General features: G+C 48.7%; 6 protein-coding genes and 1 long non-coding RNA gene across 11 annotated transcripts; 4 read left to right on the top strand and 3 right to left on the bottom strand.

Moving 5' to 3' along the window:
* The first annotated feature begins 22,109 nt into the window (after window positions 1-22,109).
* LOC114900734 lies at window positions 22,110-25,074 on the top strand. The gene is made up of 3 exons (XR_003794928.1): window positions 22,110-22,334; window positions 24,058-24,133; window positions 24,488-25,074. It is a non-coding gene; the product is annotated as an uncharacterized LOC114900734 (long non-coding RNA).
* A 25,388-nt stretch (window positions 25,075-50,462) lies between these two features.
* On the top strand, window positions 50,463-57,015 carry NOTO (notochord homeobox). The gene is made up of 3 exons (XM_029232133.1): window positions 50,463-51,148; window positions 53,568-53,782; window positions 55,584-57,015. Exons 1-3 carry the CDS (start codon window positions 50,716-50,718, stop codon window positions 55,740-55,742), a joined length of 807 nt encoding a protein of 268 aa, XP_029087966.1. The 5' UTR covers window positions 50,463-50,715; the 3' UTR covers window positions 55,743-57,015.
* Window positions 57,016-57,894: 879 nt separating this feature from the next.
* Window positions 57,895-70,085, top strand: SMYD5 (SMYD family member 5). 3 transcript variants are annotated; one of them, XM_029232131.1, is made up of 13 exons: window positions 57,895-58,003; window positions 61,708-61,816; window positions 62,591-62,730; window positions 63,170-63,291; window positions 63,744-63,813; window positions 64,410-64,514; window positions 65,340-65,402; window positions 65,610-65,680; window positions 65,996-66,102; window positions 66,496-66,552; window positions 67,403-67,497; window positions 68,164-68,234; window positions 68,336-70,085. In XM_029232131.1, the coding sequence occupies exons 1-13, from the start codon at window positions 57,908-57,910 to the stop codon at window positions 68,481-68,483; spliced, it is 1,254 nt and encodes a 417-aa protein (XP_029087964.1). In that variant the 5' UTR covers window positions 57,895-57,907; the 3' UTR covers window positions 68,484-70,085. The 3 variants fall into 3 exon arrangements, with proteins under 3 accessions (XP_029087964.1, XP_029087963.1, XP_029087965.1); XM_029232132.1 differs by having other exon boundaries at window positions 57,903-58,003; window positions 66,496-66,501; window positions 68,336-70,075; XM_029232130.1 differs by having other exon boundaries at window positions 68,164-70,075.
* A 103-nt stretch (window positions 70,086-70,188) lies between these two features.
* Window positions 70,189-74,533, bottom strand: PRADC1 (protease associated domain containing 1). The gene is made up of 5 exons (XM_029232134.1): window positions 74,319-74,533; window positions 72,049-72,149; window positions 71,417-71,526; window positions 70,969-71,136; window positions 70,189-70,743 (listed from the first exon to the last, which is right to left on the bottom strand). Exons 1-5 carry the CDS (start codon window positions 74,383-74,385, stop codon window positions 70,623-70,625), a joined length of 567 nt encoding a protein of 188 aa, XP_029087967.1. The 5' UTR covers window positions 74,386-74,533; the 3' UTR covers window positions 70,189-70,622.
* Window positions 74,534-75,451: 918 nt separating this feature from the next.
* Window positions 75,452-92,159, top strand: CCT7 (chaperonin containing TCP1 subunit 7). 3 transcript variants are annotated; one of them, XM_029232387.1, is made up of 12 exons: window positions 75,452-75,617; window positions 80,458-80,611; window positions 81,470-81,576; window positions 82,950-83,075; window positions 83,945-83,997; window positions 84,349-84,520; window positions 87,740-87,904; window positions 88,728-88,916; window positions 89,549-89,646; window positions 90,027-90,159; window positions 90,659-90,865; window positions 91,781-92,159. In XM_029232387.1, the coding sequence occupies exons 1-12, from the start codon at window positions 75,612-75,614 to the stop codon at window positions 92,000-92,002; spliced, it is 1,632 nt and encodes a 543-aa protein (XP_029088220.1). In that variant the 5' UTR covers window positions 75,452-75,611; the 3' UTR covers window positions 92,003-92,159. The 3 variants fall into 3 exon arrangements, with proteins under 3 accessions (XP_029088220.1, XP_029088222.1, XP_029088223.1); XM_029232389.1 differs by lacking the exon at window positions 75,452-75,617 and adding an exon at window positions 76,832-76,921; XM_029232390.1 differs by lacking the exons at window positions 75,452-75,617; window positions 80,458-80,611; window positions 81,470-81,576; window positions 83,945-83,997 and having other exon boundaries at window positions 83,014-83,075.
* Window positions 92,160-93,607: 1,448 nt separating this feature from the next.
* Window positions 93,608-107,109, bottom strand: FBXO41 (F-box protein 41). The gene is made up of 12 exons (XM_029231360.1): window positions 106,214-107,109; window positions 104,463-104,688; window positions 103,885-103,958; window positions 103,259-103,617; window positions 102,237-102,478; window positions 101,889-102,004; window positions 101,616-101,768; window positions 101,355-101,450; window positions 99,827-99,945; window positions 99,509-99,667; window positions 97,903-98,018; window positions 93,608-97,771 (listed from the first exon to the last, which is right to left on the bottom strand). The coding sequence occupies exons 1-12, from the start codon at window positions 107,107-107,109 to the stop codon at window positions 97,709-97,711; spliced, it is 2,619 nt and encodes an 872-aa protein (XP_029087193.1). The 3' UTR covers window positions 93,608-97,708.
* Window positions 107,110-128,434: 21,325 nt separating this feature from the next.
* EGR4 (early growth response 4) lies at window positions 128,435-130,602 on the bottom strand. The gene is given in 3 exon segments (XM_029232360.1): window positions 128,435-129,709; window positions 129,711-129,751; window positions 130,151-130,602. Coding segments are annotated over 3 exon segments (1,452 nt in total). The 5' UTR covers window positions 130,287-130,602.
* Window positions 130,603-140,479: the final 9,877 nt, after the last annotated feature.

Raw genomic sequence — 140,479 nt, 5'->3', positions numbered from 1 at the left:
CTTTTCTATAAAATCATACTGCATGTATTTTTCTGTAGTTTGCTTTTTCATGGCCATGAGATTTGTTCATGTTGATTTGTGTAGCTATATTGCATTTATTTTTCACTGCTTTATTGTGTTGCAAGGACCACAGTCTTGTCTATTTTTCTTATCCTACTTTCAATGGATCACACTTTTATTTCTGTGCATAATTTATATATAATTGAGATAAGTGTGTATATAACTGATATATTGATTTTTTTGCTTAAAATTATTTAATATAGGGCTTCCCTGGTGGCGCAGTGGTTGAGAATCTGCCTGCTAATGCAGGGGACACGCGTTCGAGCCCTGGTCTGGGAAGATCCCACATGCCGCAGAGCAACTGGGCCCGTGAGCCACAATTACTGAGCCTGCGCATCTGGAGCCTGTGGTCCGCAACAAGAGAGGCTGCGATAGTGAGAGGTCCGCGCACCGCGATGAAGAGTGGCCCCCTCTTGCCACAACTAGAGAAAGCCCTCGCACAGAAATGAAGACCCAACACAGCCATAAATAAATAAATAAATAAATAAATAAGCCAAGCATTTGAAGCCCTTTTAAAAAAAAATTATTTAAGATAATTTTGTACACTATTTTTAAAACTTTATCAATACCATGTAAATGACTTCATAATATTCATTTTATGTACATATAATAATTTAGTTAAACATTCCCCAGGGGTGGAATTTAATCTTCCTTCAGTTTTTCCATCAATAAATAATACCACACAGAGAACTATATTCAATATCCTGTGATAAACCATAATGGAAAAGAATATGAAAAAGAATATTATGTAAAAATAATATAGAGTATATATTCAGTTGTCTAACTGAAATCCCAGAAGGGCATTATAGAGAGACTATAGGAGAAGCAATATATGAAGAGATAGAGGAAGAGTATTCCAGAACTGATGAAGTATATGAATACACAGATACAGGATGGATGCACAGCATAATATCAAGCATGATAAATAAAAAGAAATCCACCCCAAGATGCTTGGAAGGAAAGTGGAGAATACTAAAGACAAAGAAAGAGTTGTAAAAGCAGCCAGAGATTAAAATTTGTTTAAGTTTAGTTAAAAATCTTATAATCTTAAAATTGAATTGGAAATATCAATATGAACTCAGGGCTTACTTTTTTAAAAAAAAACATGTATTTTCCAGCTCTGTCTTCTGAAGAAATGAGAATCCAGTAGCAATAAGCACCTTTAGTGACCAAACTTTGCTCTATAAATACCATCTCTCACAAAAAGGAACCAGGGCTCCCTGGAGAAAAGGATGATTCCAGCTCTAGGGCAGGAAACGTTCAAGTTGAACCTAGGAGATCTATTGAACCATAAAGTAAAGAAGTTGTCAACAACTACCTGAGGAATTTTTAAAAGATCATGGGAGGCAGTTTGAAGGGACATTGGCTAAAGATCGAATAATTTCAGCATCAAAAATAATAAATAATAATGACTGTATATTGAAGCACATGGAATACAGAAACTTCCATAATTTCATAATCCCACATATACACACCCCTCATCAATCACCTTGAGGGTACATCAACTGCATTTCAATCAAGTAGTTAATGAAGAAAAGTTTCTGATAGATTAATTCCAGCTAATAAATGGAAAAGGAATGACAGATTAGAAGGAAATTGCCATTTTGCACTCCCTAATTCAGTAACGGATGAATTTAACATCAAAGTGAAACAATCAGGGACTTCCGTGGTGGCGCAGTGGTTAAGAATCTGCCTGCTAATGCAGGAGACATGGGTTTGAGCCCTGGTCCGGGAAGATCCCACATGCCACGGAGCAACTAAGCCCATGTGCCACAACTGCTGAGCCTGCACTCTAGAACCCATGAGCCACAACTACTGAACCCTCGTGCCACAACTACTGAAGCCCGCGCTCCTAGAGCCCGTGCTCAGCAACAAGAGAAGCCACCGTGGGCTTCCCTGGTGGCGCAGTGGTTGAGAGTCCGCCTGCCGATGCAGGGGACACAGGTTCATGCCCCAGTCCGGGAAGATACCACATGCCGCGGAGCGGCTGGGCCCGTGAGCCATGGCCGCTGAGCCTGCGCGTCCGGAGCCTGTGCTCTGCAACGGGAGAGACCACAACAGTGAGAGGCCTGCATACCGCAGGAAAAAAAAAAAAAAAAAGCCACCATAATGAGAAGCACACGCACCGCAACGAAGAGTAGCCCCCACTCGCCGCAACTAGAGCAAGCCCTCACGCAGCAACAAAGACCCAACATAGCCAAAAATAAATAAGTAAAATAAAAAATAATAAAAAGCCAATTCTTAAAAAAAAAAAAAAGTGAAACAATCAAACACAGTGTGCCTCCTGTCATGATGCACCAGGAGCTACATAGTGCCACCTATGCAGGTTTTCCAAAATAATTTAACCTAAATCTAATTCAGGTTCTAGATATAACTACCAATTTATGGGAAATACAGGGCTAGAGGAACAAGTGAGATGACACCATGAAGAGGTAATCAGCAAATCCTGTTTGTGGGAAATTCTATAGGACAAGTACCCTGTTTTTATCAACAAATAAATGACATAAAAAAGGAGGTGGAGTGGGACTATGATAGATGAAAACAGACTTGAAAGCCATATAAACCAAATGCACAGCGGACTTTGAATGCTGAGTCAAACAAACCAACTGTAAAAGACCTTTTTGGAACAGAGGAATTTGAACATGCATGAGGGATTAGATGACATTAAGACATTAACATTAAAATAAAGCAAAAAGTCCTTATCTATCAAAGACACAATCTAGGGACTTCCCTGGTGGTCCAGTGGCTAAGACTCCATGCTCCCAATGCAGGGGGCCCAGGGTTTGATCCCTGGTCAGGGAACTAGATCCCACATGCCACAACTAAGAGTTTGCATGCCTCAACTGAAGATCCTGCATGCTGCAACAAAGATCTCACATGCAGCAACTAAGACGTGACACAGCCAAATAAATAAATATTTTTTTAAAAGACACAATCTGATCCATATATCCATATAAGATGTTTCCATAGCATCTTATGGAAAAACGCAAACGAATTTTTTGGCCAACCCACATATAATCTGGAATTTGCTTTAAGTGCTCCAGCAAAAACAAAAAATGCTTCCGGAAGCGAGGTATTGGGAATGTGGAAGTTCATTAAACTCTTCTCTCTGCTTTGGGGTATATTTGAAATTTTCCATAATACAAAGTTTTTTTGGGAATTCCCTACTCATCCAGTGGTTAGGACTTGGCGCTTTCACTGCTGGGGCCTGGGTTCAATCCCTGGTCAGGGAATTAAGATCCCACAAACTGCGTGGTATGGACAAAAAAAAAAAAATGTTTTCTTAAGGCAATCAGGAGTAAAAGTCTTATCACCTACAAAGAAACAACAATTAAGCTGACAAAGATTGCTCAACAACGAGTGGGAAACAGAAGATAGCAGAATAATATATACAAAGGACTAAGAGAAAATAGCTGCCATGCTAGAATTATATATTCAGCAAAACTATCTTTGAAGAATGAGGTGAATTAGGGACATATACAGATAAACAAAAACTGAGTTTGCACGAATAAACCTGTACTAAAGAATGTTTGTTCAGGAAGAAGGAACATCAGAGATTTAAGAAGGAATGGTGAGCAAAGAAACTGGTAAGCATGTAGCTAAACAAATGTTGCCTGTATAAAATAATTCTAATAATGTCTAATTTGTGTGGCTTAAAAACATAATTAAAATACTAAACAACAATAGTATCTAGGAATGTGGTGTATCTCTCCATTTGTTTAGCTTTTCTTCTTTTAAGTAATGCTTTAGAATTTTCTTCATATAGATGTTGCTCTTTTTTAAATTAATTTAAATCCTAGGTATAGTGTTTTTTATTTTTTATTGTGTAAATATAAATAACATAACATTACCAATTTTAACCATTTCAAGGTGTATATGCACAGTGTTTTATAGTTTTGGGGGGGCGGTTTTTGGCCACACTGCACAGCATGAAGGATCTTAGTTCCCCGACCAGGGATCGAACCCTTGCCCCTTGCATCGGAAGCGTGGAGTCCACTGGACCACCAGGGAAGTCACGATACAGTGTTTCAGTTTTTAGTTCCTATTGGAAATGGTATCTGGTTTTTTGGGGGGTTTTTTTTTTTTTTGCGGTACGCGGGCCTCTCACTGTTGTGGCCTCTCCCGTTGCGGAGCACAGGCCCCGGACGCGCAGGCCTAGCGGCCATGGCTCACGGGCCCAGCCGCTCCGCGGCATGTGGTATCTTCCCGGACCGGGTCACGAACCCGTGTCCCCTGCATCGGCAGGCGGACTCTCAACCACTGTGCCACCAGGGAAGCCGGAAATCGTATCTTTTGACTCATGTTTTTTAATCACTTATTGTTGGTCTGTAGGAGAACTGTTGATTTCTGTACGTTGATATTGTATTGGCCACTTAATTCTCTTGTTCATTATAATAGTCTTTCAGTTAACTCTCTTTTCTAGGTACACAATAGCAACATCTGCAAATAATAATATTTTGATTCTTCCTTTCCAAAAAGTAGACTTTCTTTGTATCTTCTTGTCAAAGTAGGACCTTCAGTACAATGTTGAGTAATAGCAATGATAATGGACATTTTTGTCTTGGTCTTACGTTTTATGGGAATGCTTTTAACAATTCATCATTAAGTATGCTATTGATTTCTGGTAGTTTCCCTTTGTTGTGTAAAGGAATATTTTTTTCTATTTCTAGCTTGCTAAAGTCTAATGAATTCTAATAAACCTGAGATCCTATGTGATTCAAAGATGTGTTTCATTCAAAGATGTGTTATCTGGCCTCCAAATAGAAATCAAGAAGAAATTTCTATTTGTATTCTACTAGAAGAACATACTTTCCAAGAGCCCCTTTTTCTTTCCTTCCTCCAATTTTCTTTTACCCTGGAGCTACTCTTTTCTCACTCTCTGGGCCATACATCATAAAAGATCCTGGGACCAGGCTGGCAGCTTCTTCTTTAGAGGACTAGCAGTTGGGACACTCATCTACTTTTAAAATGTCTCATCCTTTGCATCTACCACATTATCCCTTGGTTATTCTCCAGCCTCTCTGATATATCCACTCCCTCTCTTCCCAGCCCCTTAAATACTGAGGCTCCCCAGGCCTCTGCCTTTGGGCTGTCTCTTTCTCATGCTCCCTGGGCAATCTCAGCCACTTCAGATCTTGCACCATTGCATACACAATGATGACCCCAAATCTGCATGTTTACCCCAAATCTCTCCCCGCTCCAGAATTGTATATCAATTTCCTAGTACACATCTCCCACAGGGTGTCCCTCAGGACCTCATACTCCACAGGTATGAGAACCCCACTCACTTTCCCTGACTACCACCACACTGCTCCTCTCCTGTATTCCTGACTTTCGGATGTTATACATGCGAGAAACGTGGAAGTCAGCTCACCTCTCTCTCGCACTTGCTTCCCACATTCAATAGCTTATCAGAACCTTCCCATTACATCTTACCTGGCACACTCCTCCCGCAAGGAGCAGAGGTGAGCTGAGCGCGCCCTCTGCTGGTAGTTTGAAGAACTACAACTCATTCGAGCCGCTGAGCTCCCTGAGTCGCTCTGGACTTGGACTTGGATCTCTCCACTGAATTTGGTTGCTTTGCCCCAACCAGCAAGGCCGCCCCCAGGGAGGTCTGCGAGCAGTGAGGAAGTCGCTCATTCCCCCCTCTTCCAGCTGCTGGCCATCCTCACTGCACCCACTGCTTCACGAGGCACACCGCCCCTCTGCCCCTTCCCCTCCCCTCCTCCCACCTCTCCTGGCTAACCGCAGAGTGGGACCTCCCCGAAGCAGGAGTCCCCTGCTTTCCTTGGGCTTAGTTGGATATGCAGCCTGCTGGACCAGACTCTGGGCATGGATGGATCTCGCCTTTGAGTGTTGAGAAAGAGCTGCCCCTTTTGATGCAACTCTGAGGACATGCAGATTTAAAGGCTCCCCTTCCCCTTGGATGGAGTGTGGCGGCCAGGGAGCCATAAGGGGAAGCCCTGTGCCAGGTCCCACAGTTTGGTGCCCTGAGAGCAGGCTGGATTTCATTCTCCTGTAGCATCTTATTAAAGTGTCCTGGGTTCACAGCTCTGCCACCTCCGAGATGGGTCCCACAGTCTAATGGAGGAACAAACAAATAACAGGCAGTGGAAGATAGTGGAGGGAGGCCAACAGATCTTAGTGTCATTCAGACAGTGGAATCAGCTGGACTTGGTGGTTGATTAAAATCATTAAATGAGTATTAATTGAATGTTCCTGAGTGCTGGACACTGCGTGGAGTCTGAAGAAGGGGGGCAGGGGACGGGGGGAACTCCCAAGTACCTAGTGTGAGAATCTGGAACCGGGAAGTGGAAAGGACAGACTAGAAAGCTAGAGGAGGAAGATAATGGGACAAACTGAGTGCGTGGTGCATGTGAGACCTCCACGTCAGCTGCCCAGCAGACAGACAGGCTGGAGCTCAGGTGTGACGTGACAGCAGGGAGCTCACAGGACCTGATGGGAGCCCTCAACATACAGGTGTAACTGCAACCATGGTGAGTGGGCTCCCCGGAGAGGGGGGTGTAGAGTGAGGAGAGAAAAGGACCAAGGAGAGAGACGCCCCAAGATCATTTACTCTGAAGAGCCTGAGAAAGAGGCCACAGAGGAGTGGGCAGACAGGTAGGGAGAAGGTGTGTGGACATGGAAACCCAGGCAGAGTAGTTCAAGAAAGAGGAAGGGGGCAACAGTGGGAAGTCCTAGGGTAATAAAGGTACAGAGAAGTGGCTAGGACTTAGCCATAAGGAGACTATGGAGGAGGGAATGGTTGTGCTGAGTGGATACAGGCAGCAGGTGCACTGCAGTGGACAGAGAATTTGGTAGTGAGCAAGGGGAAGCAGCAAATGTAGGAATTCTTGGGGAAAGGAGAGTGCTGTTTGTCTTAATGAGAGAAACCTGAGTGGGGTCTGGGAAATCAGGGAGAGAAAGTTGAAGATAAAGGACAAGAATTGGTGATAGAATAGGTAACATAACATATGGCCCCAAACAATCTGGCCAAAAGTAATCTGGTTTGAGATGGGATGGGATCACTTAAATATCCAAAAAGGGATTGTTTAGGTCAAATAAATGTCTAATAATATGGGATTTATAGCAAAATATTCGTCTAAAACTTGGTAACTAATTGGAACAAACACAACATCTAACAATATAATTTTAAATGTTTTCTTTTCTTATGTTTTCTTTTTCTTAATATTTATTTATTTATTTGGCTGTGCCGGGTCATTGTTGCAGCACGTGGGATCTTCATTGCGGCACGCGGGATCTTTAGTTGTGGCATGCAGATCTAGTTCCCTGAGCAGGGATCGAACCTGGGCCCCCTCCATGGGAAGCGCAGAGTCTTAACCACTGGACCACCAGGGAAGTCTCTGTTGTGTGTTCTTATAACTAAGAAATACATACTTATTTCAGGAAAAATCAGAAAATGCCATGAAACGAAGGCACTTAAAGAACACCCATAATCACTCACCCAAAGTGAGTGATACTTATACTGGCATTTTTTATTCCAGATCCTCTTCTACGCATTTATCATTATTCAGCAAAAACTGGGATCATAGTGCACACATTAGGGTATGCATATTATTGCTCTCCTGCTGCAGAGTATGTTATCCCAATTCTTAGTGGACTAAAACAAAAGATGTTTATAGTTAGTCCTCCTTATTTGTGTATTCTGTATTTGTGAACTCACCTACTCATGAAAATTAATTTATAATCCCCAAATCAATACTCAAAGTGCTTTCATGGTCATGTGTGTGTGTGTGTGTGTGTGTGTGTGTGTGTGTGTGTGTACAGAGCAGCAAAAATTTGAGTTGCCCTGTGGGCATATTCCCAGCTGAGGTTGAATAAGGTGCTCTGATTCAGCTTTCATACTGTAAACAAGTGTCCTTTTCTTGGTCTATTTAGTGCCATGTTTTTTGTATTTTTTTTGGTGATTTCACTGTTTGAAATGGCCCCCTTAGGCATAAGAAGACTGTGATGTGCTTTACAGAGAAAGCACATGTGTGAGAGAAGCTTTGTTCAGACATGAGTTGCAGTGCTGTTGGCCATAAATTCAGTGATAATGAATCAACAATATATGTTAAATTAAGGTATCCTTAAACAGAAACACAAATAAAACAGGTTATGTATTGATCAGTTGATGAAAATGTGACCAGAAGTTTGCAGGAACCTAACTATATTTCCCCTAGGAGAAATGGTTTAGTATATGAAAATTCAGTGTTCTTGGTGACTTTATAGAACATAACTGCCATGAATAATAACAATCAACTGTATTATCTCATAATCTCTGTAGGCCAGAAATTTGGGTACTTAGCTGGGTTGTTTTGGCTCAGGGTATCTCATGAGTCAAGTTGCAGTCAAGTCATGGGCCAGGGCTGCAGTCATCTGAAGGCTTGTCTGAGGCTGGAAGTTCTGCTTCCAACACACCTCCCTCACATGGCTGTTGGCAGGAAGCCTCAGTTCCTTGTCATGCAGGCCACTCGAGAGGGCTTGCTTGAATGTCCTTATGACATGGCAGCTAGATCCACTAGAGCAAAACAAGGAGAAGGCCACAATGCCTTTTACACCCTAGTCTTGGAAGTCTACCCACTACCACAAGTGAGTCAATTAGTCCATCCCACACTCAAAGGAGGAGTATCAAAGAATTTTTAGACATTTTTAAACTACCACAACCAACTATCTCTGAAAAAAAATGCACAAGATACTAATATTTGTTTCCTGTGAGCGTAAGAACTGGGTGGCAGGGAGATGAGAGGGAGAATTTTACTTCATACCCTTTCTATCTGCAGAATTTTTAACAATATAAATCTATTTGTTATCCAAAAATAAATGCATTTTAAATGACTCTGGAATATCCTTTTTAATTTTTTCCATCAAACTGGTTTCAGTCCAGCATAGTCGTTAAAAGAGACCTCTGAGCAGGTAGCACTGGTTAGAGTGGGAGTACAGAGGCTGGTAAGGAGGAGAGAAGTCTGAGTTGAAGGTATTCTCTTTTTATGGCCACTATTTACTTTGTGAAGTGGGAGGCTTTGTGGAGGAGGTAACATTTAGCTGAGCCATAAAGGATGGCATGGATTTGACCTGGCTGAAATGAGGGGCAATGGCACTCCCAGCAAAGGAACGTGTGAGCCGAGATGGAAACGTGGGACTGAGGAGGACACACCCAGACAGCTGGAGGTTCAGGTGCGTGTGGGAGGCTGGACGGGCAGGCTGCGCCCAGGGCATGGAGGACCTTGTATGGCAAGCCTGGCATCAAGGTTTTATTTGGAGGCAGTGAAGGGTTTTGATCCAAGTTATGGCCTAGTTAGAGCAAGGCTTTAGGGATATCAATCTGTGAGCCGACTATCAGTTGGATATGGTAAGGTCTGGAGGCCAGACAATCTGTTATAAAACAATCTCAATGAGTAAGGTGGTGCGATGACGTAGTCGCATGCACAGGCTCTGGACTGCTCGGGACCAAATCCTGGGTTCACCATTTCCTAGATGTGCTACTGGATCTGAGCTTTAAAAGCTAATAGAATCTTTCTTGAAGGCTGTGTGAGGTTTACATTCACTTGGCAATTCTTTTGTGTGTGTGTGTGGTACGCGGGCCTCTCACTGTTGTGGCCTCTCCCATTGCGGAGCACAGGCTCCGGACGCGCAGGCTCAGCGGCCATGGCTCACGGGCCCAGCCGCCCCGCGGCACGTGGGATCTTCCCGGACCGGGGCACGAACCCGTGTCCCGTGCATCGGCAGGCGGACTCTCAACCACTGCGCCACCAGGGAAGCCCCACTTGGTAATTCTTGCACCATGTCTGGGACACAGCAAATGCTCAGCAAGAGTCAGCCCTTACTGTGAAGGGAAGCCCAGCCTCAGAGTGATTGGCCGTGGAATTAGAAGGGGAAGAATCATGCGAGGGGCAACTTTGGGTGACTAATTAGTAGGAGGAGAGAGTGAGGGGACACAAAGCCCTCCAGTTTCCTAGAAGCATGGCAGCTGCATAAATAAAGCCAGGGCTGGCAAGTGAGGAACAGCTGTGGAGGGCAGCAAGATGCTGAGTCAGGTTTGGGATGTTGGGCTCACAATGTGGGCAGGAAGTTGACTAGAGCTGAGAACAGAGCTCAGAACTGTGGACTTTAAAGCAGGAGCTGCCTGATAGCAAGTGCAGCTGAAGATGGGGGTGGGATGCAAGGGGCGCAGGAGAGAGCCGAGTGTATCATGCTGAACGTCCGCAAGGACTGTGGGGAGGAAGTGGAAATGTGGAAGAGATCATCAGACAAGTAAGGAACCCAAGAGAGACCAGAAACCCCGAAAGGAATGTTTCAAACAGAAGGGTGGTGTCAGCAACACTGACGGCCTCTGAGAAATTGAGGAGGATGAGTGTGAAGGGCCAGTGGTAGCCTTGGTGACAGCCATTTCACTGGTGTGCTGGGAGCACTGGCCAAACTGCTATGGGCCAGGCAGGAGTGGAGGCAGGCAGCAACTGGCAGTTGGGATGTACACTATTCTTTTAAGAACTCCACCTTTGGGCTTCCCTGGTGGTGCAGTGGTTGAAAGTCCGCCTGCCAATGCAGGGGACAAGGGTTCGTGCCCCGGTCCGGGAGGATCCCACATACCGTGGAGCGGCTGAGCCTGCGCGTCCTGAGCCTGTGCGTCCGGAGCCTGTGCTCCGCAACGAGAGAAGCCACAACAGTGAGAGGCCCGCGTACCGCAAAAAAAAAAAAAAAGAACTCCACCTTTGAGTTACCCTGTAGTCGTGCTCAAACCACAGCGCAAGAAGCATATACAGGTGTCCCCCACTTTTCAAAAGCTCACCCCATGCCGCTTCGATCTTACGATTTTGAAAGAGATGGGCATTGGCAACAGTTTTTGCTAACCAAAAGAAATTTGAAGAGGAGTTTCCCTTTTACGGTGAAAAGCGAAAATAGCCTTCTGCGTTTGTTTTGCAGTGAGCTGTCCTGGAGGCAGCTCGCACCCTCAGCAGCAAGAGGGGCACCACCAAGCTCCTCCCCTGGGAACTGCTCTCAGCCTCTCAGCATCAGCTGCCATAGCTCTGAACTGTGTCCGTGAGCATCTGTGCTTTATCTCCATTTATTTTGTGCATCTGTTAGCAAGATGTGTCCTAAGGTATATGCTTCCTCACGTTACACCATTTCAGCTTATAAAAGGTTTCATAAGAACACTTTACTTTCAGACAGCAAGGAAAACCTGTACAGGATGTTTGTTACAACATTGTAATTTAAAAAAAAAATCAGAAATCATCAATACGGAGTTGTTAAGTAAAGTATGGTACATCCAGTACTCATAGAAAAGAATGAGACGGGGCTATAGGAATTAGGAGGGTATAATCTTCAAGATCCATTAGGTGAAAAAGGCAACAAAAGCAAAATATGTGTATTATCTGATCACTTCTATTCTTTAAAGAAAGATTATATGTTTTCTCTGTGTGTGTGTGTGTGTGTGTGTGTGTGTGTGTGTCTCTCACACACACACGCACACACATCTTTGGCAAAATACAAAGAAAAATGTAATGGAGGCTTCCTGGGGAGCTAGAGGACTGGGAAGGAGATTTGTTCTCTTTACTTTGAAATAACTTGCCTGTGACTTAGCAACCCTACTCCTAGGTATTTACTCAAGAGAAATGAAAACTTATGTTCTTACAAAAACCTGTACACCAACGTACATATAGCAGCTTTATTTATTATGGCCCCAAACTAGAAGCTACTCACATGTCTGTCACCTGTAATGGGTAAGCAAACTGTGACACACTTATACAATGGAATACTACTTAGCAATAAAAAGGCACGAACTATTCATACATGCAGTGACATGACTGAATCTCAAATGGGCTATGCTGAGTGAAGAAGTCAGGCTTAAAAGGCTACACACTCTAGCATTCCATTTATATGACATTTTTGGAAAAGGTAAACTATGGGGAAGGAGAACAAATGAGTTGCTGCAAGGGGGTGGGTGGAAGAGAAGCTGAGTAAAGTTAAGAGGGAGGACGAAATTTGGGGAGGTGATAGACTGTTTCACATCTTGATTTTGGTGGCAGTTACAGGACTCTCTGCGTTTGTCAAAACCCATAAAACTATATGCCAGAAAGAGAAAAATTTCAATTTATTCAAATTTAAATGCTGGGGCTAGTTCTCTGGTGCTTCTTTGTTCCACCCTTGTGTTGTTTGTCTCCATTAAGACAGCTAAAACAAACAAACACAGCCCTTTTGAATGCTTTTTTCAGGTTTCTAAAGACAAAGAAATTGTAGGTGCTGGCCTCGTGGCCAGTGATGGCTGAGATGGGCCTGGCTTAACCGAGGTCAAGGAAAGGGCTTTGGGGAGCCAGGTGCATTAAGCATGCTTTTTAGCAGGATCAGAGAAGAGAGAAAGGAGGCTGACCTGAGAACGAAAGCCCTGGGGAGAGGTGAGCTTGTACAAGAGTGCTGTACGTGGTGGAGAGAAGGAGCAGAGTCCGCAGGAGGGAAGTGGCGGGCTGCTCCCACCTTCCCAAACGACCTTAGGTTGGTACACTCGTTCCAGGTCTGCAGGGTGTGTCTGTCTCCCGCCCCACTGGCTAGGGGAGGGGGGTGGGCAGTGCTGGCCAAGATAGGCCTGCCTGGGGCGGGGGGGATGGGAGGAGTCAGGGGTCAGGGCGGCCAGGCCCCCCAGGCTGGGTCACAAGGGAGCGGGACTCGTGGCTTATCAACCTCATCGGTGCCTGCCACACTCCACCACCCCTCACCCCGACCAACTGCTCCAGCCCATTGCCCAGCCGGAGGGAAAGGCTGGAAATAGACTCTCCTGGATTTCATTCATGTCTGCAGTTATTTGACCACTAAAGGGCTGCCCGCCCGCCAGTCACATCTCCAGAGTGGGAGCAATCGGAGGGAAAGCAGTGTGATAATAGCTTACAATTACTGACTGCAGGCGCTGTTCTTAGGGCTCTATATGTATTAACTCATTTGATCTTTGAAACTCTTTGAGGGAAGGAGGTATTATTACCTATGCCCGTTTTACAGATGAAGAAACTGAGACACAAAGAGGTTAGGGAACTTGCCCAAGGCCACTTTTGAACTTGGGTGGGATTTGGTTCCATTCTTAAGACTTCGCTACACCAACGGGGGGAGGGGGAGTCTGGGCTGCTCACCGTGGAGTGTTTTGAGTTTTTGCTTTGCTTTCTATATGGGGGCCTGCCTGTAATGCCTTTCGATTCAGGGGCCCCTTGGGAGGTAGGGGTGAGCATAGGTGATGGTTCAATTCTGTTTTAAAGATAAACCTCTGGGCTGACGCTTGGGTTGGTAGTGAATGCAGCCAGCGCTGCCGCCCTGTGGTCTTTCCAGCAAAGAACATCTCTCCCAGTTCCCTCAGGGACTTGAAACAGAAAAATCTCCTCGCTTCCCCTCCAGACCTGGGGGGACTCTTGACAGCCAAGGCTCTCTTAAGAGGGCCCAGGAGCCCCATCAGTTTAGACAGTGTTTTCCAAACTGCAGTTTGGAACCCATTAATGCTTGAAATCTATTTAGAGGATCACAACCAATAGTTTTAAAGGGAAATTTTTAAAAGAATAGAAAATACTATGGTGTGTGACATGTACTAAATGCAAATATCATTTTGTGGAATTTCAGATATATATACATGTGTGTACTGGGATCTGCTAAAAACCTATTTCTCACTATGACGTGAGGCCAAAATGATTTTTTTCAATCTCAAATCTACTGATTCGAGAGTCTAGACTTCCTGGGATTAAGTATCTATTTTCTTCAATTTATCTAACACCTACATCCTCCTCTGTGCCATTTTTTTAAAATATAGCTATTTGGGTTTTTTCCTAACAGTATTCTTCACTATATTCTTTTTGTTTTAATTATAGAAGTTATATAAGAATACATTCTGGTTGTAAGAGTCAAGCATTTCAGGAGTGCCGAGTAAAACAAGAACCTTGCCTTCTTCTCACTCCACTCCCAGGCACAGGGGTCACCCCAGAACCGAGCGTGCTGCACTTCACTGCCCCTCTTTCATAGATGGGCAGGTATATATGTGCCCATGTGCACATTGTTTTACTTAAATTAAACTGCGTGTACCTAAACTCTGCATTTTTTTCACTTATGATATCATAGAGATCTTTTGCTGTCTGTACATATAAATTTATCTCATGTCTTTGAAGGGCTGAGTGATATTCCACAGTATGAATGAACCACAGCATACTTAGCCTCTTGCCTGTAGGTTCCTTACCCTATTGTCTGCTGTCCCCTCCTATGAGCCTTGGCCTCCCTTTTCTAGACACTCCTCTTCCCTTCTCTCTCCAGTGCGCTCCTCTCCCTTACCCTGGCCCTGAAACATCTGGGGCTCCCTCCCCTCTCCAACCTCTGGCTCCACGCACCAGCCTCCCTGGTCTCTGCTATGGCCAGACCCTGGCTGGCAGCAGCCACGGGCTGGCATGGGGGAGCCTCCAGGACCGGAAGATGCTTTGCTGAGGACGCTTAGCAACACTCTGAGTTAATTATTTAATTGGGGGAAACATCCATTAGGGAGGATTCTCACTTGCCAGACAGCCTGTGAGTAAACATGTCAAGAAGAGAAGAGTGAGGTGTTGGCGAAAGCTGCCATTCACCCTGGCTCCTCCTCCAGCCCCCCCTCCAGCTAGGGAAGGGGAGCCTGCAGGACCCTGCCCAGATGCATCTGCAGCCTGGACCAGGACAAGCTGGCCAAGCAGGCCCCAGAGACAGGCTGTGTCCCTGAGGAGGGAAGATGTGGCTCGGGGCCCTCAGCCCCACTACTGGCATGTATGGGGAATAATGTTACAGTCAGGAAAAGCCACTCACACCAGATTGCTCACTACAGAGGGGATTTAATTCGAGAACCCAGTTACAGGAGTGTTGGAAGTGATGAAAACTGGGGAAGGCGAGGCAACTGAAAGATTAACTGTTGCAGGAAGCTACTAGGACCCCGGAGCTGGACCATAAGGGGGGAAGGTGGTATTGACCAGAGCCAGAGGCTGGGGCTTCCAGGTGAGAGCTACAACTCCGAGGGGCCAACAGCTGGGAGCTGGAGTCATTTGGGGGAGGGTGGTGCCTGGCAGAAGCTGGCTACACAGAATAGATGCCACTGGAAGCAGAGAGAGGATGAGAAATACTCTGGGCTTTTCCCTCCTCCCACCCTCCAGTCTCCCACCAGTGCCTCACGTTGGTTGAACCCAGCAGGAAACCAATGGACAGAGCAGCCTGGGAAACATAATTTGCAGGGTCAGCTCCCTGCACATGGGGCAGAGCAGGGGAAGGGCAGGAGGTGAATGGAAGTACAAACGAGCAATGACCAGCACGTGAAGCCCGTGTGGTGCTGGGTCTGCAGGTGTGAAGGGTGAGGCTTTCTCTGAGAGGCGGAGACCTTGTAGCTGCTGCGCTGTGAGTATGCAGGATAAAGAGAAGTCCTGGTTTGCACCTGTGCCTGTCAAGGTTCTGTGGAGAAAAACTCTTTGGACATTTTAAACAAGGAGAGATTTAGTACGGAGAATTAGGTGTTTTCCAAATTGTTGGAAGGGCCAGAATAGTAAATTTGAGACTGAACACCCAGGCATGATTTCCAGAAGAATTCTAAACTGACCCCAGTGGCACTACAAACTCTATTGGTCTCATCTTCTGAATGGGCTCAAACCCACTGTAGCTAAAATACAGAGATCAAGAAACCAGAATCAAGTCACTACTGACGTTGTCACCACTGTCTTTGCCTCTTGACATCCAGAAGCTAGAGAAGGGACCATGTGAAGCTGCTGTAGAAAACAAACAAAAACCCAGAAACCACCAGAGACAGAAAACAGCCTCGGCCTCACATCCACCTTCCAGATGTCACGAATGTGATTGATTGGTGGAATCCTATTCATTTCTAGAGCCCTAGCTGCAAAGGAGACTGGGAAATACAGGTTTTAGTTTTCCAGCCTCTCCAGCCAAAAGGAGGGAGGAGACATGGGAGGTTGGGGGAGCCCATTCTCAGTGTCCACCACCCCACTTGTGGGAAACTCAGATGGAGGAAACAGTGCAAGACTGCAGGCCACATAGTGTGATGGGGACTCCAAGTGGTACAGATGTTCTGAGAGGGCAGCTCACCTTTTGGCCTCCCAGAGTGGTAAGCTAGCATATTCACACATTCACAAGGCCCAGCCCCCTGCACAGCTCATTCCATCCTCCCACCTACCTCATAAGACAGGGCTTAGTACATCCCCATTTACTCACAGGGAAACTGAGGCTCAGAGAGGTTAAACAGCCTGCCCAAGAGCACACACAGGTAAAGGGCAAAATAGGGCATAGAACCAGGGCTGGTTGACACCAAAGCTCTTTGGCTGGGTATGAAGAAGGGGATGAAAATAGAGTAGATGGGAGGTGGGAGGGGGCTGAAGGAAGACACTCCGTGTGAGGAAGCCACATGAGCAGAGGCGCTGAGGTGTCTGAGCGTGCTGGATGTGGTCTGGCAGGGAGTGGGCATGCTTAGGGGAAGGGTGGAGAAGGGGTGGACCATGGGCTACTCGGGAGGAGACTGCCTGCTGCACATACCATGAGGGACACTCGCTGAGCACAGAGGGAAGGGGAGCTGCAGGGCCTGGCACTGCGTGGCAGGAGTCCATGGGGAAAGGGGCAGGAACTGGAGGAAGGCACTGGTGAGGGAAAGAGCGAGGTCAAGGTCAAAGGAGGAAGCCGAGGCTCAGGTGAGCAACAGAGCATGGGGGCAGCCTTGCCCAGGTGGGAGCTGTTAGTTCCACCACCAAGTAAGCATCATTTCTGGGCTGGAGAACAGGCACTGCCAAGGGGAAACACAGCCGTGCTGACAGCTGTTCAGAAGCTGGGGGTTCCTGCCTTGTCCCCTCCACCCACCCAGGGCTAGCCCTGGTCAGCTGGGACCCTCCCCAGGGTCTCAGGAACAGCACTCCTTGCTTAAGAATGGCCTCATTCTTCCCCCAGAAAGCCTTCTTGGATTACCTCCACCAGGAGCTCCTGGAGCCAGGGCCAGCTACATGTATGACCTGTGCAGTTGCCCAGGCCCCTTGCTCAGAAGAAGGTCCACGTGCTTGGTTTAGTGAGTGCTCTGCCTTCACCACCTTGAAATTCTCAATAATTTTTTAACAAGGGTCTCTGCATTTTTGCTTTGCACTGGGCCCACAGAGTATGAAGTTAGTCCTTCCTGGAATGAAGAATAATCTAAGAAAGGTTTCCATGATTCCTTGGGATTGGGGTGGGGGCTCCCCATGGACCTTTCAGGGAGGGTGACTGAAGGCCTTAAAAGGCATTCCTCCTGTTGTTTTGGATTCCTGCACCTCACAAGCCCCCGGTATATTCCTCTATAAGTGCGTGTGACTCTCCCATATCCTGTACCCAGCCTTGCTCTAAGCTCAGAGAAGCAGCAACTGTATCAAGTGTTTAGTGCACACTGGTCCCCCACCCCCTGCCAACTCCACAAAGAGCCATGCACGTGGTGGGTGCTCCATGGGGCTTGCTGAGCCAACGTGAAGGCTAGGTGGACTGGATGGACAGACTGGCCAACTCCGATGGTCTCCTGCAGCCTGGGCAGGAGTGGAGTGGGGAGAGAAGGGAGGGAGACCGAGTGTGTGTGTGTGTGTGTGTGTGTGTGTGTGTGAGAGAGAGAGAGAGACAGAGACAGAGACAGAGGGAGGGAGGGGGCACATAAAACAGAAACAAATAAAGAGTTCAAACGTGAAACGATTAAAAAGTAAATCGAAGAGAGTGAGATAAGGCGGAGGAGCCTCTGCTCCCTAGTTAACATTCATTGGATTGAATAATCAGGCTTCATTATCTCAAATTGTCAGCATATTTGCCCTCAAAATGCTAATTTACAGTTGGCTGGGAGCAGTCTCGGCCTATTTTGACTAAAATATGATTTCACTTTATTGAGCATTGTTCTTAGCTGTCGGGCATCTTGGTTCACAGGGAAAGGAGGGGAAGAAATAGAGGGACAGAGGAAAACATTTTCTATCAAAGCTCTTCCCCGCTCAAGTCTGATTATGGGCTCCCTGTTTTGCGTAGAAATGGCATTTCTGAGCCTCCAAGTAAAATTAGAGTCTTTATCATTTTCTTTTAGGGGATAGACAATTTATCATTAATCTTAGCCAAGGAAATAGGAGAAATGATTTTTTTTGTTTTACTGAAGGGATGGAAAGTCTTGCTCACCACTCCCCCCTCCCTCTTCAGCGCCGAGACAGCCGGCTCCCTCCTCCACCACGTTCTCCCACCAAGCTCTCCCGACCTCCAAAGGTCTGGTGCTCTCTGCCTCTTGCCCTTCTCTGTCCTAAAGGCCTCAGCGACCAAAGAAATGGTCGCAGGTTACTCACATTAGCTCTGGAGTTTGGCTGGACTTTCCCAGAATCTCAGCCCTGGAAGTCTTAAAGATGTGAGCTCCAAATTTAATTCTAGAATTGAGTTAGAAAGACACAGTCCTCCTTGGAGCTAAAAGTTTGTAACTGTCCTTTCAAGTCTTTGTTCACTTGTGAGCACGGTGTTCCAGACAGCGAGATCTGGGCCCTGGGCTGGGTTTCCACTCCACCGAGCAGCACACACTCTCCCAGCTTCGCCGTGACTGAGGGCAGGAGCTAGTGTGAGCCGTCACTGGGTCAGGCCGAGGCCAGGCCAGTTCTCTGGGGTTAGAGTCATAGGGAAATGAACCTTAAAATTGTTTTAGTTCAACCCCCAAAACCAGATGACGAAACTGAGGACAGAAGTTAGCAGTCGGGGGTTGCAAATCCAGTGAGTGGGTCATCTTGGTGACTCTTATTACTGTTTGGGAGGCTTCTCTCCTCTCCTCTATCAAACTCCTTTCTGAATGCCCTTTTTGGTCAGCCCTCCTTCTACTTTTTTGTCATCCATTCCCTGTCTTAGCTCTTCCATGGGCAATGAGTGGCCATTCTGGCCCTCTGTGGAGCGGAGAGGTTCTGGATTGCTGGTGGCTTCTGCCTTGCCTTCCCTGTGAAAGTCAGCCCAGGACCCAGGAGTCAGTATGCCCAGCCAACAGGCCTCCAGCTATCCTGCCCCAAAGCCATCCCCTCCTCAGCCAGCCAGGCCTTCCCCCGCCTTCAAAGCCTGAGAAAGCCGTCCTCTTCTTCTCTACCCCAGAGTAAACAGAAGTTGCATGTTCCCAGGCCAAGGTCCAGGGTCACTGTGTGCACTTGGGCAGACTGTACATTGTACAAGGGCACTGGTCAGGTCAGCAGTGGGGCTGAGATCCAGCCCCTGCTTCCTTAGCGCTCAGAGCTGACTCACTTCTCTGTCCCACCTTCCCTAACCATCTGAGCTCAGCCTTCTCCCCGGGCTCTTCTGAATTGTCCTAAGCCTGAATGTGTTGACTGGATCGAGACCCAGATTGATGTGTCCACTCCCCTCCCCCATCCTGGATCTGTGTGGTGTGTGGGGCCTTGCCATCTATACTCAACGGGATTCGAGACTGGCCTCTGTCCACTTATTGCAGCCAGCTCCTGTCCCTGCCTGGGTCTCCATGCCCCTGCTCACAGTAGTTACTGCTGTCTCTCAGCTTCCTGACCTCCTGAGACACTGGACTCCCCAGACACTCCGTGCATGGCTCCTTAGGCAGCCTAGGCCTAGAGGCAGCAGCCTCTGGCCAGGCACAGGGTCATTGGTCAGGGGATATCATCAGGCATTTTGCACAGAGGCTTCTGGAAGGCAGTATCATGTAACAGCCTATAGGCACTCTAGCCATCGTGCACACAGAGCAGACATCACATACATACATCCCAGCCAGCACAGCACACACTCCGCAGACACACCCCACAGACACCACTTACCCTCATCCTTCGCAAACACTACAAACACATAGACACAACCCAAGAGATACTACACACACCCCCACACTCAACAGACACACACACCCAGCCAACACCCCCCCCAACCTATGCTCATATCCAACAGAAGCTGTATACACCCTCTGCTGACGGAATCCATATACACCCTCACACTTTCCCAGGCACACACACATTCATACACAGCAGACACCACACACACACACACACACACACACACACCCAACAGACACTATATACAAGCCCACCTGCTCACACGTGCTCTGTCACATTTATTACAGTTGGTGGCCATGCACCTGGTATGATACGAGAAAGCTGAGAAGCCCCCACCAGGCCGCACCTAAATGCATGAGGCGGAGAGCATTGTACCTTCATAATTTGCCTGATGAAATTACGAAACAGGAGGAGGAAATTCCACTGCTTCTGGGGTGCAGGACCCTGGCTTTAGCTCAGTTCTGTCACTGCAGAAACATGTGACCTGGATCACCCTCTCCACAACAAGAAATAAGGCATTAGGAGGACTTGTACAAAATCTTCAGATGGGTGTTAGGGCCCCGGGTGTTCATCATACAGCATATATTGAGGGCCACCCCGGCCTGGGTGCTGCAGGGCAGATAAGGAATTCCAGGCCAGGCTTGGTCCCTGTCCTCAGAGAGTCAGCGTCAGGCTGGAGAGAGAAGCAGGGCTTAGTATCAGAGGATGGAAGAACAAACACACACCAATCGTGCAAATTCACTCTCAGGCAGAGGGCCTGAGGATTAAACGGGTTTCGAGGTAAAACAAGAAACCCCGGGGTGGCCACTGCAGCCGGCCATGTCCAGAGGGAAGAATTCAGACTCGGGGGCAAGGAGGGTAGGAGATACAGTCATTTATTCATCCATCAACTATTTATTTATTCAGCACCTACTGCCTACCTAGTGCTTTGAGGAATGAGGTCCCTGCCTCATGCTGCTTCTGTTCCAGCTGAGAGACTGTCAGTATGAACCAAGTGAATAGTAAGGATGATATCAAGGTGGTGTCAGGCTATGAGGCAAATCAGCAGGTAATGGGCAATGACTGGGGCCACCTTTGTACAGGGGAGTGCTCACTTAGGGCAATGAGGGCAGGTCTGGGACTAGGGTGAAGCAAGGAGACACTCCCTCTCAGGAGTGTACGACCTTGAAAGGGAGTGCCTCTGTATGACCTCGAAAGGGAGTGCCTCCTTAAATTTGTGCCCTCAGTGGTGCCTCACTTGCCTCACCCTCATCCCAGCCCCATTCAAGGGCATTAAGGGGAGGCATCTAGGCATGAGCCTCTAGCTATCAAGTCCTCGCAGCCTGATTTCTCTCCTATATCTCTGTTTTTGTGCTCCATTTCCTTAGACCTCCACTTACCCTGGCCCAGCCTCTGGCCCCAGCCCTAGCTTTCCTTCCCTAGGCCTCAGGGTGTCAGAGAAGGCCCCTGCTCCCTGCCCACCAAACCCCCCCACTACCACCACCACAGCGCCGAGGCTTGCCACCGACCGCACAGAGAAGCCAAGCTTTGAACTGTGGGCCTAGGCCCAGGGAGGTCGCTCAGAAGGCCAAGGTTCAATTTCCCGGGCCTGAGGTGGCTGTGCTGGGAGGGGAAGGGGTGCACTGTGGGGCCTGGATGGGAGGCTGGGAAGAAAGAAAACTCACCCCAGCGAGGAACAGAGTCTTGTCCCTGTAACGCCATCACTTGGCCTCAGTGGGTTTGCCCCCAAAGTCTCCCATATCACGCTATTTCTCTCTTCCCCTGGCACTGACGTCTCTCATTAAGAACTTGTAGAAGAGACCATGTCTATTTCCCAGCTTGGAGCACTTGGCACTCTGCACCCCATATTCAGTGAAGAATGACTGAATGCGGTTGCAGTGAGATTCAGGCCACTCTGGCAGACCCGAGGAAGTGGGTCCCCGCCACTGCAGAAGCACTGGGGTCTACGGGGTGGTTTGGGGCACACAGGGACCCCTCAAACCCAGCTCCATAGTGGGCTCTCAGGGGGTCAAGCCCAGCCAGGCCCCTGTGGGTCCTCTGCACCCCCTGCCTCACCTAACAAAGGCCAGCGCGATCTAGGATCTCACCTCCCTCAGCCTGGCAGGCCGGGGCAAGTTTGCGGGTATTCCCCTCTTCGCCCCACCCCCATTTACCCCTGGCAACCTCGATGCCCTTTCCAAGGACATTCTCCGCCTCCAAGTCCGGACTGACCTCGGCTAGAGAGAGGCGCCAGGGATAGGACATGGGGGACGGGTAGGTGGGTCCGGACTGCCTCCTAGGCCCCGGGTAGGGGGTGGGGCGCCCCCCCCGGAGCTGGGCCGAGACCCCGGCTCCGGCGCTAACAATCAATGGGCCGCAGCCGGCGGGCGGGGCCGGGCCGGAGGATTAGGGCGGGGAAGGGCAATTACAGCGGAGCGGCCGCGCTCCGGATTTCGTCCGCTGCGCTGCTCAAATGCCACATTTCGGATGCAGCGCCGCGCCCGCCCTGTTTGCTCGGTGAGTGGGGGCCCCGGGGCAGGAAGCCAACTCGCAAGTGTATCGGAGATTAGGGCCGGCGGCGGCGGGGGCGGGCACTGGACAAACACGCGGCGGCAGCCTCAATCCTCCGTCCTCTATTCCGCCCGCGGCGACGCTGGCCGGGCCGTGACTCGGCGACGCGCGGACGCGGGTTGGGAAGGCCGCGGCCCCTACCCGGCCCAGGGCCTCCGCGCCCGCCTCAGGGGACTCTCCGCCTGGGCTTGCGAGCGGGCGGGGGCGGGGCGCTGAGCTAGCAGGGCCGACTGGCACCTGGCGGGGGAAGCAATGGATTTTTTTTCTTCCTTCAAATATTTATGAATTTTGCATCTTTTCCTTAATGAGCTTACACGTGGAGGACCAACTCCCGTAAAAATTGGCTTGGTACCAAAGATCATGGTGGGAGAATGAGGAAAAGAAGGAGGGCACGGGAGAGAGAGCAGGACTTGGGTGGAGTCGGGAGGACGAGGAAAGGGCGGAGGAAGGGGAAAAGGGAGGGCGAATGGAGGAAACCGAGGCGCGGTCTCCTTCAGTCCCTCCGACCCTCCATGACTCGCCCCCCAGGCCTGGCTCAAACCCTTGTCCTCAAACCCCTACTTCCCCTTCTGCCTGGTGAGGCGAGGGGAAAGAGCCCCCGGTTGGGGATGGGGAAGGAAAAGGAGGCAAAGGTGAAGGTGTGGGAGTGGTGGGCCCCTCGCTCGAGTGAACACCAGGGAGCTTAGCAGCACTGCGGAAAATCCAGCAGTCCGTGGGCGGAGCAGCCCCGGACCCGCGCGGCAGTGGATGGCGCCTCCTGGTGTTCAGGAGACCGCGCTGCCCGGCGCTAACCGCCGCCCTAGGTCTGAGTTCGCTGCCCTGGGAAGTGAGCCTTTGATAGGCCTCCAGGAGCCCTGGAGGACATGTCCAGACTCTTAAGCCAGAGTTTCCAGGGACTCAAAGGTCAGAAGGACAGTCTAGGACCCCAGAACAAATTCCTCTCCTGGGAGCTGTAGGGTTCACCCCTACACTGGCTTCTGCCACATCCCCAGCTAGAGCTCCTCCTGCCCTTCCACAACTCACCCTCAATCCGTGCTGCTTCTTGTTCCCTGAGCAGACTGACCATTCCTACAAACATGACTTTGCTCAGGTTTCTGGGAGGGTCCAAATCCTCACCACCTACCAAGGCACATCTAGTGTCCAACCTCTTCCTCCAGGAAGCCCTCCAGGGCTGCTCCAGCTCAGAGGCTCTTTCAACCAATTTAGCATCTGATTCCATCTCAAGATCCCTCTGTTGGGCTTCCCTGGTGGCGCAGTGGTTGAGAGTCTGCCTGCCGATGCAGGGGACACGGGTTCGTGCCCCGGTCCAGGAAGATCCCACATGCCGCGGAGCGGCTGGGCCCGTGAGCCATGGCCGCTGAGCCTGCGCGTCCGGAGCCTGTGCTCCGCAACGGGAGAGGCCACAACAGTGAGAGGCCCGCGTACCGCAAAAAAAAAAAAAAAAAAAAAGATCCCTCTGTGGTGGGTCTTGGCCTTCTCTCTTCTTCAAAGTCAGGCTATATGTTCTCTTGGAACTGAGTGGTTTTGGCCAGGGACAGGATCTGCCCACACACACCCCCTCCCCCCGCCTCCAGACAGCTGGAGCTTAAAAGGTTAGTGGGCTGGTCCCTGAGGCACTTGTGCCCAGGAGGGCCCTTGTCCCTTAGGAGTGACAGAGTTTCTCTTCCAGGGAACCCCACCCAGTTCCTCACTCCTCTGACTGGCTCCTCTGCTCCATCCTGCACCCCACCATGATCCCTTGGGAGGTAAGGCCACTTTGTAATCACCCCTGTTCTCAGAAAGGTTATGAAATCCTTTCTCTTGCTATTGACACCTCTGAACTGAACAAACAAGCTTCCTTTTCACCCTCTCATGAGGTCCTTAGTGAGCTGCTGAAACCTCCAGAAATGACCAGTTCAGGCAAGCTCCAAGATTTGGGAGGTTAAGCCCTCACCTCAAGAGAGGTTGTGGCTAAACCCACAAGGAACCTGCCCTCACCATGGGTGGATATACTGACCAGATAGACAGTACAGCCTGTGGAGGGCAATGCAGCAACATCAGCCATTTCAAATGAGCCTCTCTCTCATCCCAGGAATTTCACATTTAAGAATCTCTCCTAGGGACTTCCCTGGTGGCGCAGTGGTTAAGAATCTGCCTGCCAATGCAGGGGACACGGGTTTGATCCCTGGTCCAGGAAGATCCCACATGCCGCGGGGCAACTAAGCCCATGTGCCACAACTACTGAGCCTGCATGCTGCAACTACTGAAGCCCACACGCCTAGAACCCATGCTCCGCAGCAAGAGAAGCCACCGCAATGAGAAGCCTGAGCAAAGAAGAGCAGCCCCTGCCCACTGCAACTAGAGAAAGCCCTCGCGCAGCAACGAAGACCCAACGCAGTCAAAAAACAAAGAATCGCTCCTAAAAAGTACTTGCAGGGAGCACAGCGCCTATAAGGATGCTTGTCATGAGGGGAAAGGGAAAACCATCTTAAAGCCCATCAGTGGTGGGCTGGCTCAACTATTTGCATGCTGTGCAACCATTTGTTAAAAATTTGGTGGAGGTATATACACTGACACAGTGACGTGTCCAATATACATTAAGTGAGAAATAAAGCAAGATTAAAAACAGTTTAAAATACTTTGATTCAATGATTTTTGTAAAAATCATTATAATAAATGTGTTAGTATATGTATGGAATAGAAGTAAACCTGAAAAAAGGTGGTAATTTTGTTAGGGGATTATGGAGGGGCTTTCATTTTCTTAATGGTAATTTTGGTATTGTTTAATTTTCATGCAAAATGTATATATTATGTTTGGAATTAGAAAAGAAGAATAAGTCTATGGACCCATCTTGTCAGGACAGAAGGGTCTTGGCTGGAAGCACATTTGAGGCTGGCAAGGGTTGTGGTCTAGGAGCAGGAAGACGGGTCCCACCGACACACAGCCACCTCCTAGGTGTGACTGCGTAGGAGGAGGGTGGATTTCCTAGTAGCCCCCCCTCCGTCCCCCACTCCACCCCCCACCTCCCCGCCCCAGGGTCTGGAAGGGAACCAGACGAAAATTGTAGCCTTTTTCGTTTTAACATTTGGGAATCTCCTGCAATTGACTATCCACTTCCCCCTGGGAGGAGGGGGGCATGCTTGTTTCTACCCCGCAGTTAGGAAGCGTTGACTCCACCAGCCAGAGAGCAGTGATCTTAGGCACCCGACCTAACTAACGTCCTTCCTTCCCCCTCTACTGCCCTCTGAGCACAGTGCCGCGCGCCACCTCCCGAATCGGGCTTCATTTCCCGGAGCTTCTGAGAGGTGTGTACAACAAGCTGACCCTAACTCCTAGCCTCGCGGGTGAGGGGCCTCTCCCTCCTCGCCCAGCCTCCTCGCACGCCCTTGCCGGGGGCTGCTGAGACCCCGCAGGTGCGGTTGCAGGGGACGGCCAGCGGAGGCGGTGCCCCCATCACACGGTCTGCGCGCGCTCCCTGCTGCCCGCCGCGAGAAATGACACTCCCCATCGGCCCGGCCATTTGGCCCTTCAGTCCCTGAGTGCCAAGCACACCCCGCCCCCCACCCCGAACCTCTCCTATTACGTGCGTTCCCCAGGCCTTGCTAGGCCAGAGCCCAGGAGGGACAGGCACTTAAAAAGCAAAATGGTGCCCCCGAGGCTATCATCCCACTTCAGAGGAGGCCTAAGTGCCCGCTGCATCACATCACGCAAGTTAGATACAGGGGCAGGGCAGAGCAGAGCCTCCATTTCCTGACCGCATGTCCAGACCTCTACAAAGCACTGAGGGAACAGAGGGCTTAAATTCTCCAGGGCACTGTATGAGCAGCTCTGAGGAGGCTGAGAAAACGGGGTCCTGCCTTCCAAAAACCTAGAGCCCCAGAGCAGGAGCAGGACTGATTCTGTGTCCTGTCAGCTGCCCACACAGGCCAGGGGCCAGCATTGTGAGTGTACCTGTTCTGTCACTGGGCTGGGCCTACCCAGGTGATGAGCACTGACAAGGGCCTCCCCAGTACCAAGTCCAGGTGTGCTTCCAGTCAACAGAAAAGCACCAGCTCAGGAAAGCTCCAGAAGCACCTCCTCCCCCAGGGCTGAGGCTATGAATTCCCAGGGGAAGAAGAGACAATGCAAGATCAGGGCCAGAGGATCCTGGAGGGAGGAGAGGGTGCCCTTCTACTATGTACTAGCTGTGTCACCTGGATAAGTAGCTTACCCCCTCTGAGCCTTATATTCCTTATCTGTAAAGTAGCATACATGATTTTTCACAGGTTGAGATGTGGATTCACTGCTACAATTTTGCTATATCCAGCACATAGCACATGATCCATAAATTTCCATTAACAGTATAATGGAAAAACAAATTGTAGTCTATTCATTTTCGGAATACTCTATAGCAATGAAAATTAATAAACTGGCCATGTATATAAAACTCACAAACATAGTGCTGAGTGAAAGAGACAAGCTGAAGAATGACAAGTACAGTATGATGCCACATATATAAAGTTTAGAAGCATGCAAAACATTTCATGCTGTATGCTGCTTATGGGTAAGTAACTATGGAGCAACTGAATGAGACCATGAATGGAAATGATAACACCAGGTTAGAATAGTAATTAACTCCAGTGAATGGAACTGCTGAGAGGTGCAAAGGGGCTACATATGTGTCCATAATGTACTTTTACTTAAAGAAACAAAAACTGAAGTAAACGTAGCAAAAGCTGCAGTCTATAAAGTTGGATGTTGAGTTCTTGGGTATTTATCATATTTTTATCTATAACTTTCTTAGTGTTTGAAATATTTTATTGTAATAAAAAAAGGGGAAGAAAACAATTGCTTACCTAATAATAGACCCTATGATAACCCCCTGCTTTCAGCAGCCCCACCCACTCACCTCCCCACTTGACCTATTCTCCTCCATCTTTGATCTCATCCATCCATATTTTTCTTTTCAAACTAGAACCCAAATGCAGATGACTCCCAAATCCAGCCCAGACACCTTCTCTTACCTAACTTCTTGTCAGATGTCCCCACTGGAATACTTCTCAGAAAACTCACCCTCAATACAGCCAAAAGTACCCCCCTCCAACTGCCTGCAGCCCACAGCTGGAAGGACATGCAAGTTGAGAGAAGATAGATACCTAAACATCTTGTTGAAATCTTTGAATGCTGATGATAAATAAAAAGATCTTCCAAGCTTTTTAACATTAGAAAAGGTTTGCTACAAATAAAAATCAACCTGACAGCAGACTTTTCATCTGCAATGTGAAATACTAGAAAACAGCTGTTAGAAGCAATGAAACTTCTATCCGTAGAGCACCAAAGAGAGAACTTTAAAATGGTTTTGAGTAAAGAGGAAAAGAAAAAGAAAGGTTTACCATTTATGTAAATTAAAAACATATATACAAAACAGCCCTACATGTTTTACATGGGTCCATAGATAGTCAATAACAAATGGTTTATTAGGGTAGCAGGGGAATTGGCAAGGGGATGAGGATAAATAGGAAAAAACAGACAAAAATAAGAGTGGGATCTGGTATGGACCTCAGATGGTAATGGCCATGAACAGGTAGGAAAGGTTACCTCAACCTTCTGCTCCTGAGGTCCAAAAGGGGAAAAAAATCATTAAAAAAGTGTTCCCAAATTCAGACAAAAGGTTGACAGGCAATGGATTAAATGATGTGTTAGTTATAAGATGATTTGGAGAGATGGCAAGAAGAGCTTGCAGGAACTTGAGATCAGGTATTTATTTTTGCTTAGAAAAGTGACATTTGAAGAAATATGGCAATGTATTTGCCTAAATCAATCCCTATCCCAAATTCCTTAAGTAAAAGCTGAAGCCCTGGTAATCCTGGGCCAGAAACTCAGGCTGGTGGCAGCTCACCTGGCCCCTTTAGAGCCCTTGAGAGGGACACCTGGCTATAGGGGCAGACACTGATTGGGCTGATGATCTGTTCCTGCCCTGCTCACATCCCACGAGCCTCTGTTCCGTGCCAGGAACTGTATCTTTATTACTTGTTTTAGATTTCACTAAACCCAACAAAGTGGGCTGTATTAGGTGAAGTTAATACCATCAGTAACATTCACTCACTCATTGGTTTATTCATGTAACAAATATTTGTGGGCTGACCATTCTGTGCCAGGCTCAGTTCTAGGCTCCAAGAGAAAAATCAGTAAGCAAAGCAGATAAAAAAACCTCTGCTCTTTAGGGAGCTTACATTATTGTTGAAAGAGCTAATAAAAATAAATAAATAAGGAACATATATGTTTGTTGGATAGTAATAAGTACTATGGAAAGAAATTAAGCTGTATAGGGAAATAAGGAGCGTAGGACAAGGCAGGGAAGGCCTCATTACGAAGGTGATATTGGGACTTCCCTGGTGGCGCAGTGGTTAAGAATCTGCCTGCCAATGCAGGGGACATGGGTTCGATCCCTGGTCCGGGAAGATCCCATATGCCGCAGAACAACTAAGCCTGCGTGCTGCAACTACTGAGCCCACACGTTACAACTACTGAAGCCCATACACCTACAGCCCGTGCTCCACACCAAGAGAAGCCACCGCAATGAAAAGCTCACTCACCACAATGAACAGTAGCCCCCGCTCACCGCAACTAGAGAAAGCCCGTGCGCAGCAACGAAGACCCAACGCTGCCCCCCCCCACAAAAAAATTTTTTTAAAAGGTGACATTGTAGCAAGGACTGAAAGAAGGTGAGGGAATGAGCCATGCAGATAGCTGAAGGACAAGTAGGAGGAGGGAATAGCAAGTGCAAAGGCCCTGAGGCAGGAGTGTATTTAGTCAAGGGAAAGCCAGAAGGCCAGTGTGTCTAGAGCAGAGTGAGACTCGGGAACAGTAGTGGATGAGGTTAGAGAAATAAGGGGAGTGGAGGGCCTTGTCAGCCCCCACCTGGTGTGACTTGGGGAGTCAGTGGAGTTGAGAAAAGGGGTGACATGATCTTACCCTGTTTACCAGAACCATTGAGTTGAAGTCTGTAGAAGAACAAGGGTGGAAGCAGGGGAGCAGATAGGTCATTATTGCAGTCATCTTAGCAAGAGACAGGAGGCTTGGTCCACAGTGATATCAGGGGAGGTGATTGGGCGAGGTCAGACTCTGGATATATTTTGAAGGTAGAGCCTTATGAGAAGTATGCTGATGGACTGGATGTGAGGATCCAAAGATGATTCCAAGTTTTCTGGCCTGAGCAGCTAGAAGGATGAAGTTGCCATTTTCTGGGGTGGGAAAGGCTGTAGTGGGAGCAGGATGGGGACAGATGGGGAGGTGGGAGGCCCCTCAAACTCTCACAGCTTGAATGTGCACAAGCCTGATGCGAGCCTACATCTGTCTGACTCCAAAGACCCTTCTTCTTTAGCTCCTCCACACTGCCTGCCCCAGAGAAAAGGCAAAGCAAGAGGGGTCCTACCCCTGCCCTCCTCTGCCCTCGTCAGGTCAGCATATTGTGGGGAAATGACACCTTCAAACACTGGATTGTAGTTAGTTTTTGACTCTGTTGCATTCTGTAAGCTGTCTTCATCTTCAAAGATCTGTCCGTTTAGTGAACAAGCATTATCATTTTTCATTGGTCTTAACCCATGAGATTCCCAAATCATTGACCTTCCCCATTCTCCTCTCATGAGTCTCCCATTCTGCCAGAGTAAACCATTCAATGTGTTTTGGTTATCTGCTGTTGTATAGCAAACCACCTCAAAACTTTGTGGTTTAAAACAACTATTTTACCTGCTCACAACTCTGGAGGTCAGGGATCTGGCAGGGCTCGGCTGGGATGTGCTTCTTCCTCACGGGGTGTCAACTAGGACCTCTTATGAGGTTGCGATCAGGCCTGGCTTCATAGGTGTGGTACCTATGCAATTGCGCAGGGCCTCACGCTGAGAGAGATTCTGCAATTGGCTTAATGCTCTAGTCTTGCTGTCTTGAAATTCTTAACTATTTTTGAACAATAGACCCTATGTTTTTATTTTACGCTGGACTCCACAAATTATGTAGCTGGTCTGGCTTGCAGTCAGATGGTGGCTGGGACTGGAACATTCAGGATAGCTTTATTCACAAATCTAGTGTCTTGGCAGGGTTGGCTGGGAGGCTGGGACTCTCTCATTCTCTCAACACGACTAGCTTAGCCTTCCTCACATAGAAGCTGGATCCCAAGGGTGAGCACCCCAAATAGCAAAGGGAAAACTTCAGATCATAGGGTCCTGCCTCAGAAGTTACACAGTGTCACTTTCTTCATATTCTACTGACCAGACCAAGTCACAGGGCTAGCCCAGATCCAACAAGAGGGGATAGGGAAATGGCAAGGCCTCTCTGCAAACAGAGCATATGGGAAGGAAGCCATCTTTGGACACATACCCTACCACTCAATGTTTGTGTCCTATCTGCCCATAGGGCCAGAGTTCCCAAGAGGACAAGAGAAGGATGCGCCTGCTGCTTTTGCTGCTGCCCTCTCCGTACCTCTGCCACACTCCCCAGCTGGAGCCAGTTGAATTGGTTTGTCTCAGGTAGGGTAAGGGATCTGTTTTGTCCACTTAGACTCTGAAAATGACTAGAGGACTGGCCTTGGCCAGAGAGGCTGTGAAGTATGCTGATCACTTTACCAAGCAAGGTGGTGGGGAAAGGGTGGGCCGAGTAAACAGGTGCAGAAAGCTTGGGGACACGGTCCCACCCCCTTCCCCCTGATAATTGGAAGGAGAAGTTGAAAGCAGGTATAGGGGCTTGCCATTCAAGGAATGGTCCCCAGACTAACAGCACCAGCATCACACGGGAATGTGTTAGAAATGCAGAATGTAAGGACCCAACTCCGACCCACTGAGTTGGATCTACAATTTAACTAGATTCCTGGGTGATGTGTATGCACATTAAAGTTTGAGAAGCTAGTAGACTCTAGAACAGAGGTTCTCACCTTGGCCACACAGTGGAATCACTTGGGAAAGTTGTACAAGTCCCGGTGCCCCAGGCACACCACAGACCAACTAAATCAGCATTTCAAGGTGGGAGCCTGGCATTAGGATACTTTGTTCCTCACTAGGCACTTCCGCCGGTGAGTGAAGAAGCCAAACTCCAAGGCTTCCTGCCTTAGGACTCCTCACTGGGTGAGCCCCATGTAGTTCTCCTCTGGAAAGCAGGGAGCCAGGGCTGAGCTTCCAGTGGGGTCCAACCCACCTTCTCCTCATCAGGAGCTTGTAGACATTGATTTTTCCCAGAGTACTCTCTGGACCCTGCAGGCTCTGAGTCTGGCCATTATTCCCACTTCCCATGCCTACCCCTACGTTTGAAGCCAGGACTCCAAGGGGCAGCTCACCATGATGAGTGTGAACAGCAAACAAATCAGTCTGAACACAAATAAGGTAACTTCCTAACAGGAACCGCAGTTCAGGGCTGAACAAACAGGCAGCCAGAGCCCCCACCCGACTCCTAGACCCCCAGCTGGTGGCAAGGACCAGCCTCTGCACCTGGCCTGGAAAGTGAGGTTTCCCAGGACTTCCAGTGCCCCCTTCCACCCAGTTCTCTCCCCATCCCCGGACTTGACCTCCTCAGCCTTAGTAGGGGATGGCAGAGGCTTGGTGACAACCCTAGAAGCCCACTTGTGGAAGAGCCTTAAAAAGGTCACAAGGGCATGAGGGAAGGTCTGGGCTGGTGTGAGGGCCCGTGACAAGTCTGTCCTCTTCTCCCCGCCCAACACCCCTGACATCTGCCTGCAACCCACACACACCATCACCACCACCACCACCACCACCATCATCTCTATTTTCCTTTCTTCTGAACACAGAAACCGCTTTCTAGGTGGTTCTTTCATCCTCTCCCCCTCGAACACCATCTGCTTACAAGACACTTGGAGAGATGACACACATGATAACCCAACTCCTTCTGTGTTTTTCCATTTCAACAACACCCCTGAGTTTCTGGACCCTCAGACCAGGTTTGAATGTGATGATGCAGAGACGGGCTGAACCTGTCAGTGACTTTTTAAAAAGAACCAATACCTTTGTTCACTTCTTCTACTGGTGTTGGAAGTTCAGTCAGTTATGAGTAGTTGAAACAAGCTGGTCTTTAAAAGGATTTATTCTTTCTCTCACACACATACACCCTTCTACTACAGCTCTATCCCCCATGTACCCCCAAAGGGAAAAAATAATCCTTCCCCCTTGAAGGGCTGTGGGGCACAGAGGATAAATTAACTCAATTAAATTCAATTTCAGCCATTTAAGTTGATACTCTTAGTGTGGAATTTAGCGTCAGATGGACCTGGGTTTGAATTCTTACAGTTCACTAGCAGCAAAACAAATCTTAGCTCTTCAAGATCCAGTTTCCCCATCTATAAAATGGGAATAACAGCAGAATCATGGGGATCAACAAGATACACCCCTTACCCAGTGCCTGTGGTATAAATAGTGGTTTGGTAGAGGACCATCCCTCTTTCTTTCTTTTTCTTAAAATTTTTTTTAAAAATTAATTAATTAATTTATTTATTTTTGGCTGTGTTGGGTCTTCGTTTCTGTGCGAGGGCTTTCTCCAGTTGCGGCGAGTGGGGGCCACTCTTCATCGCGGTGCGTGGGCCTCTCACTGTCGCGGCCTCTCCCGTTGCGGAGCACAGGCTCCAGACGCGCAAGCTCAGTAGTTGTGGCTCACGGGCTTAGTTGCTCCGCTGCATGTGGGATCTTCCCAGACCAGGGCTACGAACCCATGTACCCTGCATTGGCAGGCAGACTCCCAACCACTGCGCCACCAGGGAAGCCCCCCATCCCTCTTTCTTGTTCCTTTCTTTACAAACTGGAGGAATAAAGGAGAAATAGAATTCAATTCAGCAAATATGTGTGTACCTACTGTGTGCTGGGTACTGTGGTAGGCGTGGCTGGTGGGTAACATGACAAAGAAGCTGCTGACCTGGGTCTGGGGTTGTCACAAGGGTATGGTGTACAGTGAGCTGGAAGCTGAGTCCTGGACCAAGTTTTGCCTTTTGTGCAAATCTCTCCCCACTTAGTTCAGTCTCAATGTCCTTCCTTTCAGTACAACAAATGGCTTTGACTAGTTGGCTGCGAAGGCCCCAACCAGCTCTAAAGTACTCTAAGTGGGTAGAAAACATACTAGTCGCACTGAATGAGGGTTGTTTGCCCTGGTCCTTACACTTCCTCTCTGATCACTGTTTCTTCCCTCTGCCTTTGGCCCTCCTTAAAGCTGGGAGTCCACACGGGTCCATACTAGCTAGCCCTTCTCTCTTCTCTCACAGCACATTCTTTTTGCATAATCTCCCCCACTCCTTGCCTTTGTAGGCTAACCTCTCTTTGGAAGTATCTGCAGAGGAAAGCCTTCCCCAAGAAGCCTTCCTGGATCTCTGAAGCTATAGCTAATCTCTGTCCTTCATACTCACATAGAATCTGCCCTTTTAGTTTGACAGTTGCATTACTTAGTTGTGAATCTCCCCCACCATGAGACTGTGAGTTCCCAGTGGGAAGAAACGGTAGTCTTCATTCCTTTGCACCCCTCATAAACCCAGGACATAAAATAGGTCTCAAACAAATAGATGTTTGTTGACTTCAGTCTAATTAAAGAGCACAGGATTTCAGAGAAAGTCTTAAAAGCAGCATACATAAGAAAAAGCTAGGAAACAGTAGGTAACTGCAAAGTGCAATGTGTGTTAGCAATGTGTGCCTCTTCTGTGTCACTGTGCATTCCTGGGAGAGAGGAACAAACAACAACTTGTTTGCTCTTGGCCTGTCAGGTGCAAGGGGGTGCAGGAGGGGCAGATGAGGGGAGAAGCAGGTGTGGGGGGAGCTGAGACAGCTGGGCAGGGGGAGGAGGTGTAGGGCTTCCCACGAGGTGGCCCTCAGGCCTTCTCTTTCTGTAGGCTGGGCTGGACTTGAGGCCTGATGTGTGTGGGCCCTGCATCTCAGCTGCAATGACCACCATATTCCCTAGTTTGCACCTTTCTTCTGGGTGAAAAAGTCTCCCTTTGACAAGATGAAAGAGAAAGAGGGATGGAGAGAGACTCTGCGAAAGAGAAGGTGGAAAAGGAGAAAAGGGACAAGGATTCTCGAGGGTGTTGGAGGAAAGGGGAGCCAAGGGGTCTCCCAACATGCCTTCTCCAACTTCCTCGGTCCCCGGTGGCCCTGAGGTCCTGACTAGGGTTCAGAATATTGGTGTCTACAGCTGTTTCTTCCCTCAGTCCAGAGAAAGAAACTAGTTCTCTACTTAAGTGAGATAATCCAAGTGCAAAGCTTAAGCGATCAGTATTAGCAATCATTATGATTACCATTTTCCCCCTCTTCCTCCTCTCTACATGTCAAACCTATAGACAAGTATAGAGAATTAATACAAAGCATATCCATATGCCCACCACCACCCACTTTTATCAAACATTTTTTTGTGTGTGTGTGTGTTTTGTTTTTTTTTTTTTTGCGGTACGCGGGCCTCTCACTGCTGCGGCCTCTCCCGTTGCGCAGCACAGGCTCCAGACGCGCAGGCTCAGCGGCCATGGCTCACGGGCCCAGCCGCTCCGCGGCATGTGGGATCCTCCCGGTCCGGGGCACGAACCCGTGTCCCCTGCATCGGCAGGCGGACTCTCAACCACTGCGCCACCAGGGGAGCCCTATCAAACATTTTTACTCTAGTTGTTTTAAGAAATATTACAGAAAATTAACAGCATATGTACCCCTCCCTAGTCCCATTCCCTTCTTCTTCCCCGGAGCTCATCCCTATTTTAATTGTCATATTTACCATGCTCAAGAATGTCTTTATACTTGTACCACTTATTTATGTTTTACCTTATACATGTTTTAAACCTTTTTATAAATAGGCTCGTGGCTCTGTACTGGGTCAACTTAGCTAAGCTAGAACTACATTTCCCAGAATTCCCTTCCTTACATGGTTCTGGGCTAAGTTTGGCCACAGGAGAAATCTGCATGATACTCATGTGGCAGAAGTGACGCTGCAGGCAGCACGTTCACACTGTGTGAGGTAGGCCCTGGGGTGGCTCACGCATCACGGCTGAGCTGCTGGCTCCCCTTGCTGGTGGGGGCAGCAGCTGGACACAAAGCTCCTTTATCTGTCCCCAGACCCTCTTCACTTTCCCCAACTCCTGGGCTAGGTATGTATTTAGCTCTAGAACAAAGGACACCAGAGTCTTTTGCAGGTCACCTACATCAGTGAAGTTAGAGGGGGTGTGAGATGGATGCCGTTTCCAGCTCATTCTCGCTCTTCCTCCTGGATCCTGGTTCGTCCTTGCTTCCCCACTTCATATCCATCTTTCCTTCTCGACTGCCTTTCCAGGGGATTTCAGTCCCTAGCCCCAGAAAAAGAAGTAACAGCCTCACATAGACTCTATAACCAGCTCCCATGATTGCATAAAGTCAAATTCCCATAATAAATTCCTTATCCTATGTCACTCCTCATGGTTCTGCTTCACAGATTGGATCCTGACTGGAATAGAATTTGCTAGCAGACATAGTTCCAAGAAGAACAGAACCTTAGTGAGTGATGGGTTCTCTAAATTTGGTCTAAATTGTCTAGAATTGATTCTGTGATCTAATTAGATCTAAAGGCATAAATGACCCTTACCAAGGGTCACCAAGGGTTACCAGGGGTAAAGGGATCACTGGTGCTCCATGGCATATAACAGGAGAAAACGTTTTAAAATAATAACCTGTAGGGACTTCCCTGGCAGTCCAGTGATTAAGACTCCGTGCTTCTACTGCAGGGGGAATGGGTTCAATCCCTGGTTGGGGAGATAAGATCCTGCATGCCCTGTGGCATGGCCAAAAAATTTTTTAAAAAAAGAAAGAAGGAAAGAAAAAAAACTCACCTGTAGACAATCGCAATCAAGTGCCTATAGAAGTCAATACTTTGATTGACCAAGTATTTGCTTGAGCATAACAATTAGAATGAGATTGGTATGTTGCTAAAGTGCCCTGAAGAACTTGGGGAAAGAATATGATGAGTCAGGGCTTTACATTCCCATCTCAAGGTCCATGTAGGGACTATGGCTTGTGTCCTCAGAATTCTCTTCTGTTAAAATTAGGTAGTTGATTGGGAAGGAGTGGGACCATGAAAGTTAGGATGGAGACATGTATTGACAGATTCCTGTGAACCTGGGGACCTTGAGTCCCTAAGTTCTGCTGAACGACTTTTTTCAGTAGAAATGGCCCTTCCACCCCTACCTGAGGAAGTCTCCCTTGCCTGTGGGGCCTGTAGTGGCCTTCCCTGAAGTAGAAGTATTGATTTTTCTCAGGATCTACCTCCATTGCTTATAGGCTCAAGTCCAAACAGCCTCCAAAGGGTGAAGTACAAAGCATGACCCAAGAGAAAGTGTGATACACACCAAAATAATTTCATGACTTTGCCAATTTATATCAACGGAAACCTGGGGAAATGTATAGATATGGATCCCTAACGTGCAGACTCGGGGTGGAAGGAATATAAAGTCAGATTAGGCTACATTTATTTATTAATGTAGAAATTTCTGATTCAATGTGTTAGCTTGAGTGGTTCCAACCATTTGCTCAGTTGGCTGATTGAAATCTGGAAGCTAGAATGCCAAAACTTCTTTGGTATACAGTAGAAGAAAGTATTCAAAGGCTAAGGAAGATTGGAATGCTACAGTAGATTTATCATATAAGACCTATTTACCTACCTCCTAAAAATGTGCTCAGGAAAGTCCAGAGGACACTCCTTTCCCCAAGGCTGTGAGAAGCACATTCACAAGGAGAGCCCTGATATCCTTGAAGAGCTCTGTGGTGGCTATTCTCTGTAGGCCAAAAATAATGGTAGGAATTTACACTATTGAATCTGGCTCCCCACGTTCAATGGGGATGGGCTTAGTAACATGGATTCTCACTCACCAAGGCCAGTCTGGCTACAGCCACTGCTGAGTGCCCAACCTGCCAACAGTAGAAGCCAACACTGAGTTCCCAATTTGGAAATCAATCAGCCACATGGTGGCAGGTTGTTTACAAAGGAAGGAGCAGGGCTTTGTTCTCAATGGAATATCCAGTAACTGTGACATGGATTTGCTTTCCCTGCCCACAATGCTTCTGTCAAAATCACCATCTGTGAACATACAGGATGCCTTATCTGTATGTCATGGCATTCCACATAGCATTGCTTTTGACCAAAGAATTTCTTTTACAGCAAATGAAGAGAAACAATGGGCTCAGGCCTATGGTCTTCACTGGTCTTACCATGTTCCCCATTACTCTAAAGTAGCTGGCCTGAGAGAACAGTAGAATGGTCTATTGAAGACTCAGTTATGGTTCCAGCTGGGTGGCAACACCTTGAGGGCTTGGGTAATGCCCTTCAGGATGAAGGCTATGCTCTAAATGAGCAACTGACATAGGGTGCTGTTTCTCCCAAAGCAAGGATTCGTGAGTCAGGAAACAGAGTATAAATGAGATAACACACAGTACTTCTCTAGCAGAATTATTGCTTTCTGTCTTTGAAACTCTGGGCTATGCTAATCTAGAGTATTAGTTCCCCAAAGAGAAATATTTCCACAGGAAACACAGCAGTGGTTCCATTGAGCTGTAAAGTGAGACTGGCCCTGGCTACTTTGGGCTTCTCTTGCCAGTGAATCAACAGGCAAAGAAGGTTATTGTACTGCCTGGGGTGGTTGGTCCTGACAATCAAGGGGGGAATGGGGAGTCTCTTTACCAAGTATTCTCACCTCCTGTGATTAAAATCGACAGCAAAACTACTACAAACTAATGCAGGAAGGAGTGCTATTGGCAGAAACAAGGGTCACCCCATCAGGCAGGGAATATGAAATGGGGAGTGGAAGCGTATTTTTAGATATCAGCTAACACAACACAACCAGTTGCAGGAATGAGGACGAAAATTTCTTCTTATTTCAATGTAAATATTTTTGTGTTTTAACCAAAATTTCCCTTCGGCTTCCCATCCCTCTACTGTCTAAATAAGTTTTTAACATTATTCATTAGTAATTGTTACAGGATATCACAGGGGCAGTGTGACATAGCTAGAAGAGAAGTGAACATCATCAAACTATGAAAACTATGAACTTACAGACTTTGTATCTTCTTTTGGCAGGGGAGGGTTAGAAATGAACTTTTTCTATTTCCACATGGATAACCACTTGATCCGACATATTTTCATTGTACAGGGATAGGTATATTGTGTTAAGCAGAAACAGGATTTCGCTGTAGTTTGCTTTCAAACTTTATTTGAAAGTTACGTCTGGTGAAAACAGGTATTTATGGATGCCAAGTTGACAAAGGGTGGGCAGTGGTGGCTTTGGACTGTATCACCTTAACTAAGCTGGAATCATACTTCCTAGAATTCCCTTTCCTCTATGGTTCTAGGTTAGGGTTGGCCACAGGAGAAATTTCCATGATATTTGCAAGGTAGCAGTGCAGCAGCTATGTTTATACTTGGAAGGTCGCTGTAGGGTCAGGTGTTATTGCAGTTCAAGCACAGTGTTGTGGACCTGTTGGTTCACTTTACTGGTGTGAGGCAAGAGCCAAGTCTGCAGCTCTTTCAGCTCTCATTGGATCTCCTCCTTCAGCTTCTTCAACTCCTGGGCTAGGTGCATTTTTAGCTCTGGGATGAAAGACACCAGATTCTTCTACTGATCTCCTGCATCATGGAAGTTGGAGGCTTGGAGGTAGTGAAAGAAAGAAGTGAGTTCCAGTTTCTTCTTGAGAGCTTCAGCTCTTCCTCGAAGGTTCCAGCGATCCCTATCCTCCCCACTTCATGTTCACTTTTCATTCCTCACTGCCTACCCTGCCTACTTGAGGCCTCAGTACTACATGCAGAAGCAATAGCTGTACGTGAACTGTTTAACTAGTACCCATAATTATATAAGATCAAATTTCCATAATAAATGCCTTATGGCATGTCACCCCTAGTGGTTTGGATTCTCTGATTGAACCCTGTCAGCTCTGGGGGTTGTACATATATTATCTCAGTTTGTGACTTGGCTTTTATCTTTGTTTATGGTGTCTTTTACTGTACAGAAGTTTTAAGTTTGAATGTATCAAAGTTTATTGTGTTTCTTGTATTTAAGCAAGTCTTCCTTATCCTAAGGTCATAAAACTATGCCTTTTGAAAAAAGAAATCTCCTTTTTTCTTTTTCCATATTCATAACCAAATAATCTGTCCACATTTTTACTATAGCTTTATAAGAAGTGCTGATATTGGGTAAGGTAAGTTCCTTTACCTTATTCACTTTTTTCAAATTGTCTTAGATACTCTTGGTGTTTTGTTCTACAGTTTTTGAATCAGTATGTCAAGCTCTATAATTGGGATTTTTTAAAATTCTAATTGCATTTAATTTTTGGATAATTTTGGGAATAGTTGTCATCTTTTGACCTTGAGTCTTCCCATTCATTTATTAAGGTCTTATTTTATGTCCTTCAATACTGTTTTCTACTTTTCTCTTTAAATATTTCACACATCTCCTAAGTTCATTCCTATGTACCTTATAGTTTATGTTGCAGTTATGAATGAGATATATTTTTCTATTACATTTGCTAATAATATTTACATTTACCAATTTTTATATATTGATCAGATACCCAGCAACTTTACTAAATTTTCTGATTAGTTTTAATAGTTTCTCTGTGAATTTGCTTGAATTTTCTCTGTAGATAGTCATATTGTCTACAAATAAGAGTAATTTTATCTATTCCTTTCCAATTCTTACATCTTTCTTTTTGTGTCTTATGGCATTGTATCACCAGTACAATGATAAATAGACACTACAATACTGGATATACATCTTATTCCTGACTTTAATTAGGGCTACTTCTGAAGTCTCATTTTGAAATATAATTCTTCCTGTAGGTTTTTTTTTTATTTTTTTTTTTGTTGTTGTTTTTTTTGGCTGCGTTGGGTCTTCATTGCTGTGTGGGATTTCTCTAGTTGCGGTGAGTGGGGGCTACTCTTTGTCGCGGTGCACGGGCTTATCGCGGTGGCTTCTCTTGCTGCAGAGCACAGGCCATAGGCCCGCAGGCTTCAGTAGTTGTGGCTCGCGGGCTCTATAGCGCAGGCTCAGTAGTTGTGGTGCACGGGCTTAGTTGCTCTGCAGCATGTGGGATCTTCCCGGACCAGGGCTTGAACCCATGTCCCCTGCATTGGCAGGTGGATTCTTAACGACTGCACCACCAGGGAAGTGCCTAATGAGGATAGTTTAAGAGACTTCTGGGATAATATCAAACATGGTAATATTCACATTCCAAGGGCCCAGAAGGAGAATAGAGAGAAAAGGGGGCAAAGAACTTATTTGAAGAAATAATAAGTGCAAACTTCCCTAACCTGGGAAGAGAAACAGATATTCAGATCCAAAAAGCATAGAGTCCCAAACAAGATGAACCCAAAGAGGTCCACACCAAGACATGCTGTAATTAAAATGGCAATAATTAAAGATATTTAATTATATTTAGATATAAAATAATTGGCATAAATATAAAGATATTTAAAAGCAGCAAGAGAAAAGCACTAGTTATATACAAGGGAACTCCCATAAGACACTCACAACAAAGGAAAGGGATCCAAACATAATACTAAAGATAATCATCAGATCAAAAGGGAAGAGAGCAAAAGGAGAAAGGAAGAAAAAAGAACTACAAAACAACCATAAAACAATTAAAAAGGCAATAAGTGCATACCTATCAATAATTACTTTAGGGAATTCCCTGGTGGTCCAGTGGTTAGGACTCCACGCTTCCACTACAGGGGGCACGGGTTCAATCTCTGTTTCGGGAACTAAGATCCTGCAAGTCACACGGCATGACCAAAAAAAATTACTTTAAATATAAATGGATTAAATGCTCCAATCAAAAGACATAGAGTGGCTGATTGGATACAAAAACAAGACCTATATATGTGCTGCCTACAAGAGACTCACTTCAGATCTAAAGACAACACACAGACTGAAAGTGAGGAAATGGAAAAAGTATTCCATCCAAATGGAAATGAAAAGAAAGCTAGGTTAGCAATACTTATATCAGACAAAATAGACTTTAAAACAAAGACTGTAACAAGAGACAAAGAAGGACATTACATAATGATCAAGGGAACAATCCAACAAGAAGATGTAACAGTTGTAAGTTATATGCACCGAACATAGGAGTACCTAAATATATAAAGCAAATATTAACAAAACATAAAGGGAGAAATTAACAAAAATATAATACTAGTATGGGACTTTTACACCCCACTTACACCAATGGACAGATGATCCAGACAGAAAATCAATAAGGAAACAATGGCCTTAAATGACACGTTAGACCACATCGACTTAATAAATATATATAGAACATTCCATCCAAAAGCAGTAGAATATACATTCTTTTCAAGCACACATGGAACATTCTCCAGTATATATCAAATTCTAGGCCACAGAACAAGTCTCAATAAATTTAAGAAGCTTGAAATCATATCAAGCATCTTTTCTGACTACAACAGTATGAGACTAGAAATCAACCACAATTTTTAAAACTGCAAACACATGGATGCTAAACAAAGTACTACTAAACAACCAATGGGTCACTGAAGAGATCAAAGAGGAAATTTTTAAAATACCTGAAGACAAATGAAAATGGAAACACAATGATCCAAAATCTATGGTATACTAAAAAAGCTGTTCTAAGAGAGAAGCTTATAGTGATACAAGCCTACCTCAGAAAACAAGAATGATCTCAAATAAACAATTTAACCTTACACCTAAAGGAACTAGAAAAAGAAAGACAAAAAAAAAACATGTTAATAAAAGGAAAGAAATAGTAAAGGTCAGAGTAGAAATAAATAAAAAGAGACTAAAAGAACAATGGAAAAGATCACTGAAACTAAGAGCTGATTCTTTGAAAAGCTAAATAAATAGATAAACCTTTAGCCAGATTCATCAAGAAAGAAAGAGAACAGTCCCAATAAATAAAATCAGAAATAAAAGCTACAACCGGCACTACAGATATACAAAGGATCATAAGAGATTACGATGAACAATTATATGCCAATAAAATGGACAACCTAGGGGCTTCCCTGGTGGTGCAGTGGTTAAGAGTCCGCCTGCTGATGCAGGGGACACGGGTTCTTGCCCCGGTCCGGGAAGATCCCACATGCCGCGTAGCGGCTAGGCCCATGAGCCACGGCCACTGAGCCTGCGTGTCCGGAGCCTGTGCTCCGCAACGGGAGAGGCCACAACAGTGAGAGGCCCACGTACCACAAAAAAAAAAAAAGAAAGAAAAAGGACAACCTAGAAGAAACGGATAATTCCTAGAAATGTACAACCTCACAAGACTGAATCAGGAATAAATAGAAAATATGAACAAACAAATTACCAGTAATGAAATTGAATCATCAATCAAGAAACTCCCAATGAATAAAAGTCCAGGACCAGATGGTTTCTCAGGTGAATTCTACCAAACACTTAAAGAAGAATTAACACATATTCTTCTCAAACTACTCCAAAAAATTCAAAAGGGAGGAATGTTTCCGAACTCATTCTACAAGGCCAGCATCACCCTGATACCAAAACCAGGCAAAGACACCACGAAAAGATAAAATTACAGTCCAATATCTCTGATGAACATAGATGCAAAAATCCTCAATGAAATACTAGCAAATCAAATTCAATAATACATTAAAAGAATCATACACCATGATAAAGTAAAATTTATTCCACACTGCAAGGATGGTTCCATATCTGCAAATCAATCAATGTGATACACCATATTAACAATTTGAAAATAAAAATCATATGATTATCTGATGCAGAGAAACTCTTGACGAAATTCAACATCCATTTATAATAAAAATTCTCAACAAAGTGGGTATAGAGGGAGCATACCCCAACATAATAAAGGCCATATATGATGAACCTATAGCCAATATCATATTCAATGGTCAAAAGCTGAAAGCATTTCCCCTAAGATCAGAGGCAAGACAAGGATGCCCACTCTTGCCACTTTTATTCAACACAGTATTGGAAGTCCTAGCCACAGGAATCAAACAATAGAAAGAAAGAAAAGGTAATCAAAATTGGAAAGGAAAAAGAAAAACTGTCACTGTTTGCTGATGACATGATACCACATATAGAAAATCCTAAAGATGCCACCAGAAAACTACTAGAGCTCATCAATGCATTTGGCAAAGTTTCAGGATACAAAATTAATATACGGAAATCTGTTGCATTTCTGTACACTAAAAAAGAAGTATCCAAAAGACAAATACAGGAAACAATCCCTTTTACAATTGCATAAAAAAGAATAAAATACCTAGGAATAAATCTAAATAAGGAGGTTAAAGACCTGTACTCAGAAAACTGAGACATCAATGAAAGAAACTGAAAATAACACAAACGAATGGAAAGATATACCACGTTTATGGATTGGAGGAATTAGTATTGTTAAAATGACATACTACCCAAGGCAATCTACAGATTCAGTGCAGTTCTTATCAAAATGCCAACAACATTTTTCACAGACCAGAACAAATAATTCTAAAGTTTTTGTAGTAACACAAAAGACCCTGAATGGCCAAAACAATCTGAGAATGAAGAATAAAGCTAGAAGTATTATACTCCCTGATTTCAAGTTATACTACAAAACTACAGTAATCAAAACAGTATAGTACTGGCACAAAAAGAGACACATAGATCAGTGGAATAGGATAGAGAGCCTAGAAATAAGCCGATACACTTACAGTCAATTAATCTATGACAAAGGCAGCAAAAATACACAATGGAGAAAAGACAGCCTCTTCAATAAATGGTGCTGGGAAAACTGGACAGCTAGATGCAAAAGAATCAAACTGGACTACTTGCTCACACCATATACAAATATAAACTCAAAATGGATTAAAGACTTAAAAGTAACACCTGCAACCATAAAACTCCTAGAAGAAAACATAGGCAGTATGCTCTTTGACATATCAATATTTGGGGGGATATGTCTCCTCATGAAAGGGAAACAAAAGCAAAAATAAACAAATGGGACTACATAAGGCTAAAAAGTTTTTGAACAGTGAAGGAAACTATCAACAAAATGAAAATGTAACCTACTGAGTGGGAGAAGATATTTGCAAATGACATATGCAAGAAAGGGTTAATATCCAAAATACACAAAGAACTCATACAACTAAATAGCAATAAAACAAACAACCCAATTAAAAAATGATCAGAGGACCTGAATAGACATTTTCCCAAAAAGACATAACAGATGGCCAATGAACACATGGAAAGATGCTCAACATCACTAATCATCAGGAAAATTCAAATCAAAACCATAATGAAATATCACCTCACACTTAGCAGAACGTCTATTATCAAAAAGACAACAAAAAAAAATGTTGGTGAGGATGTGGAGAATAGGGAACCCTCATGTGCTTTGGTAGGAATGAAATTGGTACAGCTACTATGGAAAACAGTATGGTGATTCCTCACAAAATTTAAATAGAACTACCATACAATCCAGCAATTCCACTTCTGGGTATTTTTCTGAAGTAAACAAAAACACTAATTTGAAAGCATATATGCACATCTATGTTCATTGCATCATTATTTACAATAGCAAGATATAGAAGCAACCTAAGTGTCTATCCATAGCTGAATGGATAAAGAAGATGTGGTATATATACATATACAATGGAATATTACTCAGCCATAAAAAAGAATGAAGTCTTGCCATTTGCAACAACATGGATGGATTTAGAGGGTATTATGCTATGTGAAGTAAGTCAGTCAGATAAAGACAAGTACCATATGATTTCACTTATATATAAAATCTAAAAAACAAAACAAATGAATAAACTTAAAACAGGAACAGACTCAGAGATACAGAGAATTAACTGGTGGCTTCCAGAGTGGAGGGAGGGAGACGAGTGAAATGGGAGAAAGAGATTAAGAAGTACAAACTTCCAGGGACTTCCCTGGTGGTCCAGTGGTATAGAATCCGCCTTCCAATGCAGGGGACATGGGTTCGATCCCTGGTTGGAGAACTAAGATCTCACGTGCCGTGGGGCAACTAAGACCACGCGCCACAGCTACTGAGCTCCCACACCTCAACTAGAGAGGCTGCGTGCAGCAAACTACAGAGCCCACATGCCCTGGAGCCCGCACGCCACAACTAGAGGGAGAAAACCCACACGCCACAACTAGAGAGAAGCCCACATGCTGCAACGAAGAGCCCACGCACCACAACAAAGAGATCCCGCATGCCACAACAAAGACCTAATGCAGCCAAAAATACAAATAAATAAATAAATAGAAGTACAAACTTCCAGTTATAAAATAGATAAGTCATGGGGGTATAATGTACAGCATAAGGAATATAGTCAATAATATTGTAATTACTCTGTATGGTGACAGATGGTAACTAGATTTATTGTGATGATCATTTTCAATTATAGTTCAGTAAAAAAAGAAAAAAAGAAAAAAGATTCCATTGTATGTATAAACCACGGTTTGCTTACCCATGCTTCCATCAATGCACACTTGGGTTTCTTCTATGTTTTAGCTATTGTGAACAATGCTGCTATGAACATGGGTGTATAAATATTTCTTCGAGACCCTGCTTCCAATCCTTTTGGGTACAGACTCAGAAGTGGAATGGCTGGATCATATGGTAATTCTATTTTTTATTTTTATTTTTTTATTTTTTTATTTTTTTGCGGTACGCAGGCCTCTCACTGTTGTGGCCTCTCCCATTGCGGAGCACAGGCTCTGGATGCGCAGGCTCAGCGGCCATGGCTCACGGGCCCAGCCACTCCGTGGCATGTGGGATCTTCCTGGACCGGGGCACGAACCCGTGTCCCCTGCATCGGCAGGCGGACTCTCAACCACTGCGCCACCAGGGAATCCCCTCTATTTTTAATTTTTGAGGAACTGCCATACTGTTTTCCACTGTGGCTATACCGTTTTACATTCCCACCAACAGTGCACAATGGTACCAATTTCTCCACATCCTTGTCAGCACTTGTTATTTTCTGTTTTGTTTTGTTTTCTTTCGATAGTAGCATCCTAATGGGTATGAGGTGGTACTTCACTGTAGTTTTTTTTTTTTTTTTTTTGCGGTACGCGGGCCTCTCACTGTTGTGGCCTCTCCCGTTGCGGAGCACAGGCTCTGGACGCACAGGCTCAGTGGCCATGGCTCACGCGCCCAGCCGCTCCGCAGCATGTGGGATCTTCCCGGACCGGGGCACAAATCTATGTCCCCTGCATCAGCAGGTGGACTCTCAACCACTGTGCCACCAGGGAAGCCCTTCACTGTAGTTTTGATTTGCATTTCCCTAATGATTAGTGATTTGAGCATTTTTTTCATGTGCTTATTGTTCTTTCATATATATTCTTTGGAGAAATGTCTATTCAAGTCTTTTGCCCATTTTTGAATCAGGTTGTTTGCTATTTTGTTGTTGAGTTTAGGAATTCTCTATATATTCTGGATATTAATCCCTTATCAGATATAAAATTGCAAATATTTTCTCCCATCCTGTGTGGCCTTTCTACTCTGTTTATAGCATATTTTGATGCACAAAATTTTTACATTTTTTGTTGTTGTTGGGTAGAGTGTTCTGTATATGTCTGCTACATCTAGTTGGTTAATTGTGTTGTTTAAGTCTTCTATTTCCTTACTTATCTTCTCTCCGTTTGTTCTATCCATTATTGTAAGTAGGATATAAAAGTTTCCAACTATTATTGTTGACCTATTTCTCCCTTCAATTCTGTCAATTTTTGCTTTGTATATTTTGATGGTCTGTCATTAGGTACATAAATGTTTATTATACTTCTTCCTGTATTGAATATTTTATTAATATATAATGTCCTTCTTTGTCTCTTGTAACCCTTTTTTTTTTTTTGGTTTAAAGTGTATTTTGTCCAATATTAGTATAGCTACTCCTATTCTCTTTTGATTACTATTTTCATGGAATATCTTTTTCCATCCTTTCACTTTCAACCAGTTTATGTCTTTGCTTGTCAAGTGAGTCTCTTGTATAGAGCATATAGTTGGTTCATGTGTTTTTATCCATTTTGCCAATCTCTGTCTTTTGACTGGAGAGTTCAATCTATTTAAAGTAATTGATTATTACTTTATTGATAAGGAGTGGCTTACTTCCGTCATCGTGCTGTTTTCTGTATGCCTCCTAGCTTTTGTCCCTCATTTCTTACAGTATTGTCTTCTTTTGTGTTTAGTCAATTTTTTGTAGTGAAATGTTTAAATTTCTTTCTCATCTTCTTTTATGTATATTCTGTAGCTATTTTCTTTGTGGTTACCATGGGCATTACATTTAACTTACATCCTAAGTTATAACACTCTAATCTGAATTTATACCAGCTTAATTTTGATAACATACAAAAACTCTGCTTCTTCACAGCTCCATCCCTACTCTCTTTCAGTTGTTGATGTAACAAAGTTACATCTTTATATGGCGTGTGCCCCAAAACATAAGCTAATACTTATTTTAAATGCCTTAATCTCAAATTATGTAGAAAACAAGATTTTGAATTACAAATCAAAATTCCAGTAATACTAGCTTTCACACTAATAATATTTTCTTCAAATGTGTTAGTCTCAAATCACTTAGAGAACAAAGTACAGTTACAAACCATTATTATAATTAATTTTTAAATTTTTGTGTATTTAAATCAATCAATATTTTCCTTTATTGATTCAGATTTTGACTCATCCTTGAAAAGTCTTTTTTCTAACACCTCCACAAAAATCAATTCCAGACCTAAATATAAAAGGTACAATAACAAAGAATTTAAAAAATAACAGAAGAATATCTTCATGACTTTGGATAGGCAAAGGTTTCTTTTAAAGGGCACAAAAGCACATGATTAAGCTTGATTAAAATTAGTAATTTTGTTCACCAAAAGAAAACTTTAAAAGAATGAAAAGGCAGGCCGCAGAGTGGAAGAAGATAGTTGCTTCCATATATATTTAACAGAAGACTTGATTCCAAAGTATCTATCTCTATCTATACATAAATATTCTTACAAATTAATAAGAAAAAGACAGTAACCCAATGGAAAAATAAGGAAACCACTGGAACAGGCGCTTCACACAAAAGGGGATATCCAAATGGCTGATAAGCTTAAGAAGAGATGCTCAACTTGAACAGTCTTCAGGGAAATAAATGTAAATTAAAACAAATTTTGCTAAGGGTCAAATAGCTAGGGGATTTGAACCTAGGCAGTCTGTTAACCTCTCTTGCTCTATTTACTTATATGTAAATTGAGGATATTAATGTCTATATCCTCAGGAGCTTACAGTTTGAGGAGAAATAAGTGAAACAACAGAATATAGATAACTATGTACTGAAATACAGTGAATTATGTATGGAAAATCCAGACCTAGAGACAGTGACCATATTTTTTACCTAAAACTCAGCACAAACATACTTAACAAAATGTTCATACACCTTCCATCTCACAAGCTTTTTCTTGTTCTTTGTCAACTTCCCCTGATTCCAGGGTGCATGCTGTTATTGTAAATAGCCTCTCTCCTCCCCATAATAGCTAGCATGTAGCTAAAAACTCAATCTCATTCAGCTCCTGTAAGAATCCCATTAGGTATTATTTTCTCACTTAAGAGACCACATTCCCATTTTATAAGAAATTGAGGCTTACAGTGAATAGGCCACTCATCTGAAGTCACAGAAAAGTTCAGTGACAAGGTTGGGATTTGAAGCCAGGTTTGTCCAACTCCAAAATCCACATTTTCCATCATCTTGCTCCACTGTTCCCTGACTGCATAAGCTGCTGTCTTTGTGGGCCCGAAAAAGTGGGTGTGTGTATCCAGGCTCACAAGGCCTGCTTCTGGTGCCTTGGCACTGCAGTCTGGGTGGGTCCTGGGTGGGGTGGGGGTGGGGGTAACACAGCCCCTCCTTCTTGGAGAAAAAGCTCCTCAAAAAGAAACACGTTGAGAAATGGAATGGTGTGTGTAAGATTTGGGGGGGTTGGGGGGGGGGGGGGGGGGGGAGCATCTAGAACTTTCCAAATCCCAGTGGGTCTGACCTCACGTAAGAGAGAGTCCTTCCCACCCATGCCCCATCCCTAGGGCTCTCATTCCTGTATCCTCATCTCTGACCCTGCGTACTCTGGTCAGAACACAGTAAGCCTAGACCTGGGATCAGATCGGACGCTTGCACATCATTTTGCCCACAGTCTCACATTCCAGGCTGCCTGGGGGGTTGCTCAGAAGGCAGGGCCGGTAGTTGCTGAAGTGGGAAGTGGGGGAGGGCAGGAACCCAGCAAGGTTCCTCCAGGCTTACTTTGCAGAACAGACAGGGCATGTTGGTGTTCCAAACAGCTGACACCTATGGACAATGCCACTGAATTGCACCTCGACCTGGTAGAGTGGTTTCAATGTTAGGCATTGATTTGGGGAGGCAGAATGCTATGGGAGCCTGGAAGGCAGGAATCCCTCAGAACTCTGCAATCACAGCATAGTGCTCACCGGCCAATTCTAAATGATTTACATGCATTAACTCATGTAATCACACAGCAACTCCATGAGGTACCTACCATCGTTATCCATCTTACAGGTGAAGAAATTCAAACAGCAACTTGTAACTTGCCCAAGGACATGGGTAAATACTAATTATCCAACTGTAAAACTGGATACAAATGCCTGCCTTACACCTACATAATTCAGGTTTTGTAGGGCATCAACTCTCATGCATTTGCAATAAATTAGTATTTCTTAATCTGGAACCATTAATGTTTTTACCCTTCTACTTTTTCGTATACAGGAAAGATTTTTCCAGTGGGCCCTAAGTAATGTGGGTGCAGAAAGTTCCTGGAAAGACCCAAAAGAAACTGGTAACTACAGCAGTGTCTCCAGTCAGGGAAAGGTGGGAAATTTACATTTCACAGTGGTTAAACAAGATATTTAAATTAATTTTTTTTTTAACTTAAGGGCTTGCGCAGTCACAGGTGAGTGTGGCCAGGGCTTCTGCTTCACAGACAGTGAGAGGATGAGCCAAAGCTTGAAGGCAAAGCTTAACATCCATCTACACTGGCAGGGTGGCTCGCCCAGGATCACCAGCAAGTCACAGCGAGCTCAGAGTCCTTTACCCGACAGTACGGGCTGGGGTTGGGGGTGGGATTTTTTTAATGCGTAAGGAGGGAGGGCGCTGGGGCACACGGAACTTTGGAGCTTCGCGGGGTTGGCTGCGCCCGGGAGGCGGTGCCTGGGCTGCGGGAAGAAAAGGCCCGGCCAGTCCGGCCCCGCCCTGTCCAATTTAAGAGACCTCGCCGGCAGCTGCGGCCGTTCCTGGACAGCAAGGCTCGCTCCCTTACTTAAAGCAGGTGTCCTCACTCGATTCTCGCGCTGCCCACACAGCCCAGAGGCCCCGGGCTCCCCTTTCTGCGCCCGTCCGGGCAAGGGCCGCGCCATGCCCAGCCCCGGGCAGCGAGGCTGCCGGCCGCCCGCTACCTCGGGCGCCCGGGTCCAGCGCCCGCGCTCCAGCTGCTCTCCCGCGCCCGCGTCTCCCGCGCCCGCGTCCCCCGCGCTGCCGCGCCGCTCGGCAGGCCCAGGCCCACCCCGTGCAACCGGACGCCTCGAGTCCTCCTTCTCTGTCGAGGCCATCCTGGCCAGACCCGACCGCCGTGCGCCCGCCATCTCCTCTCTGTCTGTCTCCGCCGGCGCTGCCGGGGGCCTCTGGACCGCGCCCGCCCGGCCTCCCGCTCCGGCTCTGCCCGGCGCGTGCCCGACTACGTGGCTGCCCGCCTACCTGAACGCGGGGCTCGACCAGCGGTGCCCCCAGCTCCCGGTGCTGCGGCTGCGCGCCGCCCACTTTTGCGGCCTCCAGGGCCTCGGCGTCACAGGTACGAGGTGGCGGACGGCCGCGACGGTGGGCACAGGGTAGAGGAGAAGTCCCCGAGTTTGAGAGCCACACACTGTTAGAGTGGGTGGAAACGCTATGACCCTTGAGCCTGCCGTTGATACCGGACGGAGAGAGGGACCCAGACCGGGTGGGAGGCTGCCCGGCCCGCCGCTGAGGTGGGAGAAGGTGTGTGTGGTGTGGCGGGTGCGGAGCGGGAGGTGAGGGCGGGCCAGAGGGGGCTCGGAAGACAACTAGGGCCAGCGCAGGGCTGCAGGGGGCCCAGCCCCGCGTCCCTGAACGAGGGATTGGTAGAGGCCCTTGCTCCCTCCCACACCCGCTTCGGATAACGCTTAGGTGGCGCCGGCTCTTCCCCAAAGCGGCTCTCGTCGCGAACCCAGGGCCCGGTCTTAGACGGGAGAAGCGGATGCTGCCGCTGGTACCCTCCAGCGAGGAGCTGTTGGGAGTTAGCCGACGCGGTTACGGCTCTGCGCCTGCTTGCTTATAGCTCTTAGAGTGGTACCTTGGGGCTCTGGGCCCTGGAGCGCAGTCACTTAAATCCCAGCGAGACTTTAACCATTGAGGTAACTTTCTCCTCTAGCATTAACATCCATCTACACGAGTTTCTGCCATCTTTGGCTCTCTGGTTCATGCATCCGCGTGGTTCCCATGAAGGAAAATAGAAGCAAAGTTAGTGCAAGCCTTATTGACCCAAACCAAGATCCTTGTAAGACAATCTTACCTGGTTCCTACTTCCTGGGTTCCCCCCATCCTGCATCTCCTCAACTCCCTTCAGCTGGCATTTCTCCTAACCATGTGGGAGAGAAACACTGGTCTCCCAACCCCATCCAAATTCGTGCCATGAATAAGAGCCACAGCCCTCACTCCAAGCCACCTTTTTCTAACATCCCCACACACCTGAGGTTTGAATTGCAGTTTACTACTTTGTATATGGTTGTCTCATTTTCAAGTTAGTTTTTGCATGGGTATTACATCCACACAGTTCAAACTTCAAAATGTTAACTGAGATATAGTATGGAGAAGAGTTTCCTTTACCACTCCTGTCCCCCAGCCACCTGGTTCTCCCCACCCCGCAGGCAGCCAGACACCAGTTTCTTTATTCTTCCAGTGGTATTTTATACCTGCACACACGTATATATGTGTGAAAATACATATATACATACATACACACACACACATTCTTCTAACTCCCATACTAGACACACTGCTCTGCACCTTACTGTTTTCACCTGACCGTGAATCAGAGATTTTTTCCTTGTAAGTCCATGCAGAGCTTCTTTGCCACAGAATGGTCCATTGTAAGGATGTACCATATTTTAAATCTGGCCCCATTGATTATTTTTCATAGTTTTCTATTAATGCTTATGTTTATGGTAAGCCAGGTGAGCCCAGTGGTTTGGGTCTTGGGCAGCCAGGCCTCACTCCCTTCACTGGGGCAGTTTCGTTTGCCAGCCCTGGAGCCTCCCCAAGGCTAGTGGGAGCTGAGCAGTCTTAGCACTGCACTTGCCAGGCCTCTGTCTGGAACACTTCCCTCCAAGCTAGCCCAAGGACTTACTTCCTCACTCCTTTGGAGTTATGACTCAGGTACTGACCCCTGGCAGACCAATCTCCATCTCTGCTGGCCCACAGCTCTATGAGCTGAAAAGCACCCTTCTGTGCATTAGAAAAGGTCACCCCCTAACTTCAAGCTGGCACAACACCTTGTCAGGCAGGAAGAATTGGCCTGTGGAGAGTGGTCAGAATTTCAGACTCCACTTACCCTCTCAGCTGGGTACCTGTGTGCAGGGCACAAGCTATACATAGTGGCCCTGTTCAAGTGTCAACTTAGTGAGGTGCCTACCTTTCTAAAGATACAAACTATCCCCCCTCCACCTCCCACACACTTAACCCTGTCCTTCCCTGCTTTATTCTTCTCACTAGTGCTAATCCTTTTCTGACATACTCAATATTTTACTTATTTGCCTTTTTTTTACTGTTAGGGATTTTCTGTTTTGTCCTGGAACCATGCCTGAAACATAGTAGACATTCAAAAAGTTGAATGAACAAAAAGGATGAACCCTCACTCTTTGTTCAGAAGCAGGTCTCTCCTCTGCTCATCCCATAGGGTTTTCCTGAAGTAGCCAAGGAAAGGAAAGGAGAGATGGAGGTTTGGCAGCTCCTCTTAGGGCCAAAGATTATGCCACTCACTTGAAGAATAATGGAGCCCGAAGCAGTCTCACAACACTGTCCCTTCTTTCTCATTTGTTTTACTTCTGCGCAGTCTCTTCCCACCCTGCCTTCTTGCTGTGTTACCTGGCCAAGGGTAAGACAGGGCAGTGGAGCTGTGAGCTTGTTCTCTCTCCTCTAAGATGAGAAGCTAGGGGGTTACTGGCTAACCTCTCCTCCTGCTAATTGCTCTTCAGGCTTGGAGCTGGCTCACTGCCTAGGCCTCTGGGGTCCCCGCAACTGGGCCCAAGCTCAGGACCTTCAGGACACTGAGAGATCCCAAAAGAGGGTCCGAACCATGTTTAACTTGGAGCAGTTGGAAGAGTTGGAGAAAGTGTTTGCAAAACAGCACAATCTAGTGGGGAAGAAGAGAGCCCAGCTGGCAGCCCAGCTCAACCTTACAGAGAACCAGGTGAGAGCAGGGACTCCTGTGGGGCCCGGGCTGCACCAAGGGACAGATACTACTCTCTCAAAGACCCTGAGTTGGGGCTGGGAGGAATTTATAGGCCTTCATCCTCTGTGCCATGCCGATGGGGGAGACAGGCCCTAACCACTGGCACACTCCCTTCCCTATATGTTGAGAAAAATAGTCCTATTTGAAATCACATTATGGAAACAACACATGGTGTTAATCTAGAACTTTATAATGTAATGTCTCCATGCTAAATAAGGAGCTGACAGTGAAATTAAGTAGGTATTCAAGGGACTAAATATTAAAAATAATAAACATTCCCTTGACCTCATATTCCCCTCTGGCTATGGCATCATCTCTCTGCTCTTTTCAGAGGCAAACCTATCAAGAACTGGCTATGTTCTCTGTATGTCCTCACCTCCCATCTACTCCTTAACTCATTGCAATGTGAATTCTTTACCTACTATTTCATTGAACCTTCTCATCAAGGTCTCTAATGTCCTCCATGTTGCCAAAGTCAGCAGATGCTTTCCTTTCCTCATCTTACCCCACCACTCAGTACAGTCAACCACTCCTTCTCTTATGAAATACACTCTTCTCTTGGCTTCCAGACATCACACTCTCTTGGTTTTTCTCCTGGCTTTTTGGTCCTTTCTTCTTGGTTGCCTTTGTAGGCAACTCTTCTCTTTGTGACCTCAAATTTTCCTCCCTAGCTGATTTAATCTATCCCCATGGGTTTTAAATACTATCTGTAAGCCAATGACTCCCTAATTTTTATCTTCAGCCCACCTCTCTTTCCTGACTTGTACATCTAACTACCTTCTTGAGGCCTCCACTTGGATGTCTTGTGGGCAGCCATTTTAAACTTAAGTCAGAACCTCAATTCTTGATTTTTTTTCTCCCCATATCTCTTCCTTTTCCCACACATGGCACCACCGTCCACGCAGTTGCTCAAAACACTTAGTCATCCTAGATTCCTCTTTCTCTCCCACTTCCAATCCATCAGCTGACCTTTTCACTTCTACCTCCAAAATACAACTGGAATCATTTCATTTTTCTCCATTGCCCCCAGTTCCAAATGGGACTGTTTTTCTCATCACACAGGGAAGGGAGCGTGCAGCCCCAGCTCTCACTGGATCCCTGCAATAGTCTCCCCAGCTATCTCCCCAAATCTGTTTATATCCATTCTCCACACAACTGCCAGATGTGCAGTTTACTTGACATGTAAATAGGACTGTGTTGCATCCCACTTAAAAGCTCGAAGTTGACACTTCTAACCCATGGCCTTCACAGTTTCCCTTCCTTTGCTTTCCCCTCTCAGATGTGCCTGCCATGCTGTCCTCCTTTTTGGTCCTCAGACGCTCCAAGCTTGGTTCCCCTGCCCTGGCTTGCTTTTTTCTCTGTCCCCATCGGGCTGGCCTCTCATCCTCTGAGCCTCAGCGTAAGTGCTGGTTCTTCAGGGAGGCTCAAACCCCTGTTCATACCCCCTTTTGTGTTTATATGTTTGTTTCCATGTTTGTTATTAGTCTCCCTCCACTGGACTATGAGCTCCATGAGGGCAGAGATCATGCCTCTACTGCTCACTATTATCACCATCACCTAGGGTGATGCCTAGTTCATATCAGGAGCTCAATAAATATTTGCTGAGTGAATGAGTGGTGACTGGAATTAGAGGGAAGGGTGTGCTTCCCTTAGAATGAAGAGTAAATTTTGACCAGAGAGGAGTGGGGACTGTGGGAATGGGGGAAGCAGTGGGAACTGCTGGTCACATTCTGATCTCTTCTCACTGCCTCAATTACAGGTGAGGGTCTGGTTCCAAAACCGCAGGGTTAAGTATCAGAAGCAGCAAAGGCTGAGACTGCCAGCTGCATCTGCCATGGCTGCCTCCCCGGATGAGCCCTCCAGCAGCTCCAACACCACCATCCAGAGAGAAGACGCAGAGTCAGGAGTGGACAGCTGAGGACTGGGACAGAGGCTCAACCCAAGCTGTTTGGGCTAGTTCTTCCTGGGGGCACCAACTGGACCTCCCTGTTCCAATTCTTAATGAAGAGCTTGTCAGGTCAAAGGGCATCAGGGGAATCCGAACTGTCAAGCAGGGGCCCCCCTTTCCTATAGCTACCCCTGGGAGCTGTAATAATGCAAATGGTCATGGGTACAGACTTTGGCCTTCAGCTGTGTCCTTGGCTAAGTTACCGAACTTCTGAAGTTTTTTTCCCCACCTGTATAATGGGTATGTTGATAACGTAGACCTCCCAGGGCTGAGATGATGTCTGTAAAACACTTATAGTGTGCCAGGCTCAGTACTAAGTGTGCAGTAACTATTAAGGCTTATAGGTCCCCTTCATCTGTGGGAGTAATACCTCACCCCTGGCTTCTCCAGGGATTAATCTTTGCCTGGCCTGGCTGTAGACGAGAGAGGGCCTCCTTGAATCAGTATATGGGCCTAGAAGACTTCCCCATTGGAGATGGTGGAGTTGAGAGCAAAGAAGGAAGGGCAGACCATTTAGCCCATTTCCTCTCACAGAACTTACCAAAGTTTTCTTATTTTGTCTGAACTGTTAGCACTCTCAGAAGGAGCTCAGGCCCAGCTGCCTCCGTGGAGCAGACATGCTACCCTGAACACCATCTTTTTCCGTCTAGCTACTTGACTTGACCCCCTATCCATCTTCATACAGAGAGATTTAACTCTGCCTTTGCCAAAACTGGCATTTTGTCATAAACTCTGCTGTATTATTATTCCCCTGCTTCACAACCAGTTCTCATGGCTCCCATTCCTTCCCAGGAATCTACTCGGTTTCTTTCCAAGAAGCGTAGCTGATAGCCTACTCTTGTGAAGCCTGCCACCAATATTTCCAGAGCTAATTTCTCTAGCACTCCACATTCCCTGGCGGGCTTCCGTTGAGGGTATTCATTTAGAATACAGAATGACTTCTGGGTGTTGAGATGAACTGGTGGAAGGAGGACTGCCCTGCCACCTGGTGGTGAGAGAGGGCATGGTCCACACTGCTCTCCAGAGTTTTCTGAGGGAGGGAGGAAAGGCAGGGAGCCAGGGGTGGCCTTGGGAAACCACCTGCCGCCAAGGCAGTTGACCATCGCCTCCAGGACCAAGCTGCAGCTGGAGGGAGGCCAGGGTCCAACTTCAAGAACCCTCCTGTTCCTGTCTTCGGGGAAATCCTTCCTAATGCTGGACCCAGTCAGCTCTATTAAAGGAACACAGCTACATTTGCCTCTTCCAGGAACCATCGGCTCACTTTTTTGTTTTTTTAATCACCAGCAGTGACCTATTCAGCAGTTACTGGGCTCTATCAAATCCCTAAATGTCACCATGAGACCGCAGCAGATGCAGACACAGGTCCCTTTTCAAGTAGCACGGAATCAATTGGAGGACGAGAGAACAAACTGAGACATGGTGGTCAGGCCTGGCTGTGGGGACAAATGTTCAGGTCAGTCCTGAACAAGAGAATAGGTCCCTCTCCTGTTGTCAGGACAATGAGAATCTGCAGACTCACTTCTGCATACAATTTCACGGGTCCTTAGACCCTCCAGCACCCCCAGGCTACAAGGTCCCTACGCCCTGAAGAGTCTGAGGAAGACACATGTCCAGCTTGATCTTTCGTAGGACAGTCTGTCCCGCTGCCAGACTGCCTACGGAAATAGGAAATCTTGCGCCGGACTTTGTAGGATGGATAGGTGGGGTAAGCTAGTTCTTCCCTTCAGGTTGGGGGCCAGAGAGGATAGCAGTAAGTCAGCCCGTTGCTGTCCCACCCCATGACTGGGTCCAGAGAGCGCTTTACTCAAGACGGACCACTGGGTGGCAGAGACAACAAACACAAACGTGAACTCGGATACAGGTACACAGATCAAAACTACACGCACACACAAGCTCTGGTACTGGCCACGAAGATAGAGACAGAGGCAAAACTGCGCAAAGGCAGGCCCAGCTACACCCAGTAAACGAACTACTTAACCTACAGATACATAAACCAAAAAGATCCAAATTAAGACTGGCTAGCGCGCAAACCCTCGCAGCCTCGGGGACGCTCACGCTGGGGTCGGTGCCAGTGAGGGGCGGGGCCTCCCGGGTCGAGGCGGGGTCAAGGGTCAGCAGGCGGAGGTACGCCCAAGATGGCGGCCTCCATGTGCGACGTGTTCTCCTTCTGCGTGGGCGTGGCGGGCCGAGCCCGGGTAGCCGTGGAAGTCCGCTTCGTGAGCAGCGCCAAGGTGAGGCCGCGGAGGACCGTGCCGGGGTCCCCCCACCCGGCCCGGCCTTGGAGACAGCCCCACCGGACCCCATGCCTGGAATCTAGAGGCTCCTCTGCCGCTCGGGCGCTGCGGCCCGTTCCCGGCTCGGGGCCCGGGGGGTTACCTGTCCCCGCGCGCAGGGTTCCGGGGCGGTCATGCGGTGGGCCCAAGCCCGCTGAGTTTCCGTGCGCGTCACCTGCCCCCGTGGAACCGGGCCTTTCCGCCAGTGGGGCCGGGGAGCGCCAGGCCGGGGGACATTACTGCTGGGTCCTGGGAGCTGTGGGCGGGACGTGCTGGGCAGGGGGAGCTGCAGTACAAAAAGGCCTGGGTCCTCAGGGAACTTTTTGAGTGAGATTTGGGTGGGGGTTGAGGGAAAAGGCCAGGACACTTCACGAAGGGGCTTGGAGTGTTAAGGAGTTTGGACCGAAGCCCGTAGTAGCATTGAAGGGTTTAAATCAAGAGGGTGAAGTTTTGTTGTTTTATTATCGTGTTTTAGAAGTTCATTGTAGAAAAAAAAGCGCATGTAAGGAAAGAGAAGGTAAAACACTCAGAATCCATATTTGTGCAAATATGTGCATATTAAAACTGTATTTTTAGAAACTGCTTTTTGATGCAGCAGTAAATATTTCAATATCAATAATGCTACGTATTAACTTTTAAGAGTTGAGTAATAGTCTGTTTCATGGGAGGACCACTGTTCACTCAACAACTGCTCATTTATGGACCCTTATGTTGTATCTTGTTTTTTATTCCTGAGGTCAAAGATATTGGAGCTCAGTGTCTGTGCACACATCCTTTTGTTCTCACCAGCACTGAGTGTTTTCTTTCTTGGATATCTTTGCTGGTTGATTTGTGCTTTGTGATACCGCTTTGTTCTCATTTATATTTGTTTACTAATGAGGTTGAACAGTTGGTCATGTGTAGTGGCTGTGTGTATCCTTGGTCCTTGCCCTAGATGTCAGCCTTCTAGTCATCTGTCTCCTGCTCTCAACATCATCCTACTCATGCAGTTCCCGAACCCAGCCTTCCATTGTCCTCTTTTCACTCCAGAGGCATCTGGAGTGTTCCTCTCTTCCCGTGGTAAATCAGCTCCCATATCCTTGGCCTCCTCAGCTGCCCACAACTCCATCTCCACCCCAAGGCCTCCAGTGCTCTTCATTGGCTCACAGTTTGATGGCGTCTCAGTTCCGTCGCTCCTAGCCTGCAGAGATACTCACCTTTACTTTCACTTCACCCCTCTCTCTCAGGCCCCTCCTTGTTTTACTTCTTCCCTCTTACTTCATCACTTCAGCCACTCTCCTTGCCCAATTGTTCTGTCCTAGCCTTCTATCAAAACCCCAGCCCTGGAAGAATGAGTTGGCTTCCCTCTTCATGCCTACAACATCTGCTCCTGCAGAAGAATCACATACCCAGACCTGCTGACAAGATGGCTTATCCTGGGCTTCTTGCCTCTACATTCATAAAGTGAGAGTAGTTTGTGATTTTTTTTTTCCTTTATGGTATCTTCCTTAGGTTACCACATCAAAATTATGCTTGTTTGCTTTTTAATAGAGAGGCTTTCCATTTTTTCTCTGTTATTGAATAGTTTAAAGAGCACAAGAATTACTTATTTGGTTTGAGAGAGCTCGCTCATGAAACCATATAGCCTAGGGGTCTCACATGGGGGTAGTTTTTGACCACTTTCTCTATTGCCTCTATGGATATTGGCAGGAATGATTTCCAAAATCTTACCAATTGCTATGCCAGGGACATGACCAGTCAGAACAGAAACCTGACCAAATATGGTAGATGTCAACCAGGATGCTGTACTAATGCACATCAGGCAGGTATTGGCATTGCAAGTCTGTCTTGGCTTTCTTCCTTTTGAATTCACTTTTGGCACTTGATATTTTTCTGGAAAATAATTTAACAAAGAATTAATTTACTACATAGTCTTAGATATTTTGGTGCAATCTTTTTTTTTTTTTTAAACTTGAACTTTTCAAATTGGAGATAAACTTTGCATAGTTTGTACCCTTTCCATTCAGGTTCCGTTCTCTCCAGTCTTCTTGGTAATATGAATTAGAGTTGTTTTTCTTGAAATACTTTATATGTTTGGGGGATAAGTGGTTTCATAGAGGAACAACTCTGATTCTTCCCTTTGCTTTACTAAATATTTCCTACATTTGGTCCTCCAGAAGGAGGGAGAAAGAGATCAATATTTATTCAATATTGAGATTTGAGATTGTCAGAAGTAATGTGGATAGCTGTCCATATCTTGTTGTCCCACAGGGGAAGGCCAGGTTTTCATTTTGCTGGGTGGATCCCAGGGGCTACTAGGCATGGAGGTGGGCTTCTAGAAAGACAACCAGGCTGCATCCACGGCTTTGCGAGTGGTTTTGTTCCAGCTGCCCCACTGTACCATATTAGAGCTCCCAGAGTTATTCACAGGATTGAGATGTGTGGCTCACGGGGTGCTCAGGGCCTGTCCAGGTCTTTACATCCTGCTGCTGATTTTGGGAGGTGCCCCTGTCTATCCAGAGTGCCAGTGCTAGAAGGAAACCGGGAGCTACCCAGGAGGCAACGTGACAGGACATTTCACTGCTGTGTCAGTCATTTCCTTTATCTCTCTTTTCATGACAGTTCACTGTTGGCAGGGGCACCACTCCTCTGTATAGTGGGAGAAAGTGCCCAGCTGGGCCAGTAACTGCCTAGGTTCTGAAGCTGTCTCCTGCGTCCCTTTGCACATTTGAGAGATGGCAGTTCAACAGTTTTCTCATCCTTCATCCTGTACATATCCACAGTGCTTTAGACCAGTATTTCTCATTTAATGTGCATATGAATTGCCTGGGCATCTGCAGCTGATTTTAACAATGCAGATTCTGATTCAGTAGGTGTGGAGTGGGGCCTGAGATTCTGCATTTCTAACATCTCCCAGGCAATACCCATGCTGCCCAGTCCATCACTTCACTTTGAGTAGTAAGGAGCTAGAGTTCATGAAATTCCTTCACCTGTGTTATATCACTGCATCCTGGAAACTACCTGGTAGGTATTATTATAATACCCACTTTTCACATGGTAAACAGATGCAAAAAAGTGAAGCAACTGGCTCAAAGTTTCACAGCAAGTTAGCATTAGGACTGGTGCTAGGATTAGTCATTCCTTTCAGTGTAACACCTGAGAACTTGTTGGGTACCAGGTACTATGAATGCTAGGTGCTGTTGAGTACCCAGCTGACCAGGGAAGAAGGGCATATTCTCCTGCATAGGCCTCTCCCTCCCGTGCTGTAGGATTTCTATGCAACCCTGAGGGGCAGCATCACGACCAGGATCCTGGAGGGGCATGTGGGTGACTCAGAGAAGGCCGCCCTGTACCAGTTCCTGGTACTGGAGGCTCCAGCCTGCTGTGAACCTTGGCCCTGCTCTGGCCATCCTAAAAATTCTCTGATTAGTCTGACATGGCTGATGTGGTGGCTCTCTTCCCATCCCAGGCCCTCTGCTCTGGACAGGCTGGTAGAAGTGCGACTGAAACTGGGCAGAGCTGCACTTCCAGAGGAGGCAGTTATGGAGGGTGCCGACCATGCTCCATGAACCCTCCTGAGGCAGAGGCCTCTGATGCGAGGGAAGCACGTGGGGGTGAGGAGCCCTTGAAGCTATGTCCTCTGTCTCTTCTTATGGCCATCCTATTCTTCTCTGCCCTCTTAGGGAAAGGGGTTGTTTGCCACACAGCTGATCCAGAAGGGGGAGACCATATTCATCGAACGGCCCCTGGTGGCTGCACAGTTTCTCTGGAATGCACTTTATCGCTACCGAGGTGAGCACATCTCACCTACTCCTGAGGGCTGTTGGGCCCAGCAGCCTTTGCGCATGGAAGAGAGTACATACATCCCTACCGGCTGCCGTCTCTAGGACTCCAGGTGTTGGGAGGAAAGTGCGTCTTCCCTTGGAGAGCTGCACCTGAGAACCATGCCTCTGTCTAATCTCAGGCCATTTGGGGCTGTGAGCCTGCTGCAGAAAGGTTCTTCCAAAGTGCTCCTTGGGGGAGGACTGTCACTCAGGTGGAACTCAGTGTGGCCTATACTGTAAGGTACTAGATGTCGAGCTGAAGGGCTCTGTGCCAAAGTGGAGCCCTCTGCCGAGAGGAGACCCCATGCCCCTTGGTCAATAAAGGCTGTGTTAGGGGTCAGAAACAAATAGGACGCTCTTAGCTTTGCCAGTCACATGCTTTTTTCACACTTTTCTTGGGCTAGAGAAAAATCTGTGAAAGGAGGGTCACTCGGCTCCAGAATGTGGGGAAAGCCCAGTTTGGGGGCTGGGTGGGGAACCCCATAGACTAAGTCCCATCAAGAAGCAGAGAGAGTCTGCCGGGAGGAGTGGGGACTTCGGAGAGGGAAGAAGGCATCATCTATAATGCGTGTGAAATACATTCATTTAACATAGTCATTCATTCACTCACTTCTCATACTTTTATTGAACACCTTCTCTGAGCTAGGTGCTATATTAACCCTGGGCATATTGCTGTGAAAAGGACAAATGCGGCCCCTGCTCTCAAGACACTTAATTGTCAACATCTGGCTCTCTCCCCCAGCCTGTGACCACTGCCTTCGGGCACTGGAGAAGGCAGAGGAGAACGCCCAGAGACTGACTGGGAAACCAGGCCAGGTTTTGCCTCACCCTGAGCTGTGCCCTGTGCGCAAGGACCTGCACCAGAATTGTCCCCACTGCCAGGTGAATATCCCTGGGGGCTAAGCTGAAGTCCTCTCTGGGGAGACAGGAGTGAGGACAGACTTGGTCATGGCCCTTGAGAGCCCGAATGTAGGGAAAGACATGAAAAAGACATTACTGTGCCAGTTTCGTCCTCTGTTCCAGTCCCATTGTCTAGAAAATAGGCTTGGTGGGAGCTTGCCCTCTTCCTAGGAGCCTGGCAGGGGCCTTGCCCTGTACCTGAGAAGCAGTCTCTCCTTCCCACGTTTTTACAAGCCTGGGTCACGTGCCCCTCTCACAGGTCTCCAGAGCACTGTATGCTTTTTCATCTCACAATACCACTGACTACTGCTTAGGGGCTATTTGTGGAAGGAGTACAGTTAGAGGAGGTGAGACCACATGGGTGTCTGTGCCTCACCCCACTGCCAGATCCTAGGGTGCTGACCTCCACCTCCCCCAACAGGTGACGTACTGCAGTACAGAATGTCTGCTAGCCGCAGCTGAGCAATACCATAGGGTCCTGTGCCCAGGCCCCTCCCGGGATGACCCCCTGCATCCTCTCAATAAGCTGCAGGAGGCATGGAGGTAGGTAGCATTTCCTCTCTTCTTTCCTTTATCCTTCCCTCCCTGCCTGCCTTCCCCACGCTTAGTGGATGCAGCCATCTTTGTTAAGTTACCACCCCCTAGATTTTTCCTCCATTCTTAGGGCTAAACTATCACCCATTCCCTCTGCCTTAAATCTGAGCCGCCAGTCCTACCATTCTCAGCATTTTACACACTCCCAGGAAGAGCCCCATGAAGCCCATAGGGATATAAAATCCTGCCCAAGTCCTTGCCAATGAATTTCTCTCTTTGGTTATAAATGAGATTGGTAGGAAAGATTCTCTGTAGTAATCAGACTGGGCTTCCCTGAATTCAGCTACTGGGGAGGGAAGTTCTAGGCCAGGAAAGATTCTCTGTAGTAATCAGACTGGGCTTCCCTGAATTCAGCTACTGGGGAGGGAAGTTCTAGGCCAAACCTTTTTCTTTCTCCCCAGGAGTGTTCACTACCCCCCTGAGACTGCAAGCATCATGTTGATGGCCCGGATGGTGGCCACAGTGAAACAGGTGAGCCCACCTGATCTTCTCAGGGAAGCTGACTCCGGCCTCATTCAACCCTTGGCCTCAGTTTTCTTCTCACCTTAACCCTCTGGCTTGGATACAGAGTTCCTTCTGGGCTTCCCAAAGGAGAGCTGCTTGCTGTGTAAACCTTAGGAGTAGCTAACCATAAATCTAGCAGGGGACATGGGGGCTCATCTTGCCTGTGGTCTGTGATCTCTGGATGACCTCCTGTGCAGCAGCAATTCATACATAAGCACCCCCTTTTCAGGACTGTGTCTCTCAGATAAAGCGAGAGAAGCCACTCTGACCCCTTTAGTGTTGTTGCTCGTCAGCCTCATCCTCCTATTTTCCCAAGTGTCGTGAACTGGCTAGCTTGGCACCAGCTGGGAAGATGGTTGGGTGTGGGCAGGGTGGGCAGGAAGGGTCTACTTAGAAGCTCATGTGTGATGGTGTTTCTCAGGGCAGGGGTTTTAGAATGACAGCTTACTCCTCTCACGTGGGCAGGAGTGGCAGTAAAGAGGAGGGTGTCCGTGAGTCCATGTGTGCACATGCATGCGTGAGCATGTGTGAACCTGACCCTGAAGTATATTTGTTCACTGCAGGCTAAGGATAAGGATCGTTGGATCAGGCTCTTCTCCCAGTTCTGTAATAAAACCGCCAATGAGGAGGAGGAAATTGTCCACAAACTCCTGGGGGACAAATTCAAGGTTGGTCTCTCCACCTGACCCTCCCACCCGCCCAGTAGCCTGGGGATGTCCATGGCTACCTAAGGGAAGCTCCACATTTGCTGCCTTCCCAGCCACAGGAAGAAGTTAGAGCCTGGGTCCAAAAATCTGTTCAGAGACTTGTATTCCTGCCGCTATTTAACTTCATGACCTAATGTGGACTTAAAGTTGGGAAGTGGGGTGATGACAGAGGACAGAAGGGCTGGGTGCCCTGATGTGGGAAGGCAGGACCCCATGATAGGATAGCAGTGGGCGAATCAAGTGTAATGGAAAGTGGAGGGCTGGGGGTTCCACAGGGTCAGGGAGCGGTGTGAAACAATTTTAGTTGCCAATGTACTGAGCACTTGCTTCAAATCAAAGAACTATGCATTCTCCCTGAGAATAGCAGACTTCCATGCAGGAGCTGCCTGAAGGTGGAGGTAGGTGTGTGAAAGGGCGCTGGGGTGGGCCTTCCTGCACTGAATCTGAGGAAAGGAGGGGGAGGGTCAAGCTGGTCTGGAGGCTGGGGCAGGGAGCCTGGAGGGTGGTGGTGAGGACAGACATTCTAAGCCAGGCTGCCTCCGCCCTGCTGGTACAAGGGCTAGAAAATAGGGAGGAATTTGGGGTTTGCTACCCTGGGTTGGAACAGGCCAGTAGACTGCCAAGTCTCTTGGAGATAAGGATTTTGTGGCTTTCCTTTGCCCCCAGAGAAAGCTCGGTCTGTAGAGCTCGCCCTTTTTCTTCCCTTATGTGGTCTTATGGGCCCTGCCTGGGTGCTAATGGGAAATCCCCAGGGATGCACGTCTCTCCCTGCTTCCCCTAAACCAGGGCCAGCTGGAGCTTCTGCGGAGACTCTTCACAGAGGCCCTTTATGAGGAAGCACTCAGCCAGGTGAGTGTGGGGAAGGTGGGACCAATGGCCTCCCAGTCACTCCAGCACTCCAGGAGCAACCAGGTCAGCGTCTCCTACTGGGACAGCTAAGCCAGAGCAGACCTGGTCTTCTGGAGTTGGGATGGGACTGACTCACAGCAAACTTCCTCAACAGGAAGAAAAGCTAGTGGCTGTAACCTGAATGCTCTTCTCCCTTTTTCCCCACAGTGGTTCACTCCGGATGGATTCCGGTCTCTCTTTGCTCTTGTTGGGACCAATGGCCAAGGAATTGGGACCAGGTTAGGAGAGAATGTTCCAGAGCTGTTGGACTTGTCCCTCAGGGCTGGGGTGGGAGATTGACTGAGGAAGGTAGCCACATCTCTTTTCAAGACTAGGGTGGGGCAGGGTGTGACTCTGGCCAGAATGCTGGACTAAACTCAGTGGTGGGGGTCAGAAAGACTGAGTCTTGGGAGCACTTAGTCTGTTGGGGAAGGACACACCCACCCACCCCCACCCTCCCCCTGGAGAAAGAAATGGACTTAACTTGCTTGGAGTGGGGGAGCCCTGTGGGCTAGGCCTCCTCCTCTCCAACCATGGCTGCCTGGGACCCCCAGCTCCCTGAGCCAGTGGGTGCATGCCTGTGACGCTCTGGAGCTGAAGCCTCAGGACCGTGAGCAGCTGGACGCCTTCATTGACCAGCTGTACAAGGACATCGAGACAGGTTGGTGAGATGGAGTCTTGGCCTCACCCAACTTTGGAGACATCCGTCAGTTAGACAGTGGACACAGTCTTCCCCCAGGGAGCTCTGAGTTCGTGGTTGGGGAAGGTAATCCCTGTGTGCCTATGGGAAGCTTCAGATCTGTTTGCAGGACATACCCAAGAAATGGCTCCGCGATCCGTGCGGAGGCTTGATGCTGGGGGTGGGGGAGGGCTGGACAGTAAGGTGGTACCATTTATAGGAAAGCAGGGGTTGTGCCTCAGAGAAGCAATTTCAGGTAAAATAGTAGTGATTGGGTGGCAAGACAGTGGAGCCAGTGCCTGTCCTTATTAGCCTAGTTTCTTTTTCCCACCTATAAAGTGGATGCAATAACATCTGCCTATTACTGTCTTACAGCAACTGGTGAGTTTCTTAACTGTGAAGGATCTGGCCTCTTTGTGCTGCAGAGCTGCTGTGAGTCCCGGCATTGAGAAGGGGTAGCCTCACAGCTGCAGTTCATCTCTCTTGGCCCCTTCGGGGCTGGTAGAGTTGAGTCTAGGAGTGGGGTTAGGGCTGAGCTTCCTGGGGATTTCCCCTCAGCCTTCTCCTTCTATTATTTTTTCATTCATTTATTGGACTCTTGTGCCTTGATATAAAACCTTCCCGTGGGCTAGGCCCAGTGCTAAGGCAGGGCACAGAGCTCTGATTCTTGCAAAGGGAAGCCTGGGTTTTGCCCCACCACTGCCCTGTGAGCTTTGGTAGGAGAGTGTTTTGATAGCCCGGGAGGAGCTCAGGCTGGAAGGCAGTCTCATCAGCACCTGATGGAGGGGGCAGAGCCAGCTCAGACTGTTGTCTTTTCCAGATCCCAGCCTCCCACCCTCTGCTCTCCTCACTGCAAAACCTTCCTCCCAGGCTCTGGGGGCACTACTCCTCCCAAACTAGGCTCTCACAGGGCCTGGCTCAGCTGTTACCAGACATCCAATAACAGACAGGACTGAGTTAAGTGGCCTGGCACGGGCATCCCTTTCACAGCCCTGTCCCTCCGTTTGTGAGACACTGGCAACACATCTGAGGATCAAGTTGACCAGTGAGGAGAGAAGGGGCAGTCATGGCAGGAGGGGAGGGGAGTGATGCGGGATTGCATTAGTGCCTGTGCTCTTCAGGAAAGAGCACTGGACAGGGATATAGGAAACTGGGGTCCCAGGACCTGCCTAGCCCTAGCAGGGATCAGAGAACAAGGAAAGATGGGACCCAGTGCTCTGCACAGTTAAGGCTGTTATTTTTATTAGTCAACAATCCTCATTACCTGCCTCTCATGACCCAGGCAACCACAGCTGTGTCCCCAATGCAGAGACCTCCTTCCCAGAAAACAACTTCCTTTTGCATGTCACCGCCCTGGAGGATATTAAGCCAGGAGAGGTGAGGGGGCCAGTAGCCGTCGGGGTGGGTGGGCAGTGGGCCTTGCAGGTTCTCTCCAGGAATTGGGAGCAGCAGTGGCTACAGTCCCAAGTTCAGGCTGTTGGGTTGAATCCCCACATGCTCCAGGACATGAGTCTTCCCCATGAGTATACTCTAACCCCACCCCACTTCAAAAGATAACTCCAGAAAGCCTCAGAGCAGTGTTTCAGAGACAACTGTGTGCCTAAGTTCTTGTCCCCAGCTATCTTTTGATCAAGGAATCTGCAGCATCTAAGGAAGCAGGACATGGCCCTTTGTGGCTTGGACTGTGGGGTACTAGTGTGGGTGTGGGGTCCTGGCTCTTGGAGCTGTGCACGGAGCCTGGCTGAAACTTCTTTCAGGGCAAGTAGCTTCACACCAAGATAACCTCTGCCCCAGCCACAGACCTTGGCCATGGCCCAAGGCCAAGCATAGCCCCCTGTCTCAGACACAGATTGTGAAATCCTCATAGTGGCCTCTGCTGTGAGCACAGGGGAATGGATCAAGGTGACCTGCGCCTTCGCTGAAGGGCAGCTCCGGCTCCTGGGGACGGGGCAATGGTTGGACATAGGGCAGAGGTTGGGGAGGCCCTAATCCCATCTGTTAGAAGCACAGACTGTCAGAGCCCACCTCTCTCCTGCCCGTTAGGAAATCTGCATCAGCTACTTAGACTGCTGTCAGCGGGAGCGCAGCCGCCACAGCCGCCACAAGATCCTCAGGTGCCAGCTGGGGGTGTGGTGGGAAGCCGGGCTCTGGGCTTCTCCGTGCTGGTGGCTGCCTGACTTTGTACCCTCACCATCATCCCCCCCACCCTCTGCAGGGAGAACTATCTGTTTGTCTGTTCCTGCCCCAAATGTCTGGCAGAGGCTGATGAACCCAACATGACCTCTGAGGAGGAGGACGATGAAGAGGATGAGGAAGGAGAGCCGGAAGATGCTGAGCTGGGGGATGAGATGACTGATGTGTGATGTCATCCTGCCTGGAAGTGGTCCTACCCCAGACCCTGCCAGAAGAGGGGACCTTCCCCCAGAGCAGAGGCTTGGAAGGAACTCCCACTCCTGTTGCCTGCTTTCCCCCCATGCCAGCTCTGTTTCTTCCAGAGGGTAAGACAGGCTGGACCCTAGGCCCTCCACCTCCCGCCAGACCTCATGCCCAGGACACTGCTGATGAGCGGCTCAGGCTCTGCGCTGTCACTGAGCCTCTCAGAACTGGCCTCCCCCTGAGGTATGGGTGTAAGTGGCTGGAACCAAGGTCAGGGCCTAACAGTGTTTCTTCCCCTTGGCCCCATGGCCCCACTTACTCATCCACCTAAGGCTTCACCCTTCTCAACTCACTGTTGGTGGGGTGGTGGTTGGGTCACAAAGTGGCAACCTGCGAACAGCCTGACTCCATTGAAGAAGAGAGGGGGTTAGACACCCTTACCCTCTTCCCCACTAGCACAGCTGGGAGAGGCAAGAGGGAGGAACTGGGCCTCCAGAGCACCTTCTCTAAGGCTTTCTGTGGGGGACACTGAACCAGGGGCATTACCTCCTTCTGCTCACCTCCCCACACCCACCATTTAGACATCCGGGGAGTAGAGAATCTCCCCAGACCCCAGAATCTGTCCTTATGCCTTGCCTCTCAGGCCCTGGCACAGTGGCTGGCCTCACAGGGTGTGGAAGAGGTCTCTGCCTCCCTTGGGAGGGACGTCATGACCCCTTCCTCCCACCTTCCTCCCACTGGGGACTCTAGCAGCATGGCTGAGTTCTGGGGGATGAAAGGCCTGTGCTCCTTAATTTAGGATGTCCTAGAATCTTCTAGAGCATGGGTCAGTGAGGGGCTCTCCTAGTCTCAGTCTCCATCTTTAGGATCATTTAGGAACACTGAAGTCTTCCAGAAACCTAGAAGAGCTAGGCTAGATACTCAGATTAGTCCTGACTCTCTCCCTCTCCTCCCCAGATTAGCACTACCCCTTACTCTTGGGTTGGAAGCTGTGGAAATTATAACCTATCACCTGCAATTCCTTTCTGCCTACCTTTCCTGAGGGGCTGCCACATGCCCCTGCTGAGGGATCCCAGGGAGGGCAGGTGCCGCCCCACAGGCCCTTTCCTGCATCGTGAGCCAGGTGGAATCTGCCTGTCTGGCCTATTGGGTTCTTAATCCTTCACAGTAGCCAGCACCCCCTCCTCCCCACCTGCCCACTGTTCTCAATAAAATATGAGTGGTGACAGGCCTTTGCAGGAATGCTTTGTGGAGAATGGCTTGACAAGCTGCTCCAGGAAGGCAGCAGTCACACGGGTGGTGCAAAAGTGCATAGGATAGAGCAGGTGACTGCAGGAGATGGGAGCTGCAGCTCCCCAGTTTGGGTTCATCCCTGGTCTTGCCTATACTCTGCTGTGCAAATGTTTCTAAAGTCCAAGAGCAGGGCTCTTCTGAGGTCCAATGTGGATCCTCAGTACCAGGCTACAAGATGAGGCTTTTGCTCAGGGACTGAACTACAGCTTCCCAAGTTTTTGAGCAGGAGGCTGTTGTGATCCAAGATTAGCAATCTGAGCACTGGTCCTAAAGGACCTTGGGCAAGTCATGTATCCTCTCCGGGCCTCAATTTCCTCCCTTCAAAACAAGAGCATGGGACCAGATAAGTGTTTGAAGGCCCCTCCCACCCCTGTGTACTTTTACTCTAGGACACAGTTACAACCCTGATGAGAGGCTTTATTGCTAAAAAGTCAGTGAGGGTTTATTATGTAGTCCTCAAACACCAGCTCCTTATACCATTCCAGCAACTGCTGTGAAAGACCCTGGGTGGGGAGGCTGAAGCCAGGTGGGATGTGACAGGTCTCAGATGGCTCTCAGACCACCTGCTGTTGGCCCCTTTAGTTCCAGACCCTAGCCCATAAGACCTGGGGCCTGGGTCTTGCCTCTTCCCATAGCATGAGACACCTTAGGAGCCCAGGGGAGGGAAGGCCAGTGGTGTGTCTTCCTTTAACTTAGCCAAGGCCCAAGCCCTTTTCCTCTGCCTGGCTCCCCCAGTCCCCAAATGCTATCCCCAAGTCCCAAACAGCAGAATTCCTGGATTTTCCCCTTCCCAGCCCAGAGTTGCTTATGGCTGGAATGTGGGACCAACTCTTCTACCAGAAGGTCCAGGGCGGTTGCAGCAGCTCAAAGGTGGGGATGCTGGTGACATTGACTGGGATGGAAATGATGGCCCATGGCAGCCCATGCTGTTCCAGGGAGCGGCGGATCATGTAGCTGGGAGAGCATGAAGAGAGGTGGTGATGGTCACTTTCCTGACACCCCATTCTGCCCCACTGTCCGCATCACTCTGGGAGTTCCAGAGCCTGAGGACTTTTTTGGCCCTCCAACCAGGGCATCCCAAGATGAGGCTTGTGGGTAGGGACTGGTGATTGCCCTTGACCTCCCCGAGTCATGGCACCCAGCCTGGTGCTGATACAGCCAGAGACAAAGAGCCCTCACCCATCTCGGCCAAGCAGGAAGAGGGCGGGGATGTCAGCTGTGCGCTGGGTACTGTCTTGGATCATCTCCACGTAGAAGCTGTCATTGTCAACTGCGTTGTCAGAGATGATCACTGCCCGCCCACCATGCTCCTGCACCACCCGGGTCTTGGAGAGGAAGGAGCAGCCCCTGGAAGAGGTGGTGATGAGACCAAAGGAAAGGCAGGGTCCTAGCTATCCATTCCCCAGACCACCACCCTGGGAAGATGAAAGGAGGACCTTGGAGGCTTTTTGATAAAGGCTCACAAGTAAATGGCCAAAGGCTTGGATAATCTTAAGATGTTTCTTAAAGACCCTTAAAAAGATGAATTATTTAAAAGCAGCTATTTCAAAGCATCACCACCAACATTGATCTCAGAATCTACCCTATGCCTGCCTTCCCCTTGTGCCCATGCCTGTCCGCTCCTTACCCCCTCTCCACCAGAGCGATCTGGTCCTGGATGAAGAAACCGTTGCTGAGTTCCCCGCAGGCCTCTGAAGGTTCAGCAGGGACAAGGTGAATCTGCTCATACCTTGTGTGCTGAAAGACATTTAGACAGGTGAGAGTGTGGGGAGACACACCTGCTTTAGGACTGGGCCAACCATCCCATCTTATCAGCTTCTCACAAAGTGTGAGGGAAATGAACGATTTCTGTGTACTGGACACTTGAGCATTTTTACTTAATTCTCACAAAGGCCTGTCTAGTCCTATCCCACCCTGCCTTTCCCAGACATAGGAAGGGAAGTTGGTATGGACCCAGAGAGGGGAAGTAACTTGCCTTGAGTCATGTAGTTCAGAGGTGGAGCTAGCAGAGCCCTTGGTTTTTCACTACTTCGTGTCCCTAAGAAGATAGCTTTTCCCTCTGTGGTGCCCAGGTCTGTATTATACCCAGAGGAATAGCTGGAAGCCCTTCCTGGCTCTGTAGCCCCTGGAAGACAGCTGGATTCTGCCCCCTTCTCTGTCCCAGCACTCAGGTATGGGTTGAAGTGATGAGGGTCACCTCGGCTTAGTGCGGGGAATGTGGAGACAGGATCAGAGATGAGGGGGCCTCCCTGAACTTACAAAGATACCACCAAAGTCCTTGGCAGGCGTGGCAGTAAAGATGTATCGAATGTCCCCAGGACTCAGCACTTGAAAGTACAAATAATCATGGATGCGTAAGCCTGAAAGGTAAAATGTACAAGTGAGAAGGCTCAAGGGGAAAAAGCTGGTTCAGGTTCAGATCATGGACCCCATGCCTTCAACGGGGCTGGTTAAGGTCTGGGCCCAGAGACCCAGCTTCAGCCAGTTGGGTCCTGCAGGTGGGTAGGATAGATGGTCTCTGCCCTGGAGAGGATAGAGTTGATGCAGACAGAGTTAGTAACCCCAGAGATTTACAGCTGCTGCTGTTGCTGCTTACACAGGTGAGCCAGGAAGACATAACTCCAGTGTTAACCTCTCTGAGGATTAATTCATTCATCTTTGCTCTGAAGCAGACTTGGGAATTTCAAGATGGAGATGTGGTAGCCTGCGTACAAAGCAACTCTCACCAAAACTTAAAAGTTGACTCTGGTTCCACTGCCATCCTCCTAGTCCAGCCACTATCATTTCTTGTCCTGGCTGTTGCAGCTTTTTAACTGGTCTTTTTTTTTTTTTTTTTTTTTTTTTTGCGGTACGCGGGCCTTTCACTGTTGTGGCCTCCCCCGTTGCGGAGCACAGGCTCCGGATGCGCAGTCTCAGCGGCCATGGCTCACGGGCCAAGCCACTTCGCGGCATGTGGGATCTTCACGGACCGGGGCACGAACCCGTGTCCCCTGCATCGGCAGGCAGACCCTCAACCACTGCGCCACCAGGGAAGCCCTAACTGGTCTATCTTAGCCTCCATTTTTGCTCCCTACGGTCCATTCCCCCAATAACTGCCAGGGATTTTCTTAAAACATCTTAAGGCAAATATCATGTCACCACTTCAATACCCTTCAACAACTTCCCTTTGCACTTAAAATCTAAACTTAACTCTGGTCTGCAAGGCCCTGCTTGATCTGGCCCTCCAACTTCATCTCTTCCTATGTTCAAGCTACACTGCCCTCCTTTCAGTTTCTTCACATCTCCAAGGCTTCTTACAAGTTCCCTCACCCTACCCCCACCTCTACCCCTTTATATGGCTCACTTCTATTCATCTACCAGGTCATAACTTAAATGTCACTTAGGGAAACCTGCCCTGTGACTGCCCTCCCCTTATGCCCATTCAAAATATACTTTTTCTCCAATGACACTTCTAACATCATTTGTAATTATACAGTATTTGTAATTTTTTGTTTATTGTCTATCTCCTGCACTAGGACAAGGGCCTAAGTTTGTAACTTCATTCAATACTGTATCCACATTATCTAACATAGTGGCTAGGAGACAGTTGGTGCTCAAAAAGGTTGTTGAATGAATGAACGGCTATTTCCAGCTCTACTGTGTTGAGGAAGGGAATTGCCAGAATAACCAGATATTTCTGGGGTGTGGATCTCTTTAGCACCAAAGTCTAATGATTTACCTGAACTTGAGTCCCTGGTTTCCTTAGCCCAGAGAGACTGAGGAATGTGAAAAGGTGGAAGCTGCTGCCACAGGTCTGTTAGTCAATCAACAAACTATCAAGTCGCTACTGTGTGCCAGCGTTGGGATGGATTGTGGCTTTTGCTGTCCTTTTCTACTGTCCAAAATCAGCCACCCGGTAGAGCTCCACTGGCTTGGCACTGGGCTACATATATGGCCTTTTATCCTGGGAGTGAAGACTTCCCATCGGGTACAGATACACTCCCAAGGAAGCTTTCCTGGATTAGCACTAAGCTTCCCCTCCTCCCCACATACATCTTTGCCTGGCCTTTGCATCTGCTGATCTGTGTAAATCAAGTGTAGGTATACACATGTGCTCAAGTACGTATATGTTTATGTTCTCGTGTAGGTGCAAACAAGTTGGGTGTGTACGTATGTGCTAGTGCCTGTGAACCCACGTGTAGCAATGTGTGGCCCCGTTTATGTATGTGAGTGCTTACGTATCTCCAGCTTGTAGTATCGCTAGTTGCTCCTTGTTCCTCGCCGCCTTCGCCACCTAAGTCAGCGCTAGTGGGGGTAGAGGGAGTCTTACTTCGACGTGGGGGGCTGAGGACTCACAGCCCAGCCTCAGGCCGCACACAGTTCATGTCCCTCGGGAACCACTACTCACCCACTCCAGGCGCCCGTTTCTGAACCTGCCCTGCTCCGAATTCGCGGGGTCCCCAAGGTGACCCGTGGAACCCGGCCCGAGCCGGGCTTAAGCTGGACCGCCAGCCCCGCCCTGAAGCGCAGCCCCGCCCGTTGCCGCTCACCGTGGGCCGCGACGCACGCGGGGAGCCAGAGCACGAGACAACACCAGCCCGCGGCGCCGGGGACCATCTCCAGGGCCCGGCCCGGCGCCGCGCTTCCTCCAGCCGCCCTGCTGCGCGTAGCTCGCCGGACTTCGGCCTGACAGCTGCTCTGGACTCCCGCCCCCAGACCCGCTCACGCCGCTGGTTGGCGCACCGGAACGAGGCCCAGGGCTGATTGGTTCTGACGCCTGCTCGTGTAGCCACATTTGTCGCCCCTGTGCCCTAGCCCACTTCCTATTGGTGGAGAGAAGTGGGGCCGAGGGCTAATTTGTTTTTAACTCTTGACTGCAACTGCCGTCCCTGCCCCAGCATTTCTCTGACTGGATTCGACTCCGCAGGACCTCGCTGGCGGGGGGGGGGCGGGAGAACTGTAGGTGGGAGACCCGCAGGACTCGCCTCAGCCGCCGAAAGTCTTGGCCAATCAGCTCGTGCGGTCTCGGCCGGATCCTCCCTGTGGCCGCTTCGCAAGACGACGATTTACCTTCCCCTAGTTGTGTTTTCCTCCTTCCCATCCCCTCTTTGGGAAGGCATTCGTCTAGCGCCCAGGTGGTCTCCGGCGACCCCTGCCTAGTTCTACCGGCGCTTGCGCTCTCATAGTAGGCTCTGGGGACATAGACTGATGTACACGACCCTCGAGGAAGCTCTGGCCAGTGCCGAGCCAGAAAACGAGCATTGGGGCCAGGTGCCCGCGCCTGTTTATCTACCATTTACTGTACAACTGTGATTTTGGACACCTAACCTCTCAGCCTCAGTTCTCTCATCTGTAAATTGGGCATGATTTCAGTGCCATCGCGATAGCGTTGTGAGGGTTAAATGAGCTCACGTACGTCAAATGCTTACTTAGCAAAAGCCTGTTCCGCAGTCAGCGCTCAATAAATATTTGCGTTTATTGCATTCCTTGGGCTGGCGTTTGAGGGGAGAAGGGAAATGGAATTAGAGTTAGTGGGCGACGCGGGCCGAGCAAGGATCCTACATCCTCAAAAAGAACGGCACCATCGAAAACCAGCGACTGACTGTTCCTTTACCGCCGCTTCTCGTAAGACGGCTGGCGGAAGCCCCGCCTCTGGCCCTTCTAGCTACGCCGACTCTGTGATAGCGAACCATAGAGTGGCGGAAGCGGCCCATCCCCTTCCTGTCTCGTTCCAACGGCTTGGCGAAGCTTCTGGGGGTTTCTCTGGCGCGGAGGATTGTGGGGTTGCTGGGCGGCCCGGGCGCAGAGAAGAGGAGCCGCGGGCCACTGAATAGGCTTCCAAGATGATGGTGAGTGGTGTCTTGCGCATCTGGCTCCATCCGCTGCCATCTGGTCAGTAGCTGGCGCCGCCTGGCCGGGGCCGGTCCAGTAGGACCTCCCCCCCGCCAGCCTACTGCCTCGATCCTTCCCCCGAGCCCTGTCTGTGGGTGATCCCGGCCTGCCGCCGTCTGGTGGGCCCGGGCACGGAGCAGGGGCCCTCGAAGAGGGTTGTGTGGGGCTCAAGAGGAGGCTCTGGTCTGGCCGGCTGGGGGCTGCAAATCCCAGGGTGCTTCGGGGCCGCGAACCCGCATCGGCCACCCAGTTTTCTGAGCCCCCATAATCATGACCTGCGTTAAATGACTGCGGGTTGAGCGTGCATACGCGGTCGAGGGGCAGACTAGGAAGCTCTGGCTGCCCTGGAAAATGCGGATGTGAAGCGGGTGCTTCCTAGAACCTGCAGAGGCAACATGGGGACCTTATGTTGGGCCGAGCCCAAGGTCTCAACTGTGGTCGCTCACTGCTCCCCGCCTGCTGCTGCGTAAATGGAAACAGACCTCTCCGCTCGTACTTTAATTAACTCACTCGTTCATTAAGTAAACGCATATTTATTACCTACTGCATGTACCAGGCTCTGCTGGTTGTCGGACGTCCACCTCCTCAGCCAGGAGAATAGGTAGGGCAGATGGGGACACTGCATCAGAGGTGGGAAGACCCGGCCTCTGACTCCGACCCTGTCTGCGCCTCCAGATGTGACATTAAGCGGCTTTTCTAGTTGGCCACCTAACTCTGGTTCTCGTTTTCTTAAGTTAGGGAGGTTGGTGAATCCTGGTGTGTCTCTGTAGCCCTCCTCCCCTCCCCGCTTCCACGGCGTCCGTTTTTCCATCTCAGCTGCAGATACCTTACGTGGGTCCCAAAGCACCTCGGTGGTGTCTCCTGAGTTGCTGTTGAACAGGGTCAGCTTTTAAGTGTTTGAAGCAAAACCCTAAGATACTGCTCCCTGTGCACTTGGCAGTTCACTCGTTCATTTCAGCCTCTCAGTCCAACTCAGTTCTCTGTTCTTTTCCTGCTTCCTCAGCTTATCCCTGACCTAGTAGATGGCAAACTGACCCTTAGGAGGTGTTCATTGTGGCCAAATGCCCTGTGAATCCCGCCTGTACCCAATAGAAGGAACCTGGCATTAATCTGTATTCCCTCTCCCTTTCGTACCTCCAGTACTGCCTTTTTCAGTCCATCTTCAACGTTACTGTTCCTGAAGTCATCTTCATCTTGTGTGCAGAGGCAGCATAGCAGAGCAGTGGAGAGTAAGGGCTTTGGAGCTACACTGAATGCCTAGGTTCGTAACTAGCTCTGCCACTTACTAGGTGTGTGACTTTGAGCATGGTATTACATTTCTGGCCCTCAGTCTGTTAAAGGGGATTAAATGAATGAATACATATGAAGTGCCCATCAGGTGGTAACACTCAGCATGTTAGCTAGTCTGCTAGGTGGTTGCTTGCCTTTTCGTCCCTGTAATCCACCTTCCTGCCACGGCTACCATAAGAGTTTTGGTTGGCCTTTAAAGAACTGGGGATCAGAACCAAGATTCTTCTGACTGGTGATAAAACCCTTCACCAAGAGGCTCCAGACCACCACCTTGGGTTTTTCCTGAACTGACGTCTTCTCTGTTTCTTTGCTGTATTGACCAATTATAGCTATCCTTTTGGTGTGTGAAACTTCAGTCACCAAGAATTCTCCTTGCTGTTGTTGAATTGGTACTTGATATTCTGGAAGCCTTCTGTGATTGAGAGGTAAAAAGGTTCCCCAGAAAGCTCAGTCTTTGGTACAGCCGTACAGAATGTATGCTTGCCTTTGTGGTATTGAGCACTACATGACTTAGCATATGACCTGTTGTTTTATAGAGCGTCAAGCTTAATAATGCTTAATAAAAGTTTTTAAGGAGGATGAAGAAGAAGACTATTAAGCTGAAATTACCAAGCCTTCCATGATACCCTTGGCAGATTACTGGATTCTGCTGTTGTTTCTTTACTTGAGTAAAAATGCGGTTGGAAAGTAACTTAGGGACAGAAGCTGGGCTTTCCATAGCAGTGCTTGCCCCCGGGAAACTGACAGAAGAGGACCCATCCTGATTGACCTGGCTTGGCTCAGTCCAGCCCTGCCACCTTTCCCTCCTTAAATGATATCTGTACCCAGCCTGCCATTTCTGTAGGGCCTTTAAAGCGTAGGGAACTTGGGGACAACGTGGTGAGCTGCTTCCAAGCCCTCCTTGCTTTGTACTTAAGAATTTTCAGTGAATTTAGTATCACCATGATGCCGATGCTTTTCCAAAAATAACTGACTGCCACCTTATTTCACGGCTTGTATAAAGCATTTTCAAGTGTAGTTGACCCTTGAAGAACTCGGGGGTTAGGAGGCCTGACTCCACTCAGTTGAAAATTTGCATATGATTTAGTCAGCCCTCCATATCCGGGATTCCTCTGTATCCGAGGATTCAACCAACCTCAGATAGTGTAATACTGTAGTATTTACTATTGAAAAAACATCCAGGTATAAATGGATCCACACAGTTCAAACCCATGCTCTTCAAGGGTCAGTTGATATGTAACAGTTGGATTTTCAGCACCAAAAGCTTCTGTATATTGTTTCGTGTGTGACCAAATCTAGGCATTCTACACATTGAGATTAGTGTACTCCTTACCTTTGGGAAGCTTGTACTTTAAGATGGATGGCAATATAAACATTGTGCTCAAGAAGGAGCAGAGAGTGTTGGGATCCCCTGTTCCCAATGCTCATGTTAACGGCTGTTGAGAAAATTTGGAAGAATGGAGACTCTGAGGAATTGCTGGCCTAGTGGTAAGAAAGTGGCTTTGGTAGAACGGGGCAGTGTGGCTCTTGTTGGTGGGGGTACAATTTGGAGGTAGAGGGAGAAAAAGTTTATAAAAACATTGGATAAGTTAGCCTTGGAGAGGTGAAAGAATCTGTCAAAGGAAATAGGAAGGGATTAAGACTCAAGTTGGTTTTTTATTTAAAACGTAGGGCTTCATCCGGGGCAGGGTTGGACAAGAGGTGACTTGAGGTTGCCCTGAGGAATGATTTAGCAGGACTGGGAGAAGGTGGGGCCTTTTGGGGGACACAGCTTTCCTTGTGAGGAACCCGAAGGAAAGCTGAGAGTATAGAGAAGCCATTTCTTGCCACCAAACCTGGGATTCTACCATGAAAAGGAAGGAATTTTCCTTCCAGTATTCTTTAAAAAAAAAAAAAAGTAATGTGTGATATGTTTGTTAGAAAAAGTTGAAACAAAACAAAGTATCCAAGTGTCAAAACTTTCTTTACTTACCACTCATACTCATTAGAGTTTGTTGTACACTTTCCCAGCCTGTTTTTATGCATTTGCACATTATATCTTGCCTCTTCTTACCCATTTTCTATAGTTGATTTTTGGTTTTTTCCCAGTGTAAATTAGACTATGCCATTCCTCTGCTAAAAGCCTTTCCAGGGCTTCCCTTCTTTGTAGGACTAAAATCTAAACTCCTTACGATAGTCTGTAAGTGAGTAGTGACCTGGTTCCTACCTGTTTCTTCAGCCTCATTCCAGTCTTCCACTTATTCACTACCCTCCAGCTACACTGGCCAAAGGAGTCGAATTTTTAAAGAAACTGCTCAGTTAATGTGGAGTCAGCCTCATGGGTTGCTCGACTTTGTAGTGTGTGAATTCCTGGCTCCTTTTTGTTGGGCTGAAACAGCCCTGTGCTTTCCTATGCCTTCCCTGCTCAGACACCTGAAGTACCCCCTAGGGGTGGACATGGGCAGTGATTTTCAAACTTTATATTGTAACCCACAGGAAAAAATAAATTTCAAAGCATAGCGTAATAGCACACGCATAACTAACATAACAAAAATGTTGCAACAGTATTTATCCTTAATTTGTTTTATACACATAAAATCAGTCACAAAAGCAGGGAAGACTGGGCCTGGATCATGAGCTCATCTCTGAAGGCACAGGCTTGGATGCAGAGAGAAAGCAGTCTTGTGTGCTAAGCTAAGGAATTACTGTCTGCTAATGGTCACTGGAGCAAAGGTACCTAAGCAGCCGCTTTAAAATAAGCAGGTATTCCCAGAGCTTCTAAAGCAGTTCCACAGATAAAGCCTCTACGAGAACAGTGACTGTTCTGGAGACCAATGCAAAATAGAGAAAAACTTGTTTAGGGTATCTGGTTGGAGATTAGTCACAAGGAGGCTTTATGGACCCAGCATGAGAGAGAGAAACATTGCTGTACAAATTAGATTTGTTGTCATTTTGTGAGGCGGACAAAGGTGCCATTTGTTTCTCTGCCTAGCCATTTCCCTACACTCCAGCTAAACATCGTTGGTAAAGCTGTCTGCCTGGGCGTCTCCAGGACAACATCTGAAGCTGTTAGCACCTCATGTTTTGCATCAGTGCCCCATCTACTTCTCTACGGTTAAGCTGTAATGCAGATAAATGAATGCTTGCTGGAGGGTGAACACTGAGCGTGGCCTGCTTCCTCCTGTGACGTGACCTAATTCCTTAAAACAAGGAATAAGGTCAGAAGTTGAAAGGGCTATGCTTATGCATTTGGGCACTGGAGAACACATTATTTGATTTGTTCTCTTTACTAAATCAGTGCTTCTCAAACCATTTTCTGGCACACCTGCAAGTATGCTATCTCTGGAGGTAGAGGCAGTTTAAGGAATTGATATAGTACATGGACAGTGGAGGAATGTGGTTTAAAAGGGCCTCTAGATATATTTCTGTTATTGGGGAGATGAGAGCATTTTTCCTCTCCCTCCATAAGTCTTATGTAATGAATGATTATTTTTTTAAAAAACCATTCAATTGCTCTTTCTTCTCTAGCCCACACCAGTTATCCTGTTGAAAGAGGGGACTGATAGCTCCCAAGGCATCCCCCAGCTTGTAAGTAACATCAGTGCCTGCCAGGTGATTGCTGAGGCTGTAAGAACTACCCTGGGCCCCCGTGGTATGGACAAGCTCATTGTGGATGGCCGAGGTAAGTCTGCAGAGTTCCTCAGGCCAGTTGCAGAAGAGGAGGCTCCCCCAGAGTGTTTGGGGCTAGCAGAGGTTGGCATTAGAAATCTCACTGCCTTTTTTTTTTTTTTTTTTGTGGTATGCGGGCCTCTCACTGCTGTGGCCTCTCGCATTGCGGAGCACAGGCTCCGGACGCACAGGCTCCGCGGCCGTGGCCCATGGGCCCAGCTGCTCCACGGCATGTGGGATCTTCCCGGACTGGGGCACGAATCCGTGTCCCCTGCATCGGCAGGCGGACTCCCAACCACTGCGCCACCAGGGAAGCCCAGAAATCTCACTGCTTTTAAGATCTCTGAAGGATTGCTCACTGTGAAGCAGTTTCTTTTCAGACATTGTCCTGAATCCTGAGCCCCCTGGGAATATATGGGAGAAGCCTGGCTCAGGAGCCTGTTGCCTTGTAGAGAGATTTAGCCTAGAAACACTATGGAATCTTCCGGAGTTGCCTGTGGTCACTCCCATTGGATCATGTTGCCAAGACAAATTCCCCCTTATGTTTTAGTGTATTAATTTACAAGTGAAATACTAGGGTATCAACTGTTAAGAATATCTAAATGATTATTCTTATTTTTTAAAATGTTTTCTACATCCAGTAGAGGTGTGCTCTTTGCTCTTCAAGGAAAATCAGGAGTTCATGGTCTTTGGAATGTGTGATTTTAGGTGGCCCTTTTTGCACAGAGCTAACTCTAAAAAGATCAGTTCATTCCCACCATGAGCCCCTCTGTCCCATCCCAATAATGTGTATATGGGCTCCAAGTCCAACTAGAAGACAGAATTTAAGAAAAGGTCTTTACATTTTTACTTTGTGTTTGTTCCTTTTAAGGCAAAGCAACAATTTCTAATGATGGGGCCACAATTCTGAAACTCCTTGATGTTGTCCATCCTGCAGCAAAGACTTTAGTGGACATTGCCAAATCCCAAGATGCTGAGGTAGGAAAATCAAGCCTATGTGTTTCAGTGAAACACATGCCTGCTTGCTCCTTTGCTCTCCTTTCTTTAAAAATTTTGATTTTATGTCTAAAATTATAATTTCACAAGTAATTGCTTGCGAAAATACTTAGGTGGAATTAATAGTCTTTTAAAATTCCTGCTGATCCACTGTGTGTGGCTGAGATCTTAAGATCAGGCCTGTGTGCTGTCATTCATTTGAATTGCTCGGTAAATAATTTAACCTCTAATCTGTTGGTTGCCTTATAAGATGGGGCTGGAGACTGTTTCCAGTTTACATTTCTTTTTAAAAGAAAATATTTTTACGGTGGTAAAATATACGTAGCCTAGAACTTACCATCTTAATGTGTGCAAATCAGTGACATTAACTCGTCTGCCTTTTAAAAAACCATTTATGACACTGGAGTCTTGATAATAAATGTTGAGAGAGACAAGTTTGCATTTCAGAGTATTACAGATATGTCCTGAAGTTATATCAAAAGGTCTGTTAGGACCCAGTAGCCTGTAAAACAGTATGGGTTATATAAAATTAAAGTGAGAAGAGTATAGATTTGATTGGTTAATATTTTCAACAAAGGAATACCTTTCTGTTCAGGAATTTGGCAGCTTAAACCCTTCGCCACAGTAACCATTTTTTCTCCCTGAAGTCACTTGTATTATACAATGGACATAAGTGAATAAAAAATAAGTATCTTCTAAATCAGAGGTTAGCTAGTTTTTTTAAAAGCTCTTATTCTTAAAAGAGAGAGAGAGAGAAAGCTCTTATTCTTTTCCTCCTTCATTAAAAATGAGGTTTAGATCCTATCATAGAAAATAGCTATGTAAGAAAGACTAGCAGACTAGTGATCTGCTAATTCCAAATAGTGTTTAAAGTAAAAAGGACCTTAGCTGGTCCTTAGAGGTTTGTTTTGTAAACTCCTGTAGTATTTTGTGCTCCTTAAAGAATATTTATCTCATACTTCTTGCTACTATGGTTATTTGTGACATGTGAGCATTGTATTATAAGCATCTCTGGAACTGTCTTACTCATCATAGTATCTTGTCCGTAATAAATAAGTTCTTGGCTAATATACATATATGATTTCATATTCTGGGGAAATTTGTCCAAATCAGCTCCCTTTGGAGAATGGCCTGGCTGGGGAATTAATTTTGTGGCCCAGGACCATTTGATGGGATGAATACCTATCAACCAACACCTTTCTTCTACTTGTTGCAAAAAGCTGTGCTTCCCAGAAAAGGCTTAATATCCATTTAAACAGTCCCCAGTTTAAATGGGTAGATTGCTTAAAAAGTGGAGTTTTGGCGCTTTATCCCTGAACATGAGGAAACGTGAATTTACTGTCATCCTCTTCCAGGTCGGTGATGGCACCACCTCAGTGACCCTGCTGGCTGCAGAGTTTCTGAAGCAGGTGAAACCCTATGTGGAGGAAGGTTTGCACCCACAGATCATCATCCGAGCTTTCCGCACTGCCACTCAGTTGGTATGGGAGTGCTGGTGAACTTGGGCGCTTTGTGCACCTTTGTATTTCTCTTAGGATACTATCTTTATTGGGGTGTGGAGGGACTGGGAACAAGGTTCCTTGGACATTTTCTGAATTCTACTGCCTAGGAATCTCAGTTCTACCTTTCAGTAGCTTTTGACTAGGTATATTACTTAATCTCTTTAAGCCTCAGGTTTCCTGATAGACTATGATAATAAGCTCTTGGTGAGAGCTGTTTTTGTTTTTATCAAATACTTCATGGCACATCTTGAGACCTTGCTTTTATTGACCTTTGACTTTCATTCTGTAACCTGGGGTAAGTCAGTTCCCCTGTGCCTTACTTTGTCTCTTTACTATCTCTGTTTTGGGGTGGTGGCATTAAAACGAAATCATACATGAGAAGTAAGTATGAACGGATATCTTTTGAAAAAGATGGCTTTGAAAAGATACCATGTTTAACATACAAATATGTGTATCGTATATAACATACCTAATTAATATATAAAGTGCTAAAAGTTGTCACAGGTGCTGTTTGTAAGCCAGAAAATTTGGCCTAATTTAGTGTCGTAGTGTGTTTCCATTCATTTGTTTTAGTGTGTTACCTGCAGATCCAGAGCTGAATCCTGATGTACCCTGATGATTCTTCAGAACTATACCTACTCTACATTTCTAACTTTGGGCATTTTCTAAACTATAGAGATTTATATTTTTCTGGGCAGCTACAAGACTTAGAAATGTTGTTTCAGCTGTGGAGTAGAAATGCTTGAGATTTGGGAGCGGACAGATTAGGGACTAGCAGGAGCGATTGGGACGCACTTCTCCAGTTTGTCTTGAGCATGAGAGACTCACCCAGCTTGTGTTCTTGGCAGGCGGTTAACAAGATCAAAGAGATTGCCGTCACTGTGAAGAAGGAAGATAAAGTGTAAGTTTGCAGTGAACTTTGTCAGAACGTTGACTTCCCGTGGCCAAATTGAATGCAGAAGCAAGTGGAATCCCTGCATGGCCTGGGGCTGTTTGGCTCTTGCTAGACCTCTGGCTGTGCCCCAGCCCATGCCTTACAAAAGAGGCTGTAGGTTGTAGTTTAAAAGCTATCACTCATACGGTCTTTGACTGCAGTCACCGGCTGTCACTGATAATCTGCCCTAAAGATACAGAAGATGAAATTGTTGAGGGCTGAGTTTAGAGACTAGAACAGAAACTATCTCCACATTGCAGTAGAGTCAGGTAAGAGGGGCTTTCAAGGCCTGATGCAGGTCCCACCCTTGTGTCCCAGGGAGCAGAGGAAGCTGCTAGAGAAATGTGCCGTGACTGCTCTGAGCTCCAAGCTGATCTCCCAGCAGAAAGCCTTCTTCGCGAAGATGGTGGTGGATGCGGTGATGATGCTCGATGACTTGCTGCAGCTTAAAATGATTGGAATCAAGAAGGTTCAGGGTGGAGCCCTGGAGGTGAGCCTGCTGTGGCCTCCCTAGGAGGCTCTTGCTTTCACATTGACCCTTCAGACAGCTTGGTGTAGGAGAGCACACGGTACAGGAACAGAGAGAATGCATGTTGGGCTGGAAGGCAGACTGGAGCTGTTCCCCATACTGCTGCTACAGGCTTCTCCTGTAGGTGCATTTTGTAACCTCTGCAGACCTATATTTACTTGTCAGCAGAGTGGAAGATTGAACTGGCTGATTTTAAGAATCTCATTGTTAATGTGGGAGGGGGATAGGGCTAGCTCTGATAAATTATCTAAAACCCTCAATAAATATATGAGAAGTACATTTCAGTCCATTCTTCTCCAAGTGATATGGCCAACCTCTCCCTTCTTTTATTCATTAATTTTGAATAGATAATACATAATTCAAACTGTTTAGAATTCCTAAAGGAAAAAACAAATGTCCCCTACACCACTCCTGCCCCAGATACAGCCACCAGTTAACTCTGTGTGTGTGTGTGTGTGTGTGTGTGTGTCCGTGTGTCCGTCCGTGTCCGTGTCCCCGTGTCCCTCTTCTTCCAGAAGTACTCTGCATCTGTAAGTACAAATGTAAATATTGTTTTCTTAAACAAATGCTCACTTGTAATACATAGTGTTCTGCAACTTGCTTTTGTCTACTTAACAACATATTTTTTCACTTATTTAAATTTAAATAGAGACATGTTGGCTAGTGGCCACTATATTGCACAGCATAACTATAACTTTGTTCTTTTTTAACACAGAAGTATCTGTCTGGAAACCTTCTTTGATGTTGGTGTCTCCATGTTGGACCTTTTCTAGTCTTTGGCCTGCTCTACTTCTTACTTGACTCTTCCTTGGTGACCTCAGCCTGAGGTGATTTGGACAGGACAAGACCTGCTTGAAATATTATATCCTGGCCCTTTACTTTTTGTTCTTTGAAGTCTTTGGAGGGACTTCTACCCCCTCCAAATTGCATTTCACTCTGTCCACCTCCCTCTTCCTCCTGTCATGGCACATGTCAGTGGGATGAGGTTCTCTTTATAGAATAAAGCTGTGAGGAATCTGGAGGTCATCTGAGCCATTCCCCATCTTCAGCCCCCACTACCACTCGTGTTTCCGCCCATTCTTTGCATCATGGCTTGCCGACTTTGTCTTTACACACTGCTTTGATAGCAATATTCCATTTCCTCCTGGGCCTTCCTACTTCCGTAAACCCTTGAGATTCGATTGGCATTCACTAAACTAGGGATCAGAACTAATAATCTTATCTGGTGAGAAAGCCAGGGGCTCCAAGCCACACATATGTTCTTCAGACTGTCCCACATCTCTTAAATGCATGTAAAACCCTTAACACAATACTTGACACACAATTCAGTAAATGGTGGTAGTAATTATTTACTCGTTCTCAGGATTAACCGAAAACTTCCTGATATATATCTTCAGCCTTTACCTCTCTCTTGAGCTTCACACTCCTGGATCTCACTGCTACTGAACTCATTATCTCATCCTCCAAACCTGTAATATTTTCTGTATTCCTTGACATAGCTGCTATCACCACCATTATTCAGTCACTCAACCCAGAAGTCTAGGGTCATCCTCAAAAATATTTCCAATTCCCCCCAACCTGTTGATCACTGTTGTTTCATTTTACCTACCAATTTGTTGTTTCCTAAGTCTGTCTCTTTTATTAGACCATTGTCCTGGTAGTGGTCACTCTTCCTCCAGTCTTGCATCCCCTAAGTCCATTCTATTTTTTGTTGCAGCGTGAAGTTCCCCAGTTTACACTCTGTGTGTAAAGCATTTTGGGGTTCCACATTGTGTACAGGATAAGAGGCCTTAGCAGAGCCTTTAAGATTCTCCTAAACTGGTCCCTGCCCTCTTTATTTTGTATTCCAGCAACTGCAGGTAACTTTTCATCCCCTGATTGCACCACACTGCCTCTGTCTTTTGGGAACATCTCTTTCTTTTTTCTGTTTGACTAATTTCTGCTTATCCATCTTGATTCAGCTCAGACATCACCCCCTTTAGGAGGCTGTGGATTTGAATGGTGTAGCAATCTGTTTCACTGATAGGCTACAGTATTATAGACTAGGATTGTAGATTAGCACTAGCAGAGAACATAGGTCGTTGAACTGAATACACTATTTAAAAAATTTTATTTTTTGACGTATAGTTGATTTACAGTGTTGTGTTAATTTCTGCTGTACAATAAAGTGATTCAGTTATACATATATATGTATATATTCTTTTTCATACTCTTTTCTGTTATGGTTTACCACAGGATACTGGATATAGTTTCCTGTGCTATATAGTAGGACCTTGTTGTTTATCCATTCTATATATAATAGTTTGCATCTGCTAACCCCAAATTCCCAATCCATCCTCCCCCTTGGCAGCCACAAGTCTGTTTTCCATGTCTGTGAGTGTTTCTGTTTCATAGATGAGTTCATTTGTGTCATATTTTAGATTCCACATGTAAGTGATATCATATGGTATTTGTCTTTCTCTTTCTGACTTACTTCACATACTGAATACACCCTTCTTTACGGAGTGGGAAATGACTAGGTTTTTTAGTAAGAAAGAGATCTGAGATTTGAACCTGTCTTCTGATACTGCTGAAGCCACTCCCAGGTGCAACATGCTTTCTATTATGCCCTGCTATTAAATCCACCCCACAGCAAGCTCTGTTATGGAACAAGTGGTAGTAGTTCATATTTTGAGGGATCAAGATGGGAATAGCCACAATGATAGCTTGGGAACTGCAGGAAATTTCTGACCCTTAGGACCTTTTGTTTTCATCTCCTGGAAGGAGGAAGCACCTAGGCTACAGCCCACAGGTATGTGTGTGCTCGTGAGCAGTACAGGTAGGGAGGGGTATGTGTACGTATGTGTAGAAGACTGGGAGGTGGGGAGTTGGGATCAAAGTGCATCCCTTGGCACCTGCTTTGGAAGTCAGTCTTAGAGAACAGCCCAAACAGGCCTTTACCATGCTTAGTCTCTGCAAGCAAACTGGTTTTCCTTATACTGAAGGCACAACCAAAATATGCTCTGTATTTTTCCTAGCTTTTAGGATGATGGAAAAACTTTGTTACAACAGTGAAATAAAAACATGGTTAACTCTTTCAGGTTCACAGAAATGGACATGCATTATTAGTCCAGCACACCACTAACTTGATTTCATTTCATGCCAGTACTGAACTGTTGAACTGTTTGTTTTTTTAAACAGGAGTCCCAGCTTGTAGCTGGTGTTGCATTCAAGAAGACTTTCTCTTATGCTGGGTTTGAAATGCAACCCAAAAAGTACCATAATCCAATGATTGCCCTTTTAAATGTTGAGCTCGAGCTGAAAGCTGAGAAGGATAATGCGGAAATCAGAGTCCACACAGTTGAGGTAGGCCCTACCAGCTGGCAGTGGCATGGAAATGGGCAACATTCTGGGCCATAGCCTTGGGCCTTTGTGGCCATCTTGGGCTTAGCTTTGTTTCTCAGGTACCTTATGGGCTCCTTTCTCCTCCTATCCCCCTAAATATTAATGTCTAAATACTGGGTCCACTTCTTTTCTCACTCTATGCTCTCTCTCAGTGACCTGGACCTGAGGAGGTTTGGATAGGGCAAACATGCTGAAATATTATCCTCTGGCCCCAGGGAAGGGGCTTGCAGGGGCCTCTCAGCTATATAGTGAGCCCAGTATTTTGATTCCTCTTATATGGGCAGATGTGAACTCTGCCCTTTCTATACTGGGTCCCGTGTTGCAGGGACAGGTGTGCTCCCAAAATTGATATCACCAAGGCTGTCTCTGGAGGTAGCAGTGTCACCCAGCTGTAAGCAAGTATTCTTGGAAAATGTATCCCCAACACGGAATGGCCTTTGGGGGAAAGGGTCTTGTCATTGGTAACTCCATGGGTGCAGTGCCTCAGAGGAGCTGGAACTTAGCTGGGCTAAAGTAGGTCTCGCACCGTAGCAAGTGCTAGCTCTGGAGTAGCTCCCAGTCCTGGGGTTACTTTCTGCCTTTGGGTTTGAAAGTTTTAGGTGACTCTTAAGTTACCTTATAGGGTCCTTGTATATTTGGACTGAGAGGAGGCTATTCTGTTTATCCCTGTTAATTCCCAAATAAGTCAGTATATTTTATTTGGCAGGGGTGTGTTATATTTTAACATACCATATAGGCTAACCTCCACTCCAAAGCATCCTCATCCTTTTCTGGGTCTCTTCAGGATTATCAGGCAATTGTTGATGCTGAATGGAACATTCTTTATGACAAGTTAGAGAGGATCCATCACTCCGGAGCCAAAGTCGTCTTGTCCAAACTCCCCATTGGGGACGTGGCCACCCAGTACTTTGCTGACAGGGACATGTTCTGTGCTGGCCGAGTGCCGGAGGAGGACCTGAAGAGGACAATGATGGTAACCAAACTTTCACAGGCTGCTTCTTGGTCTTTGTGGCCCCAGGGGGGTTTTCACTTACCCCTGGTGTACTGGAGTGATTGGTATGTGAATCTAGACCTGTCTTCTTAACTCTTTTTGCCATGAAACACTCCAGTTCCAGTGTGTATATGCTCGGTATACAAGAGTTAATCTAACCAAACAAGTCAGGGAAGCTGATTTGTAAGGAAACCTAGCAGTAGGCCTATGATTAGCTGGCTAAACTCCAGGCTGGATGCTTCCGGCTAGGTTTCCTCCCTTTCTTCTTGAGCATCTCACCAAAGATGCTTCAGGTCTAAAGCACTGATCCTGACTTCAGTCGCTGGGCCCAAAGCACCCTAGTTTAGGGGAGGGGGTATTGGGTGAAACAAAGGGTCACCATCTCCTTTTAACCAGGCTTGTTTGCCCTTCGTGTGTCTTAGCTCTGTTTTGTTTTCTCCTCTTCCAGAGGGAGCCTGGAGGTCAAGGGTGAGAGTGGGTCATCCAGTGAGGAGAGCTCCGGGGCACCATGGCAGTCTAACATGGGAATTGGCTTTAAGACTAAGTGGCAGGAAGCTCACTTCTGGCCTCGTGTGAGCCTTCACTGCTAGATGATGTTGTCTTGTGTTCCTCAGGCTTGCGGAGGCTCCATCCAGACCAGTGTGAACGCTCTGTCATCAGATGTTCTGGGCCGCTGCCAGGTCTTTGAAGAGACCCAGATTGGAGGCGAGAGGTGAGCAGTAGGCCTGGGATCCCTGTTCGCTTAGCTCACGAGACCTGCCTGATGGCCTTCTGCCATCTTTGGGGTGTGGTGTATATATAGCACATGCTATTCTCTTCTGAGGTCTTATATCTCATGGGGCATAAAGAGCTCAGATATATAGAGTGTTTTGGGAGGGAAGAAGATCAAGTTGGGTCTGAGGTCTGATTCCACATCTTCTATGCCCCTGTGGTGCAGCCCTAGACCTTCCCAAGAACACGTCTCTCAGAGTGGCTTGGAGACCCTTAGTGAGGAGCAGAAGAGCGGCTGCTGAGCGGGGGGCTTGGCAAGGTTAGAACACAGCAGGTGGGCAGGAGAACGAGCTCACAAGTATGATTTGACCCTGGGCGTAGGTACAATTTCTTCAAAGGCTGCCCCAAGGCCAAGACTTGTACTATCATCCTCCGTGGTGGCGCTGAGCAGTTTATGGAGGAGACAGAGCGGTCCCTACACGACGCCATCATGATTGTCAGAAGGGCCATCAAGGTACTAGGCTGGGAGCTTCCAGCCTGCACAGCTCACTCTGCCTCTTGAGCCGATGAGACCCTGGATTTGTGTGGTGATTCCTTCCCTGTATAACTTGTGTCCTTCCATGTGGGGCATGTGGGCCCTGATTCGTCTCACAGATGATAAAGAAACAGCCTCAGTCTCTCAGAATAAGTCATGCTGCCTTAAAAGCTAAGAGTTGTTCTTGTGAGCAGCTGTGGAGCTGATAGAGTCAGCCATCCCAGGGGTTGTGCCAGTGCCCTCAAGCTACAGGTGACCTTGGAGATGGTCAGAAACCATAAGGTTCACCAGATTGAAGTTGGGATGTGCTAGACAAGGTCCATGTCTGGGCTTTCTGGGGCTTGGGCTGAGGGGGGGAATGTGGAACCAGCCCTCTTCCTGGGCTAGGGGGCCTGTTGACTGAACGGCCTAATTTGGCCAGGGCTGGAGCTCAGACCTGGGGACCCCTTGCATTTAGTGGTGGGTCTGGCCTCTGCAGAACGACTCGGTGGTGGCTGGTGGCGGCGCCATTGAGATGGAGCTCTCCAGGTACCTGCGAGATTTCTCACGGACCATTCCCGGCAAGCAGCAGCTGTTGATTGGGGCCTACGCCAAGGCACTGGAAATTATCCCACGCCAGCTGTGCGACAACGCTGGCTTTGATGCCACAAACATCCTCAACAAGCTGCGGGCTCGGCACGCCCAGGTGGGCTATTCCTCTCCTCCGGGTCCAGGGACTGGGTGGATGGGGCTAGATTCTGAGTGTGTGTTGTGCTTACTCAAGCTCTGTGTGGTCAGCCCAGGTGATAGTGCTGGAACCAAACCCAGTACCAACTGCCTGCCTCCTCTGAGGTCAGAAGGAAAGACCAGTGCTGGAACTGGTGGTTCCAGGGTTTGTTCAGTGCTTCTTCCAAGAGTCTGATCGCTCCTCACGGTGCAGTGAGAGGAACCAAAGGAACCCTGTGGCCTTCTGCCTGGAAGCACATACCATGTGTACTGGGTTCCTTGGTGGTGAAGCACTCCAGGGCCCTGCTGACAGCAGTCCAGCCATGGCTCTACCACCTCCAAGTTGTGATCTCTCTGAGAATTTAATTTGTTCATCTGCTGTTCAGCAAATACTCATTTAGAGATGTTTCTTAAATGCTGTCTGTTAAATGCTCAGTGCGGTGGCAGCAGCATTAGGTGAGCGACTTAGTTTCTGACTTGTGTTAGAACTTTAAGTAAGTCACTCTCTGCGTCTGTTTCCTTGTCTGTAAAATCGGGACTAATGGAAGCAGTGAGATGATGAAATGAGATAAGGGATTGGAAAGTGTTCCTCTTGAAAAGCCTGGTGTGACATACACAGTCCTCAGGTGACCTGAGGATGGGGCCTCCCTAAAAGCCAGCAGCTTGCCTGGGAGAGGGCCCGGAGGTCTTCTGTGGTCAGCACTTCTCAGGTTGGGGGTGGGGGAGGGGTGGGAAGAGGCTTCCAGGCTCCTGTTGTAATGCCACCTTCCTCAGGGAGATGCCAGCGGGTTCAGAGAACCTGACGATTCCTAACAATCCGAGTCGTTCAGAGGGTGTGCAAGAAGAAATTTGAGAGCAGTTCCATATCACTTTCCCTCTTTTTCTGCTCTTTCAGGGGGGCATGTGGTATGGCGTGGACATCAACAACGAGGACATTGCTGACAACTTTGAGGCCTTCGTGTGGGAGCCAGCTATGGTGCGGATCAATGCCCTGACTGCAGCCTCTGAGGCTGCGTGCCTTATTGTGTCCGTAGATGAAACCATCAAGAACCCTCGCTCAACAGTGGATGTTCCCCCAGCTGCTGGCCGGGGCCGAGGTCGTGGCCACCCCCATTGAGTGGCACCCCAGCTCTCACTGCAGGCTGCCTGCAGGCTCTGCTCACTCTGTCTTGGTGAAATGGTATTACAAGGAAGGGGTAGTATTTGGCCCACTCTGTTCTCACTGGAGGTTATTAAATAAAACTTAAAAGACTTAGAATTCATTTTGCAAATTATTTGGGCACAGGGGTTGTACTCATACATGTCTTGACTGCAGCTCAGAATTGTAGCTTTATGTGTACTCACCCAACAGGTAGAAAAGAGAAAATCATCTTCCCTCTTGGGCTGAGTCCTTCACAGCCTCTAGTCATTGTTAGGCAGAGTGTAGGTCCACTCTGCCAGGGGAGGAGCTCCACCTGAGTAGCCCCTGTCTGGAAGTTTAGCTTTGGTGGTTTTCTCAGTCCTAGCAGTGGCTAGGAGGTGTGGAGTTGCTTCCTTTCCTTCTGACATCACCTTATTTAGCCCTGGCCTCGCCTGGCTCTGCTGCCAGGGTTTCTCTGGGTTTGAGTTAAATGCATTACATTACCTTGTCTACCCCCTTCTACTTCCGTATTCTTGTGGCTCAGTCTTTTCATCCCTCGTTTTCAAGATCTTGAGGTTGAGGGCTTTCGGAGGAATGTTTCAGAGAGGACAGATCCTTTCTAAACTCTTGTGACTTCTTAGAAGAAGTCCATTGAGGAGGAGGCTGAAGGAGCCACCCGGTCTTCTCAATTCAGCCACCAGTGGTCCTTTCTGCTTTCTTCTGACCAGAGGAAGTTTAGAACAGCCAGCACAGATAAAATCAGCAGTCTAACTGCCTCCTTGTTTATTGCTAGTTCTGAGAGTTGGCCTGCAGCTACCTGTAATTAATAGGAAGCTTCTGCTCCCTAAATCTGGGAAGTGATTTTTTAAAAAATCTCTTGAGTTCCAGCCAAGTCACATGAACTCAAAAGCAGAATGGGGGTGGTGGCAGGTCCAGACTTCGGAGTTTGGCATCCCTCCTAACCTGATGGTCTGTAAGTAAATTTTTTTCAGCCGTTCTACCTGTATAACGGTAATAGCTGACTCAGAGTTGTGGGGATAAGTTGTCTACTTGTTTGATGCTAGAGCCACTCACAGTTTAAGCCTAAACACCTGTTCTTTTTTCTGATTTTAAATGTTTCAAGACCTGAGTAATTAAATCAGTGGGGCAGCCCCATTTTGTAAAATGGGAAAGTTGAGCCAGACCATGATGGGGAACTGGTCTCCATCAGGACAAAGTCGGATTGGCGGCCAGAGCATCCTAAGGTTACCAAGCCAGTGAGGGGATGGGCAAGCGTGTGCTGTTCCTGCTATATTTGTGCTGGGGTTGCCCTTAAAGATGGCTTCTCCTGGCTGAGAGCCAGAAGGGACACCCTGAGGCTCTTTATCTGCCTGCACACACTGAAAGCTATGGCACGGTCAGTAACCTGCATGACCTTCCTCCAGCAATGATGTCTACTGTCCTGATACAGGTCTTCCTAATGCTTCAGTTCACCTCACTGATGCCATTCAGATCATCCACCTCCTTCCTCCCTCAGTGCATTTCAGCTGAAGGAATGTTTGGTGACAGACTGGGAAATGTGGCCACCTACCATTTACTTCCCTGAGGCAGATATGATTCCAGTTTCACCATCTTTTATTGGATACAGAGCCACAAATTCTGATGCCCATTTGAGTCCTTTTAAATACATACGCTCGGGTACATTCAGCAAAGGGCATCTATGGGTGATGTGGAGCAAAGTGCTGGGATGGTGATGCCTGGGTGGGGCAGAAAAGTGGGGCCAGGGAAGGCCCCCTGGGGGCTGGAGGTACTGGCGCCACTTCGGGAACAAAACCAAAAAATGCTCTCCACCCCTCTGCCTGATGTGCTTGGGGTGAGGGAAGCTCCCTTCTCACAGCTCAGGCCCACTGCAGCCTGGCTGTGCAGGGAAGGCAGGGCCTGGGGCCAGTTGTGGAGGTCCTCGCCAGCAGGGCTCACTAGAGCCAGGCCTACTGGCACTAGCCATGAGGCGAGTCTGCCCCTGCATGCAAGACCCCTGCCAGGGCAAAGCTGAGGCCTGGGGCCCTGCCAGCAGTGGCAGACAAGGCTCGGACTTGTGGCGGGGAAGCCTGCCTGATTGTCGGGGCAGTCTTGGGACTGGCCAGGGTCCCAAGGGGTTGGGGTCAGACTAGGAGCTGGTTGCCTTAGTTGGCCCTGGTATTCTGATCTTCACCCAATCCTAAACCTTATCCTCAGGCAAGGCTGTAGATGCACACACTTGTCCGGGAATAAATACACACACAATACACAGCAATATATACAGAAATGGGGCCTGGGACAAGGCTGGGTGAGAAAGCACAGCCACCAGGGGTAAGAAAAGTGCCAGGCCCCTGGGGGAGGCAAGTTACACTCATCAGGGACTGATGGGCTGGGACAGATGCCACTGGTATGAGTTAACTCCTCTGGGCACTTGGGCCCTGCACCCAATCACCATCTCTCCTGTTTTCACCCCAAGTCCACCAGGAACTGGGTCTTTGGCACCAATAGTCCCTCTGGAAAGATCTTCAACTTAGCGCCCAAGAGGGACTGGGGCATGGGCAGCTCCCCACCGGCAGCCCAGAGGACTAGAGACCAGGACCAGGGGGACAGGCGGGACCCAAAGGCAAAGGACAGAGTCAAACCTTGGAGCAGCAGGCCTTGGGAAGGAGGTGGCGCTTTTTTTTTTTTTTTTTTCCAGCAATTGCTGAGGGACTGGCTCAAACTCCACTCTCATGGGACTAGGAAAACATGAGCTGCCTTGGTCCTTAGGTGGTCTCCTGGCCAGTGAAAAGCCATGGTTCTGGGGAGCCCACTTTCTCTCCCTCGGGGATGCAGATACAGCATCTCCTTTGTTCTCTGCCAGTGCTGTGCGGAGGCAGCCTGAATAAAGCATGATACACTCAAGCCAAATACCCCAAGCCTCCCAGGCGCTGGGCTGGCAAGGAGAGGTGGTAAGGACACCAAGTGGCCATCACCCATGGGGCCTCTACACATGCTGGGACCCCTGGAGCAGGGCCTGTGTTGGTTTGCTCTCACAGATACTCCTCTTTTGCACCTCATCAAGGTGTGAGATGTGGAAGAGGGCTCTCCTGTGGGTGAGTGAAGGATAAGGTGCCCCTAGGGACGGCCAGGCCCTCCCCATCCCTGTTCGCCACTCTCAGCCCTAGCTGTGTGCTTGCCAGAGAAGTGACCAAGTGAACAAAAGCTCTCCACTCAGCAGCAGGACTCATCCCCCTGAGGAGAGGCAAAAATAGCGTCAAGCTGGTGGGGAGCCCGCAAACCCGCCAGTTCTCAGGGCACATATGAAAGCCAGGGCACGCGAGTCTGTCAGCCCCAGGTGTGCAGCGGTACAGGCTGTGACCCCTCGTTCCCATGGACCTGTGCAATATGCTCCCCACACAGCCCTCACGCACTCAGCTAGAAAATACAGGGCGGGGGGCTTGGTGGGTTTCCTGGAAACAGCCATGCTTGTTGAGAGGCAAACTTCCCACCAGCAGGAGAAGGAAGTCTTGTTCACTCTGCTGCCCCAGTGCCGGTGGTGCTCAGCGCTACTGCACAGAAGGAACCTACGGCAACCGTCAGGCCTCTCAGCACCACCTTTCTCCCACTCAAGCCTGCTGCCTGTGCACCCTGACCTTTCCCAGAACTGATGCCAGGCATTCCAGCAGGCATCTTCCCAGGGAGAAATTGCCCAAAGCCTTGTATTCAGGGATGGAGGCTACCTAGGGCAGAAAAAGCCCCTCAGTAGGACAGGCTCAGGCCAAGCAGGGCATCCCTTTGTGCTTTGTCCGGGAGACATCCTGGGGTCACAGGGGGCAGGGGCTATGGAGGGAGGATGCAGCTGGCAAAGCAGAACAGACACACCCAGGGCAACCAGGCCGAGTGGACCTCCACCTCCGTTCCAGGCCCCAGAACAGAGGAAAGTTGTGCTTCTCCTTCGTGACTCCTGGGGACAGGGCTGGGGAGGTAAGAGCCAATGGAACTAGCTGCTCTGGGGTGGGGATGCCACACAGACAAGGCTTCGTGCAGGACTGGACAAGGAGTTGCCAACATGCCACCCTTGGTATTTGGCGTCTTCAAAGGGCAGGGCCCGAACAAGCCACGGGAGGAAAATCATCAACAATGAAAACAGCCAGGACACAGCTGAGTGGGGAGCCAGGAGAGCTGGGTACACTTCTGATCCTGTGGGGTCCCGGCTCTGGAGGCCTCGTTGCAGGGCAACCCAGAAAGTTGGGTTTCTGGAAAGGACTGAGAAACTAGAGGAGCCCAGCCCCAGCTAGGACCAGTGGCCTAATGATTAGGGCTGAGAGCCCACCCTGTAACAGGAGAGAAGGAAACCCTAAGATGGACCTAGATCAATGTTTGAAAGAACTTTCCGAATGAAGGTTGGCAGGACCCACGGCTTTTGCGCTACTGTGGGAGTCCTGAGAGGCGGAACTGGGGAGACCTGAGTCTTTAGAGCCATAGTGCCAGGACCTCTGGGAACCGTGCAAGGGTCAGTGAAAGCCCCCATTTGCATTTTAAGTCAGTGGTTCTGGCTCAGGTCCCAGCACTGCCCCTGGCAGAAGACCCCCAACACAGCCCTCAGCCTGTGAGGCCAGTGGAGATTGAGGAGGGAGGCAAGTCCAGTGAGGCGGGGGCTCTTCCTCGTTCTTGGCCCCACGGGTCTGGCTCCCTACCAAAGCCACATCTTTAAGCAAGCTAGCCAGACGAGGAAGCAAACTAAACCACCCTCCTTCTGGACTCCTCCAGGCCCTAGCACAGAGGGCAGCCTAGTGATTCCCTCTCACACAGCCTTGGGGACCCAAAGACCATCAGATTCCTGCCCAAGCACCCGGATTAGAAGTACATTCCTTGAGGACAGGAACTGCTGACACCGTTTCCCAGAGACTCGGGATTGGTGGAAGTTATAGAAACATGCACCTTTTAGCTCTGAATTTAGTTCTGGTGTGTCGTGGGTATGTGGTGGCTGGGAGGGAATCTTGTCTTTTCTACAGCAATAAAAACTCGAAGTTTTCTCTCCCTTGGTAGGGGTGGTCTCGATGTCCTGGGGAGAAGTTCTGGACAAACGTCTTGCCCTTCCACGCCCACCCCACTACCTCGCTGCACCCCTACCTCTCACTTTCGGCTGGCCGCATCCCCAGACCCCTAGGGTTATCCCTGGAAAATACGGACCCAGAGCCCCAGCGGGCTGCCTGGAGGGGGTGCCCCACAGAAGGCTGGGACACGGCAGGGGAAAGAGAAGAGCCCTCCTTGCCAAGTCCGAGCTGCCTTGTGGAGCAACCCTCTGGCCTGGAGCTTAACAGAGGCTCCCGACCAGGAGGCTGGGCCTCACAAAGGGGAGGCCTGCCCCAGCAGCCCGAGCGGCCGAAGCGCCACTGGTGGTTATTGCAGATCTTCAGGGCGATGACACCAAGTGCTGGTGGGACTCAGCTCTTCGCTGACTGGGCCCAGAAAGCTGCTTCAGCTGGGGTTGGGGTGGGAGTCAGGGGACAGCTGTCCAAGCCCCTGCCCTGGAGAGGCAGTGCTCAGGGTCAGGCCTCTTGCTCCACTGTCCCAGCAGGACAGGAGACTGACAACCCCTCCCCGGAAGCCAGGGATAACACTAGGCCTCCAAAGGTCTAGTACAAATCAGGGTCCCTCTGGAGGTCCAAAGAGAGTGCCCTGGTGTGGGGCTGGCAGGGGCCCTGCCGCCCCCCACCCGGGTTAGCAGCCGCCTTCCACCTTGATGTGCAGGATCTTAGAGAAGCCGGGCCTCCGCCGTAGGGCCTGTAGACCAAACCTGCGTTAGTTCCCCTCAGGGCAGACAGGTGGAGCCCTCCCTTCAAACACCCAGGTCACCAACCCCAACCTAGGGATGCCACTGGGGGTCTTGGGCAGCCTCAGAGACAGCTGCTCACCTGGAGTTTTGTCACCATGTCCTCAAACAGCTTCTGGGCCTCAGGGCTGCTGGGCTCTTTGAAATAATCGGCAATCCCAATCTGGACCACAATGGACTTGAGGTTCCGGCAGATGCCTGGGAAAAGGTAAGATGGGGGCCCATGCCTGATCTGGGCAATGGGGCTGTCTTCTCTCCTTTTACTAATTAACAGAATCAGAACCCTCTGAGAGACAAACGTGTGCCAGGCACTGGGAGCAGATCCATGCTGCCCCGGACTCAACTGGGCAAGGGGAGAAGGTGGAGGGTGAGGTCAAAGAGCAGAGGCTGTGGTGGACTCTGGGAGGACGAGTGGACAACAGCCAGTTGTGCAGGGGCTCTAGCAACTTCCCTGGCAGAGGAGATCGCTGTGGTCTGGTCTGGGCATGTGGAAATGAATTACAAGGACGGAGTGGCTGAGGTTAGGCTGACGGATCTCAGCTGGAGCACTGGAAGGGGGGAGGCAGGGAACAAATAAGCGGGGAGCAGAGGGCTTAAGGGACTGGACGTTGCCATGAAGTCAGGGGAGGAGAAGCAAGAAGGTCAGGAGGCTGAGAGGATTCTAAAGGTTATGATTTTGGAGGCCAAGCAGTTAGTTCTGGTGGTCAGTCCAGGGCGGGGCCCTGAGGCTGAATTGGGGGAAGAAGAGGATCCTGGAGATGATAAGAAGGTCGAGGAACCTTCAGTGCTCAGGACGTGAGGTCCTGCCAGGGGCCAAATGGTCCCTGATGATGGTCTACCCTTGGGCGTGTGTAGCCCCAGCTGGGTACCTGTGTCCTTAATGAAGGTGGAGTAATGACTGGGAGGGGAGTGGGGGCTGGAGGGAGGCAGGGGCCAGCGGAGGTGTGTGTGTGAGTCCCCTGAGAACTGTTCTAGGGGGCTCACACGCATTATCTCATTAATCCTCCCACTCATTCGGTTTAGAAGTCAGCTTAAAAGATAGGGATACAGGGCTTCCCTGGTGACGCAGTGGTTGAGAGTCCGCCTGCCAACGCAGGGGACGCGGGTTCGTGCCCTGGTCCGGGAGGATCCCACATGCCACGGAGCGGCTGGGCCCATGAGCCATGGCCGCAGAGCCTGCGCGTCCGGAGCCTGTGCTCCGCAACGAGAAAGGCCACAACAGTGAGAGGCCCGCGTACCACAAAAAAAAAAAAAAAAGATGCAGATACAGAACCCAAGAGAAGTACAGTAATTTGCCCAAAGTCACACAGCTAATAATCAGTAGAGCCAGAACTGAGACCTAGGTCAGCCAGTTCCAGAACCCATCTGTTCTGCCCTTGCCCTTGGCTGGAGGCTCGTGTGGGGGTAGATGGTAGATGGTGCTGAACAGCTCATGCCTCCAACGTGCACAGAGCACAGGGTAATACAAATCCACTGAATGGAACCATTTGGGTCAGATGCTGGCAGGTCTTAAATGCCACACTGGCCTCAGAAGGCACTGGTGGCAAAGCCAGGACTAGAACCCTGGTCAATCTGACCCCAGTGCTGGCGTTTGCCGACTAGGAGCGAGGGAGTCGGTTATGCTACTTGCTGACAAGACATGGTAAGAGGCAACACTGGGACCCCACCCCACGCTACCCATCACTCACTGTTGAAATGCAGCAGGGCCTTGGGGGTGACAGGGGTGGCCGTGAGCACCAACATCTCCAGTCCCTTCAGGCCTTCCCGGCAGACCTCAGCCGCCACCTCTTGGGTGATCTCCGACACGTGGTCCAGCTCCAGGACCTGCAGTCGCATGCAGTTTCTCGCTAGGAAGAGGGAAGAAGAGGCAAGGTCCTGCTGACAAACAACCCCAGGTCACCTCCTGCCACCACCCAGGCTGCAGCCCCGAGTCCCTCTGGGATTTCAGTGTTGCATCCATGCCTGCTTCCCATCACCCCCTACCCCAGTCTCAAGGAAAGACTCACCGAGTGATGCCAGGCCCTGCACCCCACAGCCAGCACCCCCGACCCCCAGGGCCCGGAGGTGGGGCCAACAGCGACCGATCATCTGTAGGCAGCGGTTACTGAAGCGCGTGGGCTGCTGGCTGGAGAACAGGGTGGAGGGAGGGCTGTCAGGGAAGCCCCTGGCTGCATGATACCCTGAGCCTGCTCCTCTGTCAGGACCCACCCCTCAAAGGCGAGGCCCCACCAACCACCCAGCTGTTCAAGTCAGAAACCTGGGATCTTCCCTGACTCCTCCCCCTCACCTCCTGCCAAGACCTGCAGATTCTGATTCCTGAATAACTCTTCAACCCACAGTTCAGACCACCATCCATATTCATCTGAGTATACAACTAGTCTCCCTGTCAGTTCATCCAGTGGCTGCTGACAGCCAGCCACGCACTCCCATATCCTTTCACTCAGTCATTCAACAGAAGCTTCGCAAGTGCCTGTCATGACCAAGAACAATCGAGCTGGGCCCTGGGGACACAGTGGTGACACAGAGACATGGTCCCTGCCTCCAAGAGGTGGGCAGTGGGGGGGATGACACAGAACATTCCTAGTCTGATGTCATCCCGTTTTTTAAGATCTAAAATCCCCCAGTGGCTTCCCAGTGCTTTCTAGACAAAATGCAAACATCTAAAACCCCTTAGGCAAGGCCTTCTGACCTTGGCCCAAAGCTTCCTTTCCACACTCATTGCTCGCTGGGCCCTGCCCACCACTCACACCACACTTGCTCCTTCCCTGAACACTTCATCACTTAACAATCGCCCACCATCTGCCACGTGCTCAGTACCAGGGATACAGAAATGGATATTCACAGCCTCTGCCCTTAGAAACATGAGTCTGGTGTAGACTGAAATATAGAGAAATTATTGTAAAATGGACTACAGCAGGGGCCATTCCTCTCAGAGGAATGGAGACAGGGGAGCAGTGACAAATGCTACCAGGGTGTTAGTGACAGGACACTGGGGGACCTGGAAGGAGGTGTCACGTGGAGAGGGGCTTGAAGGGCAGGCACAGGGAGTGAAAAAGCCTGGCATGTTTGAGGAATTCCAAGTAAAGCGATGAATGATCTCACACCCTGGATTCTCGGAAAACCAGCCCTTTTGTACATTATACAATGACCTCCCTGAACTGCCTTTCATGGGCCAAACAAACCTGGCTATTGCCAGCTAGTGTGGGAAATAGCCCACTGTGGGCTCTGCAGCCTTTATGCACACATCTCATTTGAGCCAGCTATAGTCCTAATAAGATCGACAGATCTAATACCACCTTCACTTTACAGCTGAGAAACTAAGGCACGACTGGGTAGCCCAAAGTCACACTGCTAGCCGGCCAGGACATGATCCCAAGTCTGATTCTGAAGCCCTGCTCCTGTTGCCTAAAGACACAGACTGATGAATGTGAGTTTGTCACCCCAAACTGCATATGGAATGGGCCCAGATCTGCTCAGTCCTCAACCCCACACCCAGCCCCAACCCTGCCCTTCCCCACCCATGCCTGGGCTCACCAGGGGTGAAGTGGTGCCACCTGGAGGGAGACAATCTCTCTGCAGCCTGCACCCAGGGCCCAAATGACCTCATGGCCCACCGGGTCTGTGGCGCTTCTGTTGAAAAGACAAAGCTGGGGCCACGAACTCTGAGGGCCTCTGCTCCTTTCCCTTGGGCCACAGAGCTCTTGGGTCCCTTTGCCCGAGAGCCCTGGGGGAAGGGTATGCAGAGCCCAGGGATCCCTGGGGCCCGAGGCCTTGCTTCTTGCAGTGTGGACCCACCTGTAGGTGACAGCCTGCAGGGCGCGGCAGTAGCAGCTGGCCAGCCAGAGAGAACGGTCAGTGAGGACGTTGGGACAGTGGGAGATGCGCAGGATCAGCAGATTCCCCCCAGCTGCCTTTAGCAGAGACTCTAGCCCTGCTTCCAGACAGCCCCTGGGGATAGCCAAGAGGTCAGGGCACTGTTTGTGGCCAGCTCCTCCTCTGGGAAGCATCCCAACATCACTCTGGGTCTGCAGCCCAGAAGCAACCCCCACCCACCCACCGTGGCCTCACCGGGTACTCCGGGCATACTCCTCTTTGCTCTCCTTCTTGCCCCGCTGCCGGGGCTTCAGGTTCTGCAGTGTCAGCGAGTGCGCCTGGGTGCACCACTGAGCCAGCATTGCCAAGAACTGCAGGGAGAGAGGGGTTACCTGGGGATGAGGGGATCTGAGTTTGGTTGGCTGGAAGTGGACCAGCCCCAGGATAGGAGGCCTCACAAGAGCATTTCGGGGAGTCAGGTTGGAGCCGGGGTGCTGAAAAGGTTGCAAGGACCAGACCTTGCGGGGCCAGACTCTGACAGGAAAAAGGTGGGTTCACAGCAAGGGTGATTGGGAGGGCAGGGCGGCAGGCAGGGACAGGCACCTTGGAACAGACGCGGGCATTCTCAAGCAGCACCCGTGTCCAGACGGCAGGGTGGCGGGCCACGAAGCGCCAGTCCCGGCAGACCTCGGCGGCATGTAGCAGTGTGCGCGTGTCCAGGTAGGTGAAGATGCAGAACAGGGCGGCTCGCATCTTGAGGATCTCCGGGCTGATGACCTCATTGGAGCGTGAGGGGCTGCCCCTCTCAGCTCGCCGACCCCGCCCACTGCCTCCCTCAGGGTGGGCTGCACAATATCACGGGGTCAAAGGTCAGTGTGGGGTATGGGTGGGGAGCTGGGGTAGGGTAGGAGCTGCAGGAGGAATGGGCATGACAGAACCATCCCAGGGGACCAGCAACTTGGGAGGAGGGACAAAGGGCCTCTGCTTCCCCCTGCTCTGCATCACCCTCATTCCTAATTTTGCAAATTAGAAAAAGGTGGCCCTTCCTCAAGGGAACTTTCTTTTTAAGGTCGTATATCATCACATAGTCCAAAGTCATCCCCCAGATGAGGTGACTGAGTCAAGGTTGGAGAAGGAAGGGGCTTGGATAGAAACCCTGCATCTGTGAACAGAATGCCGGCGAGAGGTTGCCCAGAGCAGTCACCAAGGCACAGCCATGCACCCTGACCTGAACTCTCCAGCCTCCTGACCCTGACCCACTCACATATGCACATGGCTTTGTGTGGATACAGGAGAGGGTTCGCCCTGCTGTCCCCAGGCTTCAGTTTGAACACTCAACTCCTCTCCTGTGAATGTCATGTGAAGGGACCCCCTTAGCTGTGGCATCCTTGTGCAATACCCAACCTGAGTGCCCCTGTGCTACAGCACCGCCCTGTCCCAGCAGCTCCTGCTCCAAACTTGCTGGGCCCTGTGCGGGAGGGAGTTTGTCATTCTCATTGTGGTAAGTCTAGGGCAAGGCGAAAGGCGGTGCAGAAGCCCAGGAGATTTACTGCCTCAGCCCTGTGTCCCGAGAGCGCCCAGCACCATGGAAAGACGGGCCTCTCAGTCCCCCTCCTGAGACTCACCAGAGAGCCGGCAGCTGATCAACGGCCCAGCCATAGCCGGCCCAGGGCGGGGGGCATCCGAGGGGCCCTCAGCCTCTGACTCGGTGGTTCGGGAGCCCACATCCGAGACGTCACCTTCCTCCCCCTCCGTGCTGTGTTGGCGAGGTCTGCGCTGCCAGTTCTGGATGGCCTGGCGCCGCAGGCCTGAGCTGCGAGGGGGCTGGGCCCGTTCCAAGCCGCCGTTGGCAGCCTGGACCCGTGTGCCCAAGCCCCCGGGGCCACTGTCCTCAGGGGCCCCCTCTTCTGGCCGGGGCAGCTCCAGACTGTCACTGTCATAGCAGCCTGAGCTCTGGGATGCAGCTGGGATGCGACTGCAGGCCCTGGGGTAGGGTGGACCAGGTGGTGAGGAGCAAGGGGTCCTAGGCCTGCCTGAACTCCCCATGCCACCCCACCACTGGCCAAGGGCAACCCACCCACCTTACTTTCCAAGAGTCCCCTCTGAGTGTGGAAAGCCAGACAGAGGTGACCCGAGAAGGACAGGGGGAGAAGGGGAAGCCATGGCCCAGATGGGCCAGCCAGCCAGCGAGCCAGTGGATCTTTCCAGGGGGAGGGTGGGCTGTGTGGGGCGGGCCAGGCCCGCGGCTTACCCTGTGCTGGGAGAGGAGCCATGCCGTGACACTGCATACGTGCTAGGCATGGCCAGGCCCGCGTGGTGTTCTCGCTGTGGGCCCCCAGAGTGGGAGGGAAGGGCAGGGGGCAGAGGAGGCCAGAGGATGAGAAGGAACAGGAGAAACAGGGTACAAGATGGAGAGAAGGGGGGGTGGAGAAGAGAGAAGGAGAACAGTTGGGAAAGATGGACAAGTAGACAGATAGACAGCCCAGAGAGGCAGGCTCCCCAGCCCCCTCCCCACACCCACCAAGCACCCCAGACCCCGGCTTGTGGCTCCTGGGCTCTCATTTGCAGGGATGGGCAGAGGCAAACCCCTGCCTGAGGACTGGGGTTGCTGGATGGTATCTCACTACAGCCTCAGGGCTGGCACGTCTGCTGTCAGAGGGGCTCCCCTATTCCTGGACCCCAACTTCAGGCCTGGAATCTGCTCATGGGGAAGAGCCAAAGAAGGAAGCACGGAGCATCATGGGGCGGGGGGTTGTCAGGCCATGTGTGAGGCATGGTTGTAGGGGGTCAGGTGTGCAGGTGGAGGAGGGAAGGCAGGTGGGCACTCACCGTCCTGCCTGGGCCCCGGGTACTGGGCCCAGCACCACTTCCCCCACCTCCGCGGCCCAGGCTGGCACTGGGAGTACTGCCACAGCTGCTGCTGATGACCTGCAGCTGCCGCTCAGCGCGGTCGGCCCGCTCGAGGAGCTCCTCGATGAACTGCTGCAGCCGCAGCTTGGCGCTGGCCTCCCGCGCCGCTGTCTCCTTCAGGAACTGGTCAATCTGCACCACCTCCCTGGGCCCGGAGCAGTCTCTTTACCCCAGTGCCTTGGCCTGGCTGCCCACCCACCCTCCAGAGGAGACCCTGAGCGGTAGGGAGAGACAGGGGCACAGCTGGCCGCAGGGTCCGCTCGTGGTCACGTGGGTACACACAGAACACACCCAGGAACACTGCCCCACACAACACAACGGCACACACAGAAATGCAAGCGCATGCTCCGACTCATACACGCACACCCCACCAACCCAGGCCCAAACACACAACCAGACACCGCTGCTCCCCACAGAAATACTCACAGGCGTGCTCAGTCACACACAGCCACCTCCCCTCTCCAGAAACACTCACGGGCACACACTTACAGTCCACATAGCCCAGCAGACAGCCCCCCACGCTCATGTACACGTACTCGTATCCCGTTCATTCACAGGCACACAGTCTGAGGCACAGTCCTACCAACACATTCAAACACACACACTTTCAGAAACATTCTCAGATTCAGAAAAGCACACTTATAGTTGCACCAACCTCCAGGAGTTGCACGGACACACAGTACACTTAACAGTCATGTGAGTATTTACTCTCGAGTGCATTCACAGTTGTTCATGCATCCATTCACCATTTACAGGCACCTTCTAGGTGCCAGGCACCATTCTAGGTGTTGGGGTGTCCCATCAGTGAACAAAGCAGAGAAAAATTCCTGCCCCCCATGGAGCTTATATCACAATGGGGACAAATAAATAACATCTGTGTACTTCATAATTCTACACTGAAAGACCAGAGGAATGAGGAGAAGCCAGCAAAGAAGACTGAAAAGAAGCCAATAGAAAGAGAGACGGTAATTCCAAGGAGAGTGTCTAAGAAGCCAAGTTAAAGAGGCGTTTCAAGGATCAGCTGTGTCAAATGCTGGCAATGGGCCAAGTAAGATGATAACTTGGCCTCAGTAACGTGAAGGTCATTTATGACATGGAGGATAGTGATGGAGGTGGACAACTGATCAGAGTGGGTTCAAGAGAGAAAATGGGGAAAGAAATTGAAGATGAGGAGTAGAAACAATATTTTCAAGGAGTTTTTCTGTAAGGAGGAGAGAAGGGGTGGTAGCTTAAGGGGGAGATAGGGTTAGGCAGAGTGGAGAAAGGACCGTATGTCTGTATGTTTTCAGTAATGATACAGTAGATAGGGAAAACCTGACGGGGGCAAAGGGAGAAGGGAGAATTGAGCCATGTCTTTGAGTAGGCAAAAGGGAAAACGATCTGGTGTCACAATCAGGAACTGGCCTTGGTAGGAGGTCAGATAACGAAGAGAAACCGTCTTTACACACGCGGTCACACTGCCATGGACTCAGAGTCCTAAACACACACCTTCATGACACTCTTGGCCACACGCGCACCACCATTACATGCTAGTGGCCACAGATCCCATATAATTTGGGCACATACATAGCCACACTCACAGTGGTGGCGGCGGCACAGTGACACGCGTGGTCACCTACTCAGGAACATTCGCGGACACACCCACCCACAAGGCCCTTCGGGCCACTCACTGCTGCTTGCGGCTCAGCTCCTGTTCCTTGTGCACCAGGTCTTGCTTGAGCGAGGCCAGCAGCTCCACACTCACGTCCACCTGGCGCGAGAGCTCGGAAGCGCGCTCCTCCAGCTCCTCCTTCTCGCGCCCCAGCCGCGCGCTCTCCTGCCGCGCAGTCTCCAGCTCCGCCGCCTTGCGCTCCAGCTCGGCCTGAAGCCGGCCCACCTGGCCCGCGATTTTCTGCTCCACCTCCTCGCTCAGCCGCTCCAGCCGTCGGTCCACCTCCAGCTTCTCCAGCGCGCGTATCTTAAGGCGAGCCAGGCCCTCTTCGTAAGCCACATCGGCGGGCGAGGGAGACGCGGGCGAGGCAGAGGCAGGCCCGGGGCCAGGCCCGGGCGGCGGCGTCGAGCACGCCGAGGAGGCCACGGACTTGCGGGCGAATAGCTCCCCTAGAGGGATCTCGATCTCGCGTAGCGCGTAGCGCGCGGCGGCGGCGGGCACGAGGCCCGGCTCAGCCAGCTCCTCGCAGGGCAGGCTGGCGGGCACCAGGTCGCCAGGGAAGTGGGCGAGGGGTGCGTGGTGGTGATGGTGGTGCAGCAGGTGTGGCGCCGCGGGGGACGGCCCGGCCGCCTGCTCCTTGCCCTGGAAGGACGTGCTCTCGAAGACCTCGCGCCGGGCGCCTGGCACGGCCAGCAGGGCGGCAGGCTCAGGCGCCAGAGGGAAGCCGGAGGCGGCGGCGGCGGCGGCAGCCGCGGCCGCCGCGGCGCCGTCGCAAATGCTGTTGGTCTTGGAGAGGATGTAGAGCGTCTCGTACGTGTGGCTGTACTCCAGGTGCGCGCGCAGCGACGACAGGCTCCGGAAGCGCTTGTGCTCCCCGCAGCGGGGGCAGCGGTAGGGCAGGTCCAGCGAGGCCATGGTCCCGCCGTACCCGCGGCTCCCGGGCTCCACCGCGGCCGCCCTGAGAGTCAGCCGGGCGCGCTCATGGGGGGCTGCGGACGAGCCCCCCTGAGGGGTCAGGCAGACTCGGCGCTGGCGGCCAGGGGCAAGGAGGCTAGAAGAGAGGGAGCAAGCCTTAGGAGGTTGGTATCCCTCCCCACCTCCAACCCGTATCCCCCACCCATGACAAAATTGACTTCCCCAGAAAACACGTGCCCAGAAGAGAGAGGCGAGGGGAGACCAATGGCCAGACCTCCCAGAAGGGACTGGCCTGCTCCAGTACCTGTGTGAGGGCTGTGCATGTATGAGAGTGAGAAAGAATGAGAATTCTCTAAGAAAGAAAGAAAAAAAAAGCATTAGTTTTATTTATAATAGTTACAACCTGGACATAACCGAAGTGCCCATCACCAGTAGAATGGATAAATTGTGTTATATTCATAATGGGATGTTACCCAGCAATAAGAAAAGGAACTAGTGGTACATGCAACAACATGGGTGAATCCGTTTAATATTATGCTGCATGAAAGAAGCCAGACTAGATTGCATACTGCTGGATTCCACACATATGGAGTTCAAGAACAGACTAAATTGATGATGACAGAAGTCAGAATAGAGTTTACCCCTGGGGCCTATACAGACTGGGCAGGGGCAGGAGGGAACTTTACGTAATGCTGAAAATGCTCTCTATCTTGATATGAGTGGTGGTTATACAGGTGTATATGTAAGGTTATACAGTTTACACATATGTACACCTACGATTAGTGTACTATATGTACTAGCTTATTACATCTCAAAAAAAATGCTTATTTCGTGTCTTGCAAACCACACTCATTAGACCAGCAGGACTACTGGTACCATGTTGCAGTGACCAAGATGTCACCTCACCTGATGATACCTATGTATGTCACTGTTCCCGTTTCTGCTTCTGTCCCACTCCCTCCCATCCCTGCTCTGCCCTTTGCCTCAAGGGCCATGATACTTGTCTTCTCCAGGTTCCTTCTGGCACAAGTCACCACCCTTCCTGGGATCCCACTCCTGGTCACCCTGAATGCCTGCTGCCCATCCCCCCTCTTCTCTGGCTTCCGGTCACCCTTCCCCTGCCTTGTGGGATCCCTACCCTATTCTTCACTGCCCTCCTCTTCCTAACTGCCTGCTACCAGGCTTCAACCACCTCTGCTATCACTGTGCTCTTCAAGTCACAGACCACCTGCTAATCGGACAATGTAGTTGTCATCAAGGGTCTTCACCTACTTCGTCCCTTGGATAATACTACTGACCGCTCCATGTTCATAGGCTGCCATGAAGCTGCCCCGTTTGGGTTCTCTGACCTTTTCTTCTTGCTGTCTTCCTAATCTTCCTATCTCCTGATGGGAGGTCTGCCTTCAAGCCCCCTTTGCCTCTCTCTGGTTCACTCCCACAGTCTGGTTTACTCACATCTTTTTTTTTTTTTTTTTTTTAATTTTTTAATGTATTTGCGGTATGCGGGCCTCTCACTGTTATGGCCTCTCCCGTTGTGGAGCACAGGCTCCGGACGCGCAGGCTCAGCGGCCATGGCTCACGGGCCCAGCCGCTCCGCGGCATGTGGGATCCTCCCGGACCGGGGCTCGAACCCGCGTCCCCTGCATCGGCAGGCGGACTCTCAACCACTGCGCCACCAGGGAAGCCCTACTCACATCTTTAAGCCTTGACTCTCAGCTCTACCTCTCCATCCTGACCTACTCTTGAGTTCCGTTTGCCTTCTGGCTTTCCACATGGATGTATGGGTGGATGCCTGTTCCCTTTGCCAGCCCAGCACCCAGTCATCCCCCTGGCAACAGCACCCTGCTTTGACCTTGGGGAACCATCCTTCCTTCCCCACTTTCTCAGTCCATGTGGTCTGGGTGGGGGTTGATGGTTCACCCTTGCTCCAGGGGTAAGAATGTGATATAGGCCTGGCCAATCAGAGTCCTGAGATGGGCACAGATCACCCAACTTGAGTCAATGAGTCATTTCTCTGGGACTTCTCTGGCATTACTGGGGAAAGCATCCTCTTTGGGCTCAGGTTTCAAAGCTGATGGGGAGGGCCAGAGCTGTGAGGGCCATCTTTGCCTCCTTTGGGAGGAACCACCTGGGAATGAAGCCAACACAGACAGGTAGAAGTGAGATGGAGAGAGATTCCTCACACTGTTTGAGATCCTGGTCTGTTCAATTGTGTGAGCCAATCAATTCCTTTTGCTTTAGCCAGTTGGAGTTGGGTCTGTGTTATCTGCACCAGAAAAAATTCCAAACTCAGAAATTAGAATCAGAAGTCAAATTTTTTGGGAAAAAATTTTAGAAGGAATTAGCTGAAGAGGGACCGTACCGCTTCCCCTGCTTAGAAGTCGGTGAAGCCTGCTACACAGCAGCAAACCAGCTGATGAAACTCTCCCACGGCCTCTAGAGCTCAGATGTTCCTACCAAGGCTGGAACTTTAGGGGACTTGCAGAAAAATGTCCAACAAGAAAGAGACACACTCTGGCTAAAAGGGGCCCATCTGAAAGCAGAGAGGAAGAAAATGCTCCTTTGCCCAGAGAAGCCCTTTCTGCCTGAGGCCAGTAATTCAATATGGCTGAGAGTCAGATAATTAAGAGCCAGTTCTCTGCTTCTAGCTAAAGTCAGCTCAAGCAAAGACAGGCAGGCTGGAAACGCAGAGGGAGACAAACCTGGGGGGGCCTGATAGGCTCTTCACTCCTCAGGGCTTCTTGAACCCCTCCTGCTGTGCCCTCCCAGCTCAACAGAGGCAACCGTTGCTTCCAATACAAGCAGCCTTCCAGTGGGATGCAGCTTGAGGGAGAAGGGGCAAACGAACTCTGCCTCTCATCACAGACTAGGAGTTTGCATTGCCCTGCGGCAGAGGCCTAGCTAGAGCCACAGAACCATGGGCTCCTGGGACAGGCAGAGCATCAAGCCCTGTTGCTAAGAGACAACTCCTCCTCCTCCCCCAACAGCATCACCAGGGACTTGATTCAAGAATTATAACTTCCGGGCTCCCCTGGTGGCGCAGTGGTTGAGAGTCCGCCTGCCGATGCAGGGAACACAGGTTTGTGCCCCGGTCCGGGAACATCCCACATGCCGCGGAGCGGCTGGGCCCGTGAGCCATGGCCGCTGAGCCTGCGCGTCCAGAGCCTGTGCTCCACAACGGGAGAGGCCACAACAGTGAGAGGCCTGCGCACCGCAAAAAAAAATAAAAATAAATAAAAATAAAGAATTATAACTTTCAATAGGTCTCTAGTTTGGTTAATAGCTCTGGGGATGGCTGAATACGATCTGACTGAGAGCTTTCTAATCATTAAAGGGATTGTATTGCCAGGAAAAACCCACAAACCTGGAAAACAAAGGCCAGGGATTACTCAGCCCCTAAAGTTTCCCACCCCCAAACCTGCACCAATGGGAGGTGACCCCTCAAAGCCCCTTTTGCCCTTTTGCACATGGCCACAGAGCATGAAGGATAAGGGATGCTCTCCGAGACAGCAGAACCAGAGCAGCCGATAGGTGGGCCAGGGAACCTCATCCACGCCGACTGGTCAAGCATGTGGACTGGGCTATGGACTTATGACCCCTGAGTGTTCTCCCTCACCTCCCCTCTTCAACTGGGAGGGTTTTGTTCTTTCAGTTATCCGATTTTTCTTCCATCATTGTAGTTTGGCCATAAATTGAAAGACCATGAGGGGCTAGCTCAGTACCACGACAGATAAGATCTTGAATTGGGGCTGGGCATGGTAAGTGGTGAGAACTTGGAACGTCTCCTTCCGGAGGTGGGACAAGTGTGTTTTAAGTTTTGTGAGGGACAATTGCATTATGAGAAACAGAGAAAGTTTTAAAATTATACGAGAAGGGGGATCTGTCTAGATCTTGGACAAAGGTGGAAGGTAGTGGACATTTATTGGTTTTGCTGTTCAACTCCAGTCCCCCTTTGTAGGCAGACACCCCAGTTTTCCCTTGGAGAACCGTTTCCCCCCCCACTCTGAGTCGATGTTGTTTGGGTAGGGCTGACCCCACCCCCAGGCCTCAGGGGAGCTCATGTGGCCTTGGCCTGTCCATCAGTCACAGTTATCACTCTGTACCGGGCGAGTTTCCTAGGCCAGGCCAATACAGCCACTCTAGACCTGTGCTCAGCCGGCAGAGTGTGAGGCTGGAGCTGCTGGTGGCCCTTTCTGTCCTCTCTCTGGGTGAGAAGAAGAAAAAGACTCCTCATGACATCCCTTGAGCACCCAGATCCAGATGTGCCCAAAACTTTAACCCAGGACTTGTCAATTGTGTGAGGCAGCAAATTTTTTTGTAGATTAAATCATTTGAATTGGTAGCCAGTAATGAGGCTCTAAACTACCACAAAGACCCACAGCACCAAAAAACAAACCTTGGACTTCCCTGACCCACTCCCCAGCATCCCTGTTTCCCTCAACAGTGCCACTGTCCTCCCAGGCACCCCACAGCCCTGGCCATCTTGATTTGGCTGTCTGCTAAGCCATCAAGACCAGCTGATTTCTCCTTTGAATTCTCTCAACACAACTGTTCTCTTCCCATGCTTTGTGCTCCCCCGACCCCTGGACTGCTAGTCCAGCCTTTGGTCTCACAGCTCTCTACCACCCTATATAAGGCACCAGATGCCTCTGACTAGACATAGTTCCTGCTTATGATCCTTCAATGATGCCGATCATCTGTCGGCTGCAGCCAAACTCCACAGCTTCATGCTTTGGCCTTGATGTACTCTTGCCAATTTGAAAAATGGCCTGGCTGTTTCACTTGCATTTTTTTGATTACTAACGGCTGGACATTTTTTCACAATTTATCAGTCATTTATATCTTTTTGGTGCCTTGACTATGTACTACTTTGCTCATTTTTATACTGAACATTCATCTTTTCTTGTTTTTTTTTTTTTTTTTTTTTTTTTTTGGTGGTACGCGGGCCTCTCACCGGCCCAGCCGCTCCGCGGCATGTGGGATCTTCCCGGACCAGGGCACGAACCCGTGTCCCCTGCATCGGCAGGCGGACTCTCAACCACTGCGCCACCAGGGGAGCCCTCTTGTTGATTTTTGAAGGCTTTTTATAATATTGATCTTTTGTCATTTATATACTACAAATATTTTTCTCGAGTGTGTTGATTAGCTTTTACTTTTGTTTACAGTCTTTATTGATACACTAAAGCTTTAAAGTTTCCTTCAGTAAAATCTTTAGGATTTCTCATTTTGTTGTCATGCTTAGGAAGTCCATCCCTATCCAAGGATTATATAAACTTTTAGTACTTTGTGATCTCCTTTTTTAAAAAGTCCAGAACGTTTTTTAAATTAAGGGCTTTAAACAAATAACCATAATATTATAACTGACAATGACTGGTAGCATGCAAATATTTCAGGCTGTGTGGTTTCCTTTATACACTGGAGTTTTCATCCATCTAGAAATTTTTGGTATGCATGGTGAAACAAGGATTTTAAAAAACCCAACTTTTCATTATGGAGATTTTCACACATATTCCAAAATAGAGAGAATATGATGATGAACTCCTATGTACCCATCATCTAGCTTCAGAAATTACCAACTCGTGGCCAGTTTTTTTCATCTGTACACTGTTCTCCGGCTCACACCTCCTCCATCACTGAATAATTTTGAGCAAATCCAAGTTATTGTATCATTTCATCTAAAAGTACATTAGTATGTATAAGATAGGGACTTAAATTTCTTTTAAAAAACTAAATATTAGTCACTGTTCTAACATCACCATCTTTTAGGTATATTAACACTCAAGAATCTGAAAAAATTGGTATAGACGATCTTATTTACAAAGCAGAAATAGAGACAAGACATACACAACAAACGTATGGATACCAAGGGGGAAAGGGAGGGTGGGATGAACTGGGAGATTGGAATTGACATATATACACTATTGATACTATGTATAAAATAGATAACTAATGAGAACCTACTGTATAGCTCAGGGAACTCTACTCAATGCTCTGTGGTGACCTAAATGGGAAGGAAATCCAAAAAAAGAGGGGATACATGTATACGTATAGTCGATTTACTTTGCTGTACGGTAGAAACACAATATTGTAAAGCAACTATACTCCAATAAAAATTAAAAAAAAAAAGAGAGGAAAAAAAACCCTTCAAACAGTAGCCTTGAGGGGTAAATCCAAAAGATGGTTCTCTGAAAAGACCAACAAAATAAATAGCCCTCTGGCAAATCTATTCAAAGAGAAAAAGAAAGAAAACAAATACATAACACTATAATGAAAAGACGGATATAACCACTGACACAGAGATTTTTTTTTTAATTACTGAAATGCTACCAGTTACAACTCCTGGCCCAAATTTTTGAAAATCTGGATGAACTGAATGCTTTTCTAGGAAAATATAAATTATCAAAATTGACTCAAGAAGAAATAAAAAACCTGAATAGACTAATGGCTATAGATAAAACTGAGGAAGTTGGCAAAGTGATCAGGTATATATTATAAGGAGAACTTGGTTCACACACACACAACTGTTCAGGAACAGGGTTATTCTTCATGCACGTTCAGCTGGGTTTCTGAGCGCCTGTGTATGCCTGTTCATCTCAGCTAAACGCTGGTCCTTCCTGTGGGGGAATCTTGCCTACACCTTGCTAGCACCTTGCTAGCCAGGCTTCTAGAAGAGCAGGGGAAGGGGGAGGCCTGGGGATATAGGCCTAAGTGTGGATGTGCGAGCTAGAGGAAGGAAGGGGCTTCTGGGATCCAGGTGGCCCTTCACCTGAGGCCAGCCCACCCCACAGTTTCCCTCCATCTGCTGGAGCTGAGGAATGACTATGAATCATTCTTAGGAATATTTCTGCCTAGATCTACCCACCTTCTCAGCATGAGCATGAAGCTTTGCCTGAACGCAAGCAAGAAGGTGATGGAGGGAGGAGGGGAGAGAAGGAAAGGGCAAAATAGAAGTGTTGTCTATTCAAATTCCATCACAATCCTGTACTGTGATCACCTTGACAGAACAGTCAGAGATTTTCCTTTGCATTCTAGTCTCCCCAAATCAGCAACCTCTGCAGACCGAAGACCTGCCTCCTTTTTCAGCCTGGCCCTGCCTCCCTGCCATCCTCAGGACCTGTTATCTCCTTCCCCCATCTCAGATGTCTATCTCAAGTCTACTTTTTTTTTTTTTAAATCTAGGGGGATTCCAGGGACTCCAGTCCCCAGTCAATACTATTAATACCTAATTTTTTAAAAAATTTATTAATTTATTTGTTTTTGGCTGTGTTGGGTCTTTGTCGCTATGCGCGGGCTTTCTCTAGTTGCAGCGAGTGGGAGCCATTCTTCGTTGGGGTGTGCGGGCTTCTCATTGTGGTGGCTTCTCTTGTTGTGGAGCACGGGCTCTAGGCACACAGGCTTCAGTTGTTGTGGCAAGCGGGCTCAGTAGTTGTGGCACACGGGCTTAGCTGCTCCGCAGCATGTGGGATCTTCCCGGACCAGGGCTCGAACCTGTGTCCCCTGCATTGGCAGGGGAATTCTTAACCACTGAGCCACCAGCGAAGTCCAAGTCTACTTTTTTTTAAGTCCAGCCCAAGGTTGTTTTCTTTGGGTAGAAGACTCAATCAGAAGCATTAGCTTTTTTTTTAATTTTTTTTTTAAGGCTTTCCAGTGTGTGAGTTTCATCTCCTCTCAAATAAGACCAACCATGTCCAGATGTGTGCCTTCTCTGGCTCCTGTCTACTGTCACATTTTCACATGTTGACTCTGCCAGAAACACAGATAGTCTTGCATTTTCATGGCCTCCACTACCACGTAGTCACTAAGAGTTCCTGCAGTGAACATTATTATTTTTATCTGCTCAGCAAGTCTTCTTCACCTTCTGGTAATAGCAACATCTCATCTTCTCTTTGGTGAGCTTCCCCTCCCCACTCCATGTGCTTCTGACAGGGCTGCCAATCCTAGTAGGGTGGACCCAGACCTGATCAATCACTGTACCCCCATCTTCTTGGCCATAATGATTCCTCAGGCTGAGCCAACTGAATCCTTCACTGAGAATTTATATGAAAGACTGAGGAGTCCTCTTGACTCTCTGGGATCACATGCTAGGGATGATGAAGCTGTCTATGGCCTTTTGCAACCTCCACCCATGACATGGAGAAAACCCATGACTGGTGGGGAGAAAATGTGGCAACACTCGGAGTGAAGCCTAGTCAAGAGTTAGAGAGTCTTCACCCACTTTTTTTAAAAAATATTTTTCTTATTTATTTATTTGGCTACATTGGGTCTTCGTTGCAGCACATGGGCTTTCTCTAGTTGCAGTGAGCAAGGGCTACTCTTTGTTGCAATGCGTGGGCTTCTCACTGAGGTGGCTTCTCTTGTTGCGGAGCACGGGCTCTAGGCATGCAGGTTTTCAGTAGTTGTGGCACGCGGGCTCAGTAATTGTGGCCCTCAGGCTCTAGAACACAGGCTCATAGTTGTGGCGCACGGGCTTAGCTGCTCCGTGGCACGTGGGATCTTCCCGGACCAGAGCTTGAACCCATGTCCCCTGCATTGGCAGGTGGACTCTTAACCACTGCACCACCAGGGAAGTCCTTCACCTACCTTTGAGAACCTGTGTACAGTTATGCCCAAGATCCACTCATCCCTTTTTTTTCCAGTTATATGAATTGGTACATATCCTTTTTTGCTTAAAATAATTTGGGTTGGGTTGGATTTCTGTCATTTGCAATCAAAAGTCTTAACTAATACCCTTATAAATCTGTATTTCAAACCTAGAATTCTCTCCTAAACACTATTCCAACATGAATTCATTCAACGTACATTTACTGAGTACCTGCTCTGTGCCATGAACTATACCAGGTGCTGTGCTAGGGATGTTGAGGACACACAGACCTACAAGATCCAATCCTTGCCTTCAAGCAGCCTGTGATCTGGGACAGACTAAGGGATTGGATGGTGTAGTCATGAGATAAATGTTATGCAAGAGACTGGCACAGAATTCTACACTTAGCTTGAGGAACTGGGGGGGTGTTGGGGAACCCCCAGATGTAGTAGCATCTAGGCCGACTCTTTCTTTATTATTAATTTTTATTGGAGTATGGTTGCTTTACAATGTTGTGTTAGCCTCCACTGCAGGCTGACTCTTGAAGAGCAAAATAGAGTTGTCAGGTGAGGAAGGGCAATTATAAGGTTGGGGAGGGGAAGAAACAATCCTGAGCAGCAGAAAGAGCACGTACAAAGGCAAGGAACTGAGAAAGAGTATACCTCTCACAGGGAAGGAAAATGTAAACTCCATGAGGGTAGAGACGTTATCTTTCTCGATCACTGCTATTTCTCCAGCACTTAACAACAATGCCCGCTAAGTGCTCAGTAAATGTTTGTGGAATGAAGGGATGGCAAGGACTTAATCAGATGTAGTTTAGAGAATGGACTACAGAGGGCCAACGTCAGGAAGAAGGCTACAGGAACACACACGGAAATTGTTAGCCAAGGTAGCAGGAGTGCAAATTGGGAGAAGGATGGATCTGGGAACAAATAAGAAAGGAGAAGGGAGAAGGCTTGGTGACAGAATGACTGCGGTGGGCACGAAAGGGAGGAGTCAAGGGTCAGGCTCAGGTTTGGAGTTTTGAGCATCTATGTAGATGGGGATGAGGTTCAGTAAGGAGGGAAAATGAATGAGGGCAGGTTTGGGGGAGAGAGAGTGAGTTTGGTTGTAGATTCCATGAGTTTGAGGTTCCAGTGGGCCTTGGAAATAGAGATATTTGGTACATAGTTTGCAATATGCAATATGGAGCTGAAAATACAATTTTGGCAATTTAAGCCTAAAAACAAAAGTGGATGAGCAGGACCACGGAGAGGGTGCAGAGAGAGGAGAGCAGGGGTGGAAAGGTGGACCCTCAGAGAGGCAGAGGAGGGAGAAGAACCAAGAAGTTCCTAAGAACCAGCAGCAGAAATGGGAATTCTGGCAGGAAACCTTCAGGAAGAGAGGACGTCATGGATGGAAGGAGTGGGAAGGAGTAGAGAAAACAGTGTAAACAACAGGAGTTGACAACTCAGGTCAGAGCAGAGGTGGAAAAGGTCCACTAGTGACTTTAGAGAGGGCCACTTTGATGAGCCTGGCTGCTGTGGGTTGAGAAGAGAGTGAGGTGAGGATGTGAGTAGACAGTGAGTAGACGCAGGAAGCTCAGCCGTGAAGGGAAGGGGGTTGCATGGGAGAATCAGAGACAGTATTGAAAATGAAAGACACCTGAACATATTTAAATGCTTCTTAGAGATAACCTAATTTTAATCTATACCATCACTTCTGCTAGCCTGAGGCATGGATAACTCAATGCCTCAGACCTGTAATTTATAGCAATTCTTTTTTTAAAAGTGTTTCTTAGAAGCAGCAAGTAGGGAAGACGAAATGGATGATATTTTAATGTAGGCGGCTGAGAGCTTAATATGACCAATAGTGAACTCATGATACCACAATGCTCCCCTTGAAACCTGCTTCTTCCTCCTGTTTCCCATCTTGACTAACATGCTCATTGTCTACTTGGCACCCTGCGTGCAACCCCCAGCGCATCTCTGAATTCTCAAAGTCCCCCTCAGATCTCATCCGTTGCTGATTTTTGTCAATACTATCTTCTAAATACTTGACTCTATTTGTTGCTTTTCCTATAGCCCTTTTCCTATTATCCTCTTCTATCTGGACATTGATACTGTTTCTAACTGGAGTCTCTAACTCCTCCAGCTTTGAATTCTCACGGTTTCCTCAAAAAGAGATCCAGTCATGTCACTCTAATTCTTATAAAACATCTCTGAAGGCAGGCCATCTTCTAAGAAGTAAAGGCCACCCTGCCTTGCCTGCCCTCAAAGCTGACTGGAATCTGACCACCACTCAGCCTTGTCAGCCCTAGCTTATGCTTCCCACGTGCATCCTTAGTGAGCCCTATGGGCTTAGCTTCACTGAGAAGTGCCATGTGAGGTCATATCCTTGAGTCTTGGCCCATGCTGGTCCCTCTTCCTGGGACTGCCTCCTCTAATCGGTGAATTCTGCAGGCCCAGCTCAGGTGCTACCCTTTCCATGCAGCCTTCTACCCGCTCCTCCAGCTCAAGTCACATCACAACATGAATCACTCCTCACCATAGCTCTTCACACATGGTAACAAGTATCACATACTGGATGGTCATGGACCTGTTTGCACATCAGATCCTACCCTTCACATACATTGGAGGGCAGGGGCAATGCAACTGACTCATCCTCACACCTTCCACACACACAGTAGACCTCAGTATATTCTTAGAGGAATCACAATGAATAATGGAGGATGAATTGACTGATTTATGTAACCAAGGTGATTTCCACCACTCATCGTCATGAAACTGGGTGAATTTGGTTACAATTAAATCAATCCGAGAATCACCTTGAATAACATTTGCTTCTGCAACTCTGCAAGTCACCCACTGGGAGGTCAGAACTTGCTGTGTCTTCTCAACACTGTCGCTCTAGCAGAGCTCCAAGGCTTAGGACTTGTCTGCTTCGTTCTATTTTATCCACCCAACAAAAAGATGTTAAACACAAAGGCCCATGCCAGGCACTGAGGACACAAAGATGACTAAGACAGTAATGCTCTCAAGGTGCTTGCAGTCTAATAATCAAAGCAGGGAACATTGACCTACTAGTTATTCTGGTGAGACAACATGGTTTTCACTTAGTTCTCACGACAGTGCTGCCAAGTACATAGTATCACCTCCATTTTAGGATGAGGAAATTGAGGCTCAGAGTGGCCAAATCACTGGTCCAAGGCCAGTAAGTGACTTAACAAACTGTTGCTTTGGTGGCATCCAATGAGCCATCCCTCCCAGTATTCTTGCCCTTATGCGGTCCTCTCTCACACTGACTCAGAGCTTGGCCGTGTGACTTTGGGCAATGGGACATTAAAGCCTGATGCAGGCAGAGGTTTGATAAGCAGTTCCACAGAGCTTATCCTCTTTGAATACTTCCTCTTGGAATCCAGCTGCCATGTAGAAAACTTGAGCTAGACTACTGAGTGATTAGATGCCGTGTGTAGAAAGGCCCTGGAGGATGAAAGGCCATCTTGATGTTCCTTTCCAGCCAGTCTCTCTCAACCGTATGCACCTGAGAAGGGCCAAGTGAACCCACAGTCACAGCCAACCCACATACCATAATAAGTAATAAATCAGTGAAGTTTTAAGCCCCTGTATGCTGGAGAGGTTTGTTATACACCAGTGAATAACTGAAACAGTGACAAGCTGGGATTTGAACCCAGTCAGTCAGTACCATTTGACTGACTTCAAAAACCATGCTCTTAGTTTCAGTACTATGTTCCTTCTGGTTGGGAGTGGAATGTCATACCAATACTGTAATATTCATAGGTTGGCCCATAGTAGCACTCAATAAGTATTTGTTGAATGAATGAATAAAGGGTGTGCTGGGCTACCAGAGAGGTAGGAAAGTCCAGGGAATTCAAAGGCAGGTTGGCAATTACCTTTCCACAACCATGACCCGCTTTCCCACTAAAAATATTCCAAAAACAAATATTCCCTAAATCTAGAAACAAGTATGTGGATATCACCAAACTCCCTCTCTAGGTCTCTTTCTCTGTTAAATTCAGATCAGGCAAAATAGAGAATTTCACAGAGTTTGGTTTTCGATGGTCATTCCCCTTGCCCCCAACTCTCTACCATGCCCCTGGCATCTTCTCTCCCTCCCACCTGGCCTTCTGGGCCCAGCAGCTCTTTCTCCCTCTTTCCATATAAAATCCACACGCAGGAAAGCAGAGAAGGTGGAAATTACAGAAATGGGGGAGGAAGATTTGGATATTAGTAGATGGCATTACAGGCCAAAGAAATGAAACTCTAAGCTCAGTGCTTCCAGGAGACATCTGCCAGCAGGTGGAGGAGGTATTTTAAGGATGGGGAGCCAGCTGGAGGTGTCCCTGTGGTTGGGGAATAAAGGAATGCCCCCTGAATCCCCCAAGAAGGCAGAGGCTCTGGCTCTCCACACCTGGGGCTGTGGCCCAACATCTGTAGCTCCCAGAGTAGTCACTATAGCCTGGTGAAGACCCACAGGGGTCACTGCATCCAGTCCGCTGCTTCTTGGCAGCCCTGACACTGCCTTTTCTGTTCTAAGCTCCCCCTCATTCTTAGGCTCCTGCAAGCATGTACACACCCCCCAAGGTCACACACACATGGCTCCAGCACCTGGATCCACACCCTGAAAACCATCTGGGCCCTTCACTGCAGACTCAACCTAAGGAGAGAGCAGGCCCCACTCCTGCTCACAGGCAGACTGTGGCAAGTGCACACAGGCACCGTGGCACACACTCACATGCAAAGCAATGCAGTGGGGAGCTCACATCCAGACCACTGTGGGCACAGTCACCGGCGGAGGCACTGGGATATGAGGAGACATAAACATGCGTGCACACACATGCACACCTCCAGACCATCCAGACTTATCACACGTGCACAGGGGCACCAAACCCTCCCACCCTCAGACACCCGCACAGGTGCCCAGCCAGGCCGCAACACCAAGCCCCTCCCCCACCCCTTTTCAGAAGCAGGTGGAGAGGGCTGGGGTTTGAGGGCGCTCTTCCTCCTCCCTCCCTCTGGCCCCGGCTCTCCAAGGTCCAGAGTCCCAGTGGGATCTGCAGCCCGCCCCGCCCCCCAGCCTGGCTCTAGGAGCGACTGGCGAGAGGGGGGATGGGAAGCCTGGTCCCAAATCGTTCTGATTTTAAGTCCTTAAATTAACCGCCTCCTTGCCTCTGCCCTGGCCTGGCCTGCCCAAATCCCCTCCCCCGCCCCGGTCCGGGAGCCTCTCCGGCCTCCAGAGGGCTGTGGGAGAGAAGCAAGAGAAGGCGGCAGCGGCTGGGGTCCTCCCTGCCTTCTCTCCAGGAGCGGTCCCGCAGCACGCCCGCGACTCGCCCTTACCTACTCCACCCCGCGACGAGGCCAGGCCCCGCGGCCCTCGGCTGGGGGTGCAGAGGCAGCCCCCGCGTGCCCGGGCCAGATGCAGGGCCGCCTCGGGGCCTCGGATCTCTTTCCCCTCCGCAGCCTCGGGTGGCCGCCGCGGCTTGCGCCCCCGCCTCCCTCTCGGGGCGGGGGCGGCCAAGCCTCCCAGCCAGTCGCAGCGGGAGGGGCACACAAACAGGGTGGGGGAAGGATAGAGGAGGGAGGAGGGGGCGCGCGGCCCAAGGAAAGGAAGGGAAGGGGGAGGGAGGTGGCAAGGAGGTGGGGCGGAGCCGGCCCCTCCTCCGGGGCGGGCTCTCCCGCGAGCTGGGGAGCCGCAGATACCGCCAGAAGCGGCTGCGCCGGGACCCCACGTTTTCCGCTGAAGGTGGCTTCGGTGGGGGAGGGGTCCGCGGCGCCGCCCTGGGGGTGCAGGGGCCTCTCCGGCCGCGCTCCTCCTGAGTCTCTGTCTTCCCGGGTCGCGGCACCGCCCAGTGCACTCTCCCTGCCCCGGGCACCTCCGGTTGTGACCTCTGCTGCCCACCTTTAATCCGAACCTCTCCGCCCTAACTCTACCACTCTGGCTTGGGCCTGCTTCCACTCGGAGCACATCCTGGGGTGGGCGATTCTGTGGGTCGGGAAGAGGGCCGGCGCGCTGCATTACTCCTGGGATCTGCGCCACGGGCTCTATGCAGCCTCCTGGGACGCGCGCCTGGGTGTGCACTCAGCGACCCCGGGTGCGAGACACAGTCTCCGCATAGACTGCCTGTGTCAGTCCCCTCTGGGCATCCCTAGGGAACCACGGGAACTAGGAGTGTCTTCGGTCGGACTCCGTCATGTCCCGGACCCAATCTTGCCCTTAAGCGTGCCGTCTAGGAGCACGTGTCCCCATCACAAATCCTATCCGGGACCTGGTGGAGGAAGAAAGGGACAGTGGGCTCCGGACCTGGTTCCTTCCCACCCACTCCCACCTCAAACTTGGTTAGGGGAGAAGCCTGGCTCCCTGGGACTGGAGCACCTAGAGGGCCTGCCCTTGGCTTAAGGCCCATCCAGCTATTGAAGCAGGAGCAATCTGACTGTCCTGGGCTTGGAGGAAGTTTACAGGGCTGCAGTGGGTAAATCAGATAGGGTGTTGGGGCTACTAAGCCCAGGGCTGAGATGAACTGAGCTTTGGATTAGGAAAAGAAGAAATGGCATTTCAGGCTAGGGGTAGTGCTTGGACAACGGCAAAGAAACTGGCTTGGGCAGGGTTGAGGTCCAAGACCACTAGGGGTCGTACAGCTGCAGCAGAACAGAAATCCAGCATAGCCCCAGGATTCTCAAATAAAGGAGGCTGATGGGGACTTTCCTTGACCCCATCCTATTCCTGCTAAGGCAGGGACATTGGGCATTTAGTATCTGGAGGGATAATTTGTAGAGTTGTCAGGTGGCTTTTGAAGAAAGGCAAATTTAATAAGGACCCAAGCCAGTCAGTTCAAACTTCCCTCCTCCCCCACATCTTCTCTTCCTACCCCATAGCTCCTGAATTTCCTTCCTCCTCAAGAAAGTCTTAGATTGAGCAAATAAGAAATCACTTCTCCTAAGACCTAAGTTATACCAGCTCCTATTAACCAAATGCCGGGCATTACACTAATCATTTTTATGCATATCATTCAATTGTCAAACCTATTGAGTAGGTATTATTATTATCCCCACTTTACAGATTGGGAAACTAAAGCTCAGAGCTCAAAAAAGGGCACAGTCAGGATTTGAACTCAAGTCACCAAATTCCAAAGTCTGTGCTTGAATACAGTGCCCTCCTGCCACCCCTTTGCTGTATTAAGCCTACTGAGCCTTCCACTGCCAAAATGAAGATTCCCTAAATCCACCTGCTTTTGCAGACTGCCAAAAATATCCACATATTATTTTTTCTTCTAGTGATGTTTGTTCTCACTCTGTGCTTCCTATGAATATGCAAAACCAATTTGAGGGACTTCCCTGGTGGCGCAGTGGTTAAGAATCCGCCTGCCAATGCAGGGGACACGGGTTCAAGCCCTGGTCCCGGAAGATCCCACATGCCGCGGAGCAGCTAAGCCCGTGCGCTACAACTACTGAGCCTGTGCTCTAGCCCGTGAGCCACAACTACTGAGCCCACATTCCACAACTACTGAAGCCCACGCGTCTAGAGCCCATACTCCGCAACAAGAGAAGCCACCGCAGTGAGAAGCCCGCGCACCGCAACGAAGAGTAGCCCCCACTCGCCCACGCGCAGCAACGAAGACCCAACACAGCCAAAAATAAATAAATAAAATAAATAAATTTTAAAAAGAACAAACCAATTTGAGGCATGCTTGTGTATGAACACGTGTTTTCGTGAATGTGTACATACATGCATGTGCATACAGGTGTATATCTGTGCATATGCACGCGTGTGCATTGTGTTCGTGAGTGCATGCACGTGTGAATGTATGTGTGGGTGTGCTTGTGCATATGAGTGTGTATATACAAGCGAATGTAAGTGGGCATGCATGTACTTTATGTGTGTATTCAGGTATGCATGTGCACACACACACACATGTGCGTGTGTGTGTGTGTGTGCATGTGTGCCCAGGCTACGTTTTATGGACAACAGTTTCTGCTTGGTTGTTATGGGAACCACAGTTCTAAAAATGTTAAACTGAATCCCACTCCATGTGGGCCAGAAAAGCCAAAAGGAAGAAAGCTGAATGACAGACACATCTGGGGACCCAGACCTGAGGGAGAGAATCATGGGCTCCGGAAGAATTAGACAGGCACAGACCATCCAGAAGTGTGGTCCTACTCATGGAACCCCATGGATTGCATCAGTGCCTCAATCTTGCTTCTTCCTGTCTCCCTCCTGATCCTTTCCCAGTTTCATGCTCTCCAACCACCTTCCTTCCTTCCTCTTTCCCCTTCTCTTTTTCTCTTCTCCTTTTAGCCAACCAATCAACCCAATAATTAAGCACTTAAGGTGTGCTGGGCAGAAGGCCTAGTGATATGGTGGCCACACATGTGGATGATCAGACAAGGCCTCTTGCCCTTGAAGGAGCTCAACGGTAGGAGGATTTGGACAATACGTAGCGGGGAGGAACGAGCACAGAGCAAAGGGAGAGACTACAGAGGAGGGTGGATGATAAGTTTGCATCAGATATGGAGGGCTTTAACTGCGATGTATTTTTTGTAGGAAGGTGGAAATTGTGGTCAGTTTGGGATAAAACACTACGAATAATGGTTTAGGGAAATTACATCAGTAGTGCTGTGTAGTGTGAAACGGAAGGAGAGAGAATGGAGGCAGAGGGACCACAGGAAGCAGTTTGGTGTAGTGCAGGCTTGTTTCAAACAGGGCACAGAGGTTGGGGTGAAGAGGGAGGAAGGAGCACTCTGGGTTGCTTTGTCAAACTCTCCCCCATATCCTGCCTCATCAAGATTCTTATTACTCTTCCCTGTCTCTCCAGGGTGAGAGTCAGGAGTTGAGTGAGGCTTTGTTACTGATGTGCGTGTATCGAACTCTTAAGGTGCACTAGAAAGTAAAAAAGTTGGGAACCACGGGCCCAACACATGGTAGGCACTGAGTAATACTTGTGAAACAAGTGGATATATGGATATGCACTGGTCTTGGAACTGGAAAGCCCAAGTTCAAGGCCCACTTCAGTCTCTCATCATCTGTGTCCCCTCAAGAAAATCCCAAACTTCTTGGGCCTCAGTTTCCTACTCTGTACAATGAGGGGTCAGACAGGATGTTCTTGTAAGCTCCTTCCAACTATTATGTGATTGTCATAGCCAAAGTGTTTGTGTATGTGGAAGGGGTGGAATGGACTGAGGTGCTGGCAATAGGAACAGAGAGGATAAATGGGGGAAATATTTTAAAAGAGGAATCAATATCTTCTGGCTTTAGTTTTCAGCAATACTGTGGAATAAACCAAAGTCCCTCCTGCTAAAGAATGCATGGACTGATTCACAAAACATAACAGACATCTGAAATGCTTAGCTGAGCTTGCAAGAAAGGGAAGAAAATCTACTTGGACCAAAACAAGGGAACTGAGACCAACAAATGTAAGCTCAAGATGTGCTGTGACTAACCCCAGGAAGTATGGGGAAGGAATACCTTCCCATATTGCTTGTCTGTCCTGACCTGGCCCTGGGTGGAAAAGGGGGAGTTGCCTCTGAGAATTTATAACTACTTGAGTTAGAGTTTAAACTCACAACACCTGCATAGTACAAGAAGCCCAAGCCAAGAAATTAACATAAAGATTGGTCTTCGTCAGTTGATATTCCTGGAATGCCTGGCAGAAGCAAGCACAAAACTACTCAGGAGAAACATACCCTCAACCCAGGCCACAGAATATTACTGACCAGGTAAACCCCCACTTACTGAAAATGAAGATGAGCTCACAAACTGAAAATTACAGTATGTAAAAGGAAACAATGTACCATGAATTAGAGTAGATAAGACCCTTTAGAACTTCAATAAGATCCAGTAAGTCTGAGTGACAGCCTGGATGTGGGGGAAAGAGGGGTAAAAAATGAATCCTACAGAAGAACTGTAGTTATTTAGGTGATTTTGGGGAACCAAACAAATGATGGTCACCATTAGCATAAACTGGGTATATGCAAGGATGATTTGATTTTAGACAGATTGTATTTGAAATTGTGGTGAACATCCCCATATGGAGGCGTTCATTAGTCAGAACCATGGGCTTCAGCTGGAGTAGAGATGAGGGCCGGCTGGCTTAGAAGTCATCCATGCATCAGTGATAGCTGAAAGCCTAGGAATTCATGTGATCTCCAAGAAGAGTGTGGAAATGGGGAAGGAGGGGGCTCAGAACTAAGTCTGGGAAAACAACATTTTGAGGACCAGATAAAAAATAGGAGCAAGTAAAGAAAATGAGCTCTCTGTTAGTCCCCAATTATGTTTGGGTCCTGGGTTTGGGACGATTTTCTGATTGTTTTATTTAATTCTTTCCACCTCTGGCCTAACATTCTTTTCCATCAAAGTCCCTAGGGGAAGTTCCAGTAAATGGAGCAGTTTCCCTTGGGAGTAATAGGAGGGACTTCTCAGCTGGGAGTTGTAGAACCAGGCTGGGCCCTGGTACCAGCACCACTACGAAGTCACTTCTTTGGGGTGCAATTTTCTCATCAGTGATTTTAGGCCTAGGTGGGTATGAGGACAAGGTGGGGCACAACAGAGCTGATAGTACTTGATGGAATGCTGCTCAAGGGGGCAAGGGTGGACTGGTTAGACACCACCCACCTACAGCCTGTCTGCCCTTCTTCCTTTGTTCAGGTTGTGTGGTTTGGGACCAGTTGCTTGAAATCTGGGCCTTTATGCTCTTTCTTACCCTATTCTGCATGGAAAGTGAAGTCAGGTGGTCCATGCCTATAAGTGAAAGGTGTGGTCACTTAAATAGTAAGATAATGAGAGTCATCATCGTCTTATGTCTCCATGAATCTACCACTTCCCTATTACAGTGCCTGATGGTCCATCATTTGAGCCTCACTACGGGGTTAAACATTGCCCTCTATAGGCTACTCTATTAAAATGTTAACTCTCCTAGAAGAGGTAGTATTGAATCGTTTACCACAAATTGGTTTATTAGATGCAAGGTACTCAACCACATGAAAGCACTTACCGCTCAGGGAGAAAAATGGGTGGAATTCACTGATAATTGAATTGATAATTTTGTCTCTGGTCAAATGGACTGTGGGGGTGGAGGGTGAGCACATCTGAGAGTGAAGGGATGAAGTAGCCAAAGGATTAGAAGCTGGGTTGATCTGGCATCCTAGGGCTGTAGGACTCTCTTAATTCAAGAACAGCTCAGCTCAAAAAGAATGAAGCCCCCAGACAGGCTCTATCCTTTCCTTAGCAGAGAGGAGTTGTTGGGGAGGAGAGATGGGAGCACAGCAGGCTTTTAATACTCCAGCGTCTACCCAAGATCGCCAGAAAGAGTAAAAGCTTTTGGGTTGGGAGTTTAGGGAGTAAAGTGTGTGTGGGGGGGAGTTTCACCCATTCCCCACTTTCCCCATCACAGGATCATACTTTCCTCACCACCCTCCTAGCTCCACCACCTGCCCCCCGCCCCGAAAAGCCATGGAAGTTTCATCTGGAAGGAGAGTTAGGGAAAAGGGGCTGTGGCCAGTGCTTGACTAGATGGTAAATGGGCTGCTGTGGGAAAAGCAGCCTCTGGCAAGCACCCTCTCCTTACTGGGCTTGGCCCTGCCCATCAACGGTCTAGCTGAATGCTGAGTCCCTTTTGGGCCTGACAGCATGTGATTCTCATACAGATGCATAGGCACTGGCTGGAGCCTCTGTGATACCCAAAGCTCTGGGTGTTCACAAACAGCACTGAAATACTGCAGTCTTTTGCTGCTGTTGCTACTGCCTGGAGCTCCCTCTAGTTGCCAAATCTATTTCACCTCTTGGATGCCTTTCCAAACGGTGCTGATAAGCTGAGGTGCCGCCATTCTGGGGTTGGGAAAAAAAGCACTGGCTTTGGAGCCAGACAGATCTGAGTTTGACCCTGTCTTTTCCTAGCTGGGTTACCCAGCAAGTTATGTACTTTGCTTCCTCATGCTGCACTCAGGATTGTGAGGACTGAGGAGGATAATATATGCACAATGTTTAATACCTAAGCCTCTCAACCACTCTGAGAGTTCCAGAAACACCTTGAACCCTTAGGTCAGCTGTGATTAAATTCATTCGTTAATTCAGTACATACTTATTGAATGCCTACCACGTGCCAAAGTGCCTGACGGTAGGTGTGTAATGATGCCATGAGCGTGAGGATCTCCCTTCTCTTCTGGCACATATACTCCCGGGGGAGTGGGTGGGGAAATGGTCAGGAGCTTGGATGGCAGATTCAGTAAGCTTTTAGCACAATAATTTTAATTGCAAAAATAAACAGTTTTGTCAACTGCTTGAGAATAGCGTCTGCTTTACAAAAATTAACGACAACAAAAAAGGAAATAACCCCAAAGCAAAACGTTACAACCAACGGCTGCTGAAAACGACATTGCTGTACAAAATCCCGCGCGAGACCAGCTCGGCTCTGCCCCTGCCCGTCTCTGGGGGTCTAGGAGAGGGCGTGGGGCGTGCGCCATTACAAAAGAGTGTCTTAAGTCCCAGGGAAGTGCCTACTCAGTGGGTGGCCTGAGAGAACTTCCCTCCAAAGCGCGGCTGACTCGGAAGACAGCGCCCGGACCGCGGGAGCTGTCCATGGAGCTAGTGCTGTACGGAGAGTGTGCGGCGGGCGCTTCAAGGGAACTAGAAGCCGGACCTGAGGCCCGCCCTAGGGCGTGCCGGAAAAAAGTGGGCAGAGGAGCGGGGAGGGGTGGGCAGGTTTTCTCGTGCGCGCCGGACTGCGGCGCCCCAATGTGCAAACCCATTTAACCCTCACAGCGCAGCGAAGGAGAGGCCCAACGAGTAAAAGCCAAGGCCCTTGAGCCGCTCCTCGGCGCGCGCCTTCTGCTTGAGGTGCACCTTGCTGTGCCGTTTCTTCTCATCGCTGCGCGCGAAGCGGCGGCCGCACACGTCGCAGGCAAAGGGCTTCTCGCCTGTGTGGGTGCGCACGTGTGTGGTAAGGTGGTCGCTGCGGCTGAAGTTGCGGAGGCAGATGCGGCACTGGAACGGCTTGTGGCCCGTGTGGATGCGCAGGTGGCGGTTGAGCTCGTCAGAGCGCGCAAAGCTGCGCACACAGCTCTCCACCGGGCAAGCAAATGCCTTGGCGTGCGGCCGAGGGCAGAAGCAGCGTGCGCTGCACTTGCCGCCCCGGCGCCCCTTGCGCCGCGCCTTGGCTGTGGGGAATGGGACCGGCGGCGGTCCTGGAGGCTCAGGCACACCACTGCTCCCGGGGAGGTCCGCCACCAGAGGTTTCGGGAAGTCCGCCCCGGCGCTGCGAAGGCCCAGCGGGGAAAGCTCAGGCTGCGTACCATCTAGAAACTCTCCGCCTTCGCCGCTACTCCCTCCCTCCCCACTAGTAGGGGTCAGGAGCCCCGGGAGGCTCTCGGTTCCCTCTCCTAAGTCACCCGGGGCCAGCGGGAAAGCATCGTAGGTCCCCGTGGTGTACAGTCTGCTGGAAGGGCCAGCCGGCAGCTCCGCGGGGCAGCTGATGGACAGCAGGTCTTCAATCTTGGCCCCCATCGGGGGGAAACGGGCCTCCGGGGCGCCCTGGTAGCCTCCCTGTGACCCACAGCTCCCTGGCGCCCCGGCTGAGAGCAGCTCCCATGGAGCGTAGGGACCTTTGAAGGCCGAGGCAGTGTCCAGCGCAGGAGAAGCCGGAGGAGCCCGGAGGCCGGGCTTAACGTCGGGTGGGGAGAGATGAGGCTCATACAGGCACTGTGAGGGGGCGCCCGCCGAGGGTGAGGCCTCCCAGAACGCCTCTGGGAAGACGGTAGCGCCCAGATCCGGGGAGAAAAGGTCTGGCGGTCCCGGCAGCAAGGCGTCGGAGCCTGCGGGAAAAGAGGCGTCCAGAGGAGACCGGGATGCTGCCGCCTCAGCGCCTGGGAAAGGTGCCAGGCCTAGGATGCCCGACATGAGGTTGAAGAGTGCCTCCGGATCGTGCGGGTGTTCGGGTACTGCCTGGATGAAGAAGCTACCACTGTAGCTGAGGCCGGGAGGAGGCGTGGGCGCAGGCCCCTCCAGGAAGCAGGAGTCGGCTAAGTCCCCCCCCGGCGCCGCAGCTGCTCAAGGCCCAGCTCAAGAAGTCACCTGCTGAGGAGGGAGCAGGAATCAGCTCCGCGCACATCAAAGGCCGTGCCTCGGAGCCCGCAGCCCCTACGCAAGAAGCCCTTGGTGCGCACTGGCACACACAAAGTGCCTTTTGCACATTCTGATCCAGCCGGAGCCAGCATACGCCCCAAGACGCACATACAAACATGCACACGCAAAACACACGTGCAAAGGCAAAAGGACGCCTTGATACACGCACAGGTTCCTGCGGAGGCGCTGGAGGCCTGGTGGGGGTGGCATTGGGGGTGCGCACACACAGGACCCCGAATCTCCTTCCGCCCCTAGCCCCACAGCTCCAGCGTCCCAGTCCCTGCCTGTTCTCAGGCACCTTGCGTCCCCGCGCTGCGCCGCCGTCTGAGCACCCCTGGCCGCGCTCCTTACCTCCGGGATAGCCGGCGGCTGCGGGTGGCTCCCTGGCGGGCAGCCGGGTCAGTTCGGTACTGGATTCAGAGCAACAGCCCTCGGTGGACTTTACCAGGAGCGCGTCGGGGCCAGAAAACTCGCTAAGGTGGAGCATGGTTCGGCTGCGGCTGCGGGGCTCCGGGGGCCTCGTCCGCTGGGCTTGGGGGCGCACGGATGGCCGGGAGGCCGACAGTCGGGGCGCCCAGCGCCTCTTAGACCTAGGCTCTCGGGCTCCTGGCTCCGGGCTCTCACCTCTGGGAAAGGGTTGGGGGTGGTGGTGGCCGAGGCGCCCTTGCTCGCTGGGACCCGCCTCGGGTGGCGGTTCCTCGCCTGTCCAAAGCGCAGCCGGGCTCCCCCAACCCGCGGCCCCCCCACTTATATAGCAGCGGCGGCGCTGGCTCAGGGCTTCCGACTCCCAGGGCCACTGCCATTTCGGGAGGCCCCGGCCCAGCCGCCGTGACGTAAATGCCCAAACATGGACACAGGATGTGTACCGGGGACTCCCGAAAAGGAAAACTCGGGCTGTGACGTCTTCGCCACAGCCGCCGCCGGGCTCGCGCCGATGCGTGCGCGCGCACTCGCTGAGCGTGGAGCACCGTGCGCGCCGGGACCGCGGGTGCGCCTGGCTGGGGCGCTGCGTTGCGTGGGTCCGGACGTCAAGTAAGTGCACTTCTCTCTTGGAGGGAGAGGCCGAAGGACGGTTAGGAAAAACAGTGGGCTTAGGGTTTCCACAGTTTGGGTTCGAATCCTCTCTCTGCCACCTTCTAGCTCTGTCATTTCATCTCCCCGAACGTCAGTTTCCTCGCCTGTGAAATGGAGATACGTACGTCTACTTCATAAATTTGCTATAAAGATTAATTGGGTTAGAGCATATGAAATTCTAGGCACGGGGCACTCAATAAACCGTAGGGATTATTGCCATTATTCATTATTTGCTCACATCTGTGTGTTTTTCATATTCTTGTCTTTTGTTGTTTAGCTTGTTCTAGGAAAAATAACTTATTTAAATTAAAAAGGATCATATCGTGAGAGAAAACGTCAATTAGCACAGAAAGGTATATTATAAATTGAAAATTAAAAGTCTTCCTTTTCTCTACTCACCTCCCTCCTGAGGTAGCCACGTCTAAATTTCCTGTGTATTCTTTAAGAAAAAAATTATGCATATTGCAAGCATACACACTGTCCTGCAGTAGAATTTTCCCCCGCTTATAATAGCTGAGCGATTGCTCCATGTCCAAACAGAGAGGTTGGTCATTCTTTTCTAAGGCTGTATAGTACTCCACTGTAAGGGAGGTAAGTTTGTCCCCTATCCATTAACGTATAGGAAGTTTCCAACCTTTTGCTTGTCATCGTTGTTGTAGTCCTTGAGTAAATAAATGTGAATATATCTGTGGGATAAATTCCAACGAGTGTAACTCTGGATCAAAGAGTATGTAAAATTTTGATACAACTGGCAATTGTCCTCCAGAGAAGTAGGGCCAATTCCTGCTCCCTCTTCTCTCACCTACAGGGTGTGAGATGCTTGTGTAGTAAACTTTTTTTCCTACCTTTGTATAAATGGCTTTACTCTAGGGGTGTTGTTCCCAGGAGCACACGGAGAATCTACAGGCTATATTTCCCTGGAATCAGTTCCTGGAATAATTGGGCTGCTTCTGAAAAACTTAAAAAATATATTTCATACCCTTATGGAAGCCGTGGATATTGGCTGCAGAAGGCTAGTCAACCCCTGCAAAGAAGCCTGCCTACTCTCCTGATCTCATCTCTCTTCTGCTACGGTTTTCCCTTTGTTTTATCTTCTCATCTTTAAAAATTTTTTTCATTTTATTTTGTGTTATAGTTCACTTAACTCCTTTCTGGACCAAATTAGGGGATTAGGTATATACATGGGATAGTATGTTTTTTTTTATGAAGAGCATCAATTCTTCGGACTCTGGGTGCCAGAAGATAGGAGGGGCAGGGCTGGGATTCCCTCTTACTTCTCTACTTTCTTAGGAATGGGCACAAAGCCATTCAGGGGTGATGGGCTACAGCATGACTGGCAGTGTATCTCCCAGCCCCCCTTGCCCAGCCTCCTTTTTCAAGGGAGAGTGCCAAGAATGCCCAAACTCCACCAAATTCTCAGGTCTTTCACCCTGTGTTCATTATGCAAACATTCATTCATTCAGCTTCTCAATGTTTGTTCATTCAGTATTCATTCCTTAAGTGCTTACTATGGACCAGAAGGTGGATTTTGGTTTTTATTCTACAATGACTGTGAGATCTATCTCCATTGCTAGCTGCACTGTGAAATCCATCTCCATCCCTAGCTGCCCTACCCACCACCCCAAAACAATGCTACAAGTGTGTTCACAGAATATGTCATCACATAATCACCTGCAAAATACATGCTGACACACTTGCATTTATTCTCTTGTGTCTGGAAATCATGCACGTGCAGCATGACCTAACAAATGCCACAGACATAGTTCTATGTTAGCAGCACATGTGTTTCCATTTAGGAAACGCAGAAACCCAGCACTTGTCTGTAAGGATTAGACACACAGGGCAGCATGTCCTTTACACTGTATTTCAGACTCTGGGTTTGATTCTAATCCAAATGCATTGCTAAGGCCAGGTGATCCCACACCAGACATACAGGGCACACATGTCGCAAATCCATGCTGGCATCTTGCTGCCTGGGAGGGAGGGGGCGTGGAGGAGTTTGGCTAGGCCGGTGTCCAGGGCTCGCCAGGTTGCCCCGTCAGGCCAGATTGGCCAGCCCCAGGTTCTCCATCCCTCTGCTGTTCTTCCCTCTGCCACGGCATTCCTCCTCCTTCTTAGTCATGGATAATTCTCCTACTCCTTTGGCAAGTTCCCAGGCCATTGCTGCTCTTTGCCAAGGGCATTTGGGCTAGGTCTGTGTTAAGACAAAGGTCCAGCTTCCTCTTGTTAGAGGCCAGGCCTGCAGACAGAGCTGGGGAGGAAAGAGTGAATAGGAGAGGAGATGGGGGACACAGCTTGTGCTCTGGATGTGGGCTGGCCCACATTCCTACCCCTGTGCCCCTCACCTTCAGCAGACACACATACACATACTCTCGCACATGGGATGGTTACCTCTGGAGGGCAGTTGCATCTACATTTGGCTCCTTGAGGAGGAGGAGGGAATATAAAGAGGGAATGGGCATTTTGTAGCCCTTCCCAGCTCAGTCCATCTTACTCCCAAATTTTAACAGCTTAAAAATAGATGCCTGGTGGTCTAGTGGTTAGGATTTGGCATTTTCAATGCTGTGGCCCAGGTTCAGTCCCTGGTCGGGGAACTAAGATCCTGCAAGCTGCGTGGCATGGCCAAGATAAAAAAAAAGAAAAGAAAAAAGATTCTGGGCCCAGATAGAATAAAGGTCTTTGGGTGGGCATGGAAGAGAGAGGAGTTTAGATCTATGAGCTCTACTTTAATTCACACTTCAAATATAAAAACTCGAATTTACACACAAGAGGGAAATCTCATACACTGAGCACTCTACAAACATATCACTTAATCATTACAAAAGCTCTATGGAATAGGGAATTGAAGACCCATTTCACAGATGGGGAAACAGATTTGAAAAGGTTAAACAACTCACTCAAGGCTATACTTCTATTCAGTGGTGGAACTGAGAGTCAAGCCCAGGCTAGCCTACTCCACAAGATAATTTAGGAAAAGATCATTCATTTCACAAAGAGTTTAACTTTAAGATGGCTTTAGGTGGAGAATCTTCCTCTAGCTTTTCAAATGTGCAAACTCCATGTGGCTGGTTTCCATCCCTGCAAGAATTCTCTGGAGTGACTGCGATTAGGAACACTGTGGGTCGCATCAGACACATGCTGAGGGGGAGAGCATTCCAGGTTCTTGGGAGCCGTTGTGAAAGGTGGTGGTGGTGATGGTGTGTATGTGACTCTGGGGAGGCTGAGAGGAAATTTTGGATTTCCATGGGAAAAGGTGATGGAAGGAGAGTTTACTTTCTAGACAAGCACCGAATAGACAATTACTGAATGAATTAATGAATGAACAAATTCATTCATCAAGTGTTCATTGAATACAGCCCTGTGCCAGGGACGCTGCATGGGCCCTTTGGATGCTGATGCTCATGTCGCAGTGGATGAGACTGGAAGCTCTGGATCCAGGGAGGGCAGAGGGAGAGGGATCAGAGAAGTAAGCCTCCCTTTTCTGTCTCCTGGGAAGGGCCCAGCCCCTGTCATCATTCTGGTAATGCAACTGTCTCCTCCCCCACTCCCCACCTTGATCTTTCTGCTCTAAATATCATTGTGTTCAAATAATAGTGTATATTTTAAAAGACTCCAAGAAGACAGCTGCCTCAGAGTATTAATCATGTAGAGGCCAGCGCTCAGTCTCCATGGCGACTCCTGGCACAGAATGCTGAGGAGCAGCTCCACGTCCCACTTCCTGGGGCCATGGAGATGCAGGCACATAGCATTTTTCTTTCCTCTTTTCCTCTTCTCTCTCCTCTGGCCCCTCTTCCTCTCCTTTCTTCTTCTCTCCCATACCCCCTTCCACTGCCTCTCATTTTCTCTCCCTAAAGGATTTATTTAAAAGCATGGGCAGAGGCAAGATCCAGACATCAGACTAACACGGAATAAGGCCATTGAGGCTGTAGCAAAGATGAAGTTTGCCTCCAGCTGCAACTTCTGCAGTACACAGCTCCTGTCCCCAAGACCCTGCGGTGCCCCTAGGCTTCGCTGACCACTAGGCCAGAAGGAGCCCAATATCTGTCCCTGAGGCAAGGTACCCATCATCAGGGTCCTTCTCTGTCCCCTCCCTCTTCCCTGACCATGTTCAGTTGTTGGTTTGTGGTTTGGGTTCTCACTATTATTATTTTTCTTAATGACCACACAAGTAACATAGGCTCACTGGAAAAAGACAAACATGTTAAAATTTATAATGCAAAAACTGAAAATATCTTTCCCTTCTCTACCCAGATATATACAGCTTAAAAGTTTTAGGTCGATTCCTATAGATTTTTCTTCATGCATATTCATTCAACATTCATCTGTTCAGCTGTAGCGTCGTTATTCTCATCATTATTGATACCGATGGTATCATACTATATATACTCTTGTAACTAACTTGACATTGTACCTTGAACAGTTTCTTTTTTCCCCCAATCATGGTACAGACTAATCTATAGTATTAATAACAATTGCTTCAGAGTATTCCATCATGTAGATGTACCTAATTTTTTAACTCGATAGTTCCTTTTTTTCACTATTATGAAGAATCTGGCTGTGCATAGCCCTTTATGTATACTTGGTGTACTGATAAGGGTAATAATAATACAGTATGCTGGCTAACATTTGTATACCACTTACTGTGGGCACTATTAACTGGGTATTGAGAGCTTTACATATACTCACAATTTAATCCTCACAACAACTTGCTAAGTACTATTACTATCTCTACTTCATGGAGAGAGTGATGGGGAAATCGAGGCATGAGGAGGTTAAGAAACTTACCCGAGTGTACAAGGTTAAGATTAACGAGAGTGCCAGGATTTGTATAACCATAATATACAAACCATAACCATAGAATAGATTCCAAAAAGTAGAATTCCTAGGTCAAGGTAGAAATATTTAAAATTACAATATATGTTGTCAAACCTTCCTCTAAAAAGATTGTTCCAATTTGCAGAACAGAGAGCAGCACATGAGAGCCAACTGATAAGCAGAAAAAGGTATCCCCGTGATATTTAAATTTGCATTCTAAAAGTTATCAGTAAAGACAAGGTACTTTTCACAGGGCTTTGCTCTTTATTTCCTTTTCTGTGACCTAGGGGCCTAATGCCTCACCCAAAGACATCTGAGTGGGAGCCTTCCTCATGCTACTTAAAACCCCACACTGGGCACTAGAGATGAAGCTGTTCTCACATGGACTGGCGTGGGGACATGGGGTATAGGGGCTTCTGCACCCTCCTTAGTTTTGTTTTTTTCTAGTTTGGGTCATGGGGGAGGTGGAGAGGAGAACAAGGCAGCTACAAACCATTCAGGAAAAGCTTCTTAGATTCTTCCAAAGCAGCTTCTAAGCTTTTCTCCCACAGGAGAGAGGGAGGCTATCCTTTCTCTTATCTTCCGTTCTACATTCCTCCTTGGGCAAAATCAACATTGGACAGAGCTGATCACAGAAGAGGTGTGACTAGAATGGGTTCTAGGAGGGTCAGAGGCAGGGGGATGGACAGAATGACGTCTCCATGCTGCTACCCACCCTGGTATTTGGAATCAGCCTCCCACCACCCCTTTGTCTCTAAGCCTGGTTCTCCCTTCGTGGGCAGTAATGGACTTGCATCTTGATATGTGTTTTTATCTGATTAGGTAATGGTGTTCAGAACATTGGTTTTCAATTCATGAGCTGAGAAGGTGAAAAAGAGGCTGAGAGTAGACTGAGAGGCCTATAGCTCTAGAACAGAAGCGGAATCAGAAAGAAGCCCATTAAACCAACCTGGTGTGCTTCTCTTCTCCCTGGCCTCCTCCTGCTTCCTCTCACCTGCGCTCATCTCCTATTTTTTATCATCTCTCCTCTCCCATCTTGTAATAGTGTTCCTTAAACTGCTTTGAAGTAGATTAGTCAGTGTACTTGGATCTGACAACATAACTCCAAAATACTCAGGCAGTTAATCTACAGCTGGGCCACTGAGCCATAGCCTGAGTCCTCTGTGTGTCCCTGAACACTGTCCACCACTAATTTAGGCTTCTGGTTGCAAGTGATAGAAATGCAACCTGAATTAGTTTAGACAAAAAAAAAAAAAAAAAAGAAAAGAAAAGAATTTATCAGCTCACAGAATCCAAGGGAGTGTCAACCAACCAACCTGAAAGGGAGTACGGACACAGCTGGTGTCAGGAGCTAGTGGAACCAGAGGCAAAGAGTTTTTCAAATACTTTCAGCTCTTCCTCTTTTCTCCTACTGATGACTGAAACCCTGGCCACTAGCAGATTCTGTATTCTCCATGCCCACCTCCTGTGATGAATGGGTTCTCATTCTCAATTCCAGGTAGGAGATCCCAGGAAAGACCTCTGCTGTCCTTCCTAGGACAATGATCTGGCTAGGGGTCAGAGTAATATACCTGACAAGACCACTAGGGGCTTACACTTGGGTTTTGAGAGCAATTCCTGGAGAAGGGGAAACCAGTGGGAGCCAGGAAGCCTCCCAAGAGGCCTCCATCTCAGGTCTTGAGGGCAGGAGCTGGGCAGCAGTGGGCTCTGCAGGTTCTCATAATGGGGGCAGAAGTGGATATTTCCCTCTGCTTAACAATGCCCCTGGAGCAAGTTGCATACTCCATCTGTCTGCGAGCTCCAAGGAGCACTGCCCAAAATAAAAAACCCTAATTAGCAATTCCTGCAATCCAAAGCAAAACAATGTATTTGTTTCCTAGAATAATCTGGAGCCATATTTGGCTTGGCAACCAGTGGGTCCCACACATGCATGTGGTGTGCCATGTGAAGACTCCAGCAGGGACCTTTTCTCAGTCAGGGCATGAGGGGGAAGGCCCCAGGGGCCCCTGCCCAGATAGCAGCAAGCTGGGGCTCAGAACAGAACCGGATTTATCAATCATGTACAGCAGGTTTCTGAAACAGGGAGGTAGGGAATGGAGGGAACGTCAACAGGACTTCTAAATCCAGTCCCCATAAAAGCCAGACTAGGCACACACGGCCTGCAGGGTCATAGAGAATCCCATAATAGAGTAGTGACCTCAAGCCTGGAGTCAGGGGAACAGATTCCAACTCAGCTCTGCTGTTAGCTTGTTCTGTGACCTTGAACAAATTCCCAATCTTTCTGTGCTTGCATTTCCTCACCTGTGAAAATGGGAGTATGTTATCTGCTCTACCTACAGTCTGAGGACTGAGAGCTAGAATTAACAAATTAGGCAGCCGAAGCACAAGCACTTTCTGTAGCAATGAGAGGTGATGTGAGAAGCAGTATATCCAGTTAAGAAATAGTGGATAAGGAAAACATAGGCAGAACACTCTATGACATAAATCACAGCAAGATCCTTTTTGACCCACCTCCTAGAGAAATGGAAATAAAAACAAAAATAAACAAATGAGACCTAATGAAACTTAAAAGCTTGTGCACAGCAAAGGAAACCATAAATGAGATGAAAAGACAACCCTCAGAATGGGAGAAAATATTTGCAAATGAAGCAAATGAAAAAGGATTAATCTCCAACATTTACAAGCAGCCCATGCAGGTCAATAACAAAAAAACAAAAAAAGCAATCCAAAAATGGGCAGAAGACCTAAGCAGACATTTCTCCAAAGAACATATACAGATTGCCAACAAACACATGAAAGAATGCTCAACATCATTAATCATTAGAGAAATGCAAATCAAAACTACAATGAGGTATCACCTCACACCAGTCAGAATGGCCATCATCAAAAAATCTACAAACAATAAATGCTGGAGAGGGTGTGGAGAAAAGAGAACCCTCTTGCACTGTTGGTGGGAATGTAAATTGATACAGCCACTATGGAGAACAGTATGGGGGTTCCTTAAAAAACTAAAAATAGAACTACCATACAACCCAGCAATCCCACTACTGGGCATATACCCTGAGAAAACCATAATTCAAAAAGAGTCATGTACCACAATGTTCTTTGCAGCTCTATTTACAATAGCCAGGACACGGAAGCAACCTAAGTGTCCATCGAGAGATGAATGGATAAAGAAGATGTGGCACATATATACAATGGAATATTACTCAGCCATAAAAAGAAACAAAATTGAGTTATTTGTAGTGAGGTGGATGGACCTAGAGTCTATCATACAGAGTGAAGTAAGTCAGAAAGTGAAAAACAAATACCGTATGCTAACACATATATATGGAATCTTAAAAAAAAAAAAAGGTTCTGAAGAACCTAGGGGCAGGACGGGAATAAAGACACAGACCTACTAAAGAATGGACTTGAGGACACTGGGAGGGGGAAGGGTAAACTGGGACAAAGTGAGAGAGTGGCATGAACATATATGCACTACCAAATGTAAAATCGATAGCTAGTGGGAAGCAGCCACATAGCACAGGGAGATCAGCTCAGTGGTTTGTGACCACCTAGAGGGGTGGGATAGGGAGGGTGGGAGGGAGGGAGACACAAGAGGGAAGAGATATGGAGATATATGTATATGTATAGCTGATTCACTTTGTTATAAAGCAGAAACTAACACACTATTGTAAAGCAATTATACTCCAATAAAGATGTTAAAAAAAAAAAAAAAGGAAATAGTGGATAATCCTGACAAGCCCTGATGTGCTCCCTATGTTTTCTGGGCACCTCCTTATATGGGGGTGGGACTGGTCACCATGACCTGAATTTATTTTTCTGTATAAAACAACATCCATTTTATTATATCTCATTATTTTTGTGGGTAAGGAATTTGCGTAGGGCTTGCTTAGCCAGCCCATTTTTCTGCTCCACGTGGCTTTTTAAAAAAAACATTAAAAAAATTGAAGTACAGTTAATTTACAACATTGTGTTAGCTTCAGGTGTACAGCAAGGTGATTCACACACACACACACACACACACACACATACACACACACATATACATGTGTATATATATGTATATACATATACATATATATATATTCTTTTTCAGATTCTTTTCCACTAGAGGTTATTACAAGATACTGAATATAATTCCCTGTGCTGTACAGTAGATCCTTATTGTTTATCTATTTTATATATAATAGTGTGCAGATGTTAATCCCAGACTCCTAATTTATCTCTGCCTCATCCCCTTTGGTAACCATTAGTTTGTTTTTTATGTCTGTCTTTTTCTGTTTTGTAAATAAGTTCATTTGTATCATTTTTTTAGATTCCACATATAAATGATATCATATGATATTTGTCTTTCTCTGATTTACTTCACTTAGTGTGATAATCTCTAGGTCCATACAAATGGCAGTATTTCATTCTTTTTTTTATTTCATTCCGTTTTGTGGCTGAGTAATATTCCATTGTATATATGTACCACATCTTCTTTATGCATTTATCTGTCAGTGGACACATAGGTTGCTTCCATGTCTTAGCTATTGTAAATAATGCTGCTATAAATATTGGGGTGCATGTATCTTTTCAAATTAGAGTTTTCTCCACATAAATGCCCAGGAGCACGATTGCAGGATCAGATGGCACTCTATTTTTAGTTTTCTAAGGAACCTCCATACTGTTCTCCATAGGGGCTGCACCAATCTACATTCCTATCAACAGTGTAGGAGGGTTCCTTTTTCTCCACACTCTCTCCAGCATTTATTGTTTGTAGACTTTTTAATGATGGCTATTCTG

This window comes from Monodon monoceros, unplaced genomic scaffold, assembly GCF_005190385.1.
Source record: "Monodon monoceros isolate NGI ecotype Baffin Bay Population unplaced genomic scaffold, NGI_Narwhal_1 Super_Scaffold_19, whole genome shotgun sequence".
In the NCBI taxonomy this organism is placed as follows: Eukaryota; Metazoa; Chordata; class Mammalia; order Artiodactyla; family Monodontidae; genus Monodon; species Monodon monoceros.
This window is presented reverse-complemented; position numbering and strand designations above follow the sequence as displayed.

What these genes read in the sequence shown, in the direction of transcription:
- FBXO41 (XM_029231360.1), bottom strand. Translation starts at nt 107,109, where the DNA reads ATGGCCTCGCTGGACCTGCCCTACCGCTGCCCCCGCTGCGGGGAGCAC. An exon ending in GGCTCCTCTCCCAGCACAGG is followed by an intron (nt 103,618 to 103,884) that starts GTAAGCCGCGGG and finishes ACCCTACCCCAG; the next exon opens with GGCCTGCAGTCGCATCCCAG. An exon ending in ATGCCCGCGTCTGTTCCAAG is followed by an intron (nt 102,005 to 102,236) that starts GTGCCTGTCCCT and finishes CTCTCCCTGCAG; the next exon opens with TTCTTGGCAATGCTGGCTCA.
- PRADC1 (XM_029232134.1), bottom strand. Translation starts at nt 74,385, where the DNA reads ATGGTCCCCGGCGCCGCGGGCTGGTGTTGTCTCGTGCTCTGGCTCCCC. An exon ending in AGGACTTTGGTGGTATCTTT is followed by an intron (nt 71,527 to 72,048) that starts GTAAGTTCAGGG and finishes AATGTCTTTCAG; the next exon opens with CACACAAGGTATGAGCAGAT. An exon ending in TTCCTGCTTGGCCGAGATGG is followed by an intron (nt 70,744 to 70,968) that starts GTGAGGGCTCTT and finishes ATGCTCTCCCAG; the next exon opens with CTACATGATCCGCCGCTCCC.
- CCT7 (XM_029232387.1), top strand. An exon ending in GCTCATTGTGGATGGCCGAG is followed by an intron (nt 80,612 to 81,469) that starts GTAAGTCTGCAG and finishes GTTCCTTTTAAG; the next exon opens with GCAAAGCAACAATTTCTAAT. An exon ending in TCAGAGTCCACACAGTTGAG is followed by an intron (nt 87,905 to 88,727) that starts GTAGGCCCTACC and finishes GGGTCTCTTCAG; the next exon opens with GATTATCAGGCAATTGTTGA.
- SMYD5 (XM_029232130.1), top strand. Translation starts at nt 57,908, where the DNA reads ATGGCGGCCTCCATGTGCGACGTGTTCTCCTTCTGCGTGGGCGTGGCG. An exon ending in ATGAGGAAGCACTCAGCCAG is followed by an intron (nt 65,403 to 65,609) that starts GTGAGTGTGGGG and finishes TTTTCCCCACAG; the next exon opens with TGGTTCACTCCGGATGGATT. An exon ending in CTTTGTGCTGCAGAGCTGCT is followed by an intron (nt 66,553 to 67,402) that starts GTGAGTCCCGGC and finishes CTCATGACCCAG; the next exon opens with GCAACCACAGCTGTGTCCCC.
- NOTO (XM_029232133.1), top strand. Translation starts at nt 50,716, where the DNA reads ATGCCCAGCCCCGGGCAGCGAGGCTGCCGGCCGCCCGCTACCTCGGGC. An exon ending in CCAGGGCCTCGGCGTCACAG is followed by an intron (nt 51,149 to 53,567) that starts GTACGAGGTGGC and finishes ATTGCTCTTCAG; the next exon opens with GCTTGGAGCTGGCTCACTGC. An exon ending in TCAACCTTACAGAGAACCAG is followed by an intron (nt 53,783 to 55,583) that starts GTGAGAGCAGGG and finishes CCTCAATTACAG; the next exon opens with GTGAGGGTCTGGTTCCAAAA.